At 36.1% G+C, this 127,463-nt stretch overlaps 2 protein-coding genes and 1 pseudogene across 5 annotated transcripts; 1 reads left to right on the forward strand and 2 right to left on the reverse strand.

Annotated features, from left to right (window-relative positions):
- Nucleotides 1-15,673: 15,673 nt before the first annotated feature.
- GTF2E1 (general transcription factor IIE subunit 1) lies at nt 15,674-56,013 on the reverse strand. 3 transcript variants are annotated; one of them, XM_077118209.1, is made up of 6 exons: nt 55,883-56,013; nt 48,645-48,844; nt 46,619-46,689; nt 28,785-28,986; nt 21,063-21,304; nt 15,674-17,405 (listed from the first exon to the last, which is right to left on the reverse strand). In XM_077118209.1, the coding sequence occupies exons 2-6, from the start codon at nt 48,821-48,823 to the stop codon at nt 16,981-16,983; spliced, it is 1,119 nt and encodes a 372-aa protein (XP_076974324.1). In that variant the 5' UTR covers nt 48,824-48,844; nt 55,883-56,013; the 3' UTR covers nt 15,674-16,980. The 3 variants fall into 3 exon arrangements, with proteins under 3 accessions (XP_076974324.1, XP_076974322.1, XP_076974323.1); XM_077118207.1 differs by lacking the exon at nt 46,619-46,689 and having other exon boundaries at nt 48,376-48,844; XM_077118208.1 differs by lacking the exons at nt 46,619-46,689; nt 55,883-56,013 and adding an exon at nt 54,931-55,876 and having other exon boundaries at nt 48,376-48,844.
- On the reverse strand, nt 22,281-23,056 carry LOC143648827 (small ribosomal subunit protein eS25 pseudogene; annotated as a pseudogene).
- RABL3 (RAB, member of RAS oncogene family like 3) lies at nt 55,981-120,696 on the forward strand. 2 transcript variants are annotated; one of them, XM_077118210.1, is made up of 8 exons: nt 55,982-56,178; nt 67,476-67,567; nt 85,600-85,729; nt 90,870-90,984; nt 110,482-110,632; nt 116,207-116,278; nt 119,658-119,696; nt 120,238-120,696. In XM_077118210.1, exons 1-8 carry the CDS (start codon nt 56,133-56,135, stop codon nt 120,301-120,303), a joined length of 711 nt encoding a protein of 236 aa, XP_076974325.1. In that variant the 5' UTR covers nt 55,982-56,132; the 3' UTR covers nt 120,304-120,696. The 2 variants fall into 2 exon arrangements, with proteins under 2 accessions (XP_076974326.1, XP_076974325.1); XM_077118211.1 differs by lacking the exon at nt 116,207-116,278 and having other exon boundaries at nt 55,981-56,178.
- The last annotated feature ends 6,767 nt before the right edge of the window (nt 120,697-127,463 follow it).

Here is a 127,463-nt window from a genome sequence, read left to right on the forward strand (position 1 = left end):
GAGTAGGTATCTTTGGTGCTGCACTCCTCAGCCCAGGAGAGAGAGCATACAAAATGGATTGGAAAGATATGCAGGAATGATGGATGATTTGAGGGACTTTCAGGGAGGTTTTGAGTCACTGAAAAAAGTTGAAGAGTTGAAGAAGTCAAGGGGTTTTCAAATGGGCAGCAGGGCCAAAGTCATAATATAACCCAGAACAAAATCATATTCTTAAGCTACAATAACTCCTTGAGAAATAACCTATAACAATAACAAAAACCTATGACAGATAGTGAACATAAATGGAATGAAATTCAAATGAGGGAAAAATGGAGGGAGGGCAGTGAGTCTAAGATACTGGAAACAAAGATGAGGCCTTCCATCCTATTGAGACTACAGCTATTAGAGAAAGACTGTCTCCATGGGAGAGGACAGCAGGAGTTTACTAGAGCCAGGTTTCTACCCAGGGGAGGAAACAAAACATAAAAGAAAGAACCCTAGTTCAGGAAACTTGGATTTGAGTCCCAGCAGTGGGTATAATATTTCATGTGAGCAAATTATCATAAACTTCTTTCAACTTGTTTTCTTAGCTGAAGAAAAGGGATAATAATACCTCCTCTAATTTCCTTAGAATTTATGTGATGATCAAATGAGATAGGAAGGCCCTTAGTAGACTACAAAGCCCTGGATAAGTGTATGGAATCATAATACTAATATGGGTCAGTGGAAGGAAGAGTTGTGAATGAGAGTTAGCACACGAATGAAGTGTTATCTCCAAATGAAAAGGGCCCAGAGAGAAAGACAGAAGTGGAGATAGAAAGTGGAGGTAGGAATGGGTGGATAAGGATTATCTTAGACAAGACTTCTAATTGCAAGGGATAGAAACCCAACTCAAATTGGCTGAAGAATAAAATAAAATGTGCTAACTCACATAATACCAATAATTGCAAGGGAAAATGGCTTCAAGTGTGACAGGATTTAGGTATTTAAGTGTTATGGTTGGGAATTTGTCTCTATCTCTAGTTTCTGTCTTCCTTTGTGTTGGTTTCATTGTCAGGCAGGTTGTCCACAGATGCCCTAGCAGCTACAGGTTTATATTCCAACAACTAGAAACTTTAGTAAGAAAAGAGAGTGCCTCTTTTTCATTTCAACAAAAATCATCAAGTAACAATTAACATTATCTGGTCTGGGTAATTTGCCCCTCTCTGAATCAATCGCTATTACTGCATCTAATCCAGTTTAATCACATGGACAGAGTGGGGGAGGAAAGGAAAACCATGGGAAAGCAAGTAAAAACAGCCCATGTCCACCATAGGAAGTGAAGTAGGTTTAAGAGTCTTGCTCTAGAAGTGCTAGCTGTGAAAAAGAAGGCACAAGACTGAGGAGGAAAGGAAATCAAGGGAGAATCTGAGGCAGCAGAGCCAAAGTCATAATATAACAAGGAACAAAATCGTATTCTTAAGTGTCAATAAGTCCTTGAGAAGTAACTATAACAATAACAAAAACTATGGCAGGTAGTGAAGACAAATGAAATGGAATCCAAATGAGGAAAAAAATGGAGAAAGGACAGTCAACCTCAGTACTGGAAACAAAGATACTTTTGGAGAAAGGCAAATTTAAAAACGGACTTTCTGAGTGCACTTTGGGGGATGGGGAAGTTGTATAATAAGAGTGTTGAAACAGATATCTGTGAGTCAAAACACAGCAAGGACATACCCAAGAATTCCCAAAGAGACTCAATGCACACTCTGAGAAACAGCAGTTTAGGAGAGAAACACAGTCAGTGGCACATACTTTCAGTTAGTTCTTTGCTTGGTAGGTGTTCCTATTTTGGGAGGAGAAGGAGGGAGGAGAGGCTGAGTTAGCCTTGAAGGATCTAGATTTGATTTGATGCAAGAGACGTGGATGTAGATGTCCATAATGCTATAATGATCTTATAGCTTAATAGTCTCAGTGAACTAGAAGTTACAGCCTATCAAAGAGATGTGAAATATAATTGACATACACAGCATATGGGTCCTCCTCCCCATCCACCCACCAAACATAAAGGCCCACCCTGTCTTGCCTTTCTTCCACCTTCCTATATACACATTATACCTGTACACTGGCATATAACAGCAGGGAAAAATTCTCTTGGAACATTATCAGAATCTACTCTTTAGAACTCCCCGGTAGGTCACTACCCTGAAATTAAAAGCCACCAGTCTTCCATTTTTGAAGCCAGTGGAATGGGGCTGATTAAATCTGACTTCATACTGAGCAAATATTTGTGAAAGCCAATTTAGTTCTGGACCCATCCTCTAGATATTAACTGCAATCACCAACAGCCCTAATATCAGTAAAATTCCAAGTATGTTCAAAGAAGGAAAGGCCTCACCTTAGGCTTGATCACATGAAGACATTAGCCCACTTCTGATCCTGGATTGGATGTGTGGCGCAAGAGATTATATTTCTAGGCTAGGGCCTTGAAAGGACAGGATGACTCCATATTGTGACTTAAGAATCTGAATCCCAAGAATGCATATAAAGGGCAGCTGAGAGAAACTAATTCCTTTAGGAAAAAAAATTCAAGACTCCTGAATCTTACCTTATATGCATGCCTGCTATTAATCTGTCCTCTGTAGCTGTTGCCAGGAACTACTCTCCAGTCACAAACCCTAGAGTTCTGGTATTCTCTGATGACTCTCACATCCAAAACAGTTATCATGGTTACAAGGCCCTGTCCACTCCCCACTGAATGACAGTAATTACTGCACAAGATGCAGGGTGAGGTATTAAATTAAAAATAAACAGTATATAAATATAAAATTACCAAATGGCAATTCTATTCCTAGGTATATACACTAAAACATTGAAAGCAGGACTCAAACAAGTATTTATATATAAATATTTGTAGCAGCACTATTCACAACAGTAAAAATGTGGAAACAAGCCAAATGTGCATCAGTGGATAAATGAATAACAAACTGTGGTATACACATACAATGGACTATTATTTAGCCATAAAAAGGAATGAAGTATTGATACATGCTATGATGTAGATGAAACTCAAAACCATTATGCTAAGTGAAAGAAGCCAGACAGACACAAAAGGCCATATAGTGTATGATTCTATTTATATGAAATATCTAGAATGGGTAAATCCACAGTGACAGAAAGATTGGTGGTTGCCAGGGAATGGGGAAAGGGGGAAATGGGGAGAACTGCTTAATGGGTACTGGGTTTTCTTTTGGGGTGATGAAAATGTTTTGGAACTAGTTGGAAGGGATGGTTGCACAGCATTGTGAATGTACCAAATGCTCCTGGATTGCTCACTTTAAAATGGTAAATTTTGTGCTATGCCAATTTCCCCTGAATAAGAAAAGAATTAAAAAATAAAAAGGAGGGGCATAACAATTTTGCTGGCATATATCTTTATCACCTCCCACTAACTTCCTACATGAAGGTGAAGGTGGATCAGCCATCATGTGACCATGAAGCAACAATCATTTACTGAATCAGGCTGAGCAGAATGATTAAAGGAAGCTGGGTCGTTGATATAATGAAGGCAACCATTAGTATCACCAGCTTTATTATGAGAAAAAAGCCCAAAAAACTAGTCGATCCAAAAAAGAACGAACTCAATCTTTTTTTTCTACAAATTTCCTCTTTTTAGAATGATCTAAACATAGACTAAGTAGACAAATTCATGTGCAACCTTTGGATTAGATATATACGCTTGATATATTTCTGGTTAGGTGGTATCACCAGTTGCTGGGAAAAATGACCTTTGCTGTATAGATCAGCACTTGCCATTCCAAACACAAACCTCTGGAAAGATAATTACAAAATAGCATCACAATAATTAGATAAGCAAATAACAACAGAAACTGAAAATAGCACCCTTTATTTAAGAGCCATAGTTTACTCCTGCTTCAAGAAGCTGACACATAGTTACTTTTTTTTACTGATGACCATTATTATTTACTGATGACCATTTTATTATGTGCCAAACATTGAGAAAGGGATATGAACCAGAGTAATACAGTGAGCAAGAAAGTTAAAATCTCACCCTCATGGAGCTTACATTCTAGTAAAGGGTCATATACTATTAAACCAGTAAATACATGAACAATTTAGTATTTATAACATATACTAACATAATGCATATATCAATTAATACATTGGGCTTCCAGCTCTCCTCTAGCTTAGGACATGCTATCTCTAGCATGGCTTCACAGAATGCTCAGCTTCCTCAGTCACCCAAAATGTCAGTTCTCTTTTGCACCATTGGTCAGGATAGTTAAAAGCTTTTCAGTTCTTGGTCACCATTGCTGCAATTTTCCCTTTATTTTATCCACCCAAGGAAAACAAAAATAGCGATAAAACAAAAATATCTACCCTAACCCTCCATACCCTGCCAAAAGGGGGGAAAAGTAAAATGGAAGCAAAATCTGTTACTGGTCCCAAGAATAAAGAGCCTACAAGCAAAACAAATCCTACCTTTCTGGTAGAAGGTAGAAGAGATAAGGAGGGTGGGCAAAGCATTCAGGTCATAAACTTGTAAATAAGGAAAAACTGAGAGCAAATACAAAGTACAGTACATAAACTTATACATGTAACTCATGCACTTGAAGAAAATGCCCTATAGACAAAAGCTGCCCAATAGAAATATAATGCAAGCCGAAAATGTAAGCATGTGTACAATTTTAAATGTTTGAATAGCCACATAAAAGTAAAAAAAAAAAAAAAACACAGGTGAAATTAATTTTTGAACACGTTTTATTTTGGAATAATTTCAAGCTTGCAGGAAAATTGCAAAAATAATATAAAATAATACAGAGAACTACCTCCAACACACCCCTCCCCAGATACCCGGATTTTCCAACTTAGAACATTTTGCCATATTTTTAAGATCATTTTTTCTCCATCCATCTATCAAATATCTATATCTATATCTGTACCTATATCTATCTTCATCATCATCATCATCATCTATCTTCTAAACATTTAAGGTATGTTGCATATATCATGTCTCCCTTACCCTTAATACTTCCATATTTATTTCCAAAGAACAAGGATATTCACTTATGTAACCACTTAAGTATAATATTCAAGTTCAAGAAATTTAACATTGTTGTAAAGCATACTTTCTATATTTCATGCTTTCGATTGTCCCACTAATGTCCTTTTGGGCATTTTTTCATCCATCATTAGATCCAGTCCAGGATCATGGATTGCATTTCACTGTCATTGTTTCTTTAGTCTCTCTCTCTTAAAATTGTAATAACATATATGCAGCATAAATTTCTTACCTCAACTACTCCCCAAAATACAATTCAGTGACATAATCACATTGATAATGTTGTGCTCCTGTCACCACCATCCATGCCAATACTTTTCTATAACCCCAAACGGAAACCCTGCACTGACTATGCACTAACTCTCCATTCCCTCTGTCCCATACCTGTCCCTGGTAACCTGTACTCTATTTTCTGTCTCTATAAATTGGCCTTCTCTAGTTATTTCATATTGGTAGAATCTTACAATATCGACCCTTTTAGGTCAGGCTTATTTCACTTAGCATGATGTCTTTAAGGTTCATTCATGTTGAAGTACATATCAGAACCAGGTTCCTCTTTACAGCTGAGTAATATTCCACTGCATATGTACCACATCTTTTTTTTTATTCATTCTTCTGCTAATGGTCACTTGGTTTGCTTCCACTTTTTGGCTATCACGAATAATGCTGCTATGAATATTGGGATACAAACATCTGTCCAAGTCTGTGCTTTCAATTCTTTCAGGATTGCCAAGCAGCTCTATGTTTAACTTCTTGAGGAACAGATGAACTGTTTTCCACAGTGGTTGTACCATTTTACATTCCCACCAACAATGTATGGATGGTTTCTATTTCTCCACATCCTTGTCAGAACTTATTTTCCATTTAAAAGATATAACAGCTATTTTTCTAAGGGGTATGAGGTTTTTTGGTTTTCTAATGGGTATGAGATGGATCATTGCGATTTTGATTTGCATTTCCCTAATGACTAATGATTTTGAGCATCTTTTTATGCAATTATTGGCCATTTGTGGATCTCCTTAGGAGAAATGTCTATCAACTCCTTTGCCCATTGTAAAATTAGATTGACTTTTTGTTGTTAAATTGAAGGTGTTCTTTTTATATTCTGGATATTAACCCATTATCAGATCCATGGTTTCAAAATATTTTCTTCCATTCTGTAGGATGTCTTTTTAGTTTCTTGATAATGTCCTTTGATGCGTGAACACTTTTAATTTTGATGAAGTCCAATTCATTTATTTTTTCCTTTTGTTGCTATGCATTTGGTTTAAAGTCTAAGAAACTATTGACCAATACAAGGTCCTGAAGATATTTCCCTATGTTTCCTTCTTACGGATTTATAGTTTTGGCTCTTATACTTAGCTCATAAACCAATTTTGAGTTAATTTTTGTATTTGGTGTGAAGTAAGGGTCCACCTTTTCTTTTCTTCTTCTTCTTCGTTTTTTTGGCATCGGCAGGCTCCGGAAATTAAACTTGGGTCTCTGGCATGGGAATTGCCACTGAGTCACTGTTATACCACCTCACTTTTTCTTTTGCATGTGGATATCCAGTTTCCCAACACTATTCTTTGTCTACTGCATGGACTTGGCACCCTTGTCAAAATCAGTTGCCCATAGATGTAAGGGTTTTTTTCTGAATTCTGAGTTTGATTCCATTGGTCTATATGTATGTCCTTCTCTCAGAATCACACAATTCTAAGGTTTGCTTTGTGACATATGGTTTTCTCCTAGAGAATGATCTATATCTCTTTGAGAAGAGTATCTATTCTGCTGTTGGATGAAGTGTTCTATGTATGTCTATTAGATCTAGTTGGTTTATAATATTGCTCAAGTTCTCTATTCCCTTACCGATCTTCTGTTTAGATGTTCTATCCATTATTGAAGTCTCCAACTATTAATGTAGAGCCATCTATTTCTCCTTCCATAACTGTCAATGTTTGCTTCAAACATTTTGGAGTACCGTTGTTAGGTGCATATATGTTTATAGTTGTTATATCTTCTTGATGAATAGACCCTTTATTCAATATATAGTGCCCCCTTTTTGTTCATTTTAACAGTTTTTAAAAGTTTATTTTGTCTGATACTATTATATCTATCCTTGCTCTCTTTGGGTTATATTTGCATGGATTATTTTTTCCATCCTTTAATTTTCAACCTAGTCTTTGATTTTAGGATGAGTCTCTTGTAAGTAGCACATAGTTTGGCCATGTTTTTCTTTGCCAATCACTGCCTTTTTATTGGAAGATTTAACCCATTTACATTACATTTAAATAACTACTGATAATGCTGGATTACATCTGTCATTTTGCTATTTGGTTTAAGTCATACCTTTAGGCCCTTCAATTCTTCCATTACTACCTTCTTTTATATTTAGTTGATCTTTTGTAATGAACCCTTTAGAGTCACTTCTCATTTCCTTCTTTCTAGTTTTCAGATATTTTCTTTGTGGTGACCATGGGGCTTAAATTTAATGTCCTAAATCTATAATAAATTTATTTGATAAGAACTTAACTTTAATAATATACATGAACTATGTTCCTATACCCCTCCATCCTCCCACATGTATGCTATTCTTGTGACTACAATTTTTATACATTGTGTCCCAAATCACAGAATTATCATAACTTTTGGGGCACTTGTGTTTTAGACCATGTAAGAAGAAAAAAGTGGAGTTGCAAACCAATGATGCAATAGAACTGACATTTATATTTATCTTTTACTTCTTCAGGCACCTTCTTTCTACTCTCTAGTGTCCTTTCCTCTCAACCTGAAGAACTTCCTTTAGCATTTCATGAAGGGCAAATATAAAGGTGTCAAACAACTTCACCTTTTGTTTATCTAGGAATGTCCTATCTCTCCCTTATTTTTTTTAGACAGTTTTGCCAGATATATTATTCTTGGTTGACAATTTTTTTTCTTTTGGAACTTCAAATATGTTATCCTACAGCCTTCTTGCCCCCTTGGTTTCTGATGAGAAGTCAGCACAATTTTACAGAGGCTCTACTTTACATGACATGTTGGTCTTCTCTTGCAGCTTTCAATATTCACTTTGCCTTTGGCATTCAACTGTTTGATTTTAATGTGTCTTAGTGTGGGTCTCTTTGAGTCTATCCTGTTTGGAGCTCCTTATTCTTCTTGGATGTGTATATTTATGTCTTTCATTTAATTTGGAAATTTTCCAGCCATTATCTTTTTAATATTCTTTTTGCCCCCTCCCTCTTGGACTCCCAATAATGTGTATATTGGAGCACTTGATGTTGTACCACAGGTCTCAGTCTCTGTTCATTTTTCTGTTCTTTTCTGCTTTCTGCTCTTCAGATTGAATAATTTCAATTCTCTTATCTTCAAGTTCATGGATTCTTTCTTCTGTTTGCCTCAATCTCCTGTTGAATGACTCTAGGGAATTTCTTACTTCGGTTAGAAATTTCACCTCCAGTGTTTGTGCTTGATGCCTTTTTATGATTTTTATCTCTTTATTGAAATTCTTTTTTGTTCATGTGTCAGTTACTTGATATCCTTTGGGTTTTTTGTCTTTTTTAGCTCTTTGAGCATATTTAAGACCGCTTTAAAAGTCTTTGGCATATCCAAAGTCTTACCTCACTTGTTGATGGTTTCTAATGCTTTCTCTTACTCCTTTGGATGGGCCATAATTTCTTATTTCTTTGTCTTGTAACCTTTTGTTGCACAATGGATATTTTAATGTGTTACCTCTTGAATTTAGGCACTGAGGTGTCTGGGTTTTGTTTTTTCTTTTCCTTTTGGTGCATGGTCCAGGAATTGAACCTGGGTCTCCTGCATGGAAAGTGAGCATTCTACCACTCAACCGTTCATGCACCCTGAGGTGTCTGTTTCTTAAACTTATATCCAGCTAAGTGTTATGAGTGATGTTTCTTTGCATACCAGGAGCTAACAAAAAAAGAGAAACACCTTTCCCAGTCTTTGCAGATTGGCCTAAACTGGCCTGACAGTGAGTTTAAAGGGCAGCCCGAGGTGAAAGTGTCCAGACTTTCCTGGACTTTTCAGAGCATGTGTCTTGCCTTAGGCATGCACACATGGCACTAGGAATTACTCTATTTCACAGATCTAAATATCCTTTTCCCCCTAGGAGATAGTCTTTCCTCCCACCTAGGGTGCCATATTTTACATCTTAAAGCAGGTAATCCTTTGTCCCAGGTAGCTGTAATTTGATTAGCTGCCCTGTAAGCTGATTTTTATGTGCTGGGCAAGTTGTGGAACAGTAAGCTTGCTGTGAGTGCCCTGGTTTAGTCCTTCAGGCTGCCACCAGACAGAATGGTACAGACATACATGCATCCTAATATGTGTATGGAGGTAGGGTACCCTGCTTCCTCCAGAACTGGGACCGCATGGAAAACACAGGCTAGCCCAGTATGAAGCCAGGGAGGAGTTGCAGGAAGGGTCAGCAAAGGCACTACAAAGTTTTCATACTATTTTTAAATTGTCTTTTCCTTGATTTGGCACTTATCTAGTTACTGCTAGCCTTTAACTGTTTACCAGAGCTCTGAGAAAGAGGGTTCTGCTTATTTTTTATTATTGTCTGAACTTCTGTGGGGGGATGGAATACTGGAGCATCTCATGCAGCCATCTTGGTAAATCACTCAAAATTAATTTTAATAATACACTTTCTTTAACCTGATACATCTACAAAATCATCATTCAATATATAATCAATATTTTAAAATTATTAATAAGATATCTTACATTTTTATCGCTATAACAAATCTTTGAAATTTGGTTTGTATTTTATACTTACAGCACATCTCAATTTGGATTAGACACATTTCAAGGCCTCAATAGCCACCTGTGACTACCTTATTGGACAATGCAGCCCTAAACAAATTGTTCACTAAAGTCCCTCTTCCATGAACATTAAAGCTTATGGCTCCTCAGAGTTGAAATGTCTACATGTTTCACTGGCTGTGTGCTAGAACCTATATTCTTGTACCCATTAATGCTAGTCCTGCAGACATAGCTGTAGGTCCATGGACCATATGTGAACAATAATCAACTAATTAAGAGAATATAATTCTCAAATTCAGTCTTTCAAAATGAGTCACCCATTCATCCATCCATTCAACATTTATTAAAAGCCTGCTATATGTGGAAATTACTGCCCTATGCTGGGTACTGCTAGGGGGCTTAACTTTTTTGGGGGTGGAGGAGGTGGGGTCTGTTAATTATTTATCGACAAACATAAATAACTAAGAAATTTTTTAAAAAGTTAATTTCGAATAGAAATTTTGCTACAGAGAAAACAGTTAATGGGAATGTTACTTTAGATAGAGTAGATAGAAAAGGTTACTCTAAGAAGGTGGCATTTAACCTGAAAATGATGTTAACAGGGACTAGACTGGGAAAGAGTATTTTATGCAGAGAACTAAGACAGGGAAAAGCATGGCATATTTGAGAAAACAATGCCAATGTGGTTAGAGAGTTAACAAGGAGAAGAATAGATGTGATTATATAGGTAGCCCAGGTCTATACCATATAGGGCCTAAGGATAAGGAGTTTGGATGTCATTCTAAGAGAAATCAATGAAGGCCTTTAAGCAGCATCCAATTTCCATTAAAAAAAAATCCCCATGTATGGAATGGTTAAAATCCCTGTTTGTGTATTTGCAGTGTGGAGGGGGGTTGCTGGTGAGTCTGAAAGGAGGAAAAAACATTTTGGAGGCTGCTGTAATAGCTGACATGAGAGTTTATATGGTGGTCAAAGTAATTGGAAGAGGTCAAATTTAGGATTTGTTTTCAAATCATCAGCAAGTCCTGTCTGCTCTATCTTCAAAATAAGATTATAAAAACTAGATTGTATTTTGAAAATAGGGCTGACAGGATTTGTTGATGAATTGTATGTGGGACAGAAAAAGAGAGAAATTTAAGGATGACTACTAATTTTGGCCTGAGTATGTAGGTAAAAAAGTGACACCATGTACTGATTTGGGGAGACCAGTGCAGGAATAAAATCTATCCCTCTTCTTATATCCAACCTTGAATGGAACCGAGGTTGAATTTCATCCAAGGCATGTTATATCCTATCTGAACCGTCATCAATCTCATTATATGAGAAACCACCCCAAAGTTTCTCATATCCTTGCTGCTTGGACAGTTCTTCAAACCAAATTAGTCACCAAAATTATTAAAATAGTCTCTTAATCAGTCTCTGTATCTCCAGGTTTAAACTTCTTCAACCCAACATCAACGCTATAAATGGTTCTCCTGCATAAAACTCTCCAAGAAATGTTTCTGGACAATTTGACAGTATCTATCAAAGTTTAAAATGGGTATGCCCTTTGTTTTGGCAATTTCTCTTAGGATTCTGTCCTATAGAAATACTCAAACAAGAGAATGAAAATATAAGGGCAATTCATTACAGCATTGTAATAGTGACAAAATTGCAAGTTTCCAGTTCTGTATAATTACAAAATTCCCATCAAAAGGGAACTCTGACTACATTATAAAATTCTATACAGTCTTTATTTTATAAAGTAGATATAAATAAGATGTGGAAACTTTCCAAGATGTATGAGAACCAAATGGCAATGTGTATGATTGGATTCCATTTCTAGAAAAAAACATTGTGGGATAGCTATGATTATGTATGTATGGTTATGTATATTTCTAAAAACCTAGAAAAGGCTTGGTATGATACACATTAAGCTATCAACAATGATTACCTCTGGGTAATAGAGCTGAGATGCTTTCATTTTCTACTAAGTATATTTTGTATGGGATAAAATTTCACATATTTAATACATTGTAACGTTTCACAATAACAACTAATTTCTCAGTCTGATTTACATTAGGGAGGTGATAAAGAACTTTTGTGTTATGTGAAACATGCTTGGGTTGACTGCTGAAACTGGGTCCTGCACTAGGCCTGTCTGATTTACAACTGGAATAGGAAAGGCAGCTGTTGGTATCCAAATAGACACAAAGTACTTTCTAAGGAGAAGCTAGGGTTCTTGTTCCTGCTCTTGGAACACTCCAAAATCAGTTCATTCCTTTAGCTCTTCAAAAGACGAGGTAAAATTTCATGGATTCTCTTCTCTTCCCAATCCACTTTGGCTTTACATGTTTTAAAAGCATCTGTACTCTTTTGTTCTTTTATAATATAAAGAGCCAACAGAATTGACAGTATTTTTGCCATAGTGCTAGTTCCTTCCTGAAAATCTTCCTCATTCCCCCAAGAGATTTTTAGATATTAAAAAAAAAAAAAAAAAGTGATAGCCCAGCTTTGTTAGAGATGGCAAACGTGAAACAGCTTTGGTGAAAAAAAGTGCTAAACAAATGGAAGGTTGAATCATACCAGTCCTAAATTCTAAAGATTTTCCTATTTGTTTTTTGATTGTCATGTCTTACTTTTTTTAAACTTGGAAATAAAGAGAACAAGAAAGTATATATATATAAAGTATATATATAACACTTTCTATTGTGGTCCTGGCTGGGAATCTAGCCATACAGCTAACTGGCAGAAGAAAAGGAACTGCTCTACTCAATTTTGTTCCCATTCAGTGTCCAATTCTCTCAAACAGTACCAAGAGTTATGAAACATTCAATTATTTCTCCTTCAGTCATTCAGATGACTAGAAATGAAGCACCTTGAAAGATGGGGAAAGAGAAATCTACTTATTGTTAATTATCGTTACTGTGGCTTATTACACACTCAAACCTAACTAAACCTACCACCTTACACTACAGACTCTTTCAATTAAAATATTCTTAACCCGGCTTGAATTGCTTCAGAACATTAGATTTTTTTTTTGTTATTACTATTTGGCCTCATGTTAAAATGTATCAACTACCACTTATCTCTATTAAATATTGGAGCTGGAGGCTATCTTAGTGATCCTAACGCAATCCTCTTATTACTGACAGCTGAGAAACTGGCCCAGAAAAGCTACATCAGGTAATAGCTTCAGTTTAAGTGTTTACTTAGCTGAAGCTGGAACTAGAACCTAGTCTCCTAAATTCCAGGCTGTGACAAATTGACTATTTTATTTTAATTACTTAAATTTAATACACCTTAAGATATTTTAGGAAAAAGGGGTTTCAAAGTAAGAAAAAGACTTCAAAATCCAAGGACAGACAGGATAAAAGCAAAAAATTTTGGAAGGCAATTTTATACCAGACATAACATTGAGAATCATCTAGGGCCAGGGTTGTTTATTCATTGTTTTACTTTGGCAAAGTATTATGAGTGATTTTTTGTGTGTGTGCGATAGGGAGAAACAAAAGTTCCTTCTTAAAGCCATAGTTAACTTCCTAAGCCGACTACTAAGGTGGGGAGATGGCTCTGTTTATGGGAATATCTTGATAGGCCATGCTGGATATAAGAGGTGCTTTCAAGGCACTATTTGGGTGCAATAGGAATAAAACAAAGAATTAAATTATCTTTCCTAATATATTTAGAACTTTCCAAGGCCTTTAGAGAGAAGGGGGAGATGAGAAGACGGGACAGGAAGCTGAAACCTTAGCAAGATGTGGAAACAGAATTTTACTTGGGATGATGACCTGTGAGAATGGCTAAGAAACTCTTTTAAAAAGGAAGTATACAATCCAACTTTATTCCTTGACTATGCAATGCTGAGATGGAAACCTTTCTCTCATTGTCCTCTCCCCACCCCCCAACCCCACCCATTACTCTAAAAACTTCATTGACGGTCTGGTACACAGATGTGTGCATTGCTGGTATCATGGGAAGTTAGTGCAAGTGGTGCAGAAGTGAGACAGAGAACTCTAGGAAGAAGAGAGACACAGCCAGAGGATATAAGCTCCTGTATCACCAAAAGAAGATAGAGGAAGAAGTGTTCCATCATGTTAGGGTAAAAAAGCTCTATTTAAATCTGAAAGGGCAGGGCGGTGTGACAGTGGTTCAGTGGCAGAAATCTTGCCTGCCATTCCAGAGACCTGGGTTTGATTCCTGGTGACTGCTCATGCCAAAAAAAAAAATTTGAAAGGACAAGGGAAAAGTTGGAACACCTGGACAACTGACACTTAGATTATACTAATCAGCCAACTTCACTCAGAGAAAATGCATAAATACCTGGTCATCCTTTATTATTGTCTGTGGGCCAAGACATACTGTGACTCCAAACAAGTATCTCCCAACCTTGGGGGTATACCTGCTCTTACTAGAGATTCAGAGGTTGCTCATTAGCATGGCTCCCACTTTTGGTTCTTCTATAACTGACTGGCTTTCCTCACCAAATTATCGTGCCACTCAAGAGACATAAAACTGTCTGATAAGACTTAACAGAGTTTGCTATTAGTTTATAAGGTAAGTTATTGAAATATGGAGGTGATGTCCAAAATTTCATATATTAGATATTTTCCTATTAGTTTTTGAGCATAAGTTGAGATATGTTTGTTCCAGGAAATGTTGAAACCCAGATTAAAAAAAAACAAAAACAAAAACAGCAGACCCCAAATTCCTTGCATTAACATAAAAAGAGTTTGCTTTTGTCACTCTATTTCCATGTCTTTAATTTTACCAGGTAATTTCTATATGAAATTCATTAAATGGCCACTTGAATCATTTTCTGAAATGGGGATATCTTTTCCATTATAACACATTAAGATCACTGTCATGCTCATCTGCAATTACTATTAATAGTATATCATTACACACATATACTTACCTCACAGGTTTATTGTAAAGGACTAAATGAGTCAACACAAGTATGCTATTAAAATAGCATCTGGCACACACTCACATACACATATACTCACAAAGGTAGAAAAATGATACTTCTATATTTAACACATTATGAATATCTTTCTCTGTCAATACACCTCTTTTAATGGCTATATAGTCTCATGGCAAAATAATTAAACTATTCCCTAATTAATACACATTTAGGGTACCTATGTATTTATCTTTCTATTCTATTTTGCTTCAATGAAAACCCTTAGTCATACTTAGGTCCTCACTTGTGAACATTTTTCCATAACATAAAATCCACATATACACAAGAGAGAAAAAAGAAGTAAGCCTTGAGGTATGCCCACACAAGCAGGAGAGGAGGAAATAAGGTTTGATGAAAACTGAGAAGTAACAGCTAATGAAGTAGAAGAGAACTAGAATGGCATAATGGCTAGAATACCAAATGATAGGTTTCAAGAAGCTTTGGGTTGATAGCTTTAAATATTGAGGAAAGGACAAAGACAATGAGAAATAAAAGGCTAGGTTGGACAATTAGGACTGGAGAAACTGTTTTAGTGTAGTAACAGACAAAAAACCAGATTGCAAGAGGGAAAGTAAAAAAACATCCAAGTAGCACATGATTCTTTAAGAAGCTGGTATGTAATGGGAAAGTAAAACAGAAGAGTAACTTTAGGAAGATTCAAGGAAAAAGACTGAGAAAGGTTTGACAGAAGAAGCTTTGACAGTTCACCTACATTTTAAAAATTAACAGCAAATTATCATTTTTTTAAACAGAACCTCTTTCTAGAACTATGAAAGCTTAGAAAACAATCTCTAAATGTTGAATAGCTCCACCATGTGTACAAGGTACTTTTATAAAGGTCATTCTTACAGCAACTTTTGGTGAAAAAGAGTTAGACCATATGCAATTGCTTTTATTATTTTAAATAATATGACTAATAAGAGAAAAAAGTCTGAAACATTTTTTAGTGGGAAATGTATTCATTTTAATTATGCTCCAAGATGTCATACAGCTAGAAATTAACAAATTCCAATCAGTATAAAATATATTTATTTTCAATATTCAGTCATTAATATAATCCAGGTAAAAGAATCACTTCATACAAGGCCCAGTATTCTAAAATACTACCTTAACTTCACACATGTACTATAAAATAATACTTAAAAATTATGATGCAAGGGAAAAACATTACCAAAAATACAATTGTTATAGACACCTGTATGAAAATTCTTTGTTTCTAAAGTTCTACCTTAGGGAATAATACCATGCTACATATCAGAACCAAAAATAAACGATGTTTCTTGAGGTTACAATGCTCAGTGATATACTGAATGCACTCTAAAATAACATGCCTGACCAAAATCACAGAAGAGGCAAAGAAGGCCTCGATGTTTAGAAAGGAAGGAAGGGGGTGGGGTGGGGGGAATCATCAATTATTCTAAGCGATTTTTGGAATGGCCTCATTAAACAATTTATAGCACTGGCAGGAGTTCTGTAGAAATCTAGAGAAAAAGAGGCCCAGTCTCAACAAAGAATTTTCAAATCATCACAAACTCAGGCAATTCTAAAGGCACTATTCACAATGCTCTCCACTCTTTAACCCTTTACATGGACTCCTGGTCCCATATCCATGTTTCTTCTTACTCTTCATTAGAATATCCAAATTACACGGCATTAAATAAAATGATAGAAACTACCAGTCTGGTCAGTTTTAGAGACAGAGGAAATCTTGGTATAGACATTAGTCATATGAATCAGGCATATCAATCCCTCTTATGCATATACTCCCACCTCCCCTTGCATGTTCTCCCTCATCTATGATTTGCCCACTGGCAAGCCACTTTAGTTGGCAGAACATTAGGAATTGTTTGAAATGCAGTCAGAACAGATATTATCATAACCTACCATAGTAGGATTCTGTGGGCAGACAGGGAAGATTTATCTTACAGACTTTTCTTTGTTTGTTTCAGAAAAGAAGAAAATGTCTTAGAAAGTAAAGGAAAAAGATTAGAGATAAGTAAAGACAGCAAAATATTAATACTGTAGTAATAGCAGAGAAGGGGATGCTTATAGCCAACCTTCCTTATTGGGAAGTTTCTGGAATAAATATAAAGTTTTCTTTCCCCTTATTCTTTGCACAAGATTAATAGCTGCTTTACATCAAGAGGGACAGGAAGCCACTAAAACATTTTTCTTCAAGGTAGGGGTTTTCTTTTTCAAACAAGCATTAGAGAAGGGAGGAAAAGGTTGGTAAAGCTCACTCAAAGAGATCCTCAAACATGCGTTGTCCCATTGCTATGTATGCTTCCTTCTCTTCTGGAGTCATCTGGGCCACCAGTTCTGGCCGTTGGCTCACTTCACTGTAGGAAAATGGACGGCCAGCCACCATGACAACAGGATCATCTGCCACCTCCTCAAACTCATCATCCTCCTCTTCCTCATCCTGATGATGACCAACCACAGCAGCTGGACGGGGTGGAGAGTCATCATCTGATTCACTGGTCTCACTCTCTGAGTCGCTGCCATTGGCAGTGGTCACAGGAGCAGCTGCCCCCACTGAGCCAGCTATGGCAGAAGGAGTTTTCTTTTCATGAATGAGCAGTGCTCGCATGACCTCCTCATTATCATCTGGACCTGCACGGCCTTCTTCATTCTCTTGAAATGCATCTATATCTATGCCACCTGGGGGGAAAAAACAGAAAGTCAATATCCTTAAATATAAAGGGAATTTCTAAAATTGTGAATTAAGGTATACCCCAGATTTCACCGGTTCATTTTTGGAGCTGCTATCAAAATATTTCTTACAAACAGGAGCATAGATAGCATGATGGTTAAATACCTAGGTTTTAAGATTAATACAGACTGGATCTGAATCCTGGTTCTTCTACTTGCAAGTTGTACTACACCAGCAAATTATTTAGTCTCTATACTTCAGTACGCTTTTCTGTAAAATAGGGTAATAAAGGCCACCTAGGGTTCTAAATAAGAATATATGAAATAATATCTATGAAGGATCAAGTATAGTAGCTGGCATAGGAGAAAATCAAAGCATGGCTCCCTCTGCCTGGACTATTTTTCCTCTATGCATCCTTCTGGGTAATTCTCTCACATCTTTCATGTCTTTGCTCAAAAGGCACCTTTTAAAATTTACTCCCACCCCTACATTCCCAATCCTCCTTCCCCTGCTGTATTTTTAACCAAAGCACTTGTTTTCTAACATAAATAACTTATGCCTATTGTCTCTCACTTTCCCTTTCCTAGGATGGTGGTTCTACCCCAACAGGTATTTGTTTTATTCACTTATATATCCCATGCACCTAGAATCATGCCTGCCATTTGTTAGGCATTGGATAAATATTTGCTGAACAAGCAAATAAATGGCAGTTTTATTTTCCTGTAGTAAACTAAGCATACTTTGAAGTATGTAAAAAGGAAACAAGTGTCAGGAAAACTCCTCTCACTATTAGCCTCCTTTCATGTTGTGTAAACATCTTGCCTGGATATACTGCAGATGAAAAATCTGAAAAAAACATTTGCATTTTGTATTCTGATAATAATACCAAACATGATACTACTTAACACACACACACACACACATAAGGTTAAAAGTACTGTTGGAACTTGAGTACCAGATTCAAATTCTGACTCTTAATACTTATTAGCTGTCTGATTTTGGTGAAGTTATTTTGTCTCTCTCTGCTTCAATTTTCTCAAGTGCAAAATGGGAAAAATATAATAGTATGTACTTCGCTGAATTATTGTGGGTATTAAGTGAATATCTGTGAAGTGCTCAGAATAGCCCTGGCACTCAGAATAGTGTTATCTAACATCATCATCAAGAGGGTTCAGAAATGGCCAATTCTCTGAGCCCCCAGTCTTGGGGTTTGTTCACATGAAACTTAACCCCACAAAAGATAGGTCAAGTCTACTTAAAATTTAGGCCTAAGAGTCACCCCCAGAGAGCCTCTTTTGTTGCTCAGATGTGGCCTCTCTCTCCAGCCAATATGATGAGCAGTTTCACCACCCTCCCCCTCTCTGCATGGGACATGACTCCCAGGGGTGTGGACCTTCCTGGCAACGTGGGACAAAGATCCTGGAATGAGCTGAGACTCAGCATCAAAGGACTGAGAAAAACCCTAGAATGAGCTGAGAATTAACATCAAGAGACTGAGAGAAACTTCTCGACCAAAAGGGAGAAGAGTAAAATGAGACAAAGTGTCAACGGCTGAGAGATTCCAAACAGAGTCGAGAGGTTATCCTGGAGGTTATTCTTACGCATTAAGTAGATATCACCTTGTTGTTCAAGATGTAGTGGAGAGGCTGGAGGGAATTGCCTGAAAATGTAGTGCTGTGTTCCAGCAGCCATGTTTCTTGATGATAATTGAACAATGATATAGCTTTCACAATGAGACTCTGTGAATGTGAAAACCTTATGTCTGATGCTCCTTTTAGCTACTATATCAACAGAAGAGTAGAACATATGGAATAAAAATAAATAATAAGGGGAACAAATGTTAAAATAAATTCAGTTTGAAATAGTGGTAAATGAAAGCGAGGGGTAAGGGGTATGGTACGTATAGTTTTTTTTTCTCTATTATCATTTTATTTCTTTTTCTGTTGTCTTTTTATTTCTTTTTCTAAATCGATGCAAATGTACTAAGAAATGATGAATATGCAACTATGTGATGATATTAAGAATTACTCATTCTTAATGTATGTAGAATCATATGTAGAATATGTAGAATGGAATGATTTCTAAATGTTTTGTTTGTTTATTTTTTAATTAATAAAAAAAAGTTCAAAAAAAGAAATGGCCAATTCTGGCCATGGATGAAATGAAAGCTCTTTTGCAGTGACACATTAGAGTGGCTAGCTGAGCACTAAACATTATGGAAAGTACAGCACTCCTCAGATGAGATTTTGGACAGATGAGAGAGAAAAAAGGAAATAGGAATGAGAATGTTAAAGATTCTATGTAAAAGAAAACAGGCTTTGATTATCTGGATGCCAAAATAAAGTTAAAATCAAAATTACCTACTTCAAAACACTGTCTAGGGTGGGCCACGGTGGCTCAGCAGGCAAGAATGCTTGCCTGCCATGCCAGAGAACCCGGGTTCGATTCCCGGTGCCTGCCCATGTTTAAAAAAAAGAAAACACTGTCTAAGGTGTGACTTCCTACCCAGAACCCCTATTTGCAATGCAGTATTTCAACAGGAAAAAAAAAGACATATGATGCATGTCAGATCTGCAATGCAATCACTGCTTCTAAATAAATTTTCCAAATAGCTCAATATTATTAACATAGTATTTTGATAAATATTTAAGGTAAATATAAAATCTGGGGTAGAGTGAATCAGTTTTGTAAACTAAATGAAGTCATAGCTAACAAATTTCTGATAAGGGTATTCATAAGTTCAGGGGAAAATAAATTGTTATATATGGAAACAGAAAACAACAACAACGACAAAATAAGACTCAATGAGAACATCTTTGGGAAAGTAGAAACTATAGTGCTAAGAACAGTCTTATTAATAGTTATAAATTACAAAGAAGATAAATACTGTAAAACTGGAAGTCCACTGATAATGGTAACAATTCTGGGTGCTTAAATGCAAAAACAACAGCAAAAAATATATGAAGAGAGGAAGGCTAAATAAGCAGGCAAAAAAGTAGGTCTTCTTCTATACTGGTAAATGCAAGGACATGTGTATAGAGAAAAATAATCTAAAATATACTTAAAGACATGAATCAAGCTATTAGATATAGGTCAGGTTCCAAAAGTCCCTACACATGTTTCTAAAGCTGTTGGTCTTCTCTGTTTCCAGAAACAAAGCAACAAACAAAATGTCAGGTAAAAACCAGAAGGATACTAGAAGTAAAAAAAAATTATTAATGACACATCCACACTCAGAACATGTACTGTTCTGGTCACTAGGTCTCAAGTAAAGAATACTGCAAATGGAAATGGTTCAGAAAAAGGTAAAGTAAAACAAAAACTGTGAGTGGAAGTGGCCTGAGGAAAGGAGATATTTATAAGGAAAACAGAATCAAAAGGAATTAGAACTTTCAATTTGGCAATGAGGACATGGTTGAAATCTATAAAATTATGAAAAATACTTCAAATCTGATGAAATTTGAGAAAAATTAAATTTAGAACAAATACACATTCACTGCACAGAGCTTGTTTTATCATGAACCTTAACAAAGACAAATTAAGACATGTTCTACAAAACAGATTCAGCAGCTTAACAATAAAACTAAGAATTCTCCAGGCCCAACTCAAGTTAATTTTCAACTGAACCCAAGACACATCCATTTTACTCTTTCTTCTACTCTTACCTTCCTTCATCTCTTCAGAACTATATGCCCCTTGGACAGTACTCTCTCTCAACCAAATGGGTCTCTCTTTGGCAGATTTCCCCTCCACTGAGGCTCGATGAAGATCTTCTTGGTCATCCATGTTAATGACAACATTCTGAGTGTATAAGTCCTCATAGGATGGGCCTTTGGTGGCCCATGCTTCCCGGTGGTGCCCACCTGCCAGGCCAGCAGCTCCAGCAGCAATTGCTGAACGGTCCTTGCTATACAACAATATTACAAGAGGACAGGAAAAAGAAAGTGTTGGTGATGGAAAAGAAGAATCTAAGTTATTGTTATTTTCTTCTTTTTACATTCTACTTCTATATTTTTACAGTTATTGAAGTATTACAAATAAATAAATGCTATATAGCAATCATGCACACATGCTTTAACAATTCTGAGAAACCTCTTATACTTCAGGGCAAAATTGCATGGGTTAGAAGAACACAACGTATTTAAGTTCCTTAAACACTGGATCCTCTGGTATGTATAAATGATTGAGATTTTATAGATTAAGATGTTTCACTAAATCTATTTAGGGAAAGAAAGGAATAATATTGTGACCTAATCTATTAAAGACAGGATCTGGCGAAAACCTGTTATACCTTTATGAGTAGTTTAAACAAACAGACAAAAAATGTTATATAATTCAAAGCTTTTTTTTTTTTAATGCTTTCCTCTTGCTTTTACAAGGCTGACAATGAAAGAAACGAGAAGTACATTCTACAAGGCCAGCCCTCAGCCTAAGAATTAATGTTCTTCTCTTGCTACTTCTGGAGTAAGGCACAGCCCTCTTCACTTATTCCAGCCTCACTTCTATTGAGTTGTATCTTTTCACCTCTGCACCTATCCTTCCCAATCATTATTTCTCTGTCCCAAAGTGACTCCCCATGATCTGTTTTTCAGTCTTTTCTTTAATTTCTATTAGACTTCATTTTTTAGAGGTTTTAGGTTTACAGCAAAATTACACAGAACGTACAGTTTCCAATACTCTCTTCTCCATTTCCCTGTTCCCTCCTACCCCACCACCATGCCATGTTTTTCCTATTAACATCTGGCATTAGTGTGGTACATTTGTTACAACTGATGAACCAATATCCATGCATTATTAGTAACTAAATTCCATAATTTACACAGCTCACTCTTTGTACTGTACAGTTCTATGGATTTTGACAAATGCATAATGTCATGCATCTACCATTACAGTCTCATAGAGAATAGTTTCACTGCCCTAAAAATGTCCTGTGTTCCACCCAGCAATATCTGTCCCTTCCCCAGTCCCGCTCGCAACCACTGATCTTTTTACAGTCTTGATGTCTTTTCCAGAGTGCCATAAAATTGGAATCATACATTATATACCGTTTTCAGGTAGGTTTCCTTCACTTAGCAACATGCATATTAAAATTCCACCATGTCTTTTTTTAAATTAATAGTTTTATTTTTCAAATGGTAGTTGGTTGGACCTGTTCATGCACCTTCACCAGAAGCTGGGACATCTCTACTCTACTTAGTATTTCTGGTTTCTTAAGCTCTGTGTTTTGAAACCAGCTTGATAATTTTCGACTAAGCAGCTCCTGAAGGGTTGACTAGGCCAGAGAACCATGAATCTTCACTCTTTCAAAGGTGACAAATCGGTTAAAAACCTGTAGTTATGAACTCCCTTACAGTTTGTTATATGTGGCTTTGTCAAACAAGACTCGGTTATTGAACGTGTCCTGAACCTCGCCTTTAGACCACTTCTTCTTTTGGGCCATACTCTCAGATTTATTCACTGGATCTTTGTCTTTCTTGGCCTACTTTTTGGCATCTTTCTTCTTGTCATCCTTTGGGTGCCATCACAAAGCTCAAGGAGAAATTGCTTACCATTGCAGCTCTGCTAAGATGTCAGACAAAAAGGAAGTCTTGCTCACAAAAAGGCCCAGAATACTCCATCCACTATGAGTACTTCTGAAGCTTGATGGATGGAGCCCCATAGAGAAAGTTCTAAGTAAAAATAACTCTCCCTCATGCCAGAAACAAGTTAGAAGAATTGGACTGCAGTTCCCAAGGAGCACACTCTAATAACTAGCCATACTATTCACTTAGGTTGTTGAATTTTAATTGATAGCTATGAAACAGACACATGTTAGTACTTCCTGGCATTAAGAACCAGGAAAGAGAAGCTATGCTATTTAGCAAGTAATGCCTCCAAGTACTTTTTTTTTTTTTTTTTTTTTAGGTGAATGGTCTGGGAATCAAACCTGTGTCTCCTGCATGGAAGAAGAGCACTCTACCACTGAACAACCCGTGTACCCTCCTCCATGTATTTTTGTGGCTTGGTAGCTCATTTCTTTTATTGGTGAATATTATTCCATTATATGGATATACCAGTTTGTTTATCCACTCATCTACTGTGGGACACTTTGGATGCTTCCAGTTTTGGGCAATTATGAATAAAGCTGTCATAAATATTTGTGTGCAGGTTTTTGTATAGACATAAGTTTTAACTTAATTGGATAAATATCCAGGAGGGTGAATGCTGAATTGTATGTTAAGACTATATCTAATTTTCATTTTCTTATTGTTGAGTTCTAAGACCTCCTTATCTCTCAGATAAAAGTTTTATATCAGAAATGTATTTTGCAAATATTTCTTTCAGTCCATAGCTTATCTTTTCATTCTCTTAACAATGTCTTTCACAGAGAAGTTGTTAATTTTAATGAAGTCCAATTTATCAATTTTTTATTTCACGGATCATGATTTTGGTATAGTATCTAAAAACTCTTCGCCAAACCCAAAGTCACCTAGATTTTCTCCTATGTTATCTTTCAGAAGTTTTATAGTTTGCATTTTACATTTAGGTCTGAGATCCATTTCAGTTAATTTTTGTGAAAGGTATAAGGTCTACGTCTGGATTTTTTTTTTTTTTCCGCATATGACTATGCAGTTGTTCCAGCACAATTTGATGAAATTGTTTTGCTTTTTACCTCTACTACTCACTCACCTTATTTGCCTTTTAGCCAAAGAATAAAATGATCAGTTCTGATCATCTCTTATTATTCTCCAGTCACTTGTTTCCCCATCTCAATGACTTAAGTTCTGTCTTTCTGCTAATCCCTATTTTTATCTACCTGTTTCATTATTAATCTGTTCCACGACTTTCTAAATCTACCTGATCCACTGTATGTATGAATTCATGCCCTGTCTTTCTCTACCAGCTGCTAATATTTGCTACAACAACTTCTATGTGTGACTCTCTCCCTCTTTGTTTGGACATCTGTGTTCCAACTATCTTCAGGTTTCTTAAATTAGCCACTTACTCTATGCTTGCTTTGTATCATTCTCCATACCCTTTGCTTTGTTCCTTTCAGTTTCCAATGACTGACTCTTTTGTCCCTATATTTCTACTTTATTTCTCTTCCATTTTTCTCTAAATCTTTTCCATTGATCCTGGATTCTGTTTCTGGCCAATTGCTACTTCTGCTATCATAAAACATTGTTTCTTTAATATTCCAATCCATGCTGATCGGGTCATTTAATCCATGCCTGCCAGGTACTGCCTCTGCATTCTTTTTATTGCTCTAGCTATATCTAGGGCCACTTTGTGATTCTTTATAAACCACTCTCTCCCATAGCCTTTTCTTCCCAGCACTTCCTTCTATCTGTTCTATGTCTTGATCACTTCTTTTGCCTCTTCTGTATTTGTCTCACTGCTCCCACTCTGTACCAATTATTTGTTCTCCTACTCTGGGTCTAGGCCTATGTAGCATCTCTCTCTCTCTGTATCTAATGCATCTATTTGTCTTGCTGTATTTTAAAGTTTTGTGCCAAGATTGCAAATAATGCCTCTCCACCTTCTATATGTATTCACCTGATGTTACTTTTTGCACTATTTACCATGTTCACCTCAATTTAATCCATATCTAATCCTAGTCATTCTTTTTCTGTCTGCTATCTGTTCCATGCTATCTTCTAAAAAGCTGTGTCACTGTCCTAATGTAATGCGACTCTCTGCCTACTCTAGTATAGGTTCGCTTTTTTAAATTTTGGTCTCCCTCAGCAACATGTACTTTTCTTTTTCTTCTCTTGGACTAATGTGTGCTTAAATGCTTGCTATACTCACTCTACATTCCGAGTCTCTCTTCTCTCAAACATTTGTGTCTCCCTGATTTCTTTTAATGCCTCATTCTATGCTAAACCAACGTTCTTATCTTGTGGTACCCTTATCTTGTTGTGTGGAGCCTGCTTTATATGCTTATCTGCCCCTAAATGTGTTTCCTGAGCTAGCCACAAATCTTTTCTGTCTCTCTCCACCCACTCAATGTTTCTCTAGCTAATATCTTATCTGTCTCTCTTTCATCCAAACTTCACTCTTTCTCAGGCTGTTTCACTGTTTCTCTCTCTATATAATCCCAAACTGTTTTCACTTATGCTCTCTATTTTTAGAATTAACTCTGATGACAATCTTCTGAAGGTTAACAAGTATTCAATACTTTGAGTCAAGAAGAAAACGAAAACTAGAGAAAAATAACAGGACAATTAAAGTAAATATTAGCATGAGATTACTTTTTTTTTTACATGGCCAGGCACGGGGAATTGAACCCGGGTCTCTGGCGTGGCAGGTGAAAACTCTGCCTGCTGAGCCACCGTGGCCCGCCCTGAAATTACTTTTAACATATCTTTTGTTTTCAATACTCCCTTGCAGAAACTCAATATTGGTTTTATTTCAATTTGAGGCAGTAGAGATTTGACCACAAGTCAAACAAGTTTTAAAATCTGGAATAAATTTTTAAAAATATATTTTTAACCATGGATAGCTGATGACACAGATTTTATTTCTACTTTCACCATAGAATAGACAAATCTAAACCACCAACAAATGTGGCACTAAAGAAAATCTAGACAAGAGACATCTAGATTCACTTCTGCATATTTAAATTTTCTTCTAGGGAATCACTTCTCAGCCTTTTGGCTAAGATCAAGTATAAATTTTCTTCTATGAAGAAAGTACACATTTCACTTAAAACTGACAAAAATGACAATTTAGATTTGAGTCTTTTACATTATTTAAGAAATTTTAAGGCTGTTTTAAAAGATTGAAAAGATCTCTTATTCAGAGGTGAGGGAGGAATATCATTTCAAAATTAAATTTTTAAATATCTTTACAATGAATGTTAAATAAGAGATTATGAAAAAGGAGAGGTTATTGGTAAGAAATTCCATTCAAGAAAGACAGGAGGACTAAATATCACCAATGGGTAACTTACAGATAGGGAAGAATTGTTCATCAACTCTCAGGTTAAGCTTACTGACAGTTGTACAGAGGTAACCTCTGGTTCCTGATCTAGGGACAGGTTAGAATTTAACTGGTTATAAAGTAGTAACCAAACTAACAATGATGATACTTATTAAAACTATCAATGAACTATTGTCATCTCTAACATCCTATATCACTCTATTTATGTTTATTTTCTTGTACTTGTGGCAGATGGGCTATTACAGAACTTTTACGATCTGAAACAGATCGTATAGTACAGAAATGCCAAATCACCATTTTCAAGATGTTATATCCAGGCAATGAAGCTAGTCAAATGTTTGGTGGGGCCATTTCAATCAGGATACAATCTTCTAACCTAGCTCCAGTGGTCTTCCCCTGACCATGTGGAAATAACTGTACTTTGTTCTGTTGGTAATTCCAAGTACCCCATTCTGTCTCTCTTGCCTGTTTCCATTTCTCCCTTTCTTCTTTACTTAGCTGTTCAGTATTCTCTTTCCTAATTCAGGTTATTTCCTCTGTTTCATGATTCTTCTTCATACATGGAGTCATCATTATTCCTAACAAGAAGCAGGTAACCTGATACAGAAAATTGCCCTGGTGTCATTGTACCATTAAGACTTGTCCCAGGCATGGAGTAAGAGATATCTAAATAAAGATCCTGGGTGGGAGGTGGACTATAGCAAAAACATTAGAGGCAGGATGAATGAATGCTAACGTAGTAGGGAAACATCTTAATAAACAGGACAAATATTATAATCAGAAGACGAAACAAGAACAATACATAGACAGTACAATATTGTGTAAAAAAGCACTCGGAAAGAAAAAACACTTATATCTCAAAAAGAAATCACCTATTGGCTTAGACAATTATGCTTTTTTTGTGTAATCAATTTTCCTCATAGGCTTCTGTATTAGAGCTAAGGTATAACTTAGATGGACAGAAAAATATTTTTTAAAAATTCTTGAGAAGAAATCAAATGACCAGTAACAAAAAATTAAGACTACCTCTGATGTGGCTGATATTGGTTACCTAGCAACTGAGGCTTCGTCCCTTCTTTGCTTACTCATTTTATTCAGGTATAACAGTTATTTGCTCCAAAGGAGTCTGAGACCTTCCTTAGCACAAGGAGATCAATCTTAACTAGTTTAAGTATTAAGCATATGATTCTGTATACTTTGCCAGAGAAATTCTGGTCAGTGAGATATTAGGGGTTAGAGCTGATGAAGGTGGGCCTCTAGGAAAGCTTTCTTTGATCTTAAAATAGAATTCAAGGAAAAGATGGTCCCTCTTTCTGCATCTGGAAACTATTACCTGCATGGGATGCCTAAAAATACATGGCCATCTTAGGCTAGTTACTCTCACAGTCTTAAGATCAACAGCTTGAGTTTAGCCTAGTATAAAGATGGAACAAATCGAGATCCCTGAGGATGTAGCTGAGGTATGAAAGTAACCAATTCTGAATTGCACTATCAGGACTTATGGTAAGACAAGATAAGTTTTTCTTACTGCTCAAGCTACTTCTAGTTGGATTTTCTGTTACTACAGCCATAACAATCTTAACTGAAGCATGGTGCTAGACTAGAAAATTCACAGTAACTTGAACAGACACAAAGTCTGTATTGGGTTACTTTTAAATACCCCAAAAGAAACTCTCTTTTCTTAGAACTGCCCAGAACTGGCTATTCTGGACCATCAGTATGGGAGGGAATAAAATACTAAGAGATCTAAAAACTATTCATGTGCATAGTGGACCACTGGTCTCTATGGACAGGAATAGGTGAGTATAAACTCTAAGCTCTCAGCCTGACACTGGTGAGAAGGAGAGGGAAAAATGGTAGAGCTCAAGTATACTTGCTGACTTCATTCTTCACAAAAAAGTGCATAAACTATTCCTTATGGTGTGACAAAAGGAAGCTTCCTCTGCAATTCAAACATTAAGGCATACTGATAAAAATAGGGAGCCACAGTTCGAATTACTAACCCACTGGTAACACTTCATTTCCCAGGGAGCTGCATTTAAAATTAAGGAAGGGAAGAAATACGTGTGGTTTAAAGTACTTGAAAAACAGAGAATGCTGTATTCCTTAACTTCAGCTGTTAGGGAGTTATGCAGGAAAATTCAAATATCCCCAAGAGGCACAACTAATTTAGGATTAGCTAACAACTGGCTGAGTTGCAGTAAGCCCAAGCAAAGTAAGTACTTGAAGTCAAACCTGACTATTTAAAGATTTTTGCCTAAGGCCCACACCGTTCTGCATTCAGTACAAATGAATTTCATCACAGGCATAAGTTAATAAGACAAGTGTGGCAGAGTTTAGAACCTATGTAACATTATAGTCTTTAGTCTCCAGGTAAATTACTTACTTGCTCCTCCTCTCCAAATTACAGAAAGTTAAAAGAAGGGTGAACTTAAAATCTGTAAGAGCACAGGGTTTATACTCACCTCTGTTTCAGAGCTGGGATTTCTGTGGGTTCTGGCTCAAGTATTTCATAGGCCAAATTCACATCCTCTGTTTCCCGAAGCAGTGCATAAATGGGCTCAATTTGTTCATTAAACCTTGCCAAAAGTGTGCGTGCATCTTTTTTGGGCATTGCTGATTCATCCTCTTCTACCTCTGTCTGACAAAAAGTACAACGGAAAGTTCCTGCCGAGAGAATAAAAGTCTTCGGTCAAAAAAGTGAAGTCCTCAACACAAGTTTTAAGCAAACAGTTTACAATCATCCACTAGTATTTTATTATTAAAACTTTCAAATAAAGAGAAAAATATATAGAAAACTTGAAAGAATTTTGCAATGAACTCCCACGTGCCTATCATTTAGATTGTATAATTAATATTTTTGTTATATTTAACACATCTCTCCATCCTCTGTTTACCTTCATTTTTGATGCATTTCAAAGAAATTCATTCCTAACTTCACCAGAGCAAAAGTTTTTAATCACAACATCCTAATATATTTATACTTATTTTGACTTAAAACCAAATTATTTACAGTTTAACACACAAACCTGAACCCTTTCCCAGCAGCTTTCTTTCTGGACATTTCACATTTGGGTATATATTATAGGGAAAGAAAACCAAATAAATAACTAAAAACAAAGTCTCTGGTCATCCTGTACATAGTCCCAAGGCTATTTCTTCAAACTTACTAATCACTTACATTAAATTTATCAATAATCCACTTATGTTAAATTTAACCAATACATGTTCAAAATTAAAGTCCAAGAAGCATTTAATTTTCTTACCATCCCTTCCATTCAAAAACTGTATTAATTCCTTAGAAATATCTCAGATTTTCTCATGTCCACTGTCATTTCACTAATATATGCTATTGAAATTTGTCCTGAAACAGCTTTCTAATTCTGGTCTTTGAACCTCCAGGTTTTCCCTCTTCAATTCCATGCCTCATACGCCACCATTGTTACTGGTATATCTTCCTTTAAAGTTTATCTGGGAGTAGAATTTCTAAAGTTCATGGTATCAAATCTAAATGTCTCATGCTAACATTCAAGACTCCATAATTCGGCCCAGCAACATTACATCGCAATCAAAGTTCTTTACCTTTCAAGTAAATGCAAACATTTGAGAGACTATGTACCAAGTATTATTTATTTGTGTAGTGTTCTGTTTCTAACATGCATCTATGTACATTCTTTGATCCTTACACCAATCGTATGAAATAGAATTTAGAACTGAGGTTCTGCGAAGTTTCATGATTTGTCCAAACTCATACAGCCAATAAAAAGAAAAGTAGTACAGAAGCTATTGTATATTGAGTGTTTAGTAACTGCCAGGTATTATAAATTTGCTGCAGCATTATTTGCCAAATTTAACTTGATAATACAGAGGTTCTAGGAGATTAAGTAATTTGCTCAAGATCATAACACTACTAGTTGGAGGGAGGAGGCAGAATTTGATAACCCAAATATTTTGCTGAAACCCAAATAACCCAAATTATTATGCTGAAACTCACACTCTTAAACATTACTTAAAAGTCTAAATCATATATAGCTTTCACAAGGTGACTGTGAAAACTTTGTGTCTGATGCTCCTTTTATCTACCTTGTCAACAGAGTAGAACATATGGAATAAAAATAAATAATAGGGAGAACAAATATTAAAATAAATTTAGTTTGAAATGCTAGTGATCAATGAAAGGGAGGGGTATGGTATGTACAATTTTTTTTTTCTGTTTTCGTTTTATTTTTTTTTCTGTTGTCTTTTTATTTCTTTTTCTGAATTGATACAAATGTTCTAAGAAATTATCATGATGATGAATATGCAACTATGTGATGATATGGTGAATTACTGATTATATGTGTAGAACAGAATGATCATATGTTAAGAATGTGTTTCTTTCTTGTAATTTTTTTTAATTTAAAAATTAATAAAAAAAATTTTTTAAAAACTGAATTAGGGGAGATGTGTCTCCACCCATTTGGGTGGGTCTTGATTGGTTTCTGAAGTCCTATAAAAGAGGAAACATTTTGGAGAATGAGACAGGTTCAGAGAGTCAGAGAAAGTCAGAGAAGAACGACATAGCCACAAGAAATAGAGAGCCCACTAGCCAGCAACCTTTGGAGATGAAGAAGGAAAATGCCTCCCAAGGAGCTTAAAGAAACAGGAAACCAAGAGAGAAAGCTAGCAGATGATGCCATGCTCGCCATGTGCACTTCCGGCCAAGACAGAAACTGTGACTGCGTTTGCCATGTGCCTTCTCACTAGAGAGAGAAACCCTGAACTTCATCGGCCTTCTTGAACCAAGGTATCTTTCTCTGGATGCCTTTGACTGGACATCTCTATAGACTTGTAATTGGGACATTTCCTTGGCCTTAGAACTGTAAACTAGCAACTTATTAAATTCCCCTTTTTAAAAGCAAAAAAAAAAGTCTGTATCATAAACCCCACTAGGAACTCTAGTTTGATTCTCATTCCCAATGCTAGGGATAAGCATCCTTTCTTTCTGACCCAATTTATCTGAGGGATTAAAAGAAATCATATAAGTAATTAGAAAAGTGCCTGGCACAAAGAAAATACTCAATTATTTAGTTTTAAAAGGTTTCACAAGTGATTGATACATAACCCCATCCCTAATCTCTCTTCTCCGGTTGAAGAATAAACAAACTAGGCATCTGTCTCAACATTAACATGAAATCCTACTGATATATTTCAAGTAGAATAAGTTTCTTCACTTCACTTCACAGTCAAATTCTTTGTCCATGTACCTGTCTTAAGCACTCAATCCATTTTCCTGTTGTCCAAATGCTATATAATCTTCTATGTCTATCTGAGACAAATAAGAAAGGAAGAGAAAAGCAGTCACTCACAGGCAGGAGGTGGCCCAGCACTCACAGCTAGGCTAGGCTGTGGTGTCTTTCTATCAAACCTAATCTCACAGATCACTAACATCAGATAGGTCCTCTGTAACCATTACAGAAGTGAGGCAAAATGAAGCTACTCTGCAAACATGGCTGAGCCCAGAGACAAAAGAAGACCTCTGTGCAAACCATAAAAAAATTCTCAGCTAACACAAGTGGCTATTTATCAATTATAATTTTAGTCTTATCCTGTTCCTCTCACCTCTTAGAGAAGATTTATTAAGATACCCAGTCTTAGAGTTATCCCCACTTGACAGCACTGAATCCAGAGCAAATCCCTACCATGTCCCTGAATCCTCCCTGTAATTACCTAACACAAGCTCAAATTTTCTATCCAGCATCCTTTTCCTGAGATTCACCATGGTCCCCCATGACATACGGCTTCTGTTGCTACAGAAAGTATAATAAACCCAACTTTCTTTGACTACAGGCATGTACTTGGTAGTCTTTAATTAATGGGCATCAACATAAAGATTTTGGCTCAACCAACTGAACAAAAGGACACTACCAAAAAAAGAAAGAGAAAGAACAGGTTCATTTTCCTTTGTAGGAAAAATATACAACGTTGCTTTAGATATTCTGAATCCATGTTGCTCATGAGCCATCCAAATAGATATATTAGAAGTCAACTTATTACAACCGTTTAGAGCTCAAGAGAGGTTTAAACCAGATATCTAGATGTGGAAATCAACAGAATACAAGTGTTAACTGAAGCCATAGAGTAAATGAAGAGTATTTGAAGGAGTTAAGGACAGTGAGAAGAATAGACAGTTAAGGTATAAACCCAAGGGAAGAAGAATCTTTAAGAGACAGAAATAGTACAAAGAGAGTGATAGAATGGTGTTTCAAGAAGGAAATAGTTTACTATTAAGTTTTCAAGGTCAGCAAGAACTGAAATGTAGCTTTTTATTTAGCAATGAGGGGTAATTAGTACCCTTGGCAAGAAAGGCTTTAGTTTGGTGCTGTTAGATTATTCTCTAACTGTTCCAGGCTGCCTAAGCCTTTTCTCAACAGAAATATAAAGGCTATAATCCACATGGGAGTATAAAATATATAAAACATAGTCTAATACAGTTTTCAAATAAAGGCTGAATTTGAAAAACACACTGATGTGGGCCTTATGTTGACTGTTGAGAAATGGGATTTACAAAGACTGTCACAGAGAACTAGAGAACACTTTAATGATAGGTTACCTTTAAAAAAAAGGAATCCTATTTCTCAGGTGAAAAAGTGCTTAATATATAAATACAAAAGCAAGCGCTCTGGTTGAAACACAGAAAGATAACTAAGACAAGGGGCAGCACTATAATTTTCTCAGTAAATGTCTTCAAAGCATAACACATATTTTCAGTTCCTCATACGAGATATATTTTGCTGTAGCCTTTTACCTTCTGTTTCCTCTGCCCAAAATGCTTTTCCTCCCAGTTAGAGGGCTAGTTTCCTAATTTATTTCATTTCTTTATTAAAGTCACCTCAGTGAAGCCTTTTCTAGTCAATATTACCTAAAATACCAATACTGACTCCATCCCAATATTTCTTCAACTTGGACTTGCCAAGCCAGTTCTCTATTAGACTCCCAAAAGGGTAAGGGGATAGAAGGCTCTAGAGGTCATTATATTTACCTATCCTCAACTTCCTCTCTTTCCATATAAAAATAGGGCTAAGGTGTGCTCTCTCAAAGTAATGTTCAGAGGTCAGATACATTAGGGAATTGATAAATACTGTGTTCCTCTCTTGGGGATTCATGACTCATCACCATATTACAGACTAAGAAGCCTTAGCTCAGTGTATCATTTTCTAGTTATTTGGTCCCAGAACCCTACATTCATTTCATAGCTATTATATTCTACAGAACTAGCATTCTATGTACCTTAAATCTCATAAACAAATAAATTTCCCAAACACTTCAAGGACCGCAAGTCTGTTACCTTTTTATTTTATCAAGTAAAGCATCTTGAAGAAAAATAGAGAGGAAGAGGGAGACATTAAAAACACACTGTTGATACCATCATTTCATAAGACAATCTCAAAATGACAGTCCTTTCACTTGAATACATTTAGTTTAATAAAAACATAGGAAATAGAATATGGAAGAGAAAATAGTATATGGTCATAAGGAACCTAAATTCTAGCCTAGTCTAGGTAACTTTCCTAAAACCCAAGGCTTAATTTAGACTAAGATTTAACAGAGTTATTTATAGAAGGGCCAATTTTGCAGGTCTGAGAAGAGTGGCTTTTATATTGTAGTCAATAATTGTGAAACGTTGAAATTTTACCATACTTGTAATCTAACAAGATAGCTTGCCACAGTTTCATGGATACTGGCAGAAGACACAACATTCTTGAGTCAGAGACAACAGACTTTATTAATCATGGCAATAGTATTAGGCAGTGTCAGCAATTGTATTAGTTCCCACAGTCTCAATTCCAATCGGTAAGCAAAGAGAGCCAGGTAACAGCTGCGCATACAGTGGTTGGTATTATAGTAGAGAAACCCTGAGCTTAAGAAACCTGAATCTTTTATAATGGGCATAATCAAGACTGCCCTATTTTCTTAAAGGTTGACATTACCTTTTATTACTTAACAGTAAGGAAATCTGCCCTTTGCTCTGCAGGGAGACACTATCTTTATTATACTTGACAGTAAACAAGCCTGCACTTTGCTCAGGGGAGGGATACTACCTTTATTTACAAGGCCACTTGCTATATACATATCCTTGAAAAGATAGTCTGGAAAAAAGACAGTCAGTGGCTCTGTTTCTAAGACATACATCAATGTGAGACCCATGGAGAATTATCTTACAAAAATTATCATCACTGGAAAACATTATAAGAGAAAAAGCCAGCCAGGCATCTCTGAGTCCTATGTTTATTACAAAAATGCAAGTTGTAAACAAGAACCAGACTGTCAAAGGTCACATGAAGATTTTCTTATTTCTTTTCTTGGACTCTTCGTTTTTCTTATGGAAAATGACTTTAGACTAGTTTAAGATATCAGCAGCATTTTCATAAATTACACTAAGCATTATAAAAGTACAAATCAGCTTTCCTAAAATAGCGGGGGCCAGGGAGCTTCAGGATATAACATTTATAAAGCACCATGCTACTGAGCAGGTACACACACACACACACACACACAGAACCTGTCAAAAATCTTAAAGTTTAATAAAGATAAAAGGTATCTGGAAATAAGAAGCATGGTTAGGGACCAGTGCAAAAGTACATAAGTGCTTTGGAGTTAAAAGAAGAAACATGACTTCTAGCTAAAGGTACTAGGGAAAGCTTATAGAGAGGGTATGCTTTTTGAGGTGGAATTTAGAAAATTACCAATTATAGAGATCAAGGAAAGAAGAAAGGGAATAAGACATTCTAGATCATCATAAGAGAAGTAGGTGGTTGAAAAACAATACTAAACTGCAATTTCAGCCTGGAAAGAAAATAGTTACCAAAAAATGGCTAAAAACTAACAATTAATAGGATAAACTGGGGGAGCCATAAGTGGGCCTTGAACACCAAACTTCATTTTGACTTTCTTCTTTAACAATAGGAAAATTGAAGGATTTACCAATATTGATCTGACAGTGCTTTGAGATGATCTTTCAACAAGCTAATTCTTAACTGAGAGTTCACATAAAAATCACTGGTGGGATTTTAATTCCCACGCTCTTAGATGCTGATTCCATGGGTCTAGAGTTCAGGAATATGAATTTTTAAAGTTCCAAAAGGAATTCTAATGCATACTCCAGGTGGAGAACTGATGATAAGTAAACAATATGATAAATAACCCAACTTTTCTTGTAACTGGACCACTCTGCACTAAATATATACACAGAATGAACTACTCAAAAATGAGAAAAGAAACTGAAATTGAGACCCAGAGCTCTGCACCATCTTTTTCTTCACACATTTAAGACCAAAAGAGCAAAAACTAGAAACATGTAAGAGAGAACGAACATGCAAGCTAGACCTAAGAATGTGGCAACAGGGAGATGACAGCTACAAGGATTATCCAGGCAAAGCTCAACAACTGAATGGGATTAAGAAGAAAGCATAAGAGATACTCAATAACAACCTATTTGTTACAGCATCCATATTTGCAAACTTTAAAAGCACTGAGATAGCTGCTTTACAAATATTCCCATGTATTCACCATAGCCAAATTGGTGCATTAATAGCATACAAATCTGACACGAGGGAATGCAACTTCAGTGAGATTAAATTCACCACGCCATAGCATGAAAAAAAATTAAGCTTGGATTCAAATTCAAATCTGTTTGATTCAAAAGGCTAAATCCACTGTAACATCCTGAATTACACACCCATCTCCCAATGTTCTATCATCACTGCCTGCCACAATTTAGCAAATTTATATAAACTATATGTATATATATGTAGTTGCATATACATAACTATTTTTTTAAATATATAGAACAGAAGGAAAACTGATTCATAACAAAGAATTTATTTAACAAATATTAAGTCCCTATCACACGCTTGGCACTGACTCAGCTGAACTGAATATAATCAGGTTTGCCAGAAGGATCAAAATCTAGTTACAGCTATCTAACAGGCTCTTAAAAGAGAGAGAGAAAAAAAGATCTTTCTATGGTCATTTATTCAGGAGTATATGAATGTTCCAGTTATAAGACTCAGGATTCCTCTAATAAAGGTAAGTTATCACTCCAAAATGAGGAGAAAAGAGATGGAGCCTTAATTGTGGGGATGCAGATGGTAAGGGCAGGTGAGCATTTAATTTCAATTTTCTCTCAAAATAAGACATGCAAAAGCAAAAATGAATTAGGGGAGGGGGGAAGGCAGGGAACAAAAGAAAATAGTAAACTTGAACAAAATTCAAAACCTGGCATACTTCTTTTGCTAAATACAGAAGCAGACAATTTAAGTGTTATCTACCCTGCAGGAGAAGGCCTTCCACTAAACTGCTTCAAATATGCTACTCATTCTAGCAAACATGTTACTCACTTAAATTATATAAATATTCAGTCAAGGAACAATGAATAAATACAAGACCAAATGAAAAAAAAAGTGTTTTCTTCTCAGTTTGACAAGAAAATGCTTTGGAAATTTATCCCAATTGAGAGAAAGGACAGGGATATAAAATGCTATGATGGGCAGAAGACAATATGAATCAAATCCCCAAACAATTAAACATTATTTAGGATATCTAGGATTGTTTTTTTTTCCTCTTTATTACACTATCAACTATAAATAGACCATCAGAATTTTGGTGTAATGCTCAGAATTCACTGTAAAAGATTTGTCAAAGGTATTAATTATAACTAAAATAAAATTATTCAGCCACCTCCCAAACCCCACTGCCCTCCAACACACACACACACACACACACACACACACACACACACACACACACACACACACTCAAAATAAGCTCAATTGTTTTGATATGGACCAGGTGCTGCAGTGCTGAACTGTGAGTCATGCTGCAGCCCATGCCATCAAGGTTGGCCAAGGAAACAATGAGGATCAAATGTCTGCTGTTGCAGAGTCTTCAACCCAGTCCAGTGGGAGTTTGATGTTCCAAGGACATCCAAAATTCTGCCTTTCTAATTCCGGTCAGAATATTTCTACACACAAGCAATCAACAATTGGAAGAAGAAATCAAGAAAAAAATTACATTTACAATATCAAATAATCAAATATCTAGGAATAACTCTAACCAAAGATGTAAAGGACTTGTACACAGAAAACTATAAAATATTGCTAAAAGAATTAAAGATGACCTTAATAAACAGAAGGACATTCCATGATCTTGGACTGGAAGACTAAAGATCATTAAGGTGTCAATGCTACCAAATGCAATTTATACATTCAATCCAATCCCAATAAAAATTCAACAACATTCTTTGTAGAAGTGGAAAAGCCAATCCTCACATTTATATGGAAAGACAAGGGGCCCCAAATAGCTAAAGCAATGTTGAAAAAGAGTAATGAAGTTGGAGGACTCTTACTTCCTGATCTTAAAACTTAGAACAAAGCCACAGTAATCAAAACAGCCCGGTAGAGTGATGTGAGAGTGGCTCAGTGGCAGAATTCTTGCCTGCCATGCCGGAGACCTGGGTATGATTCCTGGTGCCAGCCCATGTAAAAAACAAACAAACAAAATAGCATGGTAATGGCAAAAAGACAGATATATAGACCAATGAAATCAAATAGAGCTCAGAAATGAATCTTCATATTTATGGCCAATCAATATCTTTTTTAATATTTTTTAGTTGAAATATATCATACAAAAAGCAATAAATTTCAAAGTACATTGTAACAAGTAGTTACAAAACAGATTTCAATGTTTGGTATGGGTTACAGTTCCACAATTTCAGGTTTCTCCTTCTAGCTGTTCCAAGACACTAGAGACTAAAAGAAATATCAATATAATGATTTAGCAGTCATACTCATTCGTTAAATTCCACCTTCTCTATAACAGAGAAGTTATAACAACTCCTCCTCCTTTGATCTTTCTCTCAATCTTTAAGAGTATTTGGAATATATCCATTTTAAATTTTTCATGTTGGATAGGGGTGTTGACAATTATAGGATGGGGGAGGGAACTACTGATGTTCTCGGAGAGGCTGGGTTCTCTGGGTTTCTGGACTTAACTGGCCTAGGAACTATCTTGAGATTTTAAATTTCCGGAAAGTAATCTCAGTGCGTAAAACTTTTGTATAATCTCAGATGGAGCCCTAAGTGTTCTTCAGGGTTAACAGGAATGGTGTTTGTTGGGATTTGGCAAACCATGATAATTAGCAATATCTAGCTGAAGCTTGCCTAGGAGTAGCCTCCAGAATAGTCTTTCAACTCTATCTGAACTCTGAGCCACTGATTTTGTTACATTTCTTTTCCCCCTTTTTGGTCAGGAAGGAGTGCCAGGGCTAGGCTCATCCCTGCCAGGCTCATCCCTGCCACAACTGCCAGGAAGACATTCACCCTGGATGTCATGTCCCACGTAGGCAGGAGGGTACTGATTTTCCTTGGACTTAGAAAGAGCTGGACTTAGAAAGAGGCTATATCTGAGAAACAAAAGAGGTTTCATGGGAGAAACTCTTAGGCATAACTATAGGTAGGCTTAACTTCTCCACCACAGATATAAATTTCATAAGAGCAGTCTTCAAGATTAAGGGCTTCGCCTATAAACGGAGTCTCTAATGTTTGATATAGAATCAGGGGGTTCCTAGGCAGGAAATGGCCAACTGATTTTTGACAAGGTGTCAAACATACTCAATTGGGAAAGAATAGTCTCTTCAAATGGCAGTGGAAAAAAAACTAAGGACCTCTACTTCACGCCAAATACAACAATCAACTCAAAATAGATCAAAGACCTTAATATAAGAGTTACAACTATCAAACTCCTAGAAGGAAATATAGGGAAGTATCTTCCGGACCTTGTATTAGACAATGGTTCCTTAACTTTAAACCCAAAGCACAAGCAACAAAAGAAAATATAGATAAATGGGACCTCTTCATAACTACAATCTTCTGTTCTTCAAAGGACTTTATCATGAAAATAAAATGACAACCTACACAACGGGAGAAAAACATTTGGATATCACAAATTCATTAAAGGTTTAATGTCCAGAATATATAAAGAAATCCTTCAACTTAACAAAAAGACAAAATTTTTGAATGGACAAAAGACATGAATAGACATCTCTCCAAAGAAGATATAAAAATGGCCAAAAAGCATATAAAAAGAGTCACAATATCATTAGTCATCACAGAAATGCAAATCAAAACCACAATGAGATACTATTTTACACCCAGTATAATGGTCACTACTAAAAAATATGGAAAGTAAGTGTTGAGGAGGATACAGAGAAATAGGAGCACTCATTCATTGCTGGTGGCAATGTAAAATGGTGTAGCAGCTGTGGAACACAGTTTAGCAGTTCCTCAGAAAGCTAAGTATAGAACTACCATATGACCTGACAATCCCACCATTAAGTATTTATACAAAAGAATAGAAAGCAGGGACTTAGATATTTGCACACCAATGTTCATATCAGCATTATTCACAATTGCCAAAAGATGAAAACTCAAGTGTCTGTAAACTAACGAATAGATAAATAAAATATGGCATATACATACAATGAAATATTATCCAGCTGTAAAAAGAAATGAAGTACTGATACATACAACATGTATAGACCTTGAAGATATTATGTTGGGAGAAATAAGCCAGAAACAAAAGGACAAATATTGTATGATCGCACTGGTTTGAAGCAATTAAAATAAGCACATTCATATAGAGTCAGAATCTAGAATATAGGTTACCATGGGACAGAATAGGGATAGAGAATGGGAAGTTAAGGGTTAAAATATACAGGGTTCTTATTTGAAATGATGGAAATGTTTTGGTAATGGATAGTGGTGATGGTATTGCAACATTGTGAATGGAATTAACAGCACTGAAATATATATATGAATATGATTAAATGGGAAATGTTAGATTGTATATATGGTAACAGAATAAAATGTTTTTCAAAAAAAAACATGGAACTACACTACACAGTGAACTCTAAGTTAAACCATGATCTTTAATTAATAGTATAGTTTTAAAAATGTGCTATCATCAATTGTAACAAATGCTGAAAACCAATGGAAGGTGTCAGTAGTGGGGTGGTATATGGTAATCCTGTATTTTAAGCATGACTGTTCTATAAACTCACAATTTCCCTGATAAGGAAAAAAAGTAAAGTTACCATCAGGTATTGAGATAAGTATTACGGAAAAAAATAAATCTGGGAAAGAGGATAAAGAATTAGAAGGGTGAAGAGAAAGGAGTGTTTATGTATTTTAAAGGAAGATCAGGGAAGGCTTCTCTGATACAGCGGCACTTAAGAAGAGACCTGGAAGAAGGGAACAGTAAGCCACGCAGATGTTTGGGTAAGAGGAAACAGCAGGTACCAAGACAAATAAAGTGAAGGCGTTCCTAGTGCGTGCAAGGCACAAGAAGGTTGACAGGACTGCATGGCTCTATAAGAGAGCATCATAGAAATAAAGTCACAGAAATGGGCTAAGGGGAAAACTAGGTGAAAAGCCTTTTAAATTTTGTAAGGAACTCTGATAAAAAACTTTGACTTTTCTGAGGGAAAAAGTCTTTGGGTTAAGAATAGTAGAGTGATATGACCTAATGTGTGTTTTAGAAGGATAACTGGCTGTTATCACTTGCTGTGTACATAGGTAAGCAGCAAGAAGGATAGCAAGGTGGGTAGCCAAGAGTAGCACAAAATCTAAGCAAGAGATACTAGCTTCAATAACTTTTACAGACAATACTATAAAAAACCTTAGAATACAAGATTTATGCCCCCTCACTTAAAAAGCTTCCAGGAAAGCTTATAATAATTCCCTGTTCCATGTTCAAACCAAACAGTGGGAATTAGAGCACCCAGGATTTTAGTGAAATAAGGAGAAAAATATAAAACAAGGAGAAAATATAAGGAGAAAAATACAAAACTTTAAGGTAGTAAACTAACATATGGGCTTAATTTTATTGGACCATGCAAAACCCAACCACCATATATATACTTTAGTAAGTATACCTGGACACTGTTCTTTCCACTAAATGTTTTATGGACTATGCATATATAGTGAAAGAATGTGAATTGGAAGTTTTGGAAAATAAGACTGCCTAAATATTGTAAATAGTATTCTCCATTATGCCAGAGTGTCTCTGAAAACAGCATCATTAAATCGTGCATATTTTCCATGTGAACTACATAACGAGAGGTTTGAATTGCTAACCAAGGATTCCAAATTAATCAGCGCTGTTTAACATAATCAACCAAAAGAAGTAATAAAACCACCCAAGCCCCTTTATTCCTTCATAATGTCAATTATCCTCCAAATCATAGCATGGTATGACATTAGAGTTGAGAGAAATCATATATGGCATAAAGTAGACTGAACTTATTTTATATATGCTTAAAAAAAAAAGGCCTAGTATAATTATAGCATTTATCCAAGGTAACATTACAAACATAGCTCAAGACTAGAAGCCAGAGCACTGGAATTTTACTGTATTTTAGCAAAGCATAAAACAAACCAACAGAAAACCAAGCTTCGAAAAATACATGTCCACTGAAAACACTGATTATGCAAAAGGCCCCAATGTAATAAAATAGTAGAGTACTCTAAAAGAACTGTTAAAATTCTATCACAAGTTGACAAAGCACCAATAACCACTGCTGTTATAAAACAAAACATTTAACTAAGACTCAGTTTCTCTTATTAGATTTCAAAAAGGCTTTTGGGGGCAGGAGAGGTTGGGGATTCAAGGTTAAAAGGGCTGGAAGGATAACCACCAAACTTAATAGTTGTTAAGGCCGAGAAAGGTGGTGGTAGTAGAGTCTGGGCTAAGTGGCGAGAACATACAGAGGGAAAACTAGGTTTGCCCATCTTCTACACATTTCTCTACTAATTGAGTCTTTAAAAAGTTTACATTTATATATTATTCATGCATTCTTTAGAAGAAAGAAAACGTGTTATTCTGAATTCTCCAAAACATTCAATTCCCTTTTAATCTATACGTAGAAATTACACAGACACTACTGGACTATTCTCTGAAAGTATTATCAAGTCTTCGTTACAACTGAAAATGTTCAAGGGGCTATATATATATATATATATATATTTTTTTTTTTTTAAATGTTAAGTCGAATGTTTAAAAATCTGTAAAAGTCACCTTTTATTCTGTCTACTTTACAAATTTTAAATTTCATAAAGCAAATTTCTTCCATCCAATTGGGTAAGGGGAAAGAAAGGTATAGGAAATAGAAATTTTTATTATAAACATAAAATAGTAACATATATGACAGAAACAATTATACATTTCTTATCATTATTGTACCTATACTAAAGCAGAGAAACAGAATTTGAAAAACCATCTTTTAACAATTCACTGCAGGACACATAATGCTGTCCTGTGCAAAGAAAAAAAAAAAAAACCACAACAGAAGCAGGTTTAATACATTTTGAAATTTAGAAGATTCCAAATGCCCTGATGATAAATACAGTATACACTTATAAGTATAAATACACTTCCTACCAAAATTCAATTTGATGAAACTGGCTTCTGCCCTTCACTCACTTAGATTTATTCTAATCACGCACTATTCCTAGATTCTAGAACTCATTACAAAGGGTGAAAAATGTACTATACTTGGAATGGGAAATAACAAATGGAAGTACAGTTCTTGGATGAATAATAAAGCTTGCAATAAATTCTCTAAATTAGGTCTAAATCAAATTGATCTCAACATGTAGGAAAAAAACTGGAGTTTTGGTAAGACTATTTAAAAGAAAGTAATCAATAAAATATTTTATGCTAGCATCAAAACTATAGAGCAAGTCCTCACAAATAAGTTAGCGCCTGTGTAATCAGCAAAGTACAAAAAAGGTAAGGCACAAGTACTGTTTAAAGCTCTCAAATCCTTAAAATCACACACAGCTGAATTTTTTTTTTTTTGAAATCCTATCTAAAGGCTTTGACATGGTAGGGAGAGGATGGAATAGGGAAGATGCTTGCTCCTTCCTGACTCTTCACAATTTGTCTGAAATTTTTTTTTTAACTTATTCTAATAATCCCTCTCCTTCCTTTCTTACTCCGAATTCACACCTTTGAACTTTCAGTTATAATTTTCTAATTGAAGCCCATTCTGGGCAAGATTCCAAAGAAGACCAAAGGCTAGGCAATTACACAAAATAATCCTGGGAAGTATTTTTTGTTTTTATCATTTCAGTAATTAAAAACACTGCTTATACAGCATCTTCAGTACTAAGAGGTAAGAGATGAAGATGAAAAAGTAGCCAGCGCTATAAACGCAAACATTATTAACTATTAACAAGTCTTTCGGAGTCTCAAAAATATGGGCTCTTAATATTTTTTAAATGTCAGGTTAAGGAGACTGAAAAGGAATTTCAATGATGTGGGAATCAGAAAACTGTCTGTCTAAACCAAAAAGCTCTGCCTCCAATTACAAGGGAAGAAGAGATTCATATGATTTAACCTCAAATGTATATATTGGCTTCCCAAGTATATTCTACATGAATATTCTCAGCAACTTAGAACTCGCCACTGGAGGTCTATTCCCATTGTTGGCTATTATCCAGAGTTATTTATTAGAGACTTCTTTTAGCAAATAACTTATTTTAGAGTTAATTATTAAGGACTTATTTACACCATACTAAAATCTACCTATACCTTAATCTTTTCCATGGAGCGACACAAGACAAGATGAATTTCCATTACATCTATAATATTCTTTCCTAGTGTCCAATCTAAAATATTCTAGCAACCAATAAATTCTCTGATTTGGGTTTATTACTTTTGTAAGATCCTCCAAACCCAAGAGTACAACATAGGCAATGTGAATGTCTACCCATAAATGCACACATGTATCACTTGATGAGTTATACTATTTAGATAATCTCTAAATTCCTGTCTAAGATTTTATTAAATATACACTCTTACAAAGTTAACTTTTTTTTCAAAATTTAAATGCTTACTTCAAAGTTTATTAAAGGTGGATTCCAGGCCTCTAGGTAGATTCACCAATCAGACTCTTTCTAATTCAAACACCTACCAATTTTATAACACCTACAACAAAAGAGTCAAATATATAGATTTACGAGCCATAAAGCTACATCCTTTTGCCCAATATTCTCACTACCGAGAATTCTTCTTAAGGGAAAACTTAAAACAGCATAAAATGCTACATATGAAAGGTATTCAAAGCATCTTATTATACTAGCAGAAAACAAACAAACAAAAAAAACAAGCAGATCAAATCAAAGTGCCCAAAAGGAGTAGAAAGGAAGAAAGGGGGAAATTAACCTTTTAAAACACATTTTGAACAATATATAGCAAAAAGTGAGTTTGGGACATTAAAAAACCAGGAGATTATTATAGGTTCTAGACTATGATTTTAACTATATAAAAATATATACTTCTGTATCCCAAGACCGTAAGTAATAAACAAAAGACTGTTGGTTTGTGGATAATATTTTTCTCTTCAAAATTTTCTCTCACATTACAGTTGTATAATTTTTAAATAAAAAATGGAAATCAAAAGCTATATCTGAATCATCTAACCTTACACCTAAAAAGAGAATAAGATCCTTCTCCAACTTCTGGGAAACATGTTGCTGAACTTAATTTAGAAATTCCATTAACTAAATTGCCTATGGTTAAGACTGCTAAAATAGAAATACTAAATCTATTTACATGGTCAAGAAAACTTCCTTACACTAAAACATGAATTTGTAAGCCATAAGATACCATTCTGTGGATTCGAGATTTCATTTCGGGCTATCTTTATTTTGAGTCTATAGAACCCTTAGTTCACAAACTAAAACAGGTGGTTTGCCTGAGTTTCTGAAACCATGGACTAGCAGGCAAAGGCTTGGCTATTTCATTTTAATGACACAAAAGATCAACAAATACCAAGCATCAAAAAATTAGGAGTTCAACCCAGAAACACACTAAAGGCAAAGTCTGAATGGAATTACAGTAATGTGTAGTATTGTAAAATTTTTCCTACAATCATCATAAGAGGAATGGAGGGGAGAAAAGCTGTAAACTGAAGTAGGGAGATCATTGGCTTATATGTGAATTAACACTGAAAAAGCAATTCATGCTGGGCTCAGAGTTTCCTAAGCCTAGCATTTCAGGATGCTCCTTAAGAGACTGTCTAGGAGTCACTAATCTTTAACCAGTAGCAGAGAGCTGCCCATACATTCAACATTCTGGAGTTAAGAACTTTTTATCAGAGAAGCAGTAAAATCTAGACGGCTTCATATCTACTTCCTGAACACTCTCTTACTGCTACTATAATCCCAATTCTATTTAAAACCTGTTGAGAAGGGAATGGAGTTGCAAGCCCATCAGAAATCCTATCAGCTGGTAAGAAATATGGTCAATCTCCTATGGCAACCAAAGATCGGACAGCTGAGGGCATAAGACTGAGCTTAAAATGAAAACTGGATTTACTGTTTTAAACAGAGTATAAATCTTAAGACAGAAAGAGATACCTCCCTCCTCCCCACTATACACACCAAATGTTTATTCCCCATCTTCTTCATAACAAAGGGAAGGGGATGCATATTGAACAAAGTAGGCAGCAGGAAAAAGACAAAGATTTCTAAAGGGAATGTGCAGAATTTGGGGGAAGGGGTTTGTCAGGTATTAAGAAATAGTGAAAAAAGAAGACCAAAAAGAAAGAACTGACAAGCAGACTAGGACCTAATATCCTCTAATCAGCACATTCTCTCTTTAAAGGAAAGTCCAAATGAAAGCCAAATTATAACCAAAGGGTGAGTACATTCTCCAAGCAAGGGTCCCTAATCATGAATTTTTTTATTATGATACCTCAGGCTTCACTGTAGGGATATAACTGCCAATTAAGTCAAATATTAGTGTTGGTTGATCAGGGAACCCTCCCCTAATGAATACCAATGTTAAGTGACTTATGCTTGTTCTCCCACACCCCTTCTTCCTACCTTCAGGCTGACTATATCTTCATAATTAAAATACAGACTCCGTTCAGACTGGCCATAACACATTGGTTTCAGTTTCAGGCTTCTCTCATGAAATATTTTCATTTCCCCTAGGCTATCTCACTTCCCTGATTTAAATAACCTTTATTTATATATGGATGTTACCCCAGAATTTCAGACTATCTCTTTCATAGGCCCATTGCTGATTGCAATTATTTTCATTCAGAGAATAATCCTAGGTGAAATTAAAAGAGCATCATGAATCAGTCTCCTAAATACTGATATATAATTTGAGGAATAATCTTCTTTTAGAAAGTTTCATGAAATTAAGAAAGAATCAAATGGTGAATAAGTATAGAAGCACTTTAGATTACCCTGAGGTGCTGGATAACACCTTCCACTGCGGTCAAGAGTGATGAAGACCGGACCACTGTAACACCAACATCTGCAGAGAATCACAAAACCAAAACCCAGAGCTCCTTTAAGAAATCTGTTAGAGTGAATGGCAAAAATCACGAGAGACTTTTCTAGTCTATTTTGAAAGAGCTCCAGATATATTCTACAGCCTTCCTCTATAGCTCACTCAATTTTTACATACAAGATGATTAAGGTTTTCTTATAACCAACATCTCTTCTCAATATTTCTTTCAAGGTAAGTAATTAGGTACAAATTAAACAGTTAATAAAAATGTGAATTTTGTAAATGACTATTCATACAGATTGACTACTTCACAATGGTAAGAGGGAAAAAGGCCATACGCTACCTCTATTCTTTTTGTTGCTACTTTTAATTGATGTTGGTTTAACATCTAGTTTTAAATGTAATTAAAAATCTTTAAAAGGTACAATACATACTTACGTATGTATATATTAAACATGTACACAAATCTGGGTATTTTTTTTTACAACAAAATGTTTTATGCGAGAAGGTTTAATTTTTCTGATAAAGTTTTCAAAAAGGCAGATTTAAGAATTAAAAATAACCTATACTCCTGAGTTCAGCCATAATAAAGGGACAATCTAACTTAACAGTATTGACTCTTTCTATAGATTTTTACCTCTAGAAGATACAAAATTGATCCAGAGTAATTAGCAAATTTATACCTTCTTTCCCAGTTTACAAATAACACCACGACAAAATAATTAAACAACCCAGAACTTTAAAATTTATCACGTTAATGCTAGACATATTATATTTTTTTAAAAACATGTTTTATCTATTCTGTGTTGATAAGAAAAATCCTTAAAACTAAAGTATTTAAATAAATGAGGCAAATTACATATCTTTTGTTAACAATTTCCTTCTATTAATGCCTGGCTCATTTTAAGACAGTAACTATCTATCCACTTGTTATATGTGTTTATATTTATATATTGTTATATATATTATACTTGTTATATATACTTACATTTATATGTTGTTATATATATTTACCTGTTAACTTTAATAGAGTTATCTTTTTCATCTGGTTAACTTTTTTTTGGCATTGGCATAAGAATATTTATTGTAACCATTTGTAATATCAAAGTAGTAGAAACAACTAATTTTTCATCAGTAGGTATCTAATTACAAACTGACAAACTCATACTATCTTTTAGATCTCATTCATTACTTAACTTCTAGAGGCCTTCCCCAAATCTCTGAGTCCAGACTGGATGCTCTAATTATATACTCCTGATAGCACTTTGTACTTCCACTCATAAAGCATTTAACATACTGTATTATAACAGTCTGGCAGTAACTGGCACAAGTAGATGCTTAACTATTTGTTGAAAGCAGATCAAAAGTAAAGTTGTCAGAATAGCATGAAAGTGGTAGAGAAATCAGCCTTTCAGATGAGACTTCAGCTGTTAATGAGGAGCAGGGGCAGAGTTGGAGGGCCAAGGTGAGAGAACAGTACATGGATGAGCATATTCCTTTGTAAAGAACACCTGTGCAAAAGATCCTAAAGTAAATGACAGCTACACAGGACAGTAAGAATGACTGTACACTGACTCACACTGAGCCATTCACTTTTATAATGTATACACAATTGGTTTAAAATTTAATGAATCAACTTAAGGAAAAGGGCATACATTTCATCTTACAAAATGATTTAAAAGAAAGATTTATAAACTGGATAAACCTCACCTGTCATAGGATCAAAGAGCTGATTAGCTTCTAAGTCTGTAAAAGTACTACTACAGACAGGGCATTTGAAGGAAGCCCGGTTGGTAGAATCCCTCTCATCAGTTTCAATCCTCCTTCTCATGTGGTCCAATTTATATTTTACCACATTAACAAGAGTGCGATAATTGATAAAGTAGTAGTTATGGCGAGTGGTTTTCCCATCTGCAGCAGTCTCTACCCTCATTCTGCATTTGATGAACTTGTCTCCCTTTAAATTATTCAAAACTGACCGAAGTTGCTTCCGATCAAACTTGAGCAGCTCCAGCATATCCTCCTCTTTCACACAGGGGTTTCGGATCAAGATGTCCAAGGCCAAAGCATGCTCAATGCCATAAAATCCCCGGATCACGTACTTAGCTAATCTTTTCAATGCGGCAGGAACCTCCGTGAGGACATCTGGGTCTGCCATCTTTAGCAGTAACTTAAACTTCTAATATACAGAATTCAAAAACAAAAAGAGAGAGAAAGAACATTAGCTAGGCATAAGGACATGGTAATCATTTCAAATCTAGAATAAGCAGCCCATTATTGGTAGCTGCCACTATTTTGGGGGTGCCACAAAGGTGCTCGAACATTCTTTTAAAAGACTTTTAATAACTAAAATTTAGTTGAGAAGAGCAAGATTTTCTTCTAGAATACAGAACAGATTACACCTAAAAAGCCTGGCATAGTTCTTAAATGATTACTTTCACAATCTACACTGTGCTTGATTACAATAAGAAATTTATTACTTATAAAAATGATGTATTATAGCAAGTCCATTTTATCTCAGAAAGAGAAACATAATAAAGCAAAAAGAAGTGCTTACTATTTTTAATAATATAGATCTTCAAGAGTGCTGGAAACTTCCTCAGAAACCTAGCAGTTGGCATATCCTTAAAGTATCTTTATTTCTTCCAAGTAAAATTTTTCTACCAATCTAAATTTTAGGATGTTTTATATAGTCGCTATCTCATAATAAAACCACAACACATAAATAAGCATATAAGTTATTACCTGTTGCAGTCATGTGACAAAATCATTAACTGTTGTAAACCTAAAAAAACTGAGCACTTTACCAACCTTGCAAAGTTGAATCTGATAACCAATTAAGAAATACATACAGTTTTTAAAAAAGAAAAGAAATAGCACAGGATATACTGGATGTCCTACAGGATATCCTTCAGTAAGGACAAAACAATTCGCATGTCATGACCAAGAAAGCTGTCTTCTGAAAGTCCTACTGGCATGGGCTAGACATACATATAGTTGCTTAAAAAGCCTGGGCTTTGGAATTAAGAGTTAGACAGTCTGTGTTTTGGTATCTGTGTGATCCTGAGCAAATCCCTTAAATAACTTCAAGCCACACTATACACTCTTGAGAAATAAGGATAACCACATACCTCAACGGGTTTGTTGGTTGTGACGAATAAGAAGGTAGGTAAAGTGCTTAGGAAACACTTGTTACAAGGATAGCTTTCTTACTGATTTAATATGTTTCAATCTAAAAGTGGCCAGGTTTTCCAAACAGACTACTTCAACTGAAATTTTCCTACATGGTAGGAAAATTTTCAACAGACATTCCTTCAAGATACCTCCATGGGGTATCACATTCTGTTATTAGTTTCTACCGAACCTTTTATTTGAAAACAGTGGTTATCTACCCTATTAGGTCCAACAGCCCTTTTGATAAGAAATATTTTGATATCCATATTATAATAAAAGAAAATTCCTAAGTAACCTACCTAAACACCTATGGGGGGGATATAATGACATACCTGTAATAAAGGAAAGTTATTTATAATAAAATGTTTACTTCAGATCATAAATACTCAGGCATGACTACACAAGAAGAGATAAGAAGTAGCCATATGCTTGCACCCATATATATTGAAAAAGTTTGGAGTAAAGCTCAGAAGCCATTAATGCAAAAAGTAAAGGAAATAAGTGGACACAAATAATATACTCATTACATATTTAGATAACACAAAAATACTTTTGTGTTACTCTGTAAAACAGGAATTGGGTAATAGGCTTACATTTAAGTCATTCTCTTACATGAATGTCTAGTAGGATATCTGAACATTGCATAGGGCCATTCTTTTTTGTACAGAACTATCTTGCTCTTTGGAAGACATCTAGTAGCTGATATTTTCTACCTAAGTATCAGCAGCAGATTCTTAAACATTGTGACAACCAAATCTGCTCCTACAAACTTTCAAAATGTCTCCCTTGAGAGTTGGCTTTAAATGCATATGGACTGGTTGTTTTTTACCCTACTGAATTTAGATTTTGTTGATCACTGGCAACTTCTCTTTCCACTCACCTATAAACTTGTTCTTTTGTGCCTACATACTAAACATTCTTCCAGCTTTTCCTTTATCTACATGTATATGAGAGGAAAAAGATACCTTCACTTCTTTTTTTTTGGAGGATAATTACGCAGGTCCTCATGTATATTTATACAAACTGTCACTATCTTAGTGGTTAGAGATTATATATAATACTTTCAGACCAAACAAAAGCCAGATCTTTAGGAGTTCAGTTTCCCTGGCCTGAACATTTGGTCCTAAAGTGTTTCTGTCATCCTAAGGTTTAAGGATGCCAGACAAATGCTTGGGTTCAACTCCAAAGCAGTATCAAATTGGTGCATTTTGTTTTCCTCTCCAATTTGGTTTACATACTGTACTTGAATCCAGTTTTGATTTTTTGTTTTGTTTTATATATTCATTGGCAGCACACAATACATGGGCTTCAGAAGCATCCAAAAGACTAAAGAATGGCAGACAAATATCAAAAAATAAATATCACAAGTTCATACTATTCCTTTTAAAACAGATCAGCCCCCCTCTTACTTCTTACTGTCCCCAAAATGGACTCAAGCATTTACTCAATGAAGATTACTAAGCACCCACATGCATGCTGTAGTCCAAGATATAGAGACAAATACATTAAGGTAAGCCAAAGAAACATACACAACAGTTATAATATAAAAACCTAACGTAACTGGAACTATAATGAAGACCCAAAGCACTTAGATGTGCAAAGGAATGAAAAAAGGAAATCAAAGAAAGGATCATGGGGAATGTGATATTTAGGTTGAAAAAGGAGGGCATGAATAAGCAGAGAAAAGTTTGGGGTACGGGAAACTGGGGGAAAGTAAGGCCTTCCATATAGAAGAAATGAAATAAACCTCTAATAAAGGACGTTTCTTCCTAATAGGAGAAAAAAAAAACACAAATTTTAAAAAACCACAATATTTCTAAGAACTGCTGGAATAGAAAGATGATGAAGTACAAGGTTAAAAGAGAAAACTTTAAAAAAAAAAGAGTCAGAGTAGAAAGTCTTTAATGAAATCCAAGAGAATTCAAATGTACAGAATTCAAAAAAGGAAAAGTTATACAAACTGACAGCAAGAAGGTATTCTACTTTGGAGAGTCAAACAAATCAATGAGCCATCACTCAAAACATCTCCAATCTTGGAAAAGATTTGGTGTAACTAAGCAAGTGCTGACTGACTAGTTTTCAGCAGGTGACATTTCAATAGTGTTTAATGTTTACCTACAGAGTAAGACTTTTTTTGAACAGGAAAGTTGCAAATAAATGCAACTGAACAAATAATCCAGTATTTCCCCCTCCAGAAACTGCATTTCTCCTACCTACCTAGCTAATGCTCTATCTTTTTGGTCCCACAGGTTCAGTTCCAATCTGCCCTTCTTTGTGCTTTCCTAGTCTCTGTCATCAAATAACAAGCATAACTTCTAGGCTACTTTATGGAATTATTCAACTTGCTACTACACATTAGCATGTGTAATCAAAAACTGATTGTGCTCAATATGTCTCTAAAGACTACTTTGCTAAAGAAATAACAGCTGTCATTTTCAACCTCAAAATCCATTTAAGATGAGGATATAAAATTTATTGTCCAAACTGGGGCACTTGAGAATGGATGGGGTTGCTAAAAATAATTAACAGCAGGAAATCTATCCACAACAGTCCTTGCTCCAGGAAATTTGGGAATATGGTCACCCTACATTTAAGTAAACAGTCTCTCTCTATTTCCAGTACTCTTGGTTGTTCAGCTATCTTCCCCCTTACCGTCCCAAATATAATCTGCTGAAGCCCAACTGCCTCTGCAATCACACCTTTTCCACTTTGTCCTAAATAAAATCTCATCTATTACATGCCCCTGTCCCTACCCCTTCCCCTCCTCCAGTCCTTCTTTCACACTGCTGCTAGTTTCCTAAAACACATATCTGGGCATCTCCCAAAGACCATCCATCTGCACACACCATAATGCTCCCTATTACCTACAGAATAAAGACCTTAGCCTAATCCATGATCTTCCTCTAACCTAATTTTCAGTTATTTCCTACTAGTGATTCTCCACTGTCACCTTCACCCCCTACCCTACCCTCACACATACATAATACACTCTGTGCTCCAGACCAGCAGTTCTCAATCCTGGCTATAAAACAGAATCATCTGGAGAATAAATAATAAGAACCCTCAACCTCATTCCCAGAGACTCTGTTTTCAGCTGGTTTGGAGGGCCAAGTCAAGCACCACACTAATTTTAAAACCTCTTTAAGCGGCTGTAATGTACACAGAAGTCACTGACCACTGACAAACTGGGCACCAGGCTATTATATATCCCTCCGATGCACGTTCTGCATAGGGAAGTCCCAGTGTCACTTACCAGCCTGTTTTCTTTGCCTGATACACTTGAGGGGCCTCTGAAGATTTAAACATGGATGTGACATAAACACTCTGTAATCCAACAATAGTGGATTTTGAATTTGAGTTCTACTTCCTACCCCTATGCCCTGGAAAATTCCCAAACTCAGTTTCCTCATATAAAAAGTGATTAAAAGTGCCTTCCTCACAGGGTTGACGTATGGATTAAATGAAATAATTCAAGGAAAATTCTCTTTCAGGGTTGGCACCATAATACAGTACAACTAAGTACTGCCATTTATAAGATTTTTAAAAGTGACTCTTGATTGTATGGTGTGTGAATATATCTCAGTAAAACTGCATTAAAAAAAACAATAAAGAAAAGGAGGAGAAAAACTAATGGAGGAAATTATCACTGAAAATTTCCCAACTCTTATGAAAGACTTAAAATTACAGATCCAAGAAGCGCAGCATACCCCAAAGAGAATAGATCCAATGGACATACTCCAAGACATTTACTAATCAGAATGTCAGAGGTCAAAGAGAAAGAGAGAATCTTGAAAGCAGCAAGAGAAAAGCAATCCATCACATACAAGGGAAGCCCAGTAAGACTATGCGCAGATCTCTTAGCAGAAACCATGGAGGCAAGAAGACAGTGGGATGATATATTTAAATTATTAAAAGAGAAAAACTGCCAACCAAGAATTCTATATCCAGCAAAACTGTCCTTTAAAAAATGAGGGAGAAATTAAAAAAAACAATAAAGTATAAATAAAAAGAAAAAAGTGACTCAACAATATGAGGAACGGTCTATAGTGAGTGAAAATGGAGAAAATGCGGGAGTATTAGCAACTACAGCAATCAAGTCAAAACTAAGGAAAACAAAAATGGGAGGAGAAAAAAAATAAAACCAAAAATTCCAAGAAAAGGACAGGATGAATGAAACAATACAGAAACAAAACTGAAAGGAACTAACAATATATTGAAAATGGGGTATTAGAGTAGGAAAAATTTAAAAATAGCTATTTGTCTTCGGCTATTATATTAAGGTTGATATATAAATATTATCTGAGAAATAGGTAATACCAGAAAAGTAGGTTTGGAAGCAGTGTGCACTCAGATGTTTATCTTTGAGGAAATACCACTAGAAAGATGCACAGCAGAGAGCTGTACAAAAGAAATGAACCAGGAAAGAAGTCAGTGCTGTGCTACTGTGTTCAAAATCTCCGTATTCTGAAATTCTTCTTCTGACCAATGACTTCCCTACTCCACCATTTCTACTTACCCACTCCTGCTGAATCTCCCACTCAATCTCTGGATATTTAAAGTAACTTAAAACAGAGGTCTCAAGTGGTAACCTATACACATATTGTTTGACCTAAAAAAAGTCTTGAAAAATTTCTGTAGTTACCAACATTTAAAAATTGTGAAATTTCACACGTTTCAACTTCCAGCTTCTCTTGAAAATTGAAAATATCTGAGAAAAAAAAAGACCACATCCCCACATGCAAATAAGCACCTGAAGGTGACCGCAGTTGGCACGTTTAGACAGGTTAGAAGCTTGGCTGGCCTTCTGAGTGTGTGACTTCTGAGTTTTTTCTTTTTATTCAAAATACCTGCCAGCCTCATCCCTAACCAGCCTAAACACCCAAACACAGGCTGGGCTACCATTTACCCACATGTATTCCAATCACAAAAACATTTAGGGACTACTGTTCACCAGCATAGAGCTAAAGAAACAAATTTGAAATGAATGCATTCTCTGCCCTCTATTTACCCTTGTCAGCCTAGCCTCAGCCACACTGACAATCTTTCAATTTCATGAGCCAAACAGGTTTTCTCCCACTTCAGTCATTGTACCTGCTATTCAATCTGTCCCAAGAGCTAAGTCCAAATCTCCTTCTTCTGATTATCCTTCAAATCTCAAATGACATTTCCTGTGAGAGGCCTTCCCAGATTTCTCTTGTTAGATTAGAATCATCTTCTTTAAGTCGCTCCTATGGCTCTTTTCCTTTCTTTAGAGTAGAGTTCTACTTTCTCCATCTCTCTCCCCACCCTTAAAACATTATTTTGTGAGCAAAGGCTTTATCTTGTTTACCAATGAATTCCCAGATCCAGCACAGTTAGTAAAGTATTACCATAAACTTTCAATAGATAACCTAGGCACGTGTTCTTCCAACAAGCCCACTCTTGCTCCTCCCCAACTCATTTATTCCATTCCTGCTTCCAGAAAAGAAAGGCTGTTGCCTTTTATTAAACTTCAAATGGTTTTAACAAGAAGGTGAAAGAACCAAATTCGCGATTTTAAAAAATTATGCTCCCTGCAAAGTGGAGTATAAAAGGAAAAAAGAGAGGATGAGAGGAATCTAGGTTACTTCGGTAAAGTATTCCAGTTCTAGAATTTCTTGGATTCTATAAACCTAACTGCTGTTTTCATAATTACCATATTTCATAGCACTCTCCACGCCTTCCCATGTTTCGCGGCAAACATCCGGACCCAGCTGCCCTCCCTAGCCCGGTCCAAAAATGTTCATTCCTCCCCACTACGAGACCCAGAGCCCCCAAACTCCCTTGGATTCTCCCAGCTGAAACCAGTAACCAAACCCAGCGCAGCCAAACCCAACCAAAACGCGGTCGCACAAGGGCTGCTCCGAGGTTAATGGTTCTTTGAAGGACCAAAAAGAGGTCCAGGTTAGAAGTGTAGGTAAAGGGCAGAGGGTGGTTAAGGAGAGAGGAGTGAAAAGGAGGAGAAAGCCTAAAATGCGACCCCGAGCCAGGGAACCTGGAACAAGGAATTGGGAACAAGGTTTACCGAAGCGAACGCTCGAACACTCCCACTACAGCTTCCTTCAGCGCCTCAACTACCGGCTTAAACGAGCTACGACACTTATGCGCCAACGTCAACGCGTTATTCCTGCGACAAGCCTTGGAAACCACCTCCCTACATTCACCTGCAGTCACGCTTTGGCCGGCCAATGAAATCGAAGGCTCTGCCCTTCAGGCCGGCTCTAATTGGCCTAGCGTCCTATAACTGACGTTGACCCCGGGAAGGTGGTGGCAAGATGGCTTCCTTGGATCGTGTGAAGGTGCTGGTGTTGGGGGACTCAGGTGAGTGGCTCAACCCGCTTCTGGGGCGCCCGACATTGTTAAGTTATCAGATAATATCCTCCCTTTACTGCTTGTCCCCCAGCTTAATTGTCTCTTTGGCCCGTGGCTGAAGTCTTTTCCAACGTCTAAAAACTACACTTCCCAGAGGACTTTGCTGCATTGACTAGACGGCGGCGGCGCGGGGGTTAGGTGCGCAGAACCCGGGCCCTGCTCCGCCTTCACCGCGTTTCACTCAGACGGAGATGTATTATCAGTTCTTTTGTCTTAGAAGATAGCACCGAGCTAGGGATACAGATGTTAGTAGGACCGCGCCTTGAAGAGACTTTGTTCTTTAAGGAAGTCAAACGTCCGCTAAGAATGGCACTGTTCCAAGCACTTTACATATATTAACTTATTTAATCTTGAAATCGGCGCCGTTACCCTACAGGTGATGAAAGTGAGGCCGAGAGATTGTGAAAAGCCAGTTTGAACCCCGGAATCCGCTCTCATTTGAAAACCTAACTTTATAAAATAGGTGGTCCTGTTTTGTTTTCACTTGAGCTTCTTGATTTTCTTTCTCGTTTAAACTTCATTGAAACTTACGCACACGGTTGTGAGAAATAGAGAAATGAAGGTAAGACTCATATTCTGGAGCAGCTAATAATTAATGCTGAGCCCAACGGAATCCTAGTATTAAAATTCTTCTTTGACACCTTGAAATTTTGATAACTAGAGTTGAAATCTGCATCCCCCCTTTAATATCTTGCTCACGTTCTCCCCACAGTAATACCCAATCCCAAACTCTTTAAGAACCCGAAATAAATGTTAATTTAGTGGATGTGCTTTTCTTGAATTGACCCTTGAGTGTGTGCACTGAGCAGACACTGTGCTGGATTCTTGGAGGTGGACAGAACTCACTTCAGAGAGTTTGAAAACTAGCTTACAAAAACTATATCAAATTGGGAGATGGGGAGTTGTTTTCACGTTGTCTGAAGATTTTTGAATTACGAAGTATTTCACGGAAAGCATTAATTTAATAGGCCCCTAAGAAATGTATTATGAAATTCCATGAGCAAAAACCAACCATGTCAGCTCTAGTTCTTGTCATGGAGCTTGAAATGGTGCTGAAGTTAATTTAATCAGATTGCTTAGTTTTGCAGATGAAGAAAATAAGGTATGGAGCAAGAGACTTGGCAAGAGACCAAATCGGATTTAGGCCTGGAATCCAGAGCACTTGGTAGCACTTCTTCATGTTATGGAACATGGTTATCTCTCACCTATTTTTCCCTTTATATTATATCTAACAATCTTTCATGTTACATACTGTTGGAACTAGTAGATTTATTCTTTCCCTCCCCTCCCTTCCCCCCAAATGCTTGAGTGCCTACTGCTTACCAGGCACTGCATTAGGTGCTGCATTAGGTGCTGAGGAATCAGCAAATTCCGTAACAGGGGTAGAATTATCTGCTGCATAAAATATGGAAAAGTAATCAGGCAATTAGTAAACATTTCTTTCTTTCATAGTTGAGTAAGTAAGACAGAAGACACAGCCTTACACACCAGGGAAATGATTACTCTTGTCACACATTCACTAATGTTATACTGCATGTACTAAGTCAGTTATTGCCTTTTTGTCAGTTCCCTTTTAGGAACAATTTACTATCTGGCAGGTTAGAATATACTTTTTACACTACATTTGCCTTTGTATTTAAACTTCAAAATTTACTTTTGAATAAAGGATTATTCTCCCAATGGAATTTTGAGAATTTCACAAGTATATAAAGGAAAGACTTGAGATTTAGAGACTTACTTTTTTCCCCAGAGAAGTATTTGATAATTTCCTGAAAGTTTCACCAACACGTACAGAATTTTCTCTTTGTTCTTTCAGATATTAGGAATAGGCTTAATATATTACAGCTACATTTGGAGCTGGCATTTAATTATATTGCTTCCCCCTTCCCAAGAAACCAAATGTATTCTTTTAATCTAATTTGGCTTTAATGGTGATAACATGGAATCAGAACCTATCCACCCCCCAGATTCTTAAAAAAATGAAGTTAGCCACTATTCTGAGCACTTCACCTGTGCTTACTGTTCAGAATTTCATCCAGTGATAGCTAAGACTTTCTTCCCAAAGCAGTTAATTAATGGAGAGCTGAACAGTATTACTGAGTAGAGACATTTTCTCTTATACAGCAAAATGAAAAGCTCAAGCCCTGTATCAGATTAACCAAGTGCCCAGATAAATGGGTCCAACATTAACAAATTAGCAATATACCCTAATGGTTACAAATACAGTTGCAATGTAATAAATACAACGGCAAAGCTAAGTTTGAATATTCAAAAATCTTAAATATTTGTATGTAATAAAATTAAAATAATAAAAAAGAAACCTAAGGAAATGACTCAAATACACGAGATGAAATTAATACCTTTAATATATAAAGAGGTCATATAAACTGATAAGAACGTGGGCAGAACACATCAGATAGTTCATAAACAGGAAAAGGTAATTGATTAGCAAAGATGAACGAAATATTATCTTGCCAGAAAGTAAAAAAAAAAAAAGCAGATTAAAACAAGAGGTCTCTTTTTACTTACCAGTTAACAAAGGTAAAAATGCAACTATATGATACTATTGAGATGTAACAAGATCTACTGCCTCATATGTGGCTGGTAGCCATGTAACCAGATGAAAGCTGTTTGTACTATATATATCAAGAAAACTTTATATGTTCATTTCTTTTTACTCATTATATTAAGCACATTTTTCTACTTTTAAACAAAAGTTTAAACAGCAATAAAAGCTTTTTTTAGGATATTGAGAAGTTAAAAAGACCCTAAGTATCTAATAATGGGGGAATGGGTAAGTGAATTGTTATGTCTAGTCTCTGAAATACTATGGAGACATTAAAACTATTTTTAAGGATTCTGTAAAAATATGGGAAATTTTACTCACTCATAATTACTAATTTAGGCACAGTACTGGACACTAAAAATTGAGTAGCATCCAGCCCCAGCCCTCAAAAGAGTTTAGAATTAAACAGGATGGGAGTAATGAAAATGTTCTAAGATTGATCATAGGGATATATGCACGACTGTGTGGTAATACTATGAGCCAGTTGTTGTAAACTTTAGATCGTTTGTATGGTGTGTGAATGTATCTGTGCTGGTTTGAAATTGTTGAGTACACCAGAAAAGCCATGTCCTTTAATCCTGATTCAGTGTTGTGGGGTGAAAACTTTGATTGATCCATGGAGATTGACACACCCAATTATGGGTGTGACCTTTTGATTAGATGAAGGTGTGAAGCTCCCCATTCAAGGTGGGTCTTGATTAGTTTACTAGAGTCCTTTAAAAGGGAGACCATTTTGGAGAAAGCTCAAGTGCCTGGAGAAAGTTGCTTGAGAGCCATCAGGAGATGCAGATGTTTGGAGATGCAGAAAGAAAACTCCTCCAGGGAAGCTTTTTGAAACCAGAAGCCAAAGGACCAGCAGACACCAGCCACATACCTTCCCAGCTGACAGATGTGTTCCAGACCCATAGACCTTTCTTTTTTTTTCTACATGGTCAGGCACTGGGGATTGACTTGAACCCAGGTCTCCAGCATGGCAGGCGAGAACTCTGCCTGCTGAGCCACGTGGCCTGCCTGCCATAGGCCTTTCTTGACAAGGTATCTCTCCCTGGATGTCCTAGTTTGGGCATTTTTATGGCCTTAGAACTATAAACTTTTAACTTAATACATTCCCTTTTTAAAAGCCATTCTATTCCTGATATATTGCTTTCTGGCAGCTTTAACAAACTACAGCAATATTTCAATAAAATTGTATTTAAAAATAAATAAGGGGCGGGCCACAGTGGCTCACTGAGCAGGTAGAGTTCTCGCCTGCCATGCCGGAGACCCACATTCGATTCCCGGTGCCTGCCTATGCATAAATAAATAAATAAATGCACAGATAAACATGATTTCAAATGCAAAAAAATTGAACAGGGTGAATAAAACTATAAACAAACATTAGCATGTATTTTTTTAATTAGAGAACTTGTATGTTCACAAAACAATTATGCATAAATACAGGATCCCCATATACCACACCAGCCCCAACACCTCCCTTTGGTTTGGAACATTTGTTACAATTGATGATAGCATTTTTTTTAACCTTTGTTATAATTAAAAAGATTATTAAAATCTTATATTATCACCTTTTTAATTAAGACGTAATAGAGAGGCTAAAGAGAACTCCCTGAAAATACAGAGCTGTGTTCTAGTAGCCATATTTCTTGAAGATGATTGTATAATGATACAGCTGTGACTGTGTGATTATGAAAACCTTGTGTCTTATGCTTCTTTTATCTACCTTTTGGATAGATGAGTAAAACATATGGATTAAAAATAAGTAATAAGGGGAAGAAATGTTAAAATAAATTTAGTAGATTGAAATGCTAGTGATCAATGAAAGGGAGAGGTAAGGGGTATGGTATGTATGCATTTTTTTCTGTTTTGTTTTTATTTCTTTTTCTGAATTGATGCAAATTTTCTAAGAAATGTTCATGATGATGGATATACAATCATGTGATTAAATATATATATATATATATATTATCTATCAGCCATAATTTAAATTAGGTATATTTTGTCCCAGTATTACTCTACTATCTTGTGTTAATATAGTACATTTGTTATAATTCATGAAAGAACATTCTTATACTTGTACTATAACTATAGATTGTCATCTACAATAGGGCTCACTATGTTGTACATTCCTATGCTTTATCTTTTAATTTTTATTCTAGTAATATACGTCTTAAAGTTTCCCCCTTTAACCACATTCACCTCTATAGTTCGGTGCTGTTGGTTCCACTCACAGTAATGTGCTACCATCACTACCATCCATTTCCACACCTTTACCATCAACCTAAATAGGAATTCTGCACAAGTTAAGCTTCAACTCCCCATTCTATAACCCCACTGTATCTCCTGCTAACCAATATTATAGATTCTAACTCTTTGAGTTTGCATTTTGTAATTAGTTCATAACAGTGAGATAATGCAATATTTGTCCTTTTGTACCTGGCTTATTTCACTCAACATAATGTCCTCAAGGTTATGCATGTTGTCTCACACATCAGGATTTCATTCCTTTTTATTGCTAAATAATATTCCAACATATGTATGTACTACATTTTGTTTATCATTGGTTGATGGGCACATGGATTGCTTCCATTTTGGACAGTTGTGAGCAGTGCCGTCATGAAGAAAAGTGTGCAAATATCTGTTTGAGTCCCTGCTTTCAGTTCTTTTGGGGTATGCCTTGTAGTGGTAATTCTGTACTTACTTTCTTGAGGAACTGCCAAACTATCTTCTACAGCAGCTGCACCATTTAACATCCCCACCAGCAATGAATGAGTGCCCCTCTTTCTCCACATCCTCTCCAACACTTGTAGTTTTCTGTTGTTTTTAATAGTCACCTTTCTGGTGAGTATGAAATGATATCTCATTGTGGTTTTGGCTTGCATTTCCCTAATCGCAAGTGATGTTGAGCATCTTTTCATGTGCTTTTAAGCCATTTGTATTTCCTCTTTGGACAAATGTCCATTCATGACTTTTGCCCATTTTTTAATTGGGTTGTTTTTCTTTTTATTGTTAAATTGTAAGATTTCCTTATATATTCTGGATATTAAACCCTTGTCCGAATATTTTCTCCCTTTGAATATGTTGCCTTTTCACTTTAATGTCAAATTCCTATGCACAAAAGTTTTTAATTTTAAGGAGGTCCCATATATCTATTTTTTCATTTGTTGCTTGTGCTTTGGGTGTAAAGTCTAAGAAACTATTGCCTACCACAAGATCTACTTTCTTCTAGAAGTTTTATACCTCTTGTTCTTTTGTTTATATCTTTGATCCATTTTGAGTTATAATTTATATATATGGTGTAAAATAGGGGCCCTCTTTCATTTGTTTGCATGAGGATATCTACTTCTTCCAACACTGCTTGTTTTAAAGACTGCCCTTACCTGGTAGAATGGACTTGGTAGCCTTGTCAGAAGTCAGTTGGCCTGACTGAGGAATGGAAGAGTTAACTGTGGTGTATACACACAATGGATTATTGAGCCACCACAGGAAAGAATGAAGTTGTGGGGTATGCAGCTGGACAAATGAACTTATGTTGAATGAAATAAGCCAGAAATGAAAAAACAAATATTATAATGCCTCACTAACATGGACTAACTATAATGTTCAAACTCTGAGAATTGAATTTAAGAGCATAAGTTACCAAGTGAAGGCCTACTGTAAAGGTTCCTAGATTGTAAGCTCCTACAGCAGTCACATCTATTCTGGAGTTGTAACTGTACTTCTAAATTCTGAGGTGCTGAGCTGTTTGTATATAACCTAGTTGTTTCCTAGAACTTTGGATATTTGTGTGATACCTGAGTCTCAGAGCTTGAGTTCTACATATGAAAATCAGTATTACCCCATACTACAACTGTTAAAAACACTGTAAAAGTGATCAGACTTCACTTAGAGATATGAATGAAGCTGACCTATGTAGGACTAAGGTAAATCAGACTAAAACTAAAAGATTATATTTGCTGTACTTTAAAACTTCAACTTTAGTGTGAGACCAAAGGAAGAGATGTTTATTTGTTGCAAAAATTATAGTTTTGGTAGCACGCTGTCTAATTTAACTTGTATGGTCAGCTTCTGCAAGCACCACTGAATAGGGAGTGAGATCTTGTTGGTTTATGCAGGTTGGTGTGATGCCCTGATACGTCGCAGAGTAATCTGGACAGAACATTAAAAAGTATTTACAAATCTCCTTGAGGACTGGTGAAAAAGGTGGAAATATTGAACTTCCCTACTTGGGGAAGACCTGATACTCTCACAAGTATTGGAGACTGCCAAATTTATAGGCTAAGCCCTCTGTCTTGAGGCTTACCCTTATGAAACTACCCCTTCAAAGGAGAAGCTAAGCCTACTTTTGATTATTCCTAAGAGTTAGCTCCAGAGAACCTCTTTTGTCTCTCATATATGGCCTCTCTGTCTAAGCCAACTCTACAGTTGAACTCACTGCCCTCCTCCCTACATGGAATAGGACTTCTAGGAGTATATATCTCCATGGCAACAGACATGACCCCCCAGGGATAAGCCTGGCGCTGGCATTGTGGGATTAAGAAAGATTTCTTGACCAAAAGAGGAAAGAGAAATGATAAAAAAATTAAGTTTCAGTACTGTGAAATTTCAAATAGAATTGAGAGGTCAATCTGGAGGTTATTCTTATGTAGTATACAGATATCCCTTTTCAGTTTTTGGGGTATTGGAGTAGCTAGAGGGAAATACCTGAAACTGTTGAACTTTAATCCAATAGCCTTGTGTCTTGAAGATGATTGAGTAATTATAGAACTTTTAAGGCATAACCATCAACTATGAAAACTTGAGATTGCCACTCCCTTTATCCTATATGGATAGATGAGTAAGAAAAATAAGACAAAAGTAAACAAATAATGGGGGAGTATAAGATGTTTTGGTATTCTTTTTTGCTCTTATTTTTGTTGTTTTGGAGTAACAAAAATGTTCAAAAATTGGTTGTGATAATGAATGCATGGCTATATGATGATAATATAAACCACTGTACAGTTTGGATGATTATATGATATGTGAATCTATAATATATCTCAATAAAATTATATTAAAATATTTTTAAAAAATCAGTTGGTCATAGATGTGAGGTACTAATTCTGAACACTGAATTTTATTCTGTCAGTCAATATATGTATCCTTATACCAGTAACATGCTGTTTGGACCACTGTAACTTGTTATTATGCTTTAAAGTGAGGAAGTATGAGTCTTCCAACTTCATTTTTCAAGATTATTCAGCTATTCAGGAACTCTTACCCTTCCAAATAAATTTGATAATTGGCTTTTCTGTTTCTGCAAAGTAGGCTGTTGGACTTTTGATTGGGATTGTGTTGAATTTATGAATCAATTTAGGTAGAATTGACATTTTAATGGTATTTAATCTTCCAGTCCATGGACATGAAATGCCCTTCCATTTATTTATCTTCTTTGATTTCTTTAGCAAGGTTTTGTAGTTTTCTGTGTACTAGTCTTTACATCCTAGGTTAAACATATTCCTAGGGCATTTGATTCTTTTATTGTTATTGTAAATGGAATTTTTTTTCTTGATTTCCATCTCTAATTGCTCATTACAAGTGTATAGAAGCACTACTGATTTTTGCCTGTTGGTCTTGTATCCCACCACTTTGCTGAACTAGTTTGTTAGCTCTAGTATCTTGTTATAGATTTTTCAGGACTTTCTATATATAGGACCATGTCATTTGCAAATAGAGAAAATTTTACTTCTTCCTTTCCAATTGGGATGTGCTGGCCAGAACTTCCAGCACAGTATTGAATAATGTAGTGAGAGTGAACGTCCATGTCTTGTTCAGGATCTAAAATGGAAAACTTTCATTCTTTCACCATTGAGTATAAGTTAGCTGTGGGTTTTTCATATGTGCCTTTATTGTATTGGGGAACATTCCTAATATTCCAATTTTTTGAAGTGTTTTTATCAAGAAAGTATGCTGGATTTTGTCAGATGGCTTTTCTGCATCAATTGAGAGACTCATGTGGTTTATCCCCCTTTGATTTCTTAATGTGATGTATGAATTGATTTTCTTTTTTCTTTTTCTTTTTATTGACAAAACAAAACAATCTTCAAACACAAACATTCTTAACATATGAACATTTAATACTTGGTATACAATCAGTGACTCACATGAATTGATTTTCTTGTGTTGTGCCGCCCTTGCATACCTGGGATAGAACTCACTTGATCATAGTGTATAATTCTTTTAATGTGCTGTTAGATTTCATTTTAAGTATTTTGTTGAGGATTTTTGCATCTATATTCATAAGAGAAATTGGTCTGAAATTTTCTTTTCGTGTATCTTTATCTGGCTTTGGTATTAGGGTGATAATGGCCTTGTAGAATGAGTTAGGTAGTATGCCCTCTTCAATTTTTTGGAAGAGTTTGAGCACGATTAGTATTAATTCTTGTCAGAATAATTGTTAGAATTCACCTGTGAATCCATCTGGTCTTGGGCTTTTCTTTGTTGTGAGATTTTTCATGATGAGTCAATCGTTTACTTGTGATTGGTTTGTTTGCGTATTCGGTTTCTTCTAGAGTCAGTGTAGGCTGTTCAAGTATTTCTAGGTATTTGTCCATTTCATCTGGGTTGTCTAATTTGTTGGCATACAATCATTCAGTGTCCTCTTATGATCATTTTTAATTTTGTGACATACAATTGTTCATAATTCCTCTTAATGATCCTTTTAAATTCAGTACTAATGTTCCACCCTCACTTCCAATTTTATTTTCTTTGTTAGTGGAGCTAAGGGACAAAACAGGGTCAAGGGTGAAGGGGACACATACTGGCTTGAAAGTGCTCTTGGGAGGGGATCTGGAAGGGTACCAAAAGCCTCTTTGACAGCTCCAAAAATCTATGCTTTCCTGGTCTGTCCAGTAAATGCAGTCCTTTAGCTAACTATCTCATGGAACCCTGAAGAAGCACTGAGTCTTTAAATCTGTTCCAACTCTGTCCCTATCCAGAGCAGGGTTGAAACAGTGGCTGTTGCCCACTTTGTTCAGGGCAGGTTTAAACACTAGCTCAGAGCCAGAGCCCAGCAATCTTAATTCCCTAAACAAAAGCTGAGAGTACTAATCCAGCATGCCTATCACTGTTCTTGGGGAAGTGGATTTTTATGTCTCTCTCTATCCCTAATGATCCAGCCAGGGCCAAGACTCTAAGGAAGCCCACCACAAGAGTTGGGTATGGGTACCAGCAGCCACTGTGCAGAGAGAGCATCTCACTGTTCTTTACTGTAGTTTATCAGCATCTTCCTCCTTTTCTTCCCTGGATGCTGTACAGTGTTCTTCTGGCTGCTGAAGCTCCAGATCATTGTTTCAGACAGTTCCTGGCTGTTTAATGGCTGATATGGTGGAAGGACTGAGTCCTGGAGCTCCCTACTCTGCTCTCTCCTGGGAAGTTTCCTGTAATAATGTATTTTAAGTGCTTTGTAGGAAAATATACAGAGTACATTGAAGACCCAGAAAAGAGTATGCTTGGTTCTACTTGTATGGAGTCAGACAAAACTTCATAACTGGAATGATGCTGAGTCTTGAAAGATGAATTTATCAAGCCAAAGTTTGAGGGAGGGAGGTGGGATAGAATATTCTAGAAAGAATAAACTGTATAAGCAAAGTTTTATGTTGTTGTAAGTACACGGTATGTGTGATCATAGCCTTTGTAGATTGTGACGGTATAGTCTTCAGGTGATTTTTTCTTCCTTTTTTAGATCTGGATTTTCTGTAAATATCATTTTATAAATAATAAACATAAGCAAGAATTTCATGTACAGTAACACAATTGATACAATTGGTGATGCATGAAGATTCGTCACCCGTGCTTGACATATTGCATCCCCAAAAGACTCTTAAATGAATAAGTGACTCCACACAGGATAAAGGGAGAGTTCATTCCCTTTCCTTTTCGTACAGATCTTGAAATTGTGCTCCAAGCATTTTATAGCTAGACTTCCCTGAGCCCAAGAGATCTGAAAAGAAGAGAAAGCGTTGTCTTAAGATAAAGGGCCAGCGTGTAGAAGAGGGAATAGAGTTGTTCCCTTTTTCTCAAGGGTAGATCAGGGTCAAGTAGTTGGCTCCCTTTTTTAAATTGCCATATGGGAAAACTGGAGTAACTAAATATGGACTCATGAAATTCCTTAATTATGTTCAAGCACAATCTGGAGCACCTTCTAACAGTTCTATAGAAAGGACCTCTACAATGGATGTGCAGGATGGAGATTACCTCCAAGATGTGTAAACATTCTAAATAGGCTAAATATAGGTAAAATCATTCAAAAGTGAAGGGATTAGGTTGTGTGAAATTGCCCTAGATCAGTGTTTTTCAAAGTGAGGCCCCTGGACTGGTAGCATTACCATCATCGGGGAACTTGTTAAAAGTGCAAACTCTTGTGCCTCACTTGCTGCATGAGAAACTCTGGGAGAGGGGTCCAGTAATCTGTGTTTTAACAACTACCCGGGTAGTTCTTATGCATGCTAAAACTAAGAACCATTGCCCTCAACCATCTTATTCATCTTATTCAATAAAGCTTATTGTTAGTACAGTTTCAATGTAATTTAAATGACCAAACTTTACATATCATTATTACTACATACTCTGTCATACCCTTGCCAGAATATATTTCAGCATATCTTTTATACTTACATTAATAGAGTTCTTAAATCTTTTACAGGTGTTGGTAAATCTTCACTAGTTCATCTTCTATGCCAAAATCAAGTGCTTGGAAATCCATCATGGACTGTGGGCTGCTCAGTGGATGTGAGAGTATGTTCTTTTCATATTTTAGTTTTTAAAGAGTTATATTCTAGATAGTCATAATTCCTTGTATATGATCAGATTACAGTACTGTAGCCAAGATTCAGTCATAGCTAGGATTTATTAAGCACCTACTGTATCTCAAGCACTAAGGCAAATGCTTTCAACATGTCTTTGTTATTTAATCATTTTTAAATTGCAAGATATAGCTAAAAAAACTAAGGCACAGAGAAGTAAAGTTACTTGAGCAATTCACTCAGCTCATAGCCAAGATTTGAACTTAGTCTGATTCCAGAGACCTCAGTTTTAATTACTGTACTATTTATCTAGAGTTTACTTAGCATACTGTCATAAATATTGTCCCTAAGCCTTTGCCACTAAAGCTGCCAAATTTGCCAAATTTTGGCTAGAAATACAGTGTAGTATAAAGGCAAAAGCTTCTGGAGGGAGTCTCAGGTCTAGGTCATCTGTTCCCATACAAAGGTGCATTCCTACTAACTAAATTAAATATCTTCCCAGATATTGTTGGTCTTTGCAAATCCCAGCTGCTCCTGAGCAAGTCTTTCATTTGCTGGCATACCTTGCTTCTTTTCTGAGTTAAAAAACAAAAAGGGAAGGTGTGGTAGTTAGCTAGATTAGTAATTATTTTCCTTCAGTTCTTTGAAGCTAATGTTCCATAGTCTCTGATTTATATTGCTGCTACTTAGAAATCTGCCAGCCTACTTATTATTCCTTTTAAGATAATTTCTTCTCTCTAGTTGCTTTTCAGTGTTTTTTATTTGTTTTTTAATCTTTGGTGTTCTGCAGTTTTGCTAACCTATGTGTGGTAGTTGTAGATTAGTTTTTATTCATTCTATCCAGAATTTGTTGTGTTCCCGTCTTTCTTCATTTATCAGAATTTTAAACTATTATCACTTTAATTTCTTTCCTCCATTCCCTTTATCCTTTCCTTTGAATGTCTACAGATATTTGTCCTCTGTGTCTCTTAATTGCATTTTCATGTTTTCTCTTTGCTGCCTTCTGGGTGTGCCCTCAGATCTGCCTTCCAGTTAATAAGAATCTCTTCAGTTATGTCTAATCTGAGTTTTAATAGATCTGCTCAGTTTTTCATTTCAGTAACTATAATTTTTAATTAATAGGCATTCCTTTAGTCCTTTTTGTCAAAAATTTTCAAAATGTCTTGATCTTTCATTATGGTTCTCTTTTTTAATTATTCCCAACATACTTATTTTATGTTTACTTTTGTATTGTTCCAACATTTCTTGTGTTGAGGTGTAAATATTCTTTTTGCTATATGTGTTGCCTCTTCCTCAGAGAAATGTATCTCATTGTGTTATTTGTAATTCCTTGAAGATGATCACATCTTCAGAACTTTTTACTCTACCTATGAAGCTCCTGTGTGCTCTATTGTAAAAGTATCCCTACATAATACCTTTATATTTCTGTACTGCCAGGGCTGTAGAAATTTCAATAGTCTGCAACCAGTTTTTAGATTCATTTCTTAACTGAGAGTTTCCATGCTGCCTAGGTAGTATAAATTTCTGTAACATCCAAGTGTAACACAGGCCTGAGGTTTCCATTTCTCTTTACCACCCCTACCCAATGTCCCTGACAATAAGTTTCTGTTGCTTCCCTGAGCCAGTGGGCAGAGTGGGCATCCAACAAGGGTCTAGATTTCATGAAGGGAACTATAATCTAGTTTTTATCATTCACCCACATACTCCTTGCCTTAAAAGCTAGAAAAGAGATCTGCTATTCCTAGATAGGCACAAAAACTCCAGACATAAGCTCCCAGGGCTGTGTTTGAATCTGGGTCAGTTCTCACTTCTCACTCTGATTTGAAGTTTTCAGTTCTTTCTTCATTTCTGGCATATGGATATTTCCCTTTTTTTCTTCCTTGAACTTGTCCTTTTCTTAAAAAAAAAAAAAACGGAAAAACTTTTCTAGCATTTCTATGAGTTTGAAGTGGAAAGGGACCTGTCTGTATCATTTCAGCATATCATGTTGTCCAAAGTTCTAGATATGGAAGTAGAAGGAGTCTTAGGTAATGAGTTCTCTAGCAACTTTGTTTCGGTTTGGCAGAACCAATAGCAAGTTCTGGCCAAAATTTCCCTTTGGGTTTTTTCTGGGCTCCCTTTCTGTGAGAGAGCATGACATATTGAAAATAAACTTAGATTTAAACTCCCGTGTCCTGGGTTAATCCCAACATTGCCTTTTGCTTATTAAAGAATGAACTCAGACTAGTAAATTGAACTCTCTGAGCCTTAGTTATATCAACTAAAAAATAGAGATAAATAATGTCTCCTCTGTCTAGCCTATAGTTTTTTTGGGAGGACCAGAGACTCTTAAAAGATGCAAAATTGCTCTCTAGTGCTTTGCACTTGTCTATTCCTCAGCCCCATCCCTATGCATAATCCAGTATACTCATGTGATGTACCTTTCTCTGTCCCCCCCCCACCTTGTGTTATTGTATTAAATGGCAGTGGTGATAATGGGCATCTGATTTGTCTCATTCTCAATCTCAATGGACATTTTCAGTATAATACTAAGTATAGTGTTTGCTGTAAGTTTTTTTTTAAGTACACTTTATCAGATTAAAGATGTTTCCCTATGTATCTATTTTGATGAGAACTTGATTATGAGTAGGTGTTGCTTTTTCAGGGTAATCATATCTGTGTAAATTTGTTGATTGATTTTTAAATTTTAAATAAACTGTAGTCTTGGAATAAATTCAACTTAGTCTTAACATATTAGTCTTTGACATATCACTAGGTTCTGTTTGCTAGTATTTTTTCAGATATTTGCATCTAAATCTATGCCTGCATTGATTTTTTTCTAGTATGTGTTTGTTTTCTATTTCATTAATTTCTGCTCTTTATTAAATCTTTGCATTTGGGTTCAGTTTGCTTTTTTCTGGCTTTTGAAATGGGCAATTGTTTCATTAATTTTCTCAGGCTTTCTTTTAGAGTGCTAAAGTTCTGAATTTCTATCTAAGTACAGCTTTAGCTGCACCTCTGAAATTTTGTTCATTTTTATTCCATTCAGATATTGTCTCATTTCCGTTGTTATTTTTTTCTTTGATTTATGGGTTATTTAGTAGTGTACTGCTTAATTTGCAAACATTTGAGAATATCTTTTAATTATTGATTTCTAGCTTATTGTACTCAAAGAATATATGCTGTATGGTTTGAAATTTGTTGAGATTTGTTTTATGTCCTCCTAGTGTATGGTCAATTTTGGTTACTAGTCCATGTGCATTTGAAAGGATTGTGTTCTCTGTTATATTTGTTAAATTATTTTGTTCAAATCTCTTGTTTCTCTTCTGGTTTTTTTCTGCTTCCTTTATCAGTTGCTAAGGAATGAGTGTTAGAATCTATAGGTACAAGGGTAGATTTGTCTTTATTTCTCATTTTAATGGTCAGTTTTGTGTGTATATATTTTGAGGTTATATTGTTAGGTTATACTAATTTGAGATTGCTCAAACTTCCTGAAGGATTTAGCATTTTATCATTATGTATCTCCCTCTCCCTATCTGGTATACATCTTCCCTTCAAGTCTGTTTTGTCTATTATTGAAATAACTGCACCAGCTTATTTTCTGGCTAGTATTTGCATGGTGCATTTGTTTCTATCTTTTAACTTTTCTGTTTTCTGTGTCCTTGTACCTAAGGTATGCTTGTAAATAATTAACTTTTGTTTTTATAACCAGTCTGACAGTCTTAGTCTTTTAATTCTTTTTCTTAGTCCTTGCCCCTCAGATATTCTGATTCAGAACTATACATGATACCCAGAGAACTGCGTTTTAAGAAGCACCTGAGGAGATTCTGGTGTAGGTGAATAGTACTGTGAGGAACACTGAGTAGTGTAGAATGGGTTTTCCAATTGGAAATTATAAGTGATTGATGACAAAATTCAGAGTAGAAGATTACCAGTCAGTTGCTAATAGGAGGCTATTAGGTATAAACAGTGAAGCAAGGGAAGAGGAGGTACAGTTGTAGATCCAAAGTCTCAAAAGAGGGCGGGCCACGGTGGCTCAGCAGGTAAGAGTGCTTGCCTGCCATGCCCGAGGACCTGGGTTCGATTCCCAGTGCCTGCCCATGTAAAAAAAAAAAAAAAGTCTCAAAAGAACACAGGTTTCTTAATATAAAGATAGAGGAATATTTTACTGGAAGTAGCCTTGACAAATAAGTGAGGTGTTTCCTGTCTTGACTGCAGTCTAATCAGAATATTGAAGAATAAATAACATCCATTTGAGTGGTCCTCTTGTGTCCAGGGAGGAAGTTGTATCCGGGATAAAAGCAGGTATCATTAATAAAATGTGGTTGAGATAGAAAGTAATGGAATTTTGTAACTGTGGAATAGGGTTCCAGTGGGAAAATGTGGAGGAAGGGAACAATTGAGGGTTGAGTGATGAGTAAAGGAAGCAGAAAACAGTTTTGGGGATAGGAATTTGAAAAACCAATAAAAGCCCAAAACTTACGATAACAGAGGATAATAGAAATGTAAAAAATGTCTTGGGTGTTACTGGTGACAAGCGTTTCCAAAAGATGCTTTGTCTCAGCTGTCCCCTGTATATGAGGGTGAAGGCTTCGTTGTATCTGCATGAAGATATGCATGTGCCTTCTGTACTGGGTACTGAGATTGATTAACTTTCAGGATTATCATCAAATTTTAGAAGTAACAGCGGCAATTCCCTTTGGAAAATCCTGTCTTTGGAGAAAGTGCAGTTAGAGTTCCCTTGAGTCTGCTTACACTATAAAGTTTGCAGATTTTTGAGCCCTCTGTAGTTCGAAGGAACACTGAGGATGTAATGAAACTTCCCAGAAGGATGTTGGAATAAAAACTACATGTAGTCAAAGACCAAATGTCATATTAATAATATGACTAATTTTACTGGAATGAGTGTGGTAGTAATGGACGACTCCTTTAAAACCAGTCTGACTTGAATTGCATCATTGTGGAAAATGGGGCATGTGGGGTCAAAAATGGCCTTGCTTTTATTACTGTTCATTGTATCCTGGGCTGTTTGATCTCTTTCTCCTGTCTTTGAGAAGAATGCATTTCTTGAGTGACACAATAAGTGAAAGACTTTTTTAAAACTGTAACCTCAAGAAAATTTGTCATAGACATGTAAATCATTTTGACTATTGTTATAATAAAGTGAGCAGTTTTTCCCTTTATAAAGTATGATTAAATCTAATAAAGCCTTTACCTAAATAGCTCAGAACACTGTCTTCTGTAGCAACTTTTATATTGCAGTTATGGCTTCTGTGTTATTGAAACCTGTGAGAAGAGATCTCCAGAATTGATGTGGATCCATGAATATACACTCTTAAAAACTCTCTTAGAAACAGTTGCCCCATTTAGCTCACATCAAATCTGTTAAAAGCCATCTAAAAATAGAGATTATGAAGGTGATAATGTAATTGTTTAATTCTAAGTCTTGGGTGAATTAATGAGTTTAATGTATTACTAACTATTTCAATTTATTATTGAGTGCAGAGATTGTTCGTAACTGAACTGAATGGAAAAGGGAGAAAAGTTTTGTTTTGTGGTATATTCATTTATTCCCATCTTCTAATTTTATTCCCCAAGGCTAATGGAACTGGTATAAATGCATGGGTATTCTTAATTATGCAAACAAGACTTACAGTATTTAACCTTTTAAAAAATTGTAAATAAGAAATACATTTTTAACTTTTTTTGAATTTTTTATTAGAGAAGTTGTAGGTTTACAGAAAAAACATCCATAAAAGACAGAGTTCCCATATACTACACTATTATTAGTACCTCGCATTAGTGTAGTATGTTTGCTGCAATTAATAAAAGAGCATTTTTATAATTGTACTATTAACTGTAGTTCATGGTTTAAGGTTCACTGTGTTGTTAGGTTCCTGTGGATATATTATTTAAAATTTTTATTCCAGTAACATATATATAACTGAAAATTCCCCTTTTTTTGAATTATATATTCAAATATAATTTCAATGCTGTTCATTACATTTACTATGTTGTGCTACCATCACCACCATCCATGACCAAACTTTTCCATCATCCCAAATAGAAACTCTTTACCGTTTAAGCATTAACTCCCCATTCCTTACACTCACCCCAGCCCCTGATAGCCTGTGTCCTAGTTTCTGACTCTATGATTTGCTTAAATGAGGAAATCGATTTGTCCTTTTTAGTTCATGTTAATGGGATTTTAACTCTCTAATTTACACATTGCATACAATCAATATTTATTGAGTTCCTCTTTGGGTGGCATAACAATGTGCAAGCATTGGGGAGAAATTAAAAAAGGCATGGCCTCTATCCTCACCAAGAATATAAGGTTATAGAAAATAACAATAATAATGACAGCTAACACTTTATAGTGCTCAGTTTGTGCTAGGCACCCATTTTACATAATTTAATTCCCTCAACAACCATGTGACATGTGTGCTATTAGTTTTGCTAATTGGCTTACGAAGGAATTGAGGCACAGAGGTGTTAAGTGGCTTGTCCACGTTCACCTCACTATTAAGTAATGGAGTTGGGATTCACATCCAGACAGTCTGGTTCAAGAGCCTCAGTTGAACTAGCTACATTTTAAGTGCTTAATAGGCTACATATTTCTAGTGCTTACTATATTGGATATTTCCATCACTGCAGAAAGTTCTGTTGGATAGTGCTGGTATAGAAAATAAGTGCTATAGTGGTTCAAGAAATTGCAGTGCTTGTGAAGAATGAAAAATTGTCCTGGGCATTAATGAGTGAATGGGTGACTTGGAGAGCTGAGTGGACAAACTAGTCTCCAAGAAGGGGTGTGTGATTTAGGTGAAAGAGAAGGGCACGATAATAAGTTCAGTTCTGGACATGGTGAAGGGATATCTGGGAGCTATTCAACTGGAGCTGTCTAGAAAACAGTTAGAAATGAGGTACTGAACCTCAAAAGAAAATTCTGTGTAGGAATCTTCTGAGTAGAGATAATCCCAAACTGAGGATTTTTTAAGAAAACATTTTGGGAAGAGACGAGCAGAGACAGAAACATAGTACCATGTATATTTAGAGAGCTGAAGGTGAAAGGGGGTGAGGGAAGGATTGGTCAAAGAGATAGGATGACAGCCAAGATGATGAAATACTGCAGGAGCAACAAGAGAGAATTTCACATAGAAGGAATTTATTTTCACTATGAAATACTGCAGACACATAAGGACTGAGAGGAAAAGAAAACAACGAAACATTGAATTTGGTGGTGATGAAGTCAGTGCTGACCTTTGAAAGTGCAATGGAATGTTAGTGACAGAAACCAAATAATGTTACTGAGCAGAGAGAAATAGAGTCAGAGGTTTAAATCAATCTTTCATAAAGTTTAGAGGTTAAATGAGAGAATAGGTACAGAATAGAAGGAAAAATGGAGTTATTTTTTTTAATAGAGGAAATAAGCTTCGCTATAGGCAAAAGAAGAGTTACTGGAAAGGAAGAAGTGATTTTTTTAGCAGTAATCTTTATACTGCTTATTCATTCTTTTCTTATTTTAATACATATATTGCATACCTACTAGGTACCTGCCACTGTGCAAAGAATTAGAGGTATAACAATCAATGAGACAAATGCAACTCTCTCAGTTGCTCTTTTCTTACCGTTTCTTTTTTTCTCCCAACTCTCCCCTAAAACCTCCTGCCTTCCTGCCTCTCTTGAAACATAATTCTGCAGGCACAGATATTAAACCAAACCCAGTAGAAGACATGTACAACATCCAGTGTTTTGTTTTGTTTTGTTTTGTTTTTTGGTGTATACCATTTTATTTACTAAAGCTGTTTCTTCCTTTTAAAAATTATAAACAATGAGTGATCTCTTCAAATGAGCCAGAAACCTTCTGTACTTAGTTTTAATTTGGTTTCCAATTAAAAGTAAAGAGGTGAGTAAATGAGAAGGCCCAAAGTGACAGCACCATTGAGGAGTGTGGTTTCTTTTCCCATTTGATAATTAGTACATATTGTTGCTTCCTATTGAGAAAATCCTTCCTTGTATAGCTGTTAAGTCTAATGTAATGACTCTAAATATCAGATCCCTGATGACCTGATTTAAATACATTATACTTTGGCATTACCGCCGCCCCGCCCCTCATCACACTGGGCTCTTAGTATAGCACCAAGGTACCACTTATTGTATCAAGAGCAGTACTTTTTATATTTTCAGGCTTCCCCTTGGAGATCTCACCCATGTAAAAGATATAATGCCATACATAGCTAAAAGCTACAGGCCATTGGCTTAAAGTTCTAAGGACTCATTCCACTTGAATTAAGTTAAACTTAGTATTAATTGGGCAAATTGAAAAGGAAGGAAGGCACCTTCTCTTTTAATTCTGGAAGGAAAAATGGAAAGATTTAATTGGGTAAGTATCGTGGTGGAGAAGAGTATAAATGAGTGAAGTCAGTCTGAGTTGGAAGTATGTGTATCTAGAAGAGAGCTGGCAAACAGACTTGTATATCGCAAGACCCAGAAGGTATACTGTCTGGGTATTGTACACAATGGTGGCTGGTCTCTGTGGAATTACAGTCTTATAGGGAAGGTAACATTAGGCATTTGAAATAGTTTCAGAGCAAAAGAGTGATGTACTGCAATAATTGCCAAATTAAGCTATGTATGAAAATCATCTAGAGAGTTGGTTTGTAGTTTTGTTTGTTTGTTTTTCTTAATTTTATTTTGAAATAATTTCAAACTTACCAAACAGTTGCAAAATTATTATAAAACCAATTCAGAGAACTCCATTATTCCCCCTAGATGATAGTATTTAAAGTATTGATTAAAGCAGATACCATGAAATGGGTTGACTTTTAACAATGGGAATTTACTTACTTACAAGCTTAGAGTTTTGAGGCTGTGAAAATGTCCGTATCAAGGCATCATCATGACAGTGCTTTCTTCCCAAAGACCAGCTGCTGGTGATCCTGGACTCCTCTCTCATATGGCAAGGGACATGGTGGCATCTGCTGGTCTCTCCCTTCTCTTCCAAATTTCACTGATTTTAGCTGCTTGGTTCCATGGCTTTTTTTTCCCTCTTTCTCTCTCTATATATATTCATCCAGTTTATAAAGGACTCTAGTAAGAGGATTAAGACTCATCCTGAATGAGATGGGTCACACCTTAACTGAAGTATCTTCATCAAAAGATCCTATTTACAATGGGTACTCACACACAGGAATGAATTAACTTTAAGTACAAGGTTTTTGTCATATAAACAATTTCAAACAACCACACTCAGACTTACAACTTTTAATATGTTGCCACATTTGCTGTATAATTCTATTAACCTGTTTATGCTCTTTGAACACTGACTACTATCAAATGTATTTCCTTAGAACAGTCATAGTCACTTATATAACCTCATTAAATAGAGTTATCAATTCAAGAAGTTGTCATTAATATAAAGCATACAGTCTATAATCCATTTTTCCAGTTGTCCCAGTGGTATCTGTGCTGGTTTGAATCTTTAAAATGTACCCCCAGAAAAGCCTCTGTTCTTTTGATCCAGTCATATGGGGGCAGACCTATTGTAGGGTAGGAACTTTTGATTAGGTTGTTTCCATGGAGATGCGACCCTAATTCCACCCATTCAAAGGTAGGTCTTAATCCACTTACTGGAGTCCTTTAGAAGAGGAGAGCTTGCTGCGTATATTCGTAACTGTCTCCTCTTATCTGCCTTAACATGCCCTGACATGTCCCAACATCTCTTAATCTTGCAGACCCTGCCAATCTAGTCCTCTGCCTAGCAACTCCTGAGCATATATCACACTAACCTTTCACCCCTTCTTCATTGGACCAGGCACACTCCTCATCTCTCCGCCCATTATAATACTTACATTACTTCACTTTTAACACACCCCCTAACCAATCCACATCCTACACGACACCATACCAGCTGTCCATCAAAGTTTCTCCACCTCCATTGACTCCCCCTCACCAACCGTTTATATTCCATGTGCTTCCTCATCTGAGGAGCCTAGCCTGTAAGCCTTGCCAGCCAGCTAGGTCCCACGAGCCACCTATGCAATAAACTACTGCTATTATTCTTTAGTCTCGGTTTATTGTGCTCGCGCGCCCTCCAGACCTTCGAGCCCCATGGTCTCAGCTGACACCGCTCTCCAGCCGAACCACATCCGAGGATGAGACCCCAGTGCGGTCGGGCTAAGCAAGCCCGAACGCCGCAGAGCTCACAGAGAGAGAGAGAGATCTTAAACAGAAAGGACTCGGGAGATGCTAAGCAAGGACCCACAGAAACCGAAAGAACAGAACCTGGAGAAAGCCAGAGGAAGCCAAGAAATGAAATCCAGAGTTTGCCCCAGAGAAACTAAGAGAGAAGCAAGAGACACTTAGAGAAATGGCCTGGAGATGCTAAGGAAAGACCCGCAGGACACAGAGAAAGCCACTGGATTCAGAAGCTGAAAGCAGCGTAATCTGGGAGCAAGAACCAGCAGACACTGGTCACGTGCCTTCCTAGCTGAAGAGGTATCCCAGATGCCAGTGGTCTTTCTTCAGAGTTCAGGTATCATCCTGTTGATGCCTTAATTGGGGCATTTTCTTGGCCTTAGAACTGTAAATTTGTAACTTAATAAATCCTCTTTGAAAAAACCAACTGTGTTAGTTAGATTCAGTTGTCAACCTGGCCAGGTGAGCATACCTAGTCTTGTTGCTGCGAACATAAGCCAATGGTACATGAACCTCATTTGTTGCCAATTACATCTGCAGTCAGCTAGGAGGTGTGTCTGCTGCAATGAGTGACGTTTGACTTAATTGGCTGGTGCTTAAATGGGAGATTGCAATGTAGCACTGCTAAGCAGCTCAGCATTCCTCATCTCAGCACTAGCAGCTCAGCCCAGGCCTTTGGAGATGCAGAAAGAAGTCACCCTGGGGAAAGTTGTTGGAACCCAGGGGCCTGGAGAGAAGACCAGCAGAGACCATCTTGTGCCTTCCACGTAAGAAAGAATCTCAGTGGAAAGTTAGCTGCCTTTCCTCTGAAGAACCAAGAAAATAAATCCCCTTTTATTAAAAGCCAATCTGTCTCTGGTGTGTTGCATTCCAGCAGCTAGCAAACTAGAACACCAACCCATTTCTGGTATATTGCATTCCAGCAGCTTTAGCAATTTGAAATAGTATCCTTTTGGGAATTATCTCCCCCATTATTTTTAGATTAGATCCAGTTTAGGATTGTGCATTGCATTTAATTCTCATTTTTTTTTTAGTGTCTCTCTCTTTTTTATTGTGAAAACATAAATACAAAATAAAATTTCCCATCTCAGCCATTTCCAAGTGGAATTGGAATTCAGTGGAATTAATCATACTCACAGTCCTGTTGTTCTACCTCACTGCCACCCATGGCTAATATGGCTTTGCTATTCTCATTTTTCTGTTTTATCTCTCTTAGTTGTCAGTTTCAGAATTGACTTCTTTTAATGTCATTGTGGCTATGTATAGAATACCTTGTTTATTGAAACCTTTCCTGGCCAGAAGGATTTGGACAAAAAATTTTGAATTAGTAGTACTGTGAAGCATTCTGTTGAATATAGTATATGGGCTTTAATAAATTTTATGACATCTAATTTAACTAGTAAGCATTCTTTTTAGTTTTTTTTAAATTAATTTCATTTACACACACTTCATATTCACATCAAAATACTCCCCATTCCCTGCTCTCTCATTCCCTGGTAGCCTTTAATCTATTTTCTGTCTCTGAGGATTTATTATTTCTAGACTTCTAAGTTACATCATTGTGCTGCTTTGAAAGGGTGTGTGTTCCCTAGAAAAGCCATATTTTAATCCTAATCCCATTTTGTAAAGGCAGCCGTTTCTTCTAATCCCTATTCAGTACTGAATGTTTGAGACAATAATTAGATCATCTCCTTGGAGATGTCTCCACCCATTCAGTTGGGTCTTGATTAGTTTATTGTAATCCTATAAAAGAGGAAACATTTTGGAGAAAGCAGGAGATTCTGAGAGAGCAGAACGACATAGCCACAAGAAACAGAGAGTCTATCAGTCAGTGACCTTTGGAGATAAAGAAGCTCCCAAGGAGCTTCATGAAACAGGAAGCCCGAGAGAAGCTAGCAGATGACCCCATGTTCACCATGTGCCTTTCCAGATGAGAGAGAAACCCTGACTGTGTTCGCCACATGCCTTCTCAGACAAGAGAGAAACCCTGAACTTCATTGGCCTTCTTGAACCAAGGTGTCTTTCTCTGGATGCCTTAGATTGGACATTTCTATAGACTTGTTTTAATTGGGAGATTTTCTCGGCTTTAGAACTGTAAACTAGCAACTCATTAAATTCCCCCTTTTAAAAGCCATTCTGTCTCATGGTATATTGCATTCTGACAGCTAGCAAAATAGAACAATCATGAAATATAAGTCTGGCTTTTTTTCACTGAGTATAATGTTTTCAGGTTTCTTCCATATTTCAGCATGTCGTGGAACTTCATTCTTTCATATGGCTGAATAATATTCCATTCTGTATATGGATCTCATTTTGATTATGTGTTCATATGTTGATGCACTTTTGTTTCTACTTTTTAGCGATGTTGAATAGAGCTGCTGTAAACATTGGTGTTAAAGTATTTGGTTGAGATCCTTATATAACTTTCTTTGGTTATATACCTCTGTTGCCTGCCCTCTGGTCTTGAGCATGTTGCTTGTTCTGTAATCTTTCTGGGCCTCAGTTCTCTCATCTGAAAGGAGAGAAAAGGCTTCATCATGTGTTCATGATCTCTAGAAAGACTGCAGTGCAAAAGTAAGAATTCTTTTTTATTATTATTGCAGGACTAGTAGATTCTTTAGAATCATATAATACAATTCCTTCATTTATAGGCCAAGAAACTGAGGCTCAAAAGTATCAGGGATGATGAATGGTAATCAAGGAGTAAAATCTAGGCCTCCTGACACAGAATAATTCCATACTATAAAAACAACCATTCTTAAGTAGGGGGTACATCAGAATCATTTGGAGATGTGTTCAAAGATGTATGCCTAGGACTGAACCCAAAAGATCCTGAATCAGTAGGTCCGGAATGAGGTTTGCCATGTATCGTTGTAAAAAAAAAAAAAATTCTTAGAAGATTCTTATGTACACCCCTGTTATGGACCACCATATTATAATATGGTTTGTCCTAGTTTGCAAGTTGCCAGAATGTGATATACCAGAAACAGAATGGCTTTTAAAAAGGGGAATTTAATAAGTTGCAAGTTTATAGTTCTAAAGCCATAAAAATGTAAAATTAAAGCAAGGCTATAGAAATGTCCGATCTAAGGCATCCAGGGAAAGATACATTGGTTCAAGAAGGCTGATGACATTCAGGGTTTCTCTCTCGATTGGAAAGCTACATGGCAAACATGGTGACATCTGCTACCTTCCTCTCTAGGCTTCTTGTTTCATGAAGCTCCCTCAGGGGTGTATGTTCCTTATTCATTTCCAAAGGTTTCTGGCAGTGTGGGCTCTGGTGGTTCTCCCGGCTCTCTCCAAAATGATTCTTTTTTTAAAGGATTCCAGTAAATTAATCAAAACCCACCCTGGAATGGGTGGAGTTACATCTCCCTCTAATCAAAGTTAATACCCACAATTGGGTGAGTCACCTCTAATGAAGTTTCCAACTGATAGTATTGAATAGAGATTAAAAGATTGAATCAGGATTAAAACATGGCTTTTCTGGGGTACATAATCCTTTCAAACAGCACATGGCTCTTATACATATTCAAAATAAGTAAAGTTGCAGTTTAGCAGAATTTGCTTCTTAATATTCAAGTACTACAGGCAATAAATCCCTATAGAGTCTAGATCATGACAAAAGGAGACACTTTGGGGTAAGTGAGAAAATCATTGGAGTGTGATATGATCTAACTTGTATTTTTAAAGGTTCGTTATAACTAATGTATGGAAAATAAATAATGTGGAATGGGGGCAAGGCTCAGGTATGTAGACTAGATAGGTGACCATTATATTAATTCAGGTAAAGAGATGGATAGCAGCTTTGACCAGAATAGTAATAGAAGAGGTAGTGAGAAATAAACAGAATTTGTATTTATTTTTAAGGTAAAAGCAACAGGATTTGCTCCCAAACAGATATGTTATGTGAAAGAAAAGGAATGAAGGATCATTCTCAACTTTTCGGACCAAGTAACTGGAACGATGGAGTTGCCTTTTACTAAAACAGAGGAAACTGCAAAAAGAATAGGCTTTGAAAGAAGATCAGGAAATTATTTTTGGACATAACTTTGAGATGCCTATTTATTAGATGTCCAAATTGTAGTCTGGTAGATATGCTAGTGTAAAATTCAAATGACTAGTCCAGAATGGGTATAAATTTAGAATTCATTAGCATAATATTAACATTTAAAGTCATAAGATTAGATGAAATTATCAAGAGAGGATGTGTCGATAGGAAGAAAGATAAAAGAACTCAACTTTGGGGTTCTCCAACAATTGGAGGTTAAAGAGATAAGGAAGACCAAAAAAATGGAGACTGAGAAGAAATAGCCAGTGAGGTTAGAAGAAAACCAGGAGTATGTGATAACTTGGAAGCTAAGTGAAAAAAGCATTGCAAGGCAAAAGAGTGATCAGTTGTATCATATGGTGGAGTAAGATGAACCCTGATAATTGACCACTGGATTTAGCAATGTGGAGGTCATTGGTGACCTTGACAAGGAATAGTTCAGTTGCAAAAGTTTGACAAGAATTAATTCAAAAGAGAATGTGAGGGAAAGAGGATTAGTCAATGAGAGTAGACAACTCTGGAGGGGTTTTGCTGTTGAAAGGAACAGAGTAGTAGCATGGCAACTAGAGAAGGACATGGAGTCAAGAGACAGTTTTTTTTCATTTTTTGTTTTTAAGGAAAATTGTGGCCCATTTGTATGCTGGTGGGAATTATCCTGCAGAGAGGGAAATGTTGATAATATAAGGAAGAGAGGGAAGAATTGATGGTACTACTTTGAATAAGAAAGAAAGAATGGAATTTTAAGCACAAAAGGAGGTATTGGCCTTAGGGACACAGACTGTCCATTTATAATAACAGGAAGGAAGGCAAATTGTATACACATGAATGCAGGGAGGTGAATAGATATATGAAGGTTAGGTTATAGAGTTCTCTTCTGATTACTTCTGCTTTAGGAAGCAAAATTACCAGATGTAATTGAGATGTGGAAGAGATATTGAAAGTTCAAAAAAGAGTAGGGGGTACAAGAGTAGTTCAGTGGTGGAATTCTTGCCTACCATGTGGGAGACCCAAGTTCGATTCCCAGTCCATGCACTTCCCAGAAAAGAAACAAACATGGGTGGTTCAGTAGTAGAATGCTTGCCTTGCATGCAGGAGACCCATGTTCGATTCCTGGACCATGCACCCCACCTCACCCCCCAAAAAAAGAAACAAACAAAAATTCAACAAATGGTGCTGCGATAATGGAATACTCACATAAAAATAATGAAATGTGGCCCCAGTATTCAGCATACAAAGAAAAAAGGAGAAAGTATGAAATAGTTATCTAAGAGGGGAAAAGAGTAAATGGACTATGGAATGGATTGGACAGTTCCAAAGACATATTTGAATTTAAAGTAAATCCAGTCAAGTTGAATGTGTATTTTTGTTAACTCCACATTCAGCTGGCTGGATTGCAAACATGGAGTAGTGGGAGGATTGAATTTAACTGGGGTTGGAATTTTGTCAAATGAATACGGCAATGTGAAAGAACCTAGGAGGGAATATAATCATAGACCATAGAATTTATGCTTAGTTAGGAAGTGAGGGTTTGGAAGTGGTAGTAATGGGACACTATGAAAGGTGTTAGTGTCAATTGACTGTAGGACCAGAGGTCAAAGTGTATTAGAGTTGGAATATTAGAGGGAGTAAACTTGAAAGATAGGAGATGGTGTTCAGAAAGTCAAAGAGAGATGCTCAAATTTTAGCTTATGAAGGACTTAACGGTTATTGGTAATGACAAGGACCAGGGTATGATGATGGGAATGAGTAACTGCAATTGTGTAGAAAACCAGCTCATTAGAACAGAGAGGATCAAGGAACTGAGAAGCTAGCATATTGGAAAGATCATCTATATAAATTTCAGAATCACCAAGATTTATGGCAGGAGAAAGTCTTGAAAGAATGAGAAGGAGTAACCCCTTGGTTTCTGGATGACTATGAAGGAACATTACTGGATCAAATATTCCAGTGCCCTAAAATAAAATGCTTAATGGAGGATGATAGTATGAAAACGGCCAGAAGAAAACTACTATACTACCAAGCCAGTGAGTGGTACAGCCCTGAGAGGGCTGCAGGGAAAAAGTATTGTCCTCAAAAAAGTGTGATGTTTTGTTTAGGAAAAGCAGAGGATAAAAGGATCATTCAGAAAAGAGGCTGAATATATGGGGGATTTTACTGATGATGAAAGTAATGGAAGGATTTCAGGAGTTGGGAGGGGTGAGAGATGGGTGTTGGAATAGAAAGGCATGGTAGTAGACTGCTGAAATAGTTTCATTATGCAGCTGTCTGAATTAAGATGAGGAATGATGGTATAAATGGAGAGGTATGCACAAGTCCAAGAAACATTTCCAAAGGAGAATCAGCAGTCTATAATGAAGCCCAGGATGCAATTATAAATACAGAAGTGTAAAAAGTGGTCTGAATTTAGATCTAGAGACTCACAGACAGAGGTATAATAATTTAAGTGCTGCCAAGTGGCTTGCTTTGCACTGCAAGTTACAGAAAACCTGTCTAATAGTGACTTAAGATAGGGATTGGTTAACTTTTTATGTAAAGGGCCAGGTAGTAAATATGTTAAGCTTTGTGGGTCATGTGATCTTTGTCACAGCTGTTTAACTTTGCCCTTATAAGAAAAACAATCCTAGATGATATGCAAATGAATGGGTGTGGCTGTGTTTCAATAAGATATTTACAAAAACAGTTGTTGGGCAGAATTTGGCCTGTGGACCTTAGTTTGCCAAACACTGGTTTAAGAAATATAGATATTTCTTATGTACCAAGAAGTCTGGAGGTAGTTGGTTCCAGATTTGATGCAAAGGCTTAGTAATGCCATCCTTAGGATGTTGGCTGTGTGTCCTTATACTTGTTTTAGGATTCCATGATAACTTCTGTAGCTCCAAGCATCATTTCTTTGTTCAAAGCAGGAAGAAAGGTAAAGATGCAGCACCAGCATCTGTTCCTTTTATCAGTAAAGCAAACCTTTCCCAAAAGCAGTAGACTTCCCCGTAAGTCTCATTGGACAAGCTAGGTTACAGGGCCATCCCTGGCTGCAAGAGAATCAAAGGGGTACCTGTCTTTCTATATAGTAGGAGGTGGCAAAGGAAGAGGGCTCTGAGGATAGCTGATGAATTAGTCCACCAAAGGTGTCTGCTGTACATCCCAAAAAAATGTTGGGGAAGAACAGAGATCAGAGATTGAGCTTTAAAATAATCGTGTGACTATTCCTTGAAAACGAAATAGAACCCAGTAAAAGAGAGAGAAGAGCAAGTGAGTAGAGAATGAAATGAATCAGAATAGTATATGGTAAAGAAGAATTTCAGCAAAGGGTCAGAAAGGGACTGAAGAGAGTAGCGGCTTTTTTATTTCTTTAGCAAACCATTGATGTATTTAAGAAAGCAATTCAAGTAGAAACATGAGAATGGTTGTATTTTACCTAGTTGGCATTCCTCTGCCTCATTATTTGAAGGGTGCTCAGTGAAAGCCATGTAATCAAGAAAAAAGAATGAACGAGGAGGCCAACTGGCAATTTAATAAAATTTGCATCATTACCCCAAAGACAAAACTACTTTTCACTGTCACACCACCTTCCCAAGGAAAATTGTGGAATATCAGGTCTAGGGCAGATCTTAGATATCAATACCAATGCTTTCCATTTTATAGATGGGGAATGTGAGACCAAAGAGGTTGTGATTTATAAGTTATAATAACTAGCTAGTGACTGATATGAGATGTCCAATGCTTTAAACTGGGAAAAGAATGCTTACCAGTTTTTTTTTTCCATTAGGAACAATAACTGTTTCAATTGATTGATTTAATAGGTTCATGACTACAAAGAAGGAACCCCAGAAGAGAAGACTTTCTATATAGAATTATGGGATGTTGGAGGCTCTGTGGGCAGTGCCAGCAGTGTGAAAAGCACAAGAGCAGTATTCTACAACTCTGTAAATGGTAAAGCATTTTGTATTTCTACCATATAAGTCTAGGAATACAGACCATCTGACATGGAATGCTGTGGAATGCTAGATTCATCTTAATTTGAGAAAGATCTAACATACTCAGCATTCTTGATGTAAAACTGCATATCACATTCTAGCTGGTTCTAGATTTTAACAATGTAATTCAGAACATTAAACATCTGCTCTAAGTATTCCTATTTGTATTATTGTCATTACGTATTGAGAAATAAAATTGTATTTTGGGTACTGGACTTAAACCATGGTACTTTAAAAACACTGTCCTTTGGGAATACTGTTTCTCCAATCAGTTAAGTACAATAGAACTATTGGGAATCCCATAATCTAAGCCAGATATTACAAAGATAGGTATTTCTTTAAACTCTGCCCCTTGGAGAGAGTTCTATATAATTAAAAAGAGTTGCCTAAGAAAGAATGAAGTTGTGAGGCATGCAACTAGGTGAATGAACCTTAAGGACTGTATGTTAAATGAAGTGTCAGAAACAAAAAGACAAATATTATCATGACTCACTCATATAGACTAACTATAATGTAAAACTCACTGAACTGAAATCGAGAGCATGGGTTATCAGGTTGGGGCCTGTTGTAAAAGGTCCTAGATTGTAAGCTCTTACAGCAGTCACATATATTTAGAAGTTTTAACTGTTATTTCTAAATTCTGAGATACTGAGCTATTTGTTTATAACCTGGTCATTTCCAGAAACTTCGGGTATTTATGTGACATTTTAGACTCAGAGTTAGAGCTCTGAAGCTCTGAAAGTCAACAGTACCCTATACAGGAACTGTTGAAAAGTTGAAAAACGGATCAGTATTTGACTAGAGATAGGAATGAAGCTGATCTGGATAGGACTGGAATAGATCATAATACAGGGTAAAGGATGAGATCGTCCATGTTTTAAAACTTCAACTTCTGTGTGAGACCAAAAGGAGAGATAGTTAGTTAGTGCAAAATTTATATTTTTGGTAGTGCATTACCTGTTTTAATTTGTATGGTCAGTTTAGTTGAACACCACAAATACATGGAATCTTGAATAGGGCATAAGATCTTATTGGTTTGTCTAGGTTCGTGTGATGCCCTAATATATCCCAGAGTACTTAGGGCAGTGAATCAAGAATTATTTGCCAAGTCTCATTGGGGGCCTGGGGAGAAAGGAGGAAATATTCAACTTTCCCTACTTGGAGAATTTCTGATATTCTCGCAAGCAGTGGGGACAACCAAATCAGTATGCTGAGCTCTCAACCTTGGGGTTTGCCCCTGTGAAACTTATTCCTGCAAAAGATGAGCTAATCCTGTTTTTAAATTATTCTTAAGAATCACCCCCAGAGAACCTCTTGTGTTGTTAGATGTGGCCTCTCTCTCTCTAAGCCAACTCAGCAGGTAAACGCACTGCCCTCCTTACTACATGGGACGTGACTCCCAGGGGTGTAAATGTCCCTGGCAACGTGGGACAGAAATCCTGGGATGACCTGGGACCCAGAATCATGGGATTGAGAAAGCCTTCTTGACCAAAAGGGAAAGAGAGAAATGAGACAAAATAAAGTTTCAGTGGCTGAGAGATTTCAAACAGAGTCAAGAAGTTATCCTGGAGGTTATTCTTTGCGTTATATAGATAGCCTTGATTCTTGAATAGTATAACAGTAAAACTTTTATAATGTGACTGTGTGATTGTGAAAACCTTGTGCCTGATGTTCCTTTTATCCAGGGTATGTACAGATGAATAAAAAAACATGGATAAAAAAATAATAGGGGGGATATCAGGGAAAATAAATTGGGTAGCTTGAAATACTAGTGGTCAATGAGAAGAAGGAGTAAGGTATATGGGATGTATGAATTTTTCATTTTTCTTTTCTGGAGTGATTTAAATGTTCTAAAAATGATCATGGGGATGAATACACAACTATGTAATGATATTGTGAGCCATTGAATATACTATGTATACTATGTATAGACTGTATGTGTGTGAAGATTTGTCAACAAAAATTTTTTAAAATAATATCAACATAAAAAATACATCCACACTCCCCGTTAAATATAACTAGTCTTTGCTTTAAATTTGAAAGGATTTTTATAAATGTGCTGTGGGAAAAAAAGAGCTGCCTAAGGGTGTTTCTAGGGGTGCAGAAATTTCATGCAGTTATAGATATTAAAAAACCTGGAGCAGGCTTCTAGATGGAGTATATAATTATAGTTCAGAGTGCCTTCTCTGTGTCAGGGGACTAAACTGCTGACACCTGTGATTTGCCTATAGAGCTTCTTTAACTATTTTTTCCTTGTCACTTTTTTTAAATCTTTTTTTCTGTGAAATATAATTTGTCTTTTATTAACATACCAAAACATTTTGCATCTTACCCCTTTCCTCCTAGTTAACATAGTTATTAATAGGATCTCATTGATACTATACTTAGATCTCATTCAACATTAGGTAAGCATTGTGTTCATTGAGTACTTTCTTCATTCTTTATATTCCTTTTTCGATACCTTCCCATGTCATAAGATGTTTGTATACTACAACAGTGAAGGTTCTTGCCAGTGGATACATGCTATAGAATTTAGAATGAGTTGAATTCAAACTCATGTCCCATCTAGCTTAGTACTCTCTCTCTAAAGTTTGAAAATCTATTTGAAGAAGCAAAACATTTACAAATGAAACACAACAGTTATAAGTTGATGATATTAATATATGCCGACATCATATATATGTACAGGAAAGTACATGATGATGGCAAATATTGATCGCATGTATATAAATGAGAAAAAAAAATAATGTAAGATTAGTGCAGTGTTAGATGATTGCTTAGACAAAGGAGAGAAGGAAATGAAGCCTGGTTGAGACCTGGAATCAAGTGATAAATGTGGATTATTTATCAGACAAATGACTTGTTAAAGTTATGTCAATCTGCTCTGAAAAGGGGAAGTTTGATTATATATCATCTTTGCCATTTAGATCTTTTGGGGAGAAAGGGAAGATAAAATTTATTCATAGATAATGAACATAAAAGCCATTGAAATCCTAGAAACTATGGAATTCTGACTTACAAACTTATAACTAATGATGTTATAATGATGAAGAAATTAATCTAAATACATATTTACTTGGTTATTCTTTCTGTATGTACTATACAATAGTGATTTATCTCCTCCTTTAATACTATTGAAAGAATTATGTATATCCTGTATTAAATTTGAAGAATAGACAATATATTCCTTTTTCTTAAAATTAAAAAAGAAAAAACCCTATTAGAACGTTTATTGAAAAACCTGTTCTATATTTCTTCATCCTAGCTCTGGAACATTGTTCTTGGAAGAAGCAGTCAAGGTTCTTTAGTCCATCTACCATCCTCAGTTCTTAAGAGACAGAGCATAAGGATCACTCTAATCAAATACACAGTCTTTAGTCTTAGTAGTATCTTAATACCCTACTTTCTTTCCACTCTGGTGAACCAGGCTGGTAATCCCAGGAGGAAAACTGAAAAATGTCTCTACCTCTCTCTCTTTCCAGTCACCTGTCACCCTGACTCCTTTTAACTGTGCCCCACGTTGGCCCTTCTAGTTCATCAGAATCAAAATATATGCTAAAAAGCAAAAACTCTCAGTCTGAATGAAAGAGGAAAAATAAGGAAAATGGGTGTTCAAATACCATTAAAGGCTCATAAACCTCAACTAGAGAACTTCAAAAATAAACTCCTCCATGTCTATCTAATAACTCACTAGATCTTTGTCATCCTTGAACTTCCTCAACCAAAAGTCTCACCTATAGTCTTGTGATATTTATCCATGGAAAATGAGGAAGGTGTACCCACTATTCTTTTGCCCTAAAATGAGATTTTATTCTGCCTTCCCCAGTTTTTTCCTATCAGGTTACCTGAATTCAAATTCTGGTTACTCTACTTACCATGTGACTTAGGTCAAGTTACTCAACCTCTCTGAACCTCCATTTCCTCAGTCTATTCTCTATCATATGTCCTTGATGCCTAATAGAACCCTTCTTTGAAGAAAGTACAGTGAGTACAGATGATATTGGGCCAGATGTCAGATTTCTGTTTTTTCCTGATGCCAGGAAAGATACATGCAGGTTTATCTGGACTAGCTGGAATGTCAGCTATAGCTACAACAAGCACTTTAGTTACAGATGTCTGTAAAAACTACAGGAGCCAAATAATTCTTCCTCTTCTAACCTTTTCCAAATTGATGTATTTAGCATCTGGAAGATGGAGGAATCATCAGTTTCTTATCCTCTTTTCATAATAGAATATGAGTAATATAGGAAAGTGATATCCTAAATCTCACTAGGCATTAAAGAATTCTCTTTTATCTTCTTTTTGCTTTTGCTTTACCTTTCTATAGAATTTTAACTGATTCTACTTTATTGTCTATCTGAACCTCATTATATATTTTTTTCTGTCTCTCAAAATTCCATCTTTTTTTCTACTATTCATATGTCTTGGCTAGCCATCTATTCTACCCCCTTCTAGAGGAATATTCCTTTTGCTCTATTAACTAAATCTCTTATAGGTAGCAAGCTCACATAGCTAAACATTAATTCAAAGAACTAGAAAATTAGATTTTTTATTTGATTTGGCCCATGTGATCAACAGCACTGTCTTTTCTCAAAGAATACCAATGTTACCAAATTGAATCAACATTTTAATAGAATTTTATTACCTAATACTATTTTTATCAAGTTTGATAATATATATACTGATGTCTATGACAGGCCTGTATACAGTAGAGAAACACTATAACTTTTTGAACGAGTATGATTTCTTATGTGTTTGAAGTGCTTTTGATTCTCTTTATTGATGTAGTCCTACAACTAGAAACAACCAGAGTAGTCGTTCAGAGAGTGTATTGAATGAAGAAAAGAAAAGCATTATAAAAGTTTAGTGATATCTTATCAACCTTTATATAATAAAGAAAGTTGTATAACTGGCAAAGTTTTGTAATGAAAATAATTATTTGTAAAGAAACTTTTAAAAATAATTATCTTTCAGTTAGTCATACTAGAATGCTAGAATCATTAGCAACTTAATGCTCACATTTTCTAAATTTCAGTTTGTCAGTTATGAAATTAAAAGGAATTGTTACAGTACTGACATTGTTTTCGTTATTTTAGGTATTATTTTAGTACATGACTTAACAAATAAGAAATCATCCCAGAATTTGTACCGTTGGTCATTGGAAGCCCTCAACAGAGATTTGGCACCAACCGGAGTCTTGGTAACAAATGGGTAAGTCCAAATCACTTCACAATTGATTTTAAATGTTAGAGCAATCATAAGAGTACAACCTCCAAAACATTTTGTCGGATACTTGATTTGTAAATATTTTCTGCCAGTCTGCAGATTGTCTTTTTAATAGTGTCTTTCACAAAGCAAAATTTTTTTGTTTTGATGAAATTTAATTTGTCAGTTTTTCTTTCGTGGATTACGCGTTTGGTGTCATATCTAAGAACTTCTTGCCTAAACGCAAGTCATGGAAATTTTCTCATATGTTTCTTCTAGAAGTTTTATAGTTTTGGGTTTAAATATAAGTCTGCAATCCATTTTGAGTTAATGAGTCTATTTCTGGAGTCCTTCTGTTCCACTGATATATATCTATTCCTTTACCAGTACTACACTATCTTGATTAGTATAGCTTTATAGTAAGTCTTAAAATTAGGTAGTACAATTCTGCCAGCTTTGTTCTTTTTCAAAATTGTTCAGCTATTCTAGTTCAATTCCTCTCCATATAAATTTGAAAATTAGCCTGTCTATATTGATTTTTTAAATTGTGCTGGGATTTTTATTGAAATTATCTTAAATCCATAATCAGATTGGGAAAAAGTGATATCTTTATACTCTTTTGAGTCTTCCAATCCATGAACACAGTATGTCTCTACATTTAATTAAATTTCTTTTATTAGCATTTTGTACTTTTCAGCATATGGATCATATGCATGTTCTATTAAGTTTATACTTAACTAATGAATATTTTTGAAGCTATTGTAAATGTCATGTATATATTTTTTTAACTTTTTTATTGTATAGTATAACATATGTACAAAACAAAGAAATACAAAAGCAATAGTTTTCAAAGCACTCTTCAACAGATAGTTAGAAGACAGATCCCATAGTTTGTCATGGGCTACCATACGATCCTCTGAGATTTTTCCTTCTTGCTACTCCAGCATATAGGAGGCTAGAAGGCTTGAATATTTTTTTATCACCACAATCGAATTTTTTTCTTTCTTTTTTTGTGAAAAATAACATATATACAAAAAGCTATAAATTTCAAAGCACAGCCCCACAACTAGTTGTAGAATATATTTCAGAGTTTGACATGGGTTACAGTTCCACAATTTTAGGTGTTTACTTCTAGCTGCTCTAAGATACTGGAGACTAAAGGAGATATCACTTTAATGATTCAGCAGTCATATTCATTTGTTAAATCCTATCTTCTCTGTATAACTCCACCATTACCTTTGATGTTTCTATCACTCTCTTTAGGGGTGTTTGGGCCATGGGCGCGCCAACATTTCTTATGTTGGAAGGTTCTATGAGTAATATGGGGTAGGGAGATGAAACTGTCTGATACTCTGGAGAGGCTAGGCCCTCTAGATTTCAGGACCCATCCAGTCCAGGGACCCATCTGGAGATTGTAGGCCTTTGGAAAGTTATACTAGAACATGGAACCCTTGAGGATTCTTATATATATTGCCCTGGGTATTCTTTAGAATTGGCTGGAATGGTCCTGAATGGGGTTGGCAGGTTATGATAGGTAGCAAGGTCTAAGTGAAGCTTGCATAAGAGCAACCTCCAGAGTAGCCTCTTGACTCTACTTGAACTCTCTCTGCCACCGATACTCCATTAGTCACACTTCTTTTCCCCCTTTTAGTCAGGATGGAATTGTTGACGCCATGGTGCCAGGGCTGGGTTCATCCCTGGGAGTCGTCTCCCACGTCGCCAGGGAGACTTTCACCTCTGGATGTCATGTCCCATGTTAGGGGGGAGGGAATGATTCCACTTGCAGAGTTGGCCTTAGAGAGAGTGAGGCCACATCTGAGCAACAAAAGAAGTCCTCCAGAAGTAACTTTTAGGCATACCTATAGGTAGGCTAAGCTTCTCTGCTACCTACATAAGCTTCACAAGAGTAAGCCTCAAGATCAAGGGTATGGCCTATTGATTTGGGTATCCCTAAAGTCTGACACAGTATCAGGGGGTTTCCTGATGGTAAAGTTTAATAGTTCCATATTTTTTCTCCCAGCCCTCAAGGGACTTTGCCTATAGTTTTTGATTATCTGCTTAATATACTCTAGAATGTATACAGGTATTACATTAGGCTATACAGGATTAAAGAGCTCCATGTGTTTCGGTTGTTCAAATGAGCTGTACAGATAGCTATACAGATACGTTGAGTGAAATTATGTGCTGCAGAAAATTTCGGTTCCAGACTAATTAAACCTTTTTTCCTTTGGTCTCAAACAGTATGTGTGGTTCTAAAATATAGGCATTGTCTTCCTTACCCCTTTGTTCTGAATTACTTTAGCACTACCTGATCGGCTTCATTCTTATTTCTAAATATCTCTCAGCCCCTCAGCATCTCGAAATCCAGAAATAATAATAATTACCCATCTGGATAAATGTGCCTGAAATAAAAGCTTACAATCTAGGCCCCTGTTTTCTTGTAAGCATTTTCTAAAGGAGACTATATCTTTGTTGTTCTTTTGTTTCTAGCTTATTTTATCATCAAATGTCCCACACATTCATTCACATCATTGCTTGCCTCATGACTTTGTTCATATTATATATTTTTAGTTTTAATTTCAAATTTTACTTTGCTGGTCTGATGAAATATAATTGATTTTGAGTATTGACAGTGGACATTTTTGTCCTGCTCCTGAACTTAGGGGGAAAGCATTCAGTCTTCTCGTAATTAAGTATGATGTTAAAGCTGTTAAGTTTATTGTTGATACCTTTGTCAGGTTGAAAAACTTTCTTTTTATTCCTAATTTGCTGAAAGTTTTATGATGAATAAATATTGAATTTTATTGAAAGCTTTTTCTCTGTCAGTTGATATGGTCATATGGATTTCTTCTTTAGATTGATAATATGGAGGATTACATTGATTGATTTTTAAATATTGAGCCAGCTTTGCATTATTTGATTATGGTTTGTTACTCATTTTATATGTTGCTAAGTTTGATTTGCTGATATTTTCTTGAGGATTTTTGTCTGGTTTGTGAGGGTAATGGTATATGGTGTTCTTTTCTTTTAATGTCTTTGGTTGGTCTTAATGTGAGGATTATGCTGACTTTATAGGAGTTGGAAGTGTTCCTTCCTCTTATTTTCTGGGAGATAGTGTGTATAATTTGTGTTATTTCTTCTTTAAATATTTGGTAGAGTTCAGCGGTGAGACTATCTGGGCCTGGAGATTACTTTTTCAGGAAGTTTTTAACTACAGGTTTAATTTCTTTACTCTAATTCTTTATTAAAGAAAGGACTATTTAAGTTATATATTTCATCTTGGTTGAGTTTTGATAGTTTGTGGTTTTCAAGAAATTGATCTATTTCATTTAAATTGTTGAATTTATTAGCACTGAGTTATTTGTAGTATTTGCTTATTATCTTATTGAAATCTGCACAGCTTGTAGTGCTATCCTTTCATTCACAATATTGGTAATGTATTTCTTCTCTCCTTTTATCTTTGCCAGTCCTGATAGATTATTGATTTTATTGATCTTTTCAAAGAACCAGCTTTTGGTTTTGTGCTGGTTTGAAAGGAAGTATGCCCCCTAAGAAAAGCCATGTTTTAATATAAATCCCATTTCGTAAAGGTAGAATAATCTCTATTCAATACTGTATGTTTGAAACTGTAATGAGATCATCTCCCTGGCTGATGTGATTTAGTTAAGAATGGTTGTTAAACTGGATTAGGGGATGACATGTCTCCACCCATTTGAGTGGGTCTTGATTAGTTTCTGAAGTCCTATAAAAGAGGAAACATTTTGGAGAATGAGAGATTCAGAGAGACTCAGAGAGGGCAGAGAATGCTGCAGCACCACGAAGCAGAGAGTCCACCAGCCAGTGACCTTTGGAGATGAAGAAGGAAAATGCCTCCTGGGGAGCTTCATGAAATAGGAAGCCAGGAGAGAAAGCTAGCAGATGACGCCGTATTTGCCATGTGCCCTTCCAGCCGAGAGAGAAGCCCTGACTGTGTTCGCCATGTGCCGTCTCACTTGAGAGAGAGACCCTGAACTTCATCGGCCTTCTTGAACCAAGGTATCTTTCCCTGGATGCCTTTGATTGGACATTTCTATAGACTTGTTTTAATTGGGACATTTTCTCGGCTTTAGATCTGTAAACTAGCAACTCATTAAATTCCCCTTTTTAAAAGCCATTTCGCTTCTGGTATATTCCATTCCAGCAGCTAGCAAACTAGAACAGGTTTCATCTGTTTCATTGATTTTTCTATTGTTTTTCTGTATACAAGTTCACTGATTTCTGTTCTTTATTGTTTTCTTCTTCTGTTTACTTGGGTTTATTTTGTTCTCTGTAGTTTCTTAAGCTACAACCTTAGATTACTGATTTGAGACCTTCTTTGCTAATATAGGCATTTTAGTGCTATAAATTTCCCTCTAAATACTACTCTAGTTGCATCCCACAAATTTTGATAAGTTATATTTTACATTTCAAAATATTTTCTAATATCCCTTGAGACCTCTTCATGAATTATTTAGAAATATGTTACTTAGTTATCAAGTCTAAGAGCATACTTTATGTGATTTCAGTTCTCTTACATTTGTTCAGGTTTGTTTTAAGACAAGGATATGGTCTGTCTTGGTGAATGTTCCATGAACTTGAAAAGAATATATATGCTGTTGTCAGGTAAAATGTTGTGTAAATGTGAATTAGATCTAGGTGGTTGGTAGTGTTATTTATTTCTTCTATATATTTGCATAATTTCTGTCTACTACTTCGTTTGATTACTGAGAGAGGAGTGTTAAAGTCTTGAGCTATAATGTGGATATGTCTGTTCCTCCATTCAGTCTGTTTTTGCTTCATTTATTTTGAAAATCTGTTAGGTATTTACATATGTAGTGTGCTATCTTCTTGATCAGTTGACCCTTTTTCTTTATGTAATGTCACTATTTATCCCTTTTGCTTTTCTGATAATAATATACTTTTTCTGATAATAATATAGGCACTCCAGCTTTCTTTTGATTAGCATATACTATATTATATTTGCATAAAAGATTTTTCCATCTGTGCCAGTTTGAAATTGTTGTGTATCCCAGAAAAACCATGCTCTTTAATCTTCAGTCAGTATTGCTTGGTGGGACCTTTTTTATTGTTTCCATGGAGATGTGACACCCAATTGTGGGTGATAATTTTTTTTTTTGTATGCTATATGGTGGGGTCACATTTCATAATTTTCCATGTGAGTATCCCATTTTTGCAGCACCATTTGTTGAATTTGTTTGTTTGTTTCACTTGTGTGTCTTTGGGGGAAGTGTATGGACTGGGAGGCAAGAATTTTACCACTGAACTACTCTTGCAGCCCCTGTGAGTGGTAACTTTTGATTAGATAGTTTCCTTGGAGATGTATTTCCATCTATTCAAGGAGGCCTTTAAGAGGAAACCATTTTGGAAAAAACTTTATTGCCAACAGAGCCCACACTGCCAGAGATCTTTGGAGATCTTTTCTTTGGGCATAATGAAAATGCCCCCAGGAACCTTGTGAAATGAGGAGACAAAGCTAGCAGATGTCGCTATGTACCCTATGTACCCTATGTACCGCTATGTACCCTCCCAGCTGAGAGGTGTCTAGAAGCCAGAGACCACAGCACATGCCAGCCAGGTGCGTTCCCAGCTGACAGAGGGGTTCTGGACAACATCAGCCTTTCTTGAGGGAAGGTAACCTCTTGTTGGTGCCTTAATTTGGACATTTTTGTGGCTTTAGAACTATAAACAACTTAATAAATTCCCTTTTTGAAAGCCATTCTATTTCTGATATATTGCATTCCAGCAGCTTATAAACTAAAACACTTATTATTTTTTTCTTTGATTTTCTTTTCATTGCAATTTTTTAAAACTTTTTATTAGATATATATATAACAGGTATAGGTATAGATATAGATATATATACAACTAAATTTCCCATTTTAATCATTTCCAAGTATGTGAGTCAGTGACATTGATTATATTCACAATATTGGGCTACCGTCATCAATGTCTATTACTCAAACTTTTTCATCCCCTCAAGTAGAAATTCTGTGCCCCTTAAGCAATATATCCTCATTCCCCTCACCCCCTTCCTGATAACCTGGAATCTATCTATCTCAATTAATTTGCTTGTTCTCAGTATTTCATATCAGCAAGATCATGTAATATTTGTCCCTTTGAATATGTCTTCAAGGGTCATCCATGTTGTAGCATATATAAGAACTTCATTACTTTTTATGGCTGAATAATACTCCATTGTACATAAATACAACATTTTGTTTAGACATTCATCTGTTGAAGAATATTTGGGTTACTTCCACCTTTTGGCTATTGTAAATAATGCTGTTGTGATATTGGTATGCAAATATTTATTAAAGTCCCTGCTTTCATTTCTTTTGGGTATATACTAAGAAGTGGGATTGCTGGATCATATCATAATTCTATGTTCAACTTTCTTAGGAACTGCCAAACTGAATTCCGAGTGGCTATACCATTTTACATTCCCAGCAACAGTGCACTAGAGTTCCAGTCTGTTCGCATCCTTGCCGGCACTTATTTTCTGGTATTTTAATAATAGTCATCCTAGTCCGTGTGAAGTGATACATCATTGTGTTTTTGACTACTTCCCTATCAAAATCCCAGCAGTCTTTCATGCAGACATGGATAAAAACTGATCTTCAAATTCATATGGAGTTCCAAGGGATCTTGTATAGCCAAATCATTGGGTAAAAAAAAAAAAAAAACAAAGTTGAAGGTCTCATACTCCCTGTTTTCAAAAATTATCCCAGAGCCATAGTAATCATAACAGGGTGGTACTGGCATAAAGATAAACATTTAGACTAATGGAATAGAGTAGAGACTTCAGAAATAAAGCCATACATCTACAGCCAAGTGATTTTTCAACAAGGACGCCAAGTACATTAATACACCATTAATAATGCCTACTATGAAATGGGCATGGGAGAATTAGATATCAATAGCCTAAAGAATTTGAAAGAGGACCCTTACCTTGCATCCTATAAAAAAATTAATTCAAAATGGATTAAAGACCTAAATTTAAGAGCCAGTACCATAAAACTTCTAGAAGAAAATGCAGGGAAACATTTTCAAGATCTAGTAAAAGAAGGTAGCTTCTTAAGCTTTACAGCTAAAGCACAAGCAGTGAAAGCAAAAAAATAGATAAATGGGAACTCCTTAACATCAAGAGGTTTTGTGCCTCAAAGGACTTTGTCAAAAAGGTGAAGAGGCAGCCATCTCAATGGAAGAAAAAATTGTAAACCATTTATCGGATAAAGGCCTGATATCTTGTGTACATAAAGAAATAATGCAGCCCAACAACAAAAGAACAAACAATCCCAATTATAGAATGGACAGAGAATATCGATAGACTCTTTTCTGAAGAGCAAATACAGATGGCTAAAAAGCACAGGAAGAGATGCTCATTGTCATTAGCTATAAGGGAAATGCAAATTAAGATGATAATGAGATATCCCCTCACACCTATAAGAATAGCAGCCATGAAACAAATAGACAACTACTGAGTGTTAGATGTGGAGAAATTGGAACACTTATTCACCGTTGGTGGGAATGTATAATGGTGCAGCCGCTGTGGAAGACGCTTTGGCACATCCTCAGAAAACTAAATATCAAGTTACCCTATGACCTGGCAATACCAATATTTGGTATATATCCAAAGAGCTGAGGGCAGTGACATAAACAGACATTTGCACATTGATGTTCATAGCAGCACTATTCACAGTTGCCAAAGGAGGAAATAATCCAAGTGCCCATCAACAGACAAGTGAATAAACAAAATGTGTTGTATACATATGATAGAATATTATACAGCAGTAAGATGAAATGAAGTCCTGAAGCATATGACAATGTGGATGAACCTTGAGGACACAATGCTGAGTGAAATAAGTCAGACACAAAAGGACAGATACTATATGACTTTTTGCTATTATGACTCTGGTAAATCTCAGACTTACCCTGTAGAATATAGTAGACCTAGAGGTGCACAAAAGCTAAAGATGAAGGAAAGCTACCCAAAGAGATTGAACCAATGCAAGGAAATGAATAGAAGAGATGGTAACTAATTAGCAAGTTTACAAATGACATTGCCATATTGAAGGTGAATATAATCAAAAGGGAATGTACAGTGCCATGTGTCCCAATGATTAAATCTACAATTAGTTTTCACATGAACTATTTCAATGTTTTAATAGTGGACAAAGAGTCAATAGTAGAGGGGAAAACTAAAAATGCATGCTATGACCAGTAGTTAACGGGACGACATCAGCAGACCAGGGTCAACTAATTGTGGGGATGAACAAGTATAAGAGGTAGTTTTGATTTGATAACTGGTGACATTGTGTTTGCAGGTTCTTTGTCATCATGGACCAATGAAAATTGTCTAAAATTGTGAGTGCTGCTATTGTAAAACCAAGTGAGGATAGTGTAACACATGGTTTGTTTATTTTGGACATTATCCATGGTGCCCAATAAATGGAGGGAGCCAAATAGGTACAATGGCTGAGAAGCACCATGGCGAACAGTGATGCACTTATATGATGGAATATGGTGTGGCTATGAAAAGGAAAGACGTTGAGAGGCATGCAACAAACTGAATAAACCTTGAGGACAGTTGTGGTTGTGCAAAATAAGCCAGAAACAAAAGAACAAATATGCTAAGGTCTCTTTCAGAAAATAATTATAAGAAAATGGGAGCTTAGATTATAAGCATTTATAGCAGCCATACTTAGTATGAAGTTGTAAATGAATTTCCAGATTCTGAGACACTGAGCTATGCAAGTATCAGTTTGTATTTTGCTGGAATTTTGAGTAACTCTGTGGCACCTAAGACCCAGAAATGGAGTACTGTAGCCCTGAAAGTTAGCATAGCTATATATAATAACAGTTAAAATAACTGAAAAAGAGGTCAGTCCTAAATTAGAGCTTAAAACAAAGCCAGTCTTGCTGGGTCTAAGGTAAATTGTAACGCAGAGTAAAAGATGAAGCAAATAGACAACTACTGAGTGTTAGAGAGATGTGGAGAAATTGGAACCTTCATCTACTCTATGAGACTAAAGGCAAAGAGGTTATTATGTCTAGAACCTAAGTTTTCTGTAACATATAATCTAAATCATCCTTTCTGTATATAGCTCATTTGAACAACCCAAACTCCTAGAGCCCAGAATGGAATGAGGCCTTGTAATTCTGTATAACTTAATACAATACCAGGATACAACTCAGACCTATGGTGGACTGTTAATTAACAAATCTTGGTAGAATTCCTTGAGGGGCTGAAGGGGAGGAAATATATATATATGAAACTATTAAACTCTCCCATCTGGGAAACCCCAGGAACCTTCGCAACCACTGGGGACTGCCAAGAAAATAGACCAAGCCCTGGATTTGGAGGCTTGCCCTTATGAAACTTACTTCTGTAGAGGAGAACCTAAGACTATCCATAATGAGGCCTAAAAGTTGCTTCCAGGAAGCCTCTTTGTTCCTCAGATGTGGCCTCTCTCTAAGCCCAACTCTGCAAGGAAAATTTTTGCCCTCCCTGGTACATGGGACAAGCCATTAAGGGTGAAAATCTTCCTGACAGTGTGGGGCAAGACTCCTGGGGATGAGTCTGGCTCTGGTACTGTGGGATGGGCAACACCTTCCAGACTAAAAAGGAGGAAACAAAGTACAATACAATAATGCATCAGTGGCCAAGAGAGATCAAATGGAATCAAGAAGCTATTCTGGAGGCTAGCTACTCTTAAGCAAACTTCAGATAGATAGTGCCATTTACCTTGGTTTACTAAACCCTAATCAACATCACTCCTGTTGACTCTTAAAAACACTTAAGGCTCGAACTGAGATTCTATAAAGGTTTCATGTACTAGGTTAACCATTGATGTAACTAAGTTTACCAAACTTAGGCCTTCCTGGAGGATTTCTAGGTCAGATAAATCCCAAAACTCAATGGTACCAATTTCTCCAAGATTATCAATTAATTACAGCCCCTTATCCTTTAGTGTTGACACCCCTTCTCAATATGAAAAAGCCAGAACAGGCATTATCCAAAGATCCCCATAGATTGGAAGAAAGATTAAAGAAGAAGGAGGAGGTATAACAGAGAAAATGGGATTTAGTAAAAGAGTATGACTACTGAATCACTATTCCGTCTAGCTTCCAGTGTTTGGTAGCAGCTAGAAGAAAAAAATCTGAGATGGTGGAACGGTAGCCCATGACAAATTCCGGGATCTGTTCTGTAACTACTTGTTGAAGTGTGCTTTAAAAATTGTTGCTTTTTTTTTCTTGCTTTGTATTTATGTTTTATTTTACAATTTAAAAAATTTAAAAAATACATCTAGTATGACCTCTTCAACAAATGGTGCTGGAAAACTGGATATCCACATGTAGAACAATAATGTTGGACCCCTACCTCATACCACATGCAAATATGACCTCTAAATGGATCAGATACCTAGCAAAAGAGCTAAAACCATAAAAATCTTAGAACATAATATAGAGACAAATCTTCATGACCTTTGATTTGTCAATGATTTCTTAGATATGACACCAAAAGCATAAGCAGCAAAAAAAAAAATAGAAATATTTTACTCACAAAATTAAAAACTTTTTTACATCAAAAAACGTTATCAAGAAAGTGAAAAGACAACCTAGAATGGGAGAAAATAATTGCCAACTTATTATCTGATATGGGTTTAATATCCAGAATATATAAAAACTGCTATAACACAACAACAAAAAGACAATCCAATTAAAAAATGGGCAAGTGACTTGAAGAGACATTTTTTCGACAGAAGATATACAGATGACCAATGAACACGTAAGAAGATGCTCCACATCATTGGTCATCCTTTTACTTTTAACTCCCCTATGTTATATTTGTAGTGAGTTTCTCATAAACAGGTCACAGTTGGGTCATTTTTTTTCATTCCATTCTGAAATCTCCATTTTTTAATTGGCTCATTTAGACAATTCATTGTAATTATTCTTATGTTTGGATTTAAGGCTTCCATTTTATTATTTTTTATTTGTTCCCTCTGATTTATGTTCTTTTTCTCCTTATCTATCTTCTTTTTAATTACATTAATATTTCTAAGGATTCTGTTTTAATTTTTCTGTTGTGATTTTCATTATATCTCTGTGTATAATATTTTTAGTGGCTGCTGTTCAGATTACAATATATGTATTTAGCTTTTTAAAATCTACTTAGAATTATTTTACCACTTCTACTGGAAATGTTATCAACATATATATTCCTTTACCCTCCCCTTTATATTATAGCTGTCTTATACGTTACTTCTACATTCATTGAATCTGTGTGCGTATTTGGTTAATCTTACATATTTAATCTGCATACCTTAAAAACTCCATCCGATAATGTTATCAATTTTGCTCTCAGCCATCAGAGATATTAAAGAATTTGGGAGAAAAATAACCCATTTATAACTAGATATTTAACATTAATGTTGGTCTTCTTTCATTCCTGATGTTTCAGATTTCCTTCTGATATCATCTCCCTTCAGCCTGAAGAACTTACTTCAGCAATTTTTTAGAGCAGGTGTACTGACATAAATTATCTTAGTTTTCCTTCATCTAACAGTGTATTTCACTTTTCATTCCTGAAAGACGTTTTTGCTAGATATAGTATTCTAGATTGATTGTTCCCTAGGTAATGCATCATTTTTTCTCTGTTTCCTTTCCAAATCTTTTGTTATTGTATTTAGTTTTTAGTAATTTGATTATACTGTATCTAGGCTTGGAGTTCTTTGGATATATCCTTTTTGAGGTTTGCCGGACTTGAATCTATAGGTTTGTCTTTTACCAAACTTTTTCAGCTAATATTTCTTCAAATATTTGTTTTAGTACTGCACACTTTGTCATCTTTTTCTAGGGCTTCATTGACCTGAACATTACTTTCAGCCTTTTATTATTGTTCCACAGGTCCTTAAGCCTCTATTTACTTTTTAAATGTTTTCTCTTTGTTGTTGAAATTACATAATTTCTGTTGATCTGTCTTCAAGTACAATGACTCTGTCATCTCCAATCTGCTACTGAGTTACATTTTTCATTTCTGCAATCTCCATGGTTCTTCTTTATATCTGAGACTTTCTCATTTTCTATTGATGTCGAAAGGGTTTGTAATTGCTTATAGGGCCTTTCTATATGAGCTTCTTTGAAATCTTTGTTAGATTCCAATATCTGTGCCAACTCAGCATTGGCATCTGTCTTCTCACATGCAAGTGGAGATATCCCTGGTTCTTCATGTGCCTGTAGTTCTAGACTATATCTTGCGCATCTTGAATATTACATTTTCAGACTCTGGATCTGAGCTTCTGTGGGCTAAACTTCCAGTTTCAGTTCTGTTTTCACAGGCTTTGCAGTGTGATTCAGATCTGTTCCATGTGTGTGACACCCAGTGATCACTATGGGATCTGGTTGTTGTCTCTTTTGTTTCCATTCTCAAAGTGTTTGATAGACCTGTTAGGATTATATCCACACATGTGCATCTTCATAGAGTATTTTATGGGTTCATTTTCCCAAGCTTCCTCTCTGTATTTTCCTCCGTTCTTTGCTGTCTTCTGGGACATCTGTTTTGCCATGCACTTAAATGACTACACCCACTTCCAGAACCAGGTGGAAGAAGGAAAGAGAAAGGAATAAAAGTGTTGGAAATTGGCCCCATCCTCATGGAAGTACAGCTTTACCAATCAGAGAGAAGGTTTCCCTTCCTTAGAGTTTTGGCTCCTGAATGCTCACATTGTGTTTTGGCTTTTGACACGCTCATGATAGAATTGCTTGAGGAATAGAATATAAGGGAATAGAGAGAAGGGAGAAAAAAGGAATAATGGACTTCCCCACTCTCCCTGAGAATTAGAGTCCCCTTTCCTATTCCTAGAGCCAGAACCATAGCACTTTTCACAGGGCTGTCTCTGTCCATACCAGTGTCTACTTTTAGGTTTCATGCTGAGTTGCATTCTGGCAGGTATAAATGGTGAAAAAAGTGTAGCTTTCCAGCAGGTGTATATGGAAAAAAATTGTCATCTCACTGCCCGAACAGTAAAACTTCGAATTCTGGCCTTCTTCTTGGATCTGCCTGCTACTATTAACTTTTCAAAATGTTTAAATAACTGCGTCATATGTTCTGTCCAGGTATTTTACTTGCATTCAGTGAGAAAGATAAAATAGAGTTTGCTTACTCCATCTTACCCAGGACAGAACCTGTTTCCTATTTTTGATTAAAGAATGGTTTTTGAAGATTTTTTCCACGTGGGGATGCCTAATTGTTTTATGAAACTCATAAGTTTGAGTACATAAATGGAGATTCATGAAAGACTAACTAAGGAATACACATGACTAATTTAAAATCCATATAACAAAGCATAGTTGGCATTTTCAGTTTCCTGTCTCATTTCTTTGATCATTAGTATCTTCTTCAGTCTGGCTTTTTTCATGTTTTGTACTAAAATTATCATTATTCAAGAAATTTATTCTTAAATTTGAGAATCAGACAGTGTATTGAGACCAGAAAGAAATCTGCAGTGTTGTGAAAGGAATTTAAGATCTCAGTAAAAATTTTAGATGTATTTGCACTTTGATGTTACAGATGAAGCTGCAAATTTATAAAACAACATTGAGCCTGGCTACATCCTAGAATATATTAAGCAGATAATCAAAAAGTATTGGCGAAGTCCCTTAAGGGATGGGAGAAAAAATATGGAACTATTAAACTTTACCACCAGGGAAACCCATGATACTGTGTCAAACTTTGGGAACACTCAAATCTATAGGCCAAGCCCTTGATCTTGAGGCTTCCTCTTATGAAGCATATGTATGTAGCAGAGAAGCTTAACCTACCTATAGGTATGCCTAAGAGTTACTTCTGGAGGACCTCTTCTGTTGCTCAGATGTGACCTTACTCTCTCTAAGTTCAACTCTGCAAGTGAAATTATTGCTCACCCCCCACCCCCCTACGTGGGACATGACATCCAGGGCTGAAGCTCTCCCTGGCAGCATGGGAAATGAAGAATGAGTAAAGCCCTGGCACTGTGGGATCAATAATTCCATCCTGACCAAAAGTCGGGAAAGAAGTAAAACTAATGAAGTATCAGTAGCTGAGAGAGTTCAAATAGGGTTGAGAGGCTACTGTGGAGGTTGCTCTTGCACAAGCTTCAGTTAGACATTGTTCCTTATCATAATTTGCCAAACCCCAACCAAAACCATACCAGCCAATCCTAAAGAACACCTAGGGCATTATATAAGATTCTACAAAGATTTCATGCACTAGGGTAACTTTCCAGAAACCTACAACCTCCAGATGGGTCTCTGGACCAGATAAGTTCTGAAACCTAGAGAACCCAGCCTCTCCAGAACATTAGCTAGTTCTATCTCCCTACAGCCCCTTCCAACATGGAAAAATTAGAATAGCCAAAGCCCAACTACCTCTAACGAATGGAATAGAATGATCAAAGGTGATGGTGGAGTTACACAAAGAAGGTAGGGTTTAACTAATGAGTATGATTGCTGAATCATTATATTGTTATTTCTTTTAGTCTCCAATATTTAAGAGCAGCTTGAAGTAAAAACCTCAAATTGTGGAATTGTAACCCATTCCAAACTCTGATATCTATTCTGCAGTTAATTGTTGTACTGTTCTTTAAAATTTATTGCTCTTTTGTATATATATTATTTTTCACAAAAAGTCAGTTGTGATTATAAAAACTATATATATATTCCTTCTTGCCTCCAATGTTCTGAATCAGCTAGAAGGAAAAATCTGAGTTGATGGTATGGTACCCCATGACAAACTCTGGGACCTGTCCTGCAACTACTTGTTGAAGAGTGCTTTGAAAACTATTACTTTTTTCTTTCTTTGCTTTGTCTATATATATATATATTATACAATTTTTAAAAGTTTTTTAAAAAGCAACAATATTAATACATTGTTCTTCACTCGTGGATTATTTATAGTAGGAAACAATATTAGTGTCCAACTATAGAAGATTGGTTGAATAAATAATATTGTATCCACACACTGGAATACTATTCAATATCTTAAAAAAAGAATCAGGAAGATCTCTGTATACTAAAATGGAAAGATCTCCAGGATATGTTAGATAAAAAGTTAAGGTGCAAAGAGTATATGTAGTTTGCCTCCTGTTGTGTAAGACGGGATAAATAAGATGTGTATTTATATTGTTTAAAGAAACAGTGAAAGGATAATTAAGAAACTGATAAAAATGGTTACCTATAGGGGGGCAGAGGAAATGGATAGAGATAGGATAAGAATAAGGCTTCTTAGCATATATCTTTGTATCAGTTTAATTTTGAACCATGATTTTTTAGTTTGCTAAAGCTGGCAGAATGCAATATACCAGAAATGAGTTGGCTTTTACAATGGGGATTTATTAACGTATAAATATACAACTCTTAGGCAATGAAATGTCCAAATCAAGGCATCAACAGGATGATACGTTCTTCCTAAAGAAAGGCTGCTGGCAATCCAGGACTCATCTGTCGTATGGAAAGCACATGACAGCTTCTGGCTGTTATCTCTGTTTCTGTACGCACTCTCTCACGTTCTCCGGCTTTTCTCTCAGGTTCTCTGTGTGTTTCTCTCTGAGCTTCTCTGGGGCCTTATTCTGTATCTTCTCTCTGTCTTTTACCCTCTTATAAAGGACTCCAGTAAGAGAATTTAAGACCCACCTTGAATGAGATGACTCACATTTCAACATAAGGTCCTACTCACCAAAAGATCCTACTTACAATGGATCTACACCCACAGGAATGGATTAGCTTTAAGAATAAGATCTTTTCTGGGATACCTACAACTTCAAATCATCACATATGTAAAAAAATATTTAATTTTTATTACAGAAAATTGCAATCATATATAAATACAGAGAATAGTATAATGACACCCAATTCACCTGTCATCCACTCTCAACAGTTATCAACTGTTTTAGTTTGTAAGCTATTGGAATGCAATATACTGAAAATGGAACAGCTTTTAAAAAGGGAATTTATGAAGTTGCAACTTTACGGTTCTAATAAAGCCATGAAAATGTCCGAATTAAGGCATGGAAGGAAAGATACCTTAACTCCAAAGAATGGGCCAATGAAGTTTGGCATTTCTTTCAGCTGGGAGGGCACATGGTGGCATCTGCTAGCTTTCTCTCCTCATTTCATAAGTCTTCCCCAGGGTCGTTTTCCTTCTGCTCCAAAGGTTTCTGACTGAGTGGACTCTGTTGTTTCTAAGCTTTTTCCAAAATGGTTCCCTCTTAAAGGGCTCCACTAAGCAACCTCACCTTGAATGGGAGCAGACACATCTCCATGGAAACCATCTAATCAAAAGTTATAACCACAGTTCGGTGTGTCACATCTTCATGGAAACAATAACAAAAATCCCACCCAGCAATACTGAATGAGAATTAAAGAACAAGTCTTTTCTGGGATACATAATAGCTTCAAATCAGCATGTCTACATATAGCCAATCTTGTTTCATTCATACCTCTATTTGGGTATATTGCTCTCTTACATTAATATATCCAGTCCATGAATGTGGGATATCTTGCCATTTATATAGGTCTTCTTTAATTTCTTTCAGCAGTGTTTAGTTTTCAGTGTACAAGTTTTTTCTTAGTTAAGTTTATTGCTAGATATTTTATTCTTTTAAATGCTATTGCCCTAGTTTGAAACTGTTATGTGCCCCAGAAAAGCCATGCTCTTTTCCTAATCCAGTCTTGTGGGAACAGACCTATCGTTTAAAGTGGAAACCTTTGATTAGATTGTTTTCATGGAGATGTCGCATGCTTAATCGTGGGTGTGGCCTTTTGGTTAGATGTAAATGTGATTCCACCCATTCAAGGTGGGTCTTGATGAGTTTACTAGAGTTCTTTAAAGGGGGAAACATTTTGGAGAAAGCTCAGAAATGACATAGACACAGACATTTGGAGATTGACAGAAATAACCTATATTCTAAGCAAGGAGTCACAACATCATATGTTGTATCTTTCTTTTCCTTCATCTCTAAGTCTTATTTTCTAATTTCTCTTAATATCTTCTTTAAGCCATTGGTTGTTTAAGAGTATACTACTTAATTTTCACATATTTGTAAATCTTCCAGTTTTCCTTATGTTATTGAGTTCCAGCTTCATTCTATTATAAATCAAGAGAAGTTATTTTGTATGATTTCAACATTTTAAAATTTGAGACTTCTCTTATGCTCTAATATGTGATCTGTCCTGGAAAATGATCTATGTACCCTTGAAATGAATGTGTATTGTGCTGTTGCTGGGCATTTTATAAATGTCTATTAGATCTAGTTGACTTATAGTGTTGTTTGTCTGCTATTTCCTAGTTGAGCTTCTGTCTAGATGTTCTATCATGTATTGAAAGTAGAATATTGAAATCTTCAACTATTACTGTAGAACTGTCCATTTCTTCTCTCAATTCTGTCAGTTGTTGCTGCATATATTTTGGATCTTGTTGTTACGTACATATATAATTGTTATATCTTCTTGTTGATTGACCTTTTTATCAAAATATAATCCCCTTCTTTGTCTTTTTTAACAGTCTTTGATTTAAGGTCTACATTGTTTGAGTTCAGCAACCCCAGCTCTGTTTGGATTACCATTTTCAAGGAATATTTTTTCCCATCCTTTTACTTTCAATCTGTTTATATCTTTGGGTCTGTGGTAGCTAGGTTCAGGTGTCAACTTGGCCAGGTGATTATGCTCCTTTGTTCTGTTTCTGTGGACCTACATCATCAATATGTGAAATTCATCTATGGTTGATTACATTTGCAGTGGAAGGGGAGTGCCTTCAACAATAAATGAGGTTTAATTTAATTAGCTGGAAACTTAAAAGAGAGAAGTCGGAGGAGAGTTCAACAGCTCAGCATATCTCAACTCAGCACTAGCAGCACTCCAGATGTTTGGAGATGCAGAAAGGAATCACCCCAGGGAAAGTTGTTGGAACCCGGAAGCAAGGAGAGAAGGTTAGCAGACATTGCCGTGTGCCTTCCCATGTAACAGAGAACCTCAGATGAAGGTTAGCTGCCTTTTCTCTGAGAATTATAAATTCTTAACTAAATAAATCCCCTTATTAAAAGCTGATCCATTTCTGGTATGTTGCATTCTGGGAGCTTTAGCAAACTGAAGCAGGATCTAAGATGAGTCTCTTGTAAAAAGTATACAATTGAATCATGACTCTTTATCCATTCTGCCAGTCATTGCCTTTTGACTGGAGAGTTTAATCCATTTATATTTAAGGTAATTACTGATAAGGCAGGACTTGTTTCTGCCATTTTGCTAATTGTCTTTTATAGCTTTATACCTCTTTTTGTCACTCCTTTCCTTCATATCTGCCTCCCTTTTTGTTTAGGTAATCTCTTATAATGACTCATTTAGAATTACTTCTTATTTCCTTTTGTGTAAACTTTTTAGATATTTTCTTTATGGTTACAATGGGGATTACATTTAACACCCTACATCTATTATAATTTAGTTTATATTGATACCAACTTAACTTCAGTGGGCAAACTTACCCTGTTCCTATGTCCATTTGTTCTCCCCTTTATGTTGTTCTTGACACAAATTGCATCTTATATGTTGTATGCCCAGTAACAAGGTTTTGTGCTTGTTTTTATGCATTTGAATTTTAAACCATCTAAGAAATAAGACATTACAAATGAAAAATCCAATATTACTAGCATTTATATTTACCCAAATAGCTACCTAACCCAGAGATCTTTATTTCTTTTCATAACTTCATACAATTGTCTAGTGCCCTTTCTTTTCAACATGACAGACTCCCTTTAGCATTTCTTGCAAGTTAAGTCATGTGATAATGAATTCCTTCAGCTTTTGTTTATCTTTATCTGTAAATGTCTTCATTTCTCCCTCATTTTTATCAATAATTCCCTCATTTTTGAAGGATAATATTGCCATATATATGATTACTGAAACATTTTTACTATCAGCACTTTAAATTTGACCTCTCACTGCTTTATCGACTTAATGTTTTCTGGTGAGAAATCAGATGTTGGTCTTATTAAGGATTCCTTGTATATAATATGTTGCATCTCTGGCTGCCTTCAGGATTCTCTCTTTGTTCTTGGTATTCAATATTTGATTATAATGTCTCAGTGTAGATCTCTCAGTAGATCCTGAGTTCCTTCCCTAGAAGACAGAGGTTTGGGGGAGTCAGGCCAACCTACATTGGTATACCTAGGGGATGCAGTTATTCAAGCAGCCCATAAAAATTTGTAAAGAAATTTTTGGCAATTAGAACAATATTTAAAAGGTGATAGGTGGTGAGGATGAATTGATTAATGAACAAGTACATGGAAGAAATTGACAGTAAAGTAATAGGTGATGATGAGTGAGAATCAATGAAATTATCAGGAAAATAGTATAAGCTAGTTCCATTTAAATATTACACATCTATATCAGAAAGGTAAATTGTACTCACCTCTTCATTATTACTTATCACAGGGATTATGATCGGGAACAGTTTGCTGATAACCAAATCCCACTACTGGTAATAGGCACTAAACTGGACCAGATTCATGAAAACAAGCGCCATGAAGTTTTGACCAGGACTGCTTTCCTGGCTGAAGATTTCAATGCAGAAGAGATTAATTTGGTGTGTATTTTCACTGATTCATGTTTGTATTATTAACAAGTAAAGGCAAACCAGAGGCTTAAGTCATATATTCTAGTGAATGAAGCTTTAAGTCATATATTCTACTTGAGGTATTTGGGTTCTAGTCCAAAAGTAGTCAAGATAGGAATCAACATGTCAGACTGTCAAATAGACACAGTGACTTTTGGCTTCCTTGTATGCTGATTTCTTATAAACTGAAAAATTACCACAATGATCCTGAAATGGTCCATGTTCAAACTTTATTCTATAAATAATGTAAATCATAGTCTTTTTCATGAGAGGTTTTTAAAAAATCACAACAAAATCAAAATAAGTAAATTAAAGTGACAAAGAAGTGTCATGATAATGTACCGTGATTGTTCTTGCTTCAGAAAAGCATCTTAGCTTCTTAAACTGAAATATGTTCTAAATGGCAACTGTGTTAGGTTGCAGGCTGCCAGAATACAATATACCAGTTCTGGAAAGGCTTTTTAAAAGGGGAGTTTAATAAGTTACAAGTTTACAGTTCTAAGGAAGTGAAAGTACCAAAATTAAGGCACCAACAAGAGGTTACCTTCACTCAAGAAAGGCCGATGGGTCAGGAACACTTTTTCAGCTGGGTGTCATGTGACTGGCATCTGCTGGTCCCTTGCTCCTAGCTCCATAGCTTTTAGCCTCTTTTCTTATGGGGGTTCCTCACTTTACTTCTCCAGGACTGGCTTTCACCTCTTGGCTTCCCTTGGCTTTCTCCAGGTTCTGGCTTGCTTAATGTCTCATGGCAATGTCTGCTGGGCTCCAAGCATCTCCAAACATCTGTGTCTCTGTTCTCCATGGGTCTGCATCCATGTCAACTCTGCTGTGAAGTTTCTGTCAGCTCTGAGGCTTTTCTGTTGTTTCTGGCTCTCCAAAATGTTTCCTCATTTAAAGATTCCAGTAATCTAATCAAGACCCACCTGAAATGGGTGAAATCACATCTCCATCTAATCAAAGGTCACACCCACAATTGAGTGTGCCACATCTCCATGGAGATAGTCTAATCGAAAATTTCCAACCTATAATATTAAATCAGTATTAAAAGAAACAGCTACCTCCACAAGATTGAGTCAGGATTAAAACATGGCTTTTCTGGGGTACATAATACTTTCAAACTGGCTCAGCATCCAAACAGATAAATTGCTAAAATGACAAACTTTTCAAAGTGCTTCATAAGCACAAGTTTGTATCGACTTCTGTGTACATAGAGAACTGAGTCCCTTCCTGAGATAGCTAGCTCATTTTGAACTAGAGCTAACTGCTAACAAGGCTAAGAAACAATTCTCATACATGCCAATTAGTGTTATTCAGAGAAGGCTGTTTGCCAGCAGGTGCAGTCATGGTTTATATTTCTTTGTTCTGAAGTATGATTTATACAGCATATTCACTACACAGACATTCCTGACCTGTGGCAGTGGTGGTGGTGCTGTAAGTAATGGCTAGTATCTGTTGAGCACTTATCATGTGCTGAGCACTGTTCTCGTGCTTTACATGATTATCTTACATGTGTCACCGTCACATGCGCCTTATGAGGTAGGTACCATTTTTGTCCCCATTTTAAAAATTAAGACTAGCAATAAAGGTCAGGTAGGCCAAGGTTTCAACCTAGGCACTCTGACTCCAGAGCCTGCACTCTACAATCCAGTCCATTTTCTTCTTAATTTTCCTTCATTTAAAATTTAGAATTTTGGTGCTGAAAGAATTTTTAGAAATCTAAAACAAAGTTATTCAAACCTGTCTGTATAATATTACCAACAGTACCTGTGACAATTTTGAATAACTGCCTCACAGCTAGGGCTTTTTATTCATAAGGATGACAAGAAGCTCAAGAAAGTTTAGCAATGACTCAGGGGATTCTGATGCCCTTAATCTATAAATCAACACTTGAGAACATTGCTTAGTTAAAACCAGCTCCTACTTCCAAGACTCAGGTTGCTTCTGTCTACCATTCCATTATCTTGTACATTCTTTGCAGTAGAGGGTGCCCTATCTTTCTCAACTGCTGCCATGCAATATTCCATGTAAAAGTCCCAGGTAGTCAGCACTGGACCAGGATACTCCAGAGGATTCTATATAGAATATTTAATATCCTTGTAGGAGAAGTATTGAAATTACTTTGTTTTAACAAAATTTCCACATGGAAGAAAATTTATCACTGAATATACTTAATTTGTTCCAGTGCTTACTTTTAATGTATTTCAAAATGCATCTATTTCTAGTGCCTGTGGGTTTCTGTGATTTAGACAATCTAGATATATGTTATTCTGTTTTCCTTTGCAAAAGCAGAGCCATCTTTTTCAGTAAGCAAGTTGTTAGCAAGACTAGAAAGATATTCAAGTGGTGAAACTTTAGTATATACGGTCTCCAGTCATACACAGCATACTTTTGATATACAGCCTCAAGAACACATCAGAAGCCATGGGAGAGGGTTTTGAGGATACAGGTAAGAAAATGTAAAAAGGAAAATTAGGTATTAGAGTTCTAAAAAGAAATAGTAGTCAGAAAGACTCAAATGAATGTAAGACCTCAAATAAGAAACTAAAGTAACTGTATTAATTCCAATATCATATTACCATATGAATTTACTTAAAATCATAGGAAAGTAAGAATATAATATAAATGTATAATTCTAAGGTAAAATCCAAGTTATATTTTACCTGAATAAATGGAAATTGCTCCAATTATAAAATAGGGGAAGGATTACTTATTTTTTTTAATTTTGTTAGGCTTATTGTATCTAGTTCAAATTTTTCTCTTATTTGTTTACTACAAGGTGGTCACACTGAAGTACCTTCCCTAGTTAAAATTCCTTTCTCAAGCTTAGACAAGCTACAAAGAGCTTTGGATTTCTTGCTTTACCTTCAACCATGAGCAATGGCAGTGGCCATTGCTCTCTTTTAGCTCTAAAATTCTCATCCTGAAATCATGGGATTTCTCTATCCTCATCAACTGGAAATTGTGGAGCCCCAGAATTAAGTATTAAGAGGAATTTGTTTATTTGTTTGCTCTTTGTTTTAGTTTTAATATTTTAGTACTCTTTTTCTTTTTTTTTTAACTTTTTTTAATTGTGAAAAGTAACATATATACAAAAAAGTTTCCAAGTACATTTTAACAAATAGTTAGACAACAGATTTTGAAGTTCAGTATAGGCTACAGTTCCACAATTTTTCATTTTTTTCTACTAGCTGCTCCAAGACACTGGAGACCAAAAGAAATATCAATATATTTATTCAGCAGTCATATTCATTTATTAAATCCTATCTTCTCTATTATACTCTTTCTTCTCTGTTTTTTTTTCTTTTTTGTGAAAAATAACATATATACAAAAAGCAATAAATTTCAAAATACATTGGAACAATTAGTTGTAGGATTTCAGAGTGTGGTATGGGTTACAATTCTATAATTTTAGATTTTTATTTCTATCTGCTCTAAGGTACTGGAGACTAAAAGAAATATTAATATACTGATTCAGCACTCATACTCATTTGTTAAACCTGACCTTCATCATCTTTGATCTTTCTCTCATTCTTTGGAGGTGTTTGGGCTGTGGCCGATCTAACTTTTCATGTTGGAAGGGGCTGTCGATAATATGGGATAGGGGAATGGAACTAGTTGCTAGTAGTGTTTTAATACTCTTATTTAGCTCTATCTGAACTCATTTCTGAAGTCTTTTTTTTTTTTTTGAGATTCTAATGCCTGTTATCAATATTCATTTTGACATATCTGACACAGGTCCATCTAAGGTCTATCTCTTATACGTCTACTGCTTTAGAAATATATTCAAATATTGGGGGTTTTGTTTGTTTGCTTGCTTGCTTTATAATTTTTTAAAATAATTTTTTAGTTTTTTTTAAACATAACAGCGTACAAACATGAACATTCTTACCATATGATCATTCCATTCTTGGTATAATTAAACAGTAACTCTCAGTATCATCACATAGTTGTATGTTCATCACCACAATCACCTCTCAGAACATTTGCATCAATCCAGAAAAAGAAATAAAAAGAAAAAAATTCGTACGTACCATACCCCCTCCCCCTCACCGATCACTAGCATTTCAATCTACTAAATTTATTTTAACATCAAATATTTTATTTAACATACAGTAGTTTGCAGGTTTATGTTTCAGTCTCTAATCCGTACGTGGAATTATCTTTGATATGTTAGGGGCATTTGTGTTAGAAATTCAATCTGATAGCATTATTTTAGGATGAAGAGAGAAGGGAATTAATATTTCAGTGCCTACTCTATGCCATTCATATAGTATCTCATTTAGTCTTCACAAGAAAATCCTATGAAATGGATATTGTTATCCCCATTTCACAAACAAGTTAGCTCAGCTTTAAAAGGTTCATTACCTAACTAATGTGATACAGCCTAGAAATTTAAAAGGTTTATTACCTACTAATGTGATACAGCCTAGAAATTAGGAATGATATTCAGATTTGGAGATTGCTGACTCCAAATTCTTAATTTTTCTTGTACTCTGATTTTTGAAAATTTTGTTGTCTCTTTAGTTTTGATTTGAAGATTGTATTATACTCTCTGACAAAAATTTAAAAATTGAGCTTTGAAATGTTGTATATGAATAAAATAGGTGCTCTTACTAAGTTCATTGGAAAGGTACCCTTTGGGCCTTAGAGATTACAAAATAGAATAAATGTGACAAAAATAATTTCAGTAATTTCCCAAGGGACACAGAGGATTTACACTTGGAAGGCATATTACATTCTTGCAAAGGAATCTGTGTAATATCCTTATAGTTTGGTCTTGGGTAGGATTTATGATAAAAATCAAAATACTCTCTCTTGAGATGGTAAGTCAGTGGTGGAATCCTGGGAGAAAGGGTAGTAAGCCTTTTTTTTCAAGTCTTTGCTGTACTGGTAATTATTTGATGTGCCAGACTCTTGTCTCTTCTAGACCCCATTTTTTCCCTATTTTTAAAAATCTTATTAAATAACAGTAATATATCTGTTGCTTATTATCTAAACATAGTGTTTTTGTGACCTGCCGAAAGATAGATGTAGTATCTTGCATTCATTCCATGAGTGAGAAACCCTAACAACTGTTCTATTTTTTGCTCTTCTAAACCCTTACTTTTATGCTTCCTGCTATTCATATGACTTGCATAGTACTTAATTAGTTGTGTACTGATCAGTAAGTAGTACTAAAAGTGAAGGATTTACTGTTTTTAATGTTCTATTTCTGATTTCTAGAGTAAACACAGATAGGTCACCTCATCTGATTAGCACTTCGTATAAGTGCAAAATTAACAATCCTATCTTCCTTTATTGAATTATTTGGTGACAAATGCATTAATTCAGTATCGTCTAAAACTGCTTAAATGACAGCAAGTGGCTTTATCTTCCTGTAGCACTTTCTTCTTGCTTCATGCATCATGATTTGAAACTGTTTTAATATGTTAAGAGTACCGTGCCTAATATTTTACTATAAAAATGTGCAACAGGAACAGTAATGACTAACAAAGAGCTTATGTTTCCTTACTTTAATTGTAAATTTTATGTTTTATCTTCCAGGATTGCACAAATCCACGATACTTAGCTGCAGGTTCTTCCAATGCAGTCAAACTTAGTAGGTTTTTTGATAAGGTAATGGCTTCAATTAAGTTATTTTTAAACTTAATTTATATATTAAGAGAGTTTAAATTCTGTGTAGAATGCTATTTCCCTTAATTCCTTTGTCCTAAACTTGGCAGCCTGCTTAATACCTGTTTTGATCCCTCTTTATCTGTTAGTATGATTGCTTAAGTCCTGCTGACATGTTCTTTCAGTTAAGGGTGAAAGCTGCTGGATTTAAATGAGGTTTGTGAAAAGCTACCTGATTTTCCTCCTTAAAACAATGTACATTTCCTCATTTTCTAGCTCTTTTTGTACTCATTCACTCCAAAAAGGCACTGAACTGAGGTGATTCTGCTTAAAGCCCTGAATTCTTTTTGCTCTACCAGCTATTAATATTTTCCACACAAATGTTCCTATTAATTTGTAAGGCTATATTGTCATCTTCTTTATTCTTTAATGTTTCTCTATCAGTAAACTTTGCATTCCAGTTATTGACTTTATGCTAGTATTATCCCAGTGTCCTGGACTGGAACGAGAATATAGAATAGCACACTAGAGCATTGTCTGTCTTTCCTCAACAAGGCCACATACTGCTTTGCACATAGTACTGACCAAGTTTAGGTTGTTTGACCAATGTTAACATTGCATAGTAAAATAAAATAAGGTATATTTCTGTACATAATGTTGCAAAAGATTAATTTCTGCATTATATTTCCTTTTAAGTATAGTCTCCCAAGAAAAACATTTCCTTCTTCCTATCTCTTCTTTATGAACCATTTTTCTTATGACCATTTAAGGCTATAATATTTGGTCCCTTTGTCCACTCTGTCACCATAAGATAAGTTCTCTCCCTTCCATATTTAATATTAGACCATTCAGAAAATTTTGCTTCTTTGCAAAATGTTTTACCTGGCTTGTGGTGAAAAGGTTACAGATGTGCTGAGATATTGACCCTCTCACTTCTCAGTGCAACGAGAGCGCTCTAGCTAGGTGATTGGCAGCCTTGTCATTCCCCAGTGTGCATATATTAGCTTTTTCTAAATGTGGTGTGCCATGACATGAAAAATGTTGGGAAGCACTACAAGGAATTAAATTTTCTCTTCACACTGTTTTCAACTTAAAATATAAGAATTCCATTTGATTAGATCTGTGGTCTCCATCTGACACAAAATTCTATCACTTAAGAGCCATATCTTTTAGATATATGTCTGTTCTAGTTTGAAAGCTGCTGGCATGTGGTGTACCTGAAACAGAATGGCTTTTAAAAAGGGGATTTTATTAAGCTGTAAGTTTATAGTTCTAAGGCTGTGAAAATGTCCAAATTAAAGTTGGGTTATGTAAATGTCCAAATTAAGGCATCCAGGGAAAGATTCCTTGGTTCAAGAAGGCTGATGATGTTCAGGGTTTCTCTCTCAACCTGATAGGCACATGGCGATGTCTGCTAGCTCTCTCTCCAGGAACCTTCAAAGGCTTCCCGGGGCTCATCCCTTCTGTTGGTTCTGTTGGTTCTGGTAGCTCTAAAGCCTTTTCCAAAATGGTTCCCTTTTAAAGGGCTCCAGTAAGCAACCCCACCTTGAATGGGTGGAGACACAACTCCATGGAAACCATTTAATCAGAAGTTATCAGCTACTATTGGGTGGGTCACATCTCCATAGAAACAATCAAAAACAGCCACCCAGCAATATTGAATGAGGATTAAAGAACTTGGCTTTTCTGAAGTATACACAGGTTCAAACTGGTACAATGTCTGATATGCAAAGATAAGTAATGTATTAATTTTGTAATTTATAAATAAGATGTAATAAATTGTAGCCTAGAGAGATAACGGCTTATGGACTAGTGGGAAACAAGTTGTCAGGCAAGACTCTATAAAAAAAAAATGTTATGAGGTGGAACTTGATTGATTTTAAGGAGGGAGCAAGATTTGGTAAGAGAAGGACACTAAGTTGGGGGTGAGGAATCATGAGCAATGGCAAAAAATTGCCTAAGTCACAACAAAAAGAGCATGGATTAGAAGGTGGGTCAGACCTCCTGACTGAGGTAGCTATCTGAAACCAAGGGATTGGCAGCTAGATCTAGAGTTTTACATAGTTTTCCATATGCTAGATCTTCCAGAATTTAGTCCACTTCAGGATTTCTTCTCATAGAAAGAGTCTGACCCCTTTTCCAGACTCCCTAGCTAGTATAATTCCTCTCCACTCTAGAATGACAGGATTTTCCTGTCCCAGCATAGAAAGAGGTAAAGGAGTCAGTCCTTTCTTTCTTGGTTTTCGTGGGGGAGAGTATTTTGAAATGTACACTAATCATGAACCAGCATTTCTACCTCAGAGGCCAGTGAATGCAACTTTGCTCTGGGTCTCTTGTGGCTGAAAGTAACCCATCATAGTCTTCAAAACAGAAGGAGAACCAGATGATGTGGCTCTCAGGTCAGCAGGAACAAACTGACCCAGGTCTGGAAGAAATACTCTGCTGTCATTGAGAGCAGTTCTTAGCTTCATCATTTAGATTTGCACATCATAAGAGTTCATCTCCAGCCATTCTGTATTCTTATCTAATCAGATAAGGATCAACTTTTCTTATTTATAGCAGCTCTGTGTAGAGAGGATAATAATGCCTCTGCAACCATTACACATTTTCAAGTATTTCTCAAGTATTGGAACAGAATTAATGATTTTTTTTAAATGTTTTTCGTCATCCAAAAACATTGTACTCGTCAACTCATTATGTTAGGACATATATTTTGAGGGTTTTTTTCTGAATAGTAGTGATGGATTTGTGTATCTCCAGCTACTGCTTTAATTTGTTGTCCTCTGACCCAATACAGACAATTCTGAAACTACTGACTTGAGTGTGTACTAAGTCCATAAAAAGAAACTAATTGACTGTTTTTAGTGTTGTGCCATCTGCCTGCACTCAGAAGCTACAGAATATATCACTGTGTTTATTGCAGGGATATAGCAGTTCACTACATTACACCATCACCTCTTTTGTACAGGAATAGTTGTACTATTGTTGTAGGAAATACTTTGTTTTTATCTGTGGATTCTGTTTGGTACCTGGTGATATTTCCCTTTTGGGGGTGACTGCTAGGAAATTGATAGCCAAATTTTCTGCCATACCCTAGGAATTGCATGGGATCTTATGTCTTTTGTTTCTTCATTTCAGTCATGGTCATTTAGTTGTTTCTGGTTCTTCGTTTAATTTTGATCCATTATTAATGCTTTCTGGAAGACTCCCACAGTCCTGAGCACAGTACCAAATTTTAATTCACTGTACCGAAGTCTAGAGCTATTCAAAAGGCTTTTTGTTTGGATATAAGCCTTTTAGTCCCATTAGTAACCATTACAGTTAGCCACTTTTTCCAGATATGTATACTGAGCCCTTAAAAATCTTTATTTGTTTCTTACAGGTCATAGAAAAGAGATACTTTCTAAGAGAGGGTAATCAGGTTGGTATCTATCTTTTCTTGGTAAAATGGAGTCATAAATCTGGAGCTGATATCCAAATTTATTTTCCAAAGCAGTTTTAAAATGTAGGGAGAATTCCCTTGTAAGTGCAAACAACTGTTTCTTCTGTCTGGTTAAATGCAAAAAGAGGGAAAATCAAGGTCTAAGAAACAAGAACCCAGGAATAAAGTTACGTTGTAAAATAATAAAAGGAAATCATATACTGAGTCCCCAAAGAGTTTACAATGACGTAAATAATTCATATAACACTCTGATAGGTGAATATTATGAGTCTATACCGTCATCCTCTCTGATTAAAATGACACTATCATCAGTTTGTTGACAAATCTTTTCTATTTTGGTAGAATTTATTTTCATATTTTAAGCTTCAGTGATTTTCTGAGTAAAATCTCAGAAAGCTCGTTCTTTAAGGTACTACTGGAGGACATATAGAAACAGAAAATAATAAAAAGATTTAAAAGGCTATTAGCATTTGAACTCTTCCTGCTTGCAACTTAATGTGATTATCTTTCTTGCCTGCAGATTCCAGGCTTTCCTGATAGAAAAAGGTTTGGGGGAGGAACATTAAAGAGCCTTCATTATGACTGAATTACACTCATCCTTTGGAAGAGTGAGCAAGTAGTGGTGATTTTTCACAGCTTTCTCTTGCTGTGTCAATTATTAACATCTCAGCCTTTTAATGAAATCATCTTGAAATGCCACCCTTCAGCCTCACCCTCTAATGGAAAATTGAAAGGAAGTGACAACGTGGGAGGTCCATGCTTTGTCCCCCTTCTCTCCATTCCTCACCTTTCTGTCCCCGTATATAGATTATGTAAAAGCCTTGCGGAAATATGAGATGTTGTCAAAATGGTGCAGTAAATGAGCAGTGACAGAGCGCTGCAGAGAAAATTTACTCTTTCCTAGAGCAGGAGGGTTTTTAATGGGTCTGTAATTTTCCCACACTGATTGCTGAAGGTTTAATTAAATACTTCAAAAATGTGTCTCTATTGTTTTACCTTCTTGAGGGGAAAAGTTATGTTAACCAGCCCTAAGTTGTCCACCCCAAACAATCTCTTTGTCATTTTCAAAGAAGCAAAATGGTGTTATTTAATTGTCTTCACCTTCATCACACACTGGGATGCCTAATAATAGCAACCCTTGTCTGCCTCTCTTTTTCTCCTTTTTGCAAATGGCTCGGTGGCTGGAAGAGGCAGACTAATAGCTGGAGTTAAATATAAATACAGATTAATAATACATAGAGAACAGCAGTACAAGAAAAGAAGAATTGTGTGAGAAACTGGCAGCTCTCTAAATCCTTCACTCTTTAGGTTACAGCTGTCTGCAGTCTCTTACTGTTTCTCTTTTGGAAATTGGTAGGATGAAATCTGAGACCTGCAGAAGGGGAGTAAGAGAAATTTACAGCCTCTAGAGGTTTTATTGTTTTGAAGGATAAGTCAACCCCTTGAAATGTCCCTTAAATGTACTCAGTAAACTAAGAAAATTATTCTTTGTGTCAGCAATGTGTTTATGGAGAGAAGTAAGAGTATGTTTCACAGCAACACATTTACATGAATTATGGAGTAGAATTCTTGGATTTTGTGATCACTCCTATATGTTTACTCTCACATTATTTTTTTTTGTGTTTGGGGTGGATTTTGCATGGAGAGGTTGAGGTTTTTGGGGGTGGTGTGTGTGTGTGTGTTTATGCATAATTGCTCATTGTTATTTTTTACCATTCTTTTTTGCTTGTTTAATTCTCTCTGCCCCAGTACTCCCTTAATGAATAAACCCAGTTTTCCAAAAACTGTAATTTGTTTAGTTATTTAACACCTTACCACCCATATTCTTTCTCAGGCTCTGCTGCTAGAGTCTGCACTTCTGATTTTGTTCAGATTAAAATAAATAAATATACGGTTTCACTTTTTCATTTTAAGACTAAGAAATAAAAACTAAATTCACTCTATTCCATTTTAATTAAATTTCAGAAATACTCTGGAAATCAAGAATTTGGAAAAGGATTTTTAAAACACTTTCATCAGCTAGAATATTCTCCAGTCTTTCTTCACTTCCACCCCCACAAGACTTAGCCTTCATTTCTTTTTGACATAAAGGAGAGCTATGCAAATCATGATCTGTATGTGGAATTTGGCACAAGTGTGTTGTAACAGAGACTGTGTAGTTTGTAAGTAGAAGTCCAAATGCATACACAAAGACCTAAATCATCTAAAGCTCTTTGTGTTTCCCTTTTAAAAAATAAATTGATAACCACTTTCTTTCCTCCCCTTTCTTCCTCTTTCTTTCCTTTAATGAAAAATAAATTCATTCCAATTTCTTTATTTTCACCCTCATTAAAATAAATTAATAAAAATAATCCCTCGCTGATGGCTCCTAGGTCAACCTTGAAAAATGAACAGTATTCCTCAACTCCATTCCTTCTTGTTGCCAGACTTTATTCCCTGACTTACAGTTTTCTAAGAAAAAATAATTTTTGATAACCGAAGGTGAATCTATTGCACGGGAAAGTAAGGCTATTTGCCAAAATGAATATTAGCCAGAGTTCCTCATTAAGAATGTTTTCAAAACATAATTTTTGCTAAGGCTTCCTGAGAACTCATGAAAATTACTTTGAGATAATAACAAGCAAGTGTAAATGCCAAAGTGCTTTAGAAAAGGTGTTCATTAAACCTTTAATTTTCCCCCTTTCTTGATGAGACAAGTTCAAGCAACAGAAAGAGTTTTTTCCTATTGTGAGTTAGAGCTCTCCCCAGTGCTCCTCCTCATTATGGAGGTGAGCAGATGTGAAGGCACTCGTCTGTCCCTTTAATGGGTAGGCCCCTTAGTTGGAATCCGGTGTTTAGTCTGGCCTCTCCACCTTAATGCAGTCAGAAGAGTCGCTTCCACATGGGTTGATCCTTTGCAGTTCAGCTTTTTTAACTCAGATTCTCTGCAGGCATCTGTGATAAAATCCAAGTACTCTGACATTGCTATTTTTCTGTCCATTCTGAAAATGGACTGCATGGAATTGATGTGCTAGGCTGTTAGACTGAGATGAAGAGCTCTTAATGGCTACCATAATCAGAGCTTTTGAGTCTTCAGTTCAATAGTGTGTGCTCTAGCAACTGACATAGGGAAGGTCTTGTGAGGATATTTAAAAGATGTTTTAATTGAATTTTTTAAAGCACAGGTAGCATCGTATTTTCAGAAATTTGAAGATCTAACAGAATGTCTGCATTTCTTCAAAATCTGTTAAAACTCAAAGGAGGGTACTATTGGAGGAAGAAGGAGAAGGAAATAAAAAATTTTCATTTCTCTTCCCATAGTCCCAAGGCTGAACTAGACCACTGAGGTGGGAGAGGAAAGATTCCAGCAATCTGCCATGGGAGAACCATGAGCCTCAAATATTCCAAAGCATGTTTGCCAGATGCAAAATATCCAGAGCTGGAAAGGGCTTCTCCATAGAGTAGGAAAGAGATCAGGCTTCCAGTTACAATTAGTCTACACCTCCATTTAAGGTCTTAAACCATGGCTTCCATACAAAAAAGTGCCTATAAGAACCCTAAAGTATATGTTTAAAATGCATTTCCCAGACTTCCATCCCCCCTTCCCCTTCTCAAGATTCTGATCCCATGTGTATGGGATAAGGCCAGGATTTTGCACATTTGGAAAAGTCTTCGCTCTGGTCTTGATCCCAAAAGAGGAGCAGCAGCCAGCAGGCAGCTCCCAGAGCAGCAGGTGCTCCCCTTTGGGGAGCCAGAAGAGGTGACTGTCTCACCCACAGGCTCGTGGCACTGCTAACAACACTTTGCAGAGTGAGCCCAGCTTAACAGACCAGATAATTCTGATGCAGGTAGTTCAGGGTTCACCCTTTGAGAGAGATTACTAAATTGATCAAAATAATAAAATACATGGAATTGTAGACTCTGTACTTGATGAGCACTGATATTAGAGTTCATCAAAGTTCATCTTTGGCTACCTCTACACTAAGCCACTCTGCCCATCTCCAGGCTGCACCTGCAAAAGCCAGCAGAAGGTGACTGTCAGCAACCTCTGGTGGCAAAAGGGGAAATGTTTGTCTTTGATATACTTCTACTGTTTTAATTAGCACCACTTTCTTCCATCCCAGTCTGTCTTAAACCAATGTCTCACCATCTTATATACAGCCTCTCTCTTGTACCACATTTGTTCTCTCACCAGATTAGCCACTGAGCTTAACCAAAGCATCAGTTAAGTAATAGTGAAGAGTGGAACTCTTAAACTCCAATGAAGCCTATAAAGCCTTGCTCAGTACTAAGTGCATCAAGTCATCTATCAGTTCCTTCTTTTTCATGTAAACATTCTTTAACTCCACCCTGGAGTGATCGCACAATAGACCTTGGCACTTCCTTCCCTTTACTCTGTAATACTCCCATTTCCTGAATGTAACGTTTTCTACTTTCTTGGTGTGGATCAGTGGTCTTCAACTGGAATAGGTACTAGTTTCCCCTCCAAGAGGTACATGGACATGGATAGTTTTAAGGGGCTCATTTTCCAAATAATCAATTTTCCTATGTATGTATTCTTTGTTAAAGTTGATCTGCTTGAGAAAGCAGTTCAGTGCTGGTTTTTATTTTCCACCTGTACTTTCACAATCATCCTTTTCCCACTACAAAAAGAAACATCTCACTCATAGTACAATAGTACCATGGTATATCACCCCATACTGTTGTGCATGTCTTGAGGATGCCAGCAAAAGAACAGCTGTAACTATCTGTTTTATTTAAGGGCATTTCTGTTCCACTCCCCACAATTACAACAGAATGCAGAGCTCCTGAGGGAAAAGTTCTGAGAGCAAAGCCAAGAAAGCTTTCATAAGGAACACTGAAGGTTGTGGTACCTTCTTTCATAGCAAGACTTCTTGCCTGGTCTATCAAAATATCGAAATAACATCTTTGTTCAAAAATAATTATACAAAAATAAAAGCATTTTTATTTTCCCAATCCTTTCTGAGTAAATGAGTTAAGAGAAAGCACCTCTAAGTGAAAGACTAACATTCAATTAAAGTGAATGATTTTAATAGCTGGGTAACAAATCATTTTGCAAATCAGGTTTGCAATTATTTGCTTTCAGCAGAATTAAAGGAGACCCTGATCTAGTTGTTAACTGACAGATCATCAAAAATAAAGTTTAATGATAGATCACTGTGATTTTTTTGGTTTTTAATTTGGAAGGAGAAGTGAGTGATATTATCATAACAAAACTAATTACTTAGTTATGTGAACAAGTTTTCTCAACATTTCTATCCTTAAAACAAAAAATAGGACAAAAATTGATGCTGAATCCTGTCTCATTTTAGAAATAAAAATCAGAAATAAGTGTTAATCATCCATGAACATATTAATTAATTGGGGTGGGAAAGCCCCATCCATCTTCTTAATAGATGAATTTCCCCCCCAAAAAAGATTTTACTTTTTTAGACTTAACAATTACTTATCAAAATAATACTATTCATGGGCCACTGACCTAGAGAAGTCTCCTCCAGCCTCCTATCTGGAGGTTAAAAACACTTGCTGATAGCATTCTGGGAGTGCAGTGGGAAAGGGAGCTGGCAATTTCATCATTATGCAGAATTTCTTTCACTTATTACATCGGGTTTTGGTCCACCCTTTCCCCTGGTGTACAGAACTTCTCTTATAGAGCTTCTGCAGAGAGAAAAAAAAAAACATCTTCTGCTAGAATCTGGGAGAAGCTAACATTTGATGTCACCAATTCCTGCTTCTTCCCAGGTTCTCTGCCTCACACATTCCCCTTAACAGATCACTAAATTCATCCTCCGCCTGTTTTTTAGCAACTTTGATCTCATTGCTCACAATTTTGATATTTTGGCTCTTCTCTGGTCCAGTAAATGTTTGCCTTGCCCTTACAAACAACATACCCTTTCCACTGGGTGACCCGTTGCATGCTGATCACCTTGACCAGATGGTTCTCTCTTCAAATGTCTAACGAAACTCTTCCCTTCCCAAAAGGCTTCCCTGATTAGACCCCTCCATGGTGCTCTTCAGTCCTACTGCCCTAAACTCAATTATTTGAAGGCACTGCACTTTCATGTCTCTATCTTTGCATATACTGTTTCCTCTGCTCAATGCCCTGTCTCTTAGTCTGAGATTTGGGTCAGGTGTGTCTCCTCTAGGAAGCCTTCCCTGGCCCTGCTAGTCTGAGCCAGAAGCCCCGGTCACTCCCATAGAATTCTGGGATTTTCCTTATCGTGGCATTTATCACACTATTGCAATGACCCCTTTATTGGTCAGTCTTCTTCAACACACTTCAAGCATAAGGGCTGAGTCTTAATCTCTGTGTTCCCACATTTCACAGGGTCTGGCACATAGTAAGTATTCAATAATTGTTAAGTACGTAAATACATGTGATTATATTAATTAAAATTTAAACTATCAGGCACAGAGTCAAAATGATCGTACCTCTGTTTTATTTATCCTCATATCCCCCTGTGTGTGTATAGCACAGGGCCCAGCACATAATATTCAAAGCAAATAGTTGTTTTATTGAATCATTGTTTAAAAAAAAAAACAATAGAATAATATAGGAACTAAAATTAACCCACTTGAGAGAAATCCTGAAAGTTTGTTGGTAGCTTCATTCCCTTTTAAATGTTTTCAGGCCCTCAAAGTAGTTTTCATCCTGTGAAGTACCTGCAATCACTTTCTTCAGAAATCTCTCACACTTCAGAAAAGAACTAAAACACCTCTTATCACTACCTTGAAAGCTGGTTCAATGGAAAGAGCATAGAAAGTTTATGGAAAAGTAAAGCAGTAAAAGCTTCTCCTTTTCCTTTGATTGACTCCCTTACCACTTTGTTCCCCCTAACCACCAAAGCCTAACTTCCAGGGATCAATAGAGAATCAAGTCTCAATGTACTCAAATTCAAGAAATGTTTTCCTTGAATTCAGTTTCTATTTTGAGTCTGCATACTACAGGAATAATGAAAACTTAGCCTTAGTAAAGCCAAGGTCTCCACCCCTCTGTCTCACAGGTTTGCATATAATTGCCAGAAAGGCTTATGTAACACCACGATGTCATCCTCCATCTATGCTGATATATCCTGAGATGACTGAAAACCTGCCTGCTCAATAGGCATCAGTCCACACGGTTTGCTACAGACCTGTCATGTTTTTCCATCAGCATGACCACTTGTGCCTGGCCCTCACTCTCTCTGCTAAATCCTCAGACAACTCTTCATACACAGGCAAATCCTTCTGCTGCTCCTGCACTATGCTGGAGCCTGGGGACCTCTAGACCTGTTCATCTAAAGTAGAAGATCTCAAAAGAGCAGCCCACAGCCACTTCAAACCTGCATACATGTTCTTTGGCTAATGATTGTATCAATTATTATCACTGCTTAACAAGCCACCCCAAAACTTAATAACTCAAAACACCATTTCACTTGCTCACAATTCTGTGGGGCAGCAATTCAGGCTGGGTTTAGTTGATGGTTCTTCTGCTGGTCTCACCTGGAATCACACATGTATCTGCAGTCATCTGGCAGCTCAGATGGTGGTGTATGGTCCCAAATTGTCTCATACACACAATTGGCAGTTAGTGCTGGCTGTTGGCTGGGGTTTTCACTCTGCATGGATTCTCATTCTCAAGGAGGCTAGCCCAGCTTCTTGGTATGGCAGTCTCAGGTAGCAAGAAAATGACACGGCCTGTGGCAGGGGCACTTTTCAAGCCTCTGCTTGTGTCATGTTTGCTAGTGCCCATTGGTCCAAGAAAGA

Source organism: Tamandua tetradactyla, chromosome 10 (genome assembly GCF_023851605.1).
Source record: "Tamandua tetradactyla isolate mTamTet1 chromosome 10, mTamTet1.pri, whole genome shotgun sequence".
NCBI lineage: Eukaryota > Metazoa > Chordata > Mammalia > Pilosa > Myrmecophagidae > Tamandua > Tamandua tetradactyla.

Coding starts and splice junctions, on each gene's coding strand:
- GTF2E1 (XM_077118207.1), bottom strand. CDS start 48,823: ATGGCAGACCCAGATGTCCTCACGGAGGTTCCTGCCGCATTGAAAAGA. Junction 21,305..28,784: donor ATCCCAGCTCTGAAACAGAG/GTGAGTATAAAC, acceptor ATTGTTGTATAG/CAAGGACCGTTCAGCAATTG. Junction 17,406..21,062: donor TTCTGAAGAGATGAAGGAAG/GTAAGAGTAGAA, acceptor TTTTCCCCCCAG/GTGGCATAGATATAGATGCA.
- RABL3 (XM_077118210.1), top strand. CDS start 56,133: ATGGCTTCCTTGGATCGTGTGAAGGTGCTGGTGTTGGGGGACTCAG. Junction 56,179..67,475: donor GCTGGTGTTGGGGGACTCAG/GTGAGTGGCTCA, acceptor AATCTTTTACAG/GTGTTGGTAAATCTTCACTA. Junction 90,985..110,481: donor GGAGTCTTGGTAACAAATGG/GTAAGTCCAAAT, acceptor TACTTATCACAG/GGATTATGATCGGGAACAGT.